Source organism: Gavia stellata, chromosome 1 (genome assembly GCF_030936135.1).
Source record: "Gavia stellata isolate bGavSte3 chromosome 1, bGavSte3.hap2, whole genome shotgun sequence".
Taxonomy (NCBI): Eukaryota; Metazoa; Chordata; class Aves; order Gaviiformes; family Gaviidae; genus Gavia; species Gavia stellata.
Window position 1 is genome coordinate 77179501 of NC_082594.1, and position 144179 is coordinate 77323679.

At 38.7% G+C, this 144179-nt stretch overlaps 1 protein-coding gene across 1 annotated transcript; it reads right to left on the reverse strand.

Moving 5' to 3' along the window:
* Positions 1–38985: 38985 nt before the first annotated feature.
* PRKX (protein kinase cAMP-dependent X-linked catalytic subunit) lies at positions 38986–100535 on the reverse strand. Its single transcript, XM_059824402.1, has 9 exons — positions 100331–100535; positions 69618–69786; positions 65061–65324; positions 58470–58589; positions 49653–49748; positions 45269–45326; positions 42770–42847; positions 39550–39698; positions 38986–39018 (listed from the first exon to the last, which is right to left on the reverse strand). Exons 1-8 carry the CDS (start codon positions 100533–100535, stop codon positions 39573–39575), a joined length of 1116 nt encoding a protein of 371 aa, XP_059680385.1. The 3' UTR covers positions 38986–39018; positions 39550–39572.
* Positions 100536–144179: the final 43644 nt, after the last annotated feature.

Genomic DNA, 144179 nt, shown 5'->3' on the forward strand with positions numbered 1-144179 from the left:
GAACCCGTGCTGGCTGGGCCTGATCCCTTGGTTGTCCTGCACGTGCCCTGTGAGCACCCTCAAGATGAACCTCTCAATAATCTTCCCCAGCACTGAGGTCAGGCTGACAGGCCTGTAGTTCCCCGGATCCTCCTTCTGGCCCTTCTTGTAGATGGGCATCACGTCGGCAAGCCTCCAGTCCTCCCTCAGCACCCTTGGGTGAATGCCATCAGGCCTCATAGACTTGTGAGTGTCCAGCAGGCATAGCAGGTCATTAACTGCTTCCTCCTGGATCATGGGGATTTTGTTTTACTCTCCATCTTTGTCTTGCAGCTCAGGGGACTGAATACCCTGAGGATACCTGGTGTGGCTGTTAAAGACTGAGGCAAAGAAGGCATTAAGTACCTCAGCCTTTTCCTCATCCTTGGTGACAATGTTCCCTCCCTCATCCAGTAAAGGATGGAGATTCTCCTTGGCTCTCTTTTTGTTGTTCGTGTATTTATAGAAGCATTTTTTGTTATCCCTTATGACCATGCCCAGATTGAGCTCTAGCTGGGCTTTTGCCTTCCTCATTCCCTCTCTGCATGTTCTAACGAGATCCTTGTATTCTTCTTCAGTTGCCTGCCCCTTCTTCCAAAGGTGATAAACTCTCCTTTTTTTCCTGAGTCTCAGCAAAAGGTCCTTTTTCAGCCAGGCGGTCGTCTTCCCAGCTGGCTCTTCTTACAGCACCTGGGGACTGCCTGCTTCTGTGCCTTTAAAATTTCCTTCTTGAAGAAGGTCCAGCCTTCCTGGACTCCTTTCCCCTTCATGACCGTCTCCCAAGGGACCCTCTCAATCAGTGTCCTGAACAGGCCAAAGTCTGCCCTCCGGAAATTCGTCGTAGTGGTATTGCTGACCCCCTTCCTTACTTCAGCAAGAATTGAGAACTCTATCATTTCATGGTCGCTAAGCCCAAGACAGCCTCCGACCATCACTTCTCCCACCAGACCCTGTCTGTTTGTAAACAGCAGGTCAAGCAGGGCACCTCTCCTGGTAGGCTCACTTACCAGCTGTGTCAGGAAGTTATCTTCCACACACTCCAGTAACCTCCGGGACTCTTTCCTCTTGGCTGTGTTATATTTCCAGCAGACATCTGGTAAGTCGAAGTCCCCCACAAGAACAAGGGCTTGCGACTGTGAGACTTCTGCCAGTCGCTTGTAGAACGCTTTGTCGGCTTCTTTGTCCTGGTTGGGTGGTCTGTAAGAGACATCCAGCAGGATATCTGCCTTGTTAGCCTTCCCCCTCATCCTTACCCATAAACATTCGACCTTGTCATCACAGTCGTTGAGCTCTATACAATCAAAACACTCCCTAACATACAGAGCCACCCCACCACCTCTCCTTCCTTGCCTATCCCTCCTGAAGAGCTTATAGCCATCCATCGCAGCACTCCAGTCATGTGAGTCGTCCCACCATGTTTCTGTGATGGCGACCACGTCATAGCTGTTGTGCTGCACAACGGCTTCCAGCTCCTCCTGTTTGCTGCCCATGCTGCGTGCACTGGAGTAGATGCACTTGAGCTGGGCTATTGATTTGGCCCCCAGCATCAGCATGCCACCCCTAGGCTCATCTCTAGGTAGCCTGGTTTCATTCCCTTCCCCCTTTGAATCTATTTTAAAGCCCTCTCGATGAGGCTCGCCAACTCATGAGCAAGAATCCTTTTCCCCCTTGATGATAGTTGAACTCCATCTGCAGCCAGCAGGCCCAGTGCTGTGTAGACCGCCCCATGGTCAAAAAACCCAAAATTCCTCTGACGACACCAGCCTCTGAGCCATGTGTTAACCAGGTTCGCTTTCCTGTTCTTTTCAGTGTTCCTCCCTGCCACTGAAGGGATTGAGGAAAACACTACCTGTGCTTCTGATCCCTCAACCTGTCTCCCCAGCACTCTGAAGTCCCTTTGATCACTTTTAGGCTACTTTGCTCAACCTCATTGCTGCCATCCTGCAAAATCAACAGTGGGTAGCAATCAGTGGGCCGTACCAGACCAGGAGTTTCCTAGTGACCTGGGCCCCAGGGAGGCAGCAGACTTCCCTGTGGGTTGGGTCTGGTCGGCATATTTGCCCCTCTGTTCCCCTCAGAAGGGAGTCGCCGACATCAATTACCCTCTTTTTTGTCTTAGCAGAGGTGGTTGTGATGCATGGGGCAGACTGTCTCTCCCTAGGCAGCCCCCTGGAAGGACTATCATCCATATCCTTGCTATCCTATATATATATTAGAGTCTGAAAGCTGTAAGTGATTTTATGATCCTTGTGCATTGATATGCCACAATTGGTGCTACACAGCACCTCCACAAAGTAGTAATAACCTCTTTCTATCACTCTGTGGGAGGATGAAGAAGAACAATGAAAATCACTTTCTTCTCCTCAAAAACCACCACAATATATTGCTGAAATATTTTCTATTAAAAATATGTATATTTGACATCTACTGTTTTTGAAGGTCATCTCATTATTCCTGATTAGTCAATTTTTTATTGCACAGTCTGTAAGGTGTAATGTCCAAATACATCAGATGGTCCTGTAACAACAAAGAAGGCGTTTGAAAACAGAAGCCAGTTCTGAAGAAGTGACACCATCTTTCTGAGCTTTCTTCCAGGCTAAATCTCACCCAAGTGCTGCCTAGGCCTCATATAGCCTAACTCATGAGTTTGTACAACATGCAAGACGTAGGAAAAAAAAAGGTTAATCAAGTAAACTATTGGTACCTTTGAAACTATTAACTCTACACTTACAGCTGCAACAGGGAGCAGAAGGGACAACGAATGATCACAAATAAAAAGGAAGAACAAGAAAGAAAACATAAATGAACAACTTCTGCTGCTGCAATTTTCCTCAGTCCAGGCACTGAATCCAAACCTGAATCCAGATTGGAAAAGAAATCAGTAAGCCAACAGATCATTAAAAGAGAAGGAAGGCACTTTAAATTTATGCTGCTTGTTAGAGGTTTACTTTAACTGCTTCACACTCACACTGGATACAGTCTGAGCTGTGAAAGCAACCCTGCTGTTTACTGATGAAGATCTGTGCCAATCAACTCTGCAAACGGTGTGTACTGAACAATTTCTTTAACAGATTTGGACGTGGTCCTGAGACTGAAGGAGAAGAGTATTGGAAAAAGCAGTGTGTCTGCTGGCTTCTGGTGTTTTCTTTTTCTTTGCTTCTATTTCTTTCTTTTGCAAGTTATTGAAGAGTTTCTGAGTTTCCATATTTCTCTTGTTTATGTCTATGAAGTTTCTGTTCAGAAAGTTAGTAAGAGGACAGCATTTGCCTGAAAAATCCATTCTCTGGTCTGAGGGTTTTTTCTTTTTTTTTCTTTTTTTTTTTTTTTTTTTTTTTTAATAAAGAAATAAAAAGGTTGGGTCTATAGTTTATCCCAGGGAAAAAAAAATAATCACTCATAATTCTGCAATCTTACATCTTTTTTCTTTTCCCAAAGTAAAACCTGGAACATGTTTACTGTCCTAAAAACAAATTGCCCTGTTTTTCACAAGTCAAGTTCATGACATCACCTTGGCATAGAAATGGGCCTAAGTTGCAAATGTGAGTACAGACCCCAAATTTCTGGAAGTGTATTTTTTGCCGGATTTTTTTGGTTTATAATTTTTTTCATATAGATGCCAAATCCATATGGAAATCTTTCCAGAGGTTCCCCCTTAAAAGCAAAGCTGTCTAAGTCATTCAGTTCCTTGCTGTGTTTTAGGTGTTAATGATGTCTTCATTTACTACAGGGGAACCTAAGAATCCTAAGCTCAAATCTTAACCAAGTAAAAAGACAACAATATCACTTTAATATATTGTCTTCCACTCATAGATCATCCTTTTACATCTGTAGGTAGTGTCATATGAATGTGGGCCTTAATAACCTGTCCCATTTCTATCTTTTGCTTTTCAGTAAAAATAAAAAAAAATCCCACTAGCATTATTTATTAGAAGGAGAAGAAGTAGGATTTAGTAGAAAAAAAAGAAAAAGAGTGGAAAAATGGATTATAAAATTATAAAAGAAACATGAAAGCAAGTGACAGAATTATTATCTTGGTCATTTAGAATTTGTGGAGGAAAATTGCTAGAAAGATGTAGTGCATCTACTAATACTTTGGTCTCAGCACTGGTGGTGCAGTAAGGCAGTCAGTTTCTCTCTTAGTAGCTTTCTCTTACTTCCCAGACAAATTCCAGGTCTGTGAAAATGTAGACTTACACAAAGAACTGTTGAAACGGGGCACCCTCACTAAGAAAAATTATCTCTACGAGTTCTCCATGTTTTTGTAAGAGGGTTTAGTGTGGCCACATAATTTTCATCTATGAGCTATGTATATGGACAGGGGTTGCCATAGTGTTAAAGCTCAACTCACCAGGCAAAACTTGTAGTCATTGGCTAAGTGGGTGTTGCCATTTCTCCATATTTAACAAACCACTTCAAAACTGTAAGAAGAAAGACTGCTTAATTTTTACAAGAATCAACAGTGATATCCAGACAGATAATTCATCAGTGTGCATAAGTCTTCCAGGAAAATTTATACTGTCCAGTTTAAGTTCAAACCAGCTGCCTTCAGTTTTTCCAGAAGCTTCAGGGTGTTTTTAAACACCTTTTCAAGAGATAACACATCATCTACCTTCACTGCACTCACTGTATTTGTCAAGAAACAATTTACAGTAGTCATGCATTTACAGGATACAGGAAAAGAGACAAAAGACAGTCCACATGTCAGTCAGGAGAAGCAAATGCCTTAGTAAAAGAGGTTAAAACTATCATTTGGCATTGAAAGATTTATTTGTTCAAATACGTAAACAAACAGACCAACCAAGTCTCATGGAAACCAACAAGGTTCAGACATGTATGCCTGTAAGAAGTTTGCTTCTGCACCCTTAATGAAATTATTGTTTCTGAAGATCTTTTTAACAAAACACCTCATGTAAGTTTTAATTGTGTCTTAAAGATTTTAGCTGATGTGTATGTAATACTTCACACAGCTCTACCCAGAACAGATAAAACCAGATAATTTTTAGATTGCTAAAATGCTCAAAAAAGGTTCTAGGATGGGAAAAAGTTTTTTGTTTTTATATCCTCAATTTTCAGGAAAGGAAGACTACTGAAATCCAATTATATGTAGCTATGTCCCTGGGATGAATGCCAACCAGTGGCTCTGTCTCTTATCTTCTCCTTTGACTTTTAGGGCTTTGGAATTGTGTCTGTGAAGAATTAGTAAGAAACCTAGCAATATTAGTTGTATGCTTTAGTCTAGCCTTCTACTTATTTTCCTTCCAAAGTGCTGCCTCTGAATCATACCTGTTTTCTCACACTGCCATGGTGGTCCTGGGCTGGTAGAAAAAAATGCTAAGCTCTGTTCTCATTTTATTTTGGCCTACTTTCCTACTCTTAGCAATAAGTTAAGCAAAAACTCCAACATCCATATCTTTTATCTTTTCCCCCATACATTTTCTGAGATATTGATCCTTTTAAAAACAAAAAGAGAGAAAAGAAAAACCTCAGTTTAAAATTTTCACAATCAAAAAAAACCATCTCTGTCTCCTGTGATAAACCATTTGAATACAAAAAACTCCTTCAGGGTATCAAAGCATTCGATGCTGAAGGAAGTCAGTATTTGAACATCCTAAGAAACAGTCTATAAAACAAGGCATTATGTTCATTGAGCATTACTCTCAGTAAAAATAATTTTAAACTAAGTCAGTATCAAATGGCAAAACTGGCATAAAGTCTGTCTTAGCCACACACTTTTTTAACGTGGAATACAAAACTTCAGTTTTCCCCAAAGAATAAAAACATCAGTACAATTTCATTTAATCTGATAGCAGTAAGGGTGCTGTTGGTCCCTAACCACACACACAGTAAGAACAGCTGAAACTGCAATACAGTTTTGCAAAGAAAAGCACTAGTGTTTCTGTGTTTCTACGAACATCTACCCTGAGTCCTAACAAATGTAGGCCTATAGATCTGGCAGTGGCATATATTTTTGGGAAAACAGTTATTCTGCCTGTGTCATAGGAACATGGTGTGCTTGCAGGAGAAGCTAAGGTAGACATGGGATTGCTAGAGACTATCTGCTCTAATGTCTTAATATCCCATTTCCACAGGTAACCTGGATAATACAAAACCACAGGTAATACAAAGCAAATGTAATCTGGTCTAGAAGAACAGAGAAAGAGACAGGACGTAGGTGGTTGCATCAGCTGTGGCATGAAGAAGCTCTGAGCTGGAGCTGGCCTGAGCTGGGGAATCCATATGTCACAGCAGTGCTTTGGAAGCCACGTTGTTTTATGTAGGCATATGAAGTGAAGGGTCTCTGCATGGATAATCCAAAAACCCATGTGATCCCACCCTAAGTAATTCAGACTTGACTATAATCTTCCCAGTAATCATGGGATTAATGATGGATTTCCTTCAGAGTATCTCAGGAAGGCCTAAGAAAGTGCACAAGTTTAATCAGCCTTGACCAGTGTTCTTGATTTTATTTCCATCCTTAAAAATGTGGGTTTCAGGAAAGGTTAATTTTGAGTGAATTTAACTGGGAGCACTTCAGTGTCTTCAGTGAAGTTCAGCACATTTACAAGACCAGAGAACTTGATCATCGAACACAGATCAACAACTCTTGTGCAAATGCAAAACAGTCTTCACTAACATTTTTTTTTTTAATATAGCAGCCTTCCCATCCCTTATTTATGTAGCTGTAACTGAATTCACAAGGAAGAATTTTTCTTTAAAACTAAGAAAGCTAAGACAATTAGAAAATGAAGACACCTTTTCAGACAGATGGTCATAAACAAAAGAAGAGAATTACTGCAGTGTGACAGTTCAGACATCCTGGGTGGAAGCCCTTAAAGCAACTTCCCAGGGAACCCTCTCAGAAAATCAACAAAATCCCTAATCCTCAGAGGTAACTGTATGAAAATTGCTGGATTTTGAAGATTGTAAAGGTTCTCACACCATTTGTTATTCTTTTGAAGGCCTTGTTTCCTCTCTTTCCCGTTTCCCAAGTTTCAAGGAAAGGACATCAGAAGGTGCATTCTACTAAAAACATTGTATTCTGCTGAAATACTGTTTTCTGGAAGGCTTCATATAAAACAGGCAAGAACATATTGTTAGCAACAATATCCTAACAACAGACACCGTTAGACATTCATTCCCCTGGCTTTCCTCTTTATGTAGCCATGTTCATCTGCCAACCGGCTATTCAAAAGAGAAAATTCATTAGAATATGCTTTATAATGCATCCACTGAGATCACATTCATTACTATTCTTGGTAGCTATTTCAGCAATATAGAGCAGACATCATGCTGACTTACCCTTCTCCATTATGCTTGGGGGTCTATTGCATTATTAAAGCAGTGGAAAGTAGTAAAACCACACCTATTTTAACGTTCCTATAAAATATTGATCTCTGTTGGAGAAAGTTTTTCATTTTTAATGCATTACATAACATTCCTGACTTTAGTGGTGGAGGTTACAATTTAGGTTATTTGAATTTATTTATATTTTTCATATGAAATGCGATTTTCTCTTTGGTTTCTGTAAAAACAAGCAAAACTGTTGAGATGTCTACATTTTCTGGGCTCAATAAAGAGGCAAGGTGTAAGTTTAATAACAAATACAGTTTTGATTTCTTAAGTTGTATATTGGTAAGTACAGTTCTCCTCAGTTCCCGGGTATAGGGAGGTACCTTAGCTCCATTCTGGAAAAAGATACAGGTATGCACCATTTCCCAGGAGTCTAATTTCTGTCGGAAGGTACATCAACATCTCCAAGAGTTCCCCAGGATCAGGACCAAGCCTGTGAAGCATGCCAATGAGGTCATAGCCTCACTCAAGTATAATTCTCATAAAAAGTATATCCTGAGGTTGGGAGACTTCAGCCCTTCTTTCTGACTCTTTCCTCCTCTGATTTTTCTGACTTTTTTTCCCTTTCACGTTTGATTGTTTGATGATAGAGCTGGTATTTAATACATGTTAAGGACAGACCTCTAAAAAAAAAGGCAAAGGCAGGAAAAGGGAAGGGAAGGAAAGGGAAGGCAAGGCAAATACAGGCAAGGCAAGGAAAGGAAAGGAAAAAGCGTTTGGGGAAGTGCTGTACCCTGCTGCAGTTCTCACATGCAATTTGTACACACACGGTTTCAAAGGCTGACAGTGCATTTTTTAAAGATTTGCACAGCAATTCAGAAAGGAATTGAAAAAAAGCTAATGGTACTAGTGATTGTTGTTAATATTGTCAGCAGTCCTTGAGTCAAGGCACAATAAATCAGGTTATTTTCTTATCACTAATTTTACTAAAAGATTCTTTACTCCTCTTTTTTTTTGTTTTTGTCTTTTCCTCAACCCTTTCTTTCTCACAATCCTAAACAACTGTTTTTTTCTAAGTATTCCCCTTCTTTTTCATTCCTGTATTCCCAAAACTTTGGTTTTTTTCTTTTATGTTGCCTAGAGCAGGCACTAACGGGACAACTATTCAATAAATTAAGTTAAATATCTGTAGATGTGGGCTACCTGAAACAGTGTAAAACAAATTAGTCAGCAAAACTACTACGATGGACTTCCGGAGGGCAGACTTTGGCCTGTTCAGGACACTGATTGAGAGGGTCCCTTGGGAGACAGTCCTGAAGGGCAAAGGGGTCCAGGAAGGCTGGACCTTCTTCAAGAAGGAAATCTTAGAGGCACAGAAGCAGGCAGTCCCCATGTGCCATAAGAAGAGCCAGCGGGGAAGACGACCGGCCTGGCTAAATGGGGAGCTTTTGCTGAGACTCAGGAAAAAAAGGAGAGTTTATCACCTTTGGAAGAAGGGGCAGGCAACTGAAGAAGAGTACAAGGACCTCATTAGGTCATGAAGAGAGGGAATTAGAAAGGCAAAAGCCCAGCTAGAGCTCAATCTGGCCACAGTCGTAAGGGATAACAAAAAATGCTTCTATAAATACATGAACAACAAAAAGAGAGCCAAGGAGAATCTCCATCCTTTACTGGATGAGGGAGGGAACATTGTCACCAAGGATGAGGAAAAGGCTGAGGTACTTAATGCCTTCTTTGCCTCAGTCTTTAACAGCCACACCAGGTATCCTCAGGGTATTCAGTCCCCTGAGCTGCAAGACAAAGATGGAGAGTAAAACAAAATCCCCATGATCCAGGAGGAAGCAGTTAACGACCTACTATGCCTCCTGGACACTCACAAGTCTATGAGGCCTGATGGCATTCACCCAAGGGTACTGAGGGAGCTGGCAGAGCAGCTTGCGAAGCCACTCTCCATCATTTATCAATAGTCCTGGTTAACATGGGAGGTCCCGGACGACTGGAGGCTTGCCAACGTGATGCCCATCTACAAGAAGGGCCGGAAGGAGGATCCGGGGAACTACAGGCCTGTCAGCCTGACCTCAGTGCTGGGGAAGATTATTGAGAGGTTCATCTTGAGGGTGCTCACAGGGCACGTGCAGGACAACCAAGGGATCAGGCCCAGCCAGCACGGGTTCATGAAAGGCAGGTCCTGCTTGACCAACCTGATCTCCTTCTATGACCAGGTGACCCGCCTGGTGGATGAGGGGAAGGCTGTGGATGTTGTCTACCTGGACTTCAGTAAAGCCTTCGACACTGTCTCCCATAGTATTCTCATGGAGAAGCTGGTGAATCGTGGCTTAGACAGGTGCACTCTTCGCTGGGTTAAAAACTGGCTGGACGGCCGAGCCCAGAGAGTCGTGGTGAATGGGGCAAAATCCAGTTGGCGGCCGGTCACAAGCGGAGTCCCCCAGGGCTCAGTTTTGGGACGAGTCTTGTTTAATATCTTTATCGATGATCTGGATGAGGGGACTGAGTGCTCCCTCAGCAAGTTTGCAGACGACACCAATTTGGGCGGGAATGTTGATCTGCCTGAGGGTCAGAAGGCTCTGCAGAGGGATCTGGACAGGCTGGATCGATGGGCCCAGGCCAATTGTATGCGGTTCAACAAGGCCAAGTGCCGGGTCCTGCACTTGGCTCACAACAACCCCAGACAACGCTACAGGCTTGGGGACGAGTGGCTGGAAAGCTGCCCTGCAGAAAAGGACCTGGGGGTGTTGATTGACAGCCGGCTGATGATGAGCCAGCAGTGTGCCCAGGTGGCCAAGAAGGCCAATGGCATCCTGGCCTGTATCAGAAATAGTGTGGCCAGCAGGAGTAGGGAGGTGATCGTGCCCCTGTACTCGGCGCTGGTGCGGCCGCACCTCGAATCCTGTGTTCAGTTTTGGGCCCCTCACTACAAGAAGGACATTGAGGTGCTGGAGCGTGTCCAGAGAAGGGCGACGAAGCTGGTGAGGGGTCTGGAGCACAAGTCTTATGAGGAGCGGCTGAGGGAACTGGGGTTGTTCAGTCTGCAGAAGAGGAGGCTGAGCGGAGACCTTATTGTTCTCTACAACTACCTGAAAGGAGGTTGCAGAGAGGTGGGTGTTGGCTTCTTCTCCCAAGTGATGAGAGACAGGACAAGAGGAAATGGCCTCAAGTTGCACCAGGGGAGTTTCAGGCTGGATATTAGGAGAAACTTCTTTACTGAGAGAGTGATGAAACACTGGACCAGGCTGCCCAGGGAAGTGGTGGAGTCACCATCACTGGAGGTGAGATGCAGATGGCTTTCTGTGTCCTAAATTTCCAATTGTCAGAAAGCCTATGCAAAGTTTTCTCCAATTCAGAAATGTTTTTAAAAGAGAGGAATGTCTGTAAGACAGTATTGCTCCTTTGCACAAATGCTTGGTGGCTGTGTCTAGAGGAACATGGTGAAGTACTATGAGTGACAGGTAATTTGTGCAGTAATATCATATGTTTGACTAAGCTATAAATTCAGACCTTGGTCAGGGCCAGAGCCCAGCTTTTCTGAAAACCGTGCAAGTACCTAGGCAAGAAGCCCTTGCCTCTCTCTGCTTGCAGCCGACAGCACCTGTATTGCTTGGTTCTCTCACACAGCTTAAGGATGGAATGAATGAGTTAAATAATCCCACTTGGCAACCGGACCACAGATGCAGAGAATCTAGTGAAGGCAATGATAAAACCCCTCAAACTGTAAAGTATGTGCCCCTTGTAATTCATTCCCGATATCCTGATCAAGCTTTTGAAGCCTTCATGCATTACAGGCTCCATGCAGCCAACATCAGACAAATGTCAGGAATCAAATTATAAAAATGTCAAAACAAATTACTGGTCTGTAACCTGTGATTGAGTCTATCAATAATAGATAATGACAAGCAAGGACTTAAAGTTATTGTTTATGGAGAATTGGCCTCTTCTCTGTATTGTTTGTTTTCTCCATTAGTTTTTCCATATTTACAGGCTCCCTTTATGTGGCTTACTCATCTGTGCATTACGAGTGTAGGCTGTGGGCTTTCTAGGGTGAGGCTCCCTTTATATAAAACATAGCAGAATAGAGTCTAACCAGGATTTTTAGCTGTACTGCAAGGAAAATAAACATGATTAATAAAAGGATTTAATTTTATTGAACTTTTCCATCTTAAGAACCAAGAAAATTATTTAATAGACTATTCTGTTTACCAATTGTAGTATAACCACAGATGTATTTTTTTTCTCCTCTGACAAGTATATTCCTGCATATGCCAGGATTCTAGAAATACTACGATAAAGACAGGTATTTTGGATTCTTCATGTTATTTAATGAGTTCAACCCAATGGGATAAAAGGAATTTTTAAATCCTGCAATATATGTCTGGTTCTTTACATAAAACTAAACACCATATAACTGCATCTAAGGAATTTACAAGGTAAGTGGGGGTTTCAGAAACTTGTTCTGAGATAAAGCTGTCATGTTAGGAGAGAAAGATAGTGCAGTGCACACATATGTGGTGGAAATGGGATAGTACATCTGGAATACATCCTCATGCTTATTACAATCTGCAATACCACTTCTGCATTGACAGTGTGAAAAAAACTGTAACATCAAAGTATGCTCTGGGAGAAGATCATTGCTCTGAAAGAATAGCTTCCTGAATATGGAGTTTAAGTCCCAGAAAAAAATGGCAAGATGAGAAAGGAAATTCACAATAACTTGTAACATATTAGATCACCGAAACATCCCTTCTGTTCAGTAATAACCCCTTTTGAATAGGCTTGGTTTGCCTATGCTGACTACCTTTAAACCCCTTTCACTGTATGTTCCTCATAGTGGTCATTTCTATTTTTTTAAAAAAATTACATGGAGGAGTCTGGTAATGATATGTTTAATTTGCATTTCATATTTTTTACAGTGCCCTTCTTGCAGAACATGATTTTGGAAAAGAGGTTGGTGGAGAGCAGATCACAAGCACTCTGGGACAGGCCTGAACAACTCCAGCACAATGGGGTCTTCCTGAGGGTGATGGTAATACAAATAATAATAAAATGCTAACAATTCTGCTAACAGGCTTCCTTCTTCAGGATATTACTGCAGTACATCTGAATGTGCTTTGACCTGGCCAATGCTTTTTGCTTCCCTGTTCTGGGAACTATTTGTTCCTTCCTACACATTTGTGACTTTCAATCAAGAGAGACATTAAATGATTGAGCAGATTTAACATTATTTTGGTCAGCAAAAGTCAATGAATTGCTGAAGATTTCTTTTTAATTCTTTGTTTCACAGAAGCTTCAAATCTTCCAAGAGAAAATACTATACAAAACTTTCCTTCTGAAATCTTGGGAAAGCCATACCTTTAGTCATTTACCAAAGTGTTAAGAAACCATCCAGATGCGGTTGCTGTAAAATTTATAACCAGAACCTACCTTTAATTAAAACCTTACTGCAACAACAGAGAAACAGTGGGCTTTTCCATCCAGCCAAGTGGAATCTGCACATTCTGGTTTATAATTCAATATTTATAGTGCCCTTTTCAGAGGAGACTCTCTTCTTTTTCCTGTCTGTCTTCGATTATTGCTGGGCGGGTGCCACTATCACGGTCTGTGCGCTGCAAGACCAAATCTGCGTTTATGCAACACAAAAGAGCTGGTCCAGCTCCTCAGTCACTCCAGACTTGCATCTGACAGCACTCTGGAAGCACAGACCTTGCACAAACTGCCAATAAAAGCCAACCTTCCCAACTGCATTCCTTGAAAAGCCACTATTGTTCTCATTCATGACTGAACAGCTCAGCCTTCATTTCAAATGAAAAAAAGTCCAGGCTGCATTGAACAACTTCCAGACGTTTCCTCTACCCTCAGAGCATTTCAATCCTGTCATAAGGCTTTTGTGTGCAGTACCCCTGAAAGGAGTATGTTTGTTATTATTCTCTCCAATAGGACAAAATCTCTCCAATTAACGCCAGCTCAATATGTCTTTAATCTTTTAAAAGAAAGTTTCTGTATGTATTAACATGCAGAATTGGAAGGGCAGAGTAGTAAATACATGCAAGGCATAATTTTACTGGCAGACAAGTAGGTGATGGATTAAGTCTGGTGATACTTCAGCTTCTTCGATAATAAGCCATTTTCATTGTGATTCCACATTGTTTTTCTAAGTCACGTTCTGGGCTTCAAAACAATGCAAATGGTTATAATTTATTTTCATTTTACTCAGTGTTACACCAGAAAAACAATCAGGTCCAGGAAGATGTCATGAATAGAAGTGGTTTTAACACAAAGACATCTAGATAGCCCTTTTCACCTCTTTCTTGATTATGTTTCCTAATTTATCCCTTTACTATAATTAATACATAAAAATATGCTACCAACTTCCAGTGTGCTAGAAACCAAAAAGAAGACATGGTCCTTACCCAGGAGACATAGTGATCTAAAATACAGGGCAACTGGACAGTCAAATTGGTGAGCTATAAAACAAACATCTGCCAAAATATATATTAAAAAAAAAAGTTGTATTTTACCTCAGATGCTTCCATTTTTTAACACATTTATATTAGGAAAAGAAAAATAGGGATATAGATTATCTATATTCCCTGATATAAATTTAGATTTGATACATATAAAATAAAATAAAATTGTTTTCTGTGCAGTGTACCAGCAGAGATGGAAATGCCCAATATCCATGGGCAGGTCAGATGATAGACTTTGGAGCTTTGCTTCCCATTGGAACAGGGAACAAAGCACTGAGGCCTCCCTCCATAGCGTAAGGGAAAAATTAGGTAGATTCAAATACAATTATTTTAAGAAGTTCAACCCTGTGAGTAGGAAAGCATTTCCGGAAAAATGCTATGTAGAAGGGCGTCTTCAGTCCTGCTTTCTGATGCTTAAGTGCCTTTTACCATAAGGAAAACCCCTTAAAAACCAGAAGCCTCTGCTAAAGGTAGAGACCAGGCACAGTTTTTCATTAAGCATGGCCTGTGGAGGATATAAAGAAAGAAAGCTTCTGTTGAGCACACTCCTGGACAGAATTAATCCCTCTGTGTGGGAGCACTGAATGTCTCTTTCTACCTGGAGGGATTCAGACCCAAAGTTCCCATGAAGCCAGGGTCAGAGCATGCCTCAGGCACCGCAGTGATGCTGTGCACAAAAATCACTTAAAGCTTACTCCGAGAGGAAGCGTGGAGAGATACAGTGAAAGTGTGAATCTATAGCACACTGATTAGGATGTTCAACTGGGAGGCAGGAGAGCAGTTATTCATTTATTTTTTGGATCACGTGGCAAAGTCAAATCCACATCCCCAGCAAAGATTACTCCTATGAAATGCACAGACACCTAAGCAGGAGATCCATACAGCCCTGGATGGTGAGCTGCTTGAGCTACCTAGTAGTAAACACCAACACTAAGGAGTTGGCTTACTGGGACATCATGTTCTCCCAAATCATTAATATTTGTCCCAATGAATAGGGCACCTGTTCCAGCTATCTTTAGGGTCTCTTTTTTTTTTTAATTAGCTGCCTGAAATAAACCCTTTTTAAACAACATGAAGGAACTAGCATCCCTGATATCTAATGGTCTAGTGGTTCAGCATTTACATGGGAAGTCATAAAGAAGGATAATCTGGTGGACCAGCTTTCTTCCATAAAAGCAGATAAGCTGGGTTCCATTCCCCATTTGCTTGAGTATTAAAGCATTTTATATAGAGAGTGAGTAGCATTAATTAGTGAGCAGGAGAGGACTTTCATCAGTGGTACATCCACTGGAGAAGAGGTGATGTTAGTTCAAATCTTGACAAGCAAATCTTGACTGAACTGGATCCTGCACAAATTGGATTAATCTTCACTCCACTGAAATATTGTGAAAGTGAGGAGCTACTACTTTGGGCACAGCCTTATTTAGTCTAGACACTCAGAACACAGCTGTAAAACCAGGCCATCAGACAACATTACCTGGGGGTGTTGGTTGACAGCCGGCTGAAGATGAGCCAGCAGTGTGCCCAGGTGGCCAAGAAGGCCAACGGCATCCTGGCCTGTATCAGAAATAGTGTGGCCAGCAGGAGTAGGGAGGTGATCGTGCCCCTGTACTCGGCGCTGGTGAGGCCGCACCTCGAATCCTGTGTTCAGTTTTGGGCCCCTCACTACAAGAAGGACATTGAGGTGCTGGAGCGTGTCCAGAGAAGGGCGATGAAGCTGGTGAGGGGTCTGGAGCACAAGTCTTATGAGGAGCGGCTGAGGGAACTGGGGTTGTTCAGTCTGGAGAAGAGGAGGCTGAGGGGAGACCTCATCACTCTCTACAACTACCTGAAAGAAGGTGGTAGCGAGGTGGGTGTCTGTATCTTCTCCCAAGTAAGAAGTGATAGGATGAGAGAAAAGAGCCTCAAGTTGCACCAGGGGAGGTTTAGCTTGGATGTTAGGAAAAATTTCTTCACTGAAAGGGTCATCAAGCATTGGAACAGGCTGCGCAGGGAAATGGTTGAGTCCCCATCCCTGGAGGTATTTAACAGACGTGTAGATGTGGTGCTTAGGGACATGGTTTAGTGGTGGACTTGGCAGTGTTAGGTTTATGGTTGAACTCGATGATCTTGGGGGTCTCTTCCAACCTAAATGATTCTATGATTCAATGATTCTGAAAATATACTGATTACTGTGTCCTGCTGGGACACTCATGGATTAGATGTACCTACACTGGTTTGGCAGTGGAAGTTACATGCCTATGAGATAAGGTGGCAGCTGAAGGAGAGTTTTGTGCATGTCATGAGCACATGATGCTGATGTAAATTCCTTCATGGTAAGGGGTGCAAGCTGGCTGGGAAAATCTGTACCTAATGGGACGAATAAGACCTGCTATCCTAATCTCTCCAAAAGAACAATATAGTACAGCATTGTCTATCTCCATTTATTGTCTATCTCCATTGTCTATCTCCATTAATAGTTACCTTATACAAACATCCTCTTCCCTCTCACTGTTTCCTTCCCTATTATCCGTTTCTCCTCCACAGCTGGGAGGAAGCACCCCTTGGTCCCACAGGACTGTCTGCTGGGTCACACTGCGCTCAGCCAGTGCCGCTCACCCCAATTTGAGCTGAATGCACATGTCTTTAAGGTGTCAGAAGCCTAAAATATATGAGCAATGGTAAATAAAGATTAGGCACCAGGAAGGGGGGAGAGAGGGAGGAAGTCTGTCATGATATAGTGGGCTGAGAAGTTATTCCCTCCATTCCTCTCCCTGCTGTCAGGAAGAAGGAGAGATGCTCAGAGCAGTTTCTCATTCAGTACAAGGCTTTCATCACTTGTATTGCTAGAAACAGGTATCTGATAGACGCAGAGCTCTGTTTCCCTTCCCTGCTGCCTGTGGCCAGGCTCTCCTCTAGGTGCTAGAAGGGAACAAAGTCCCTCTTTCTCTTTCTCCCTGCTCCTCTTCCTCCCCGGACAGACATCCCCTGGCCACTCTCCCGTTGGAGCACCCTTCAGCAGCTCTGACTAAGGCTCCCAGGTTACCGGCAAGTGCACGGGACTGGCCTCTTTCAGAAAAACCTGGTGACACAGGGCCAGTCGTTCTGCACACAAAACTCAGGAAGGTCCTAATGTGTTCAGCATGTGCAAGCTGATTAAGCTCTGACTATAGGGAAACATATAATCCTCTGCATATAGTTGGAGGTAGTAAGAAGAGAAGTTATTAAACATGGTATGAGGGAGTTTATTAGGAGTAATAGGATGGAATTGAGAAAGCAAACACTTGAACATATGGAAAAACTGCTTAACAATGAGATCAACTCTAAGTACGAACGGCTAGCATAAGGAAGTGGTAGAAAGCACATTTAAAATTAGACTTAACACTAGAAAATGTGCTGTGGGGAACACGTCTGCCCTGGCAGAGAGATGTGCAGCCTGATCGAGTAAATCTTTTCTCTGTGCACTTAGCACTCCCGGATCTAAAAACAGGTCCAACCACAATGGACACAGACTCCACATTTTGAGGCTTCATGCCACCTCTGCTATCATCAGCAGAAAAATGTTATCTTTTAAATATATGTTACCTGCTACTGGAAATTGTTGCTGAGCTGAAAGTCACAGACAAGATGGGGAAAACAAACAAGGGAGATGAGGCTGTCTTTGCAGTGATAAAGGCCAAAGAGCACTTTACCAGGACTGTAATAGTTATTTATTTCCAGACTTGCCATCACCCGTGGCTTTGTCTAAAGATTTTATTATGCATATAGCATTTTCTATACGGAGAGGGGAATGAAAGGAAACTAAGATGTGTGAGATATTGAAAAAGAAAGTCTTTAAAATTATGCCCAGGGTGTAGGAAGTGCAGGCAATGTGTTTTGCCTTTCTTGCTTTCAGCTTAAGGGGGAAGAGAGCTGTCAGGAAAATCTGGCTTGGTTATTTTTACAGCTACATGACTATTGCTAAACACTGCGTGTAGACACTGCCGACTGGAAATACCCACCCACCACCTACGCATTTATTGTGAAACCAAGGCAATAGCAGAAGGCGCCAGTGCTGCCGTTATCAAGTCAGCTGGGAATACCAGAAATCCTCACGTACTCTCAGCAGCCGGGCAATTCACAGCTCCAGCTAGGCAGCGAAATCTTGGTTCTCAGCTGATACAACAGTGCATATGTGGGTCTGAGAAGGCTTGAATTAACTGTCAGACATTGCCTCAGGACACAAAGATGCATAGATTTTTCCATTCTCCTTTTTTGCAATCTCTCTGCTTAATCCCACACAGCAGTTTCAGTGAAACCCAATAGGTCACTGGTGGGTTGCTTCCTACAACTCCTGTTTTCTTCCTGTGCAGACAGTCTCAAATGCAGCAGCTAAATCAGGTTTAAGTGTCTGGCACGCAAATACCAGAAAAGAGCAGATGTTTGTGTGGATATATTAATCGGCATATTGATTTTAATGACTGAATAGTGCTTTCTAGGACGTAAACACGGAAATGTCTAAAGCTATTGTTGCAATTTGGTATTTTTGGATGATAATCTGGTTTTAAGACTAGAGATCTATATTTTTGAAAAAAATAACTCTCTTGCTCTATTTTACGCCATGCTGCAGTTTTACACCCTCATATATGGACTCTGGGGGTGTCTTTGGCCTCTTGTACAATTTTTATGTAAAAATCAAGAGTATTTCACTGTGTAAACACACACCCAAATAAGGCAAATTGAACCATTTCTCTTCCCAGCCACCTGCTCCATCTCAGAGTCCCTACAAAGCAATTATGTAGCTGATTATATTGTCTGTGGAATTTGATGCTTTTTCATTACAAAATCTTGGCTAAGAAATTCTAAGTTTATATTTATCATCATTACTTTTACGGATTTTGGCAGCATTACACAAGGAAATCAAGTAAGGTCAGTTTCATTATTTCATTAAAATTATATACTTTTTCATCATGTGGTTTGTAGAAAATATTGTAAGTAAAATGCCATGGGGAGTTGATGGAGCACTCACTGATCAATATCTCCAAAAAACAATGGCAGGTAGATGCTAAAAAACATTCAGAAAATGGTCTTAAGAATTCTGAAGCTGTGTAACTTCACTGCTGTTAAAAAACCCAACAATATTTGCATCAAACTCAAACATTGTTGCTCTTGGTAATATAGAAGTATTATAGAAGTATAGAGTAGAAGCTCAAATGCATACACAGTCAAAAGAAAATCAGGAAATACTGCAAGTTTGCGTTTGCTCTTCTGTAAATGAGAGAAAGACCAGTGCGTGTTTACCTCATTCTTTTGAGTTATGTTTTCTGTCGGCCTGTAAGTTCAATGAATTTGTCTTCACTACCACACAATCTGAAATACTTTTCTTCATCTACGTTCCAGATCTGGCCTTTGACGTAGGTGGCAGGATATGAAATGGGTTCCTCTTACCACTGCAGAATGCGTTCTTAGAAGGTTGTCAAGAGTTACCATCTCAGCTGTCCTGAAGTCTTTGGTGACTCAACTCCATCATATTTCTTGCTTTTCATTTTAACATAGATGTATGTGAACAGAAGCTACACGGTGCCTTTTTTTCTGCTGTGTTCCTGTGTCATGTGGTATTACCAAGGGATCGGTTAGAGAAGAAAAAGGCTTTGGAGGTCAGGAGTCTTAGATGGCAGGCTTTAATTAAATGTTTAATTGAGTGACCCTCAGCAAGTCATTTCATTCTGCACATCAGTTTTCTCTCATGACTGTCATTTGTAATATCCAGGACACTGAGATTTCTGGGTGGGTGGCACTGTTATTAATTATTTGCATGACTCACATCTAAGAGCCCCGGTCACAGAGTCAACCCATCTCTGTTGAACACAGTACAAAACTGACAAACACACATATACAGATTGTAAAATCGTATGTTAGGGACAAAGTAACAATAATCCATAATGCAAACAACATGAACATTAGCTGTCTTTCATGACTAGAAAATCCTGAAGGAAGCAGAGCTTTGAAAATGAGACAAATAGATGAAACATCCACTAAAAATGACTTAGTCACAACAAGTTCCCTGCTCACCAGCAGACTGTTTTGAGAAGCTGCTATCTGGAATGTTTGAGGCAAAGCAGCTGTTTCCAGCTACCCCCCTCCACAGTGAGCTCTGCATAGAAGGCGTACGGCGAGGATATGTGGAGGCAGCTAGCGCCTATATGATGTCACCCTAAAGCGATCAAACATCTGAGTTTTGTTTTACTTCATAAGGCTTTTTTCATTAACAAAGCCAAATGTCACATTGCGTTATCCTAGTCCTTTCCACAAAAGGATTATAGCTGTCTAGTTTATCAGGGTTCATATTTTTGCTAACAATGCCCACATTTCCTTCTCTTTACAGTGTGATAAGACATTAATCTTGATTTTCTACTAATCAGTCCAAGGGTTTTAACACTTAATACTTTATGCGTGGAAAGCAAAAGAACTGTCATCATGATATAATTAAATTCTCTCTCATTGACCCTTAAAATATTTAACAGCACCTATTGCAGTCACATAATTACAGTAAATTGCAAGGAAAGCATCCAAATTCAGTCAGACCTCCTGAATAATAAATGCATTATGCATTCCTGAACACACAGCTGTTACATTGCTGTCAAGAAGTATTTAAAGAACAACTATATAACCATAGCAATACTAGGTAGAAAATCCTACTTACATCATTGGTGATTTGTTAGATACTGGAGACCTCACTGCAAAGTGTTTCGATTTTCTGTTCAGAACACAGTATCTAGGATTTAATCAAAATCATTTACTAGATATTGTCTCTCTGATATCAATTACAAACATTTCTGATTAGAGATATTCAGGGAAGTATCAATGTCCTGGACCACGAGTTTCAGAAAAATGAATACTATCTCAGGCCATTTAGAGGTAAGATTCAGGAACAGAGCTATGAAAAATTAAATATCAAAGCCAGCTTTAAGACTGTATGTCATTCTCACATGCACGGAAAGGATGTCAGTGTACTGACTGTCTGAGTCCTGAGACAGTCCACTGATTATATCTGAGAAAGTGCCACCTGATACTACAGTCACAGACATCCCAAATTAAGATTTTTCTTTTTTTGGTATTTGTTTAAGATAACTGACTCCCAGTTTGAATACTTTTTATATATATATATATATATATAGGATTGCACAGACAATTTTTTACTGAAGCAGCAAGGTTTTTGTTTAATCAAATGTTCCCTTTCACAACGCAGAACTCCCATGCAGTGACAACTGGGACCACCATACACACATACCTCCCCCCACCCCCCCAAATATCATTATTTAAAATAACTCTGAGAAGGTATTAGTTTGCCACCTGCATCCTCTGCTGGTCCATTTCCTGGCTATTGATTTACCAGGAAGTCCTTCCCTCTCCAAGTCCTTCTTGCAGGACAGACTATGCGCAACTAATTCACTGAGCGAATGAAGGGGAGGACCTGCATTTCAAGGGACCTCTCTGTTGAACGTGAGCAGCCACCCTTCTGATTCACACCAGCAAAGCTCTGTTCTCCATAAATCTGATTTCCCTAGATTTTTCCTGGTGATCAAAGTATCACCCAGTGATAATGCAGAGCAGAAATGGAGGTTTCTTGGCTGCTGGATGCAGACATGACAGCGCTCAAGGTTAACAGATGTTTTTGCTTTATCAGAAAATTATCTCAGCTGCCACCCCCCTAAATTTATCATGCTAGAGGAAAATCAGACCAAATCAATGGAACAGATATTTGAGGAGTGGGAGGAGAGCTGTGTTTCCTTTAACCTAGGCACAATCAGGAGCCCCAGCCAGCTCAGGCATGTCCATCTCCCCTTAGTGCTGTGAGTGTTTAGGACGAGCAAAAGCCATTTTCCTCTCTGTGTTACTCCACAGCAAGTTCGGGGCAGTTTTGAATGCTTCTCCAGCCAGACATAGCAGCTGGGCCTGGGGCCAGGAGTCTGGCTCATTGTCCAGAAATGTGATTCTGATTTGGACTTTGTGATGGGTGAGGGAGCTGCGCTGAGCTTCCTTGGAGAAGAAAGGAGTTTGGCCAAAGCCTTTGTAACACAATGCAAGTGTAAACCCCAGAGCTGGAGAGCGTATAGCGATAGAAGGAGCTTTGGCCAGCCTTGTTTATATCACTTGCAGCACTGCCATGACTTGCAGCTGTACCACAACTGTATTGCATGTAAATGCTAATAGATCATCGCTGTGTTCACAGCCATGAAAGGGCACAGGAACACTTTGACATATGACCTAGAGTAAATGATTCGCACTGCCCTCACAGCTGTTTGCCCCTGCTTTGGAAGAGGATTAAAAATACACAGAGAGCAAGGAAAGGGGCTCCGTGCTGGTATCCTGCTCATACAGGGCTCTCCCCCTTGGAAACCGTAATTGTGGAAAAGCAGAGAGACGGGCAAGCTCCCCTTCCATGAGCACTGGCTCTTTGCAGACTCAGTGGGACCTTAGGTGGAGGCGGACAGTGAAACTCAGTAAGCCAGGCTGCCAAGGCTTGGCAACACAGCTGTAATTATTTGAGCTGTTTGCATTTTGTTTTTTTTCTTGATTGTTATATGATTATATAAGTAATCTGTTTTTTCATGATGTATTCCTTATCCTTTTAATTTCCTCAGGAAAGAAAGGAACAAAAGAAATTTAATAAGCAAAGAAAGGAACCTGAAGTATTTCCAAAGTCTTCTGTCCTACAGGCTCAGGACTAGAAAGACAGTAAGTTCCCGAGTGTGTAATTACAAACTACAACTACTACAGAAGTAGTTAGGACGCTGAGAAAGCAGGGATATGTGCTTCAGTTAGGCAGGTTTACACCACATCATAGAAAAAATCTCTGGTGCAGGGATGGAGCCTGAGACTCCCTACCAGGCTGCAAACCCTGAGCTTTTGCTCTCTTTCTCATCCATTCATACTAGATCCTTGCCCCTATAATATCCCATTGCTTCAAGAAAAAGCATGGTCAGGTGCTCTGTGTGAAGTTAGAGCTGAGAAAGTAAACGGTGGTCTCTGAACTTCTGTTTTCATTTTTTAGGTAAGTAATCACTCTATTTTACAAAAGATGACAGTAGCACCATTTTCTTGGGAGACTGTGCTTTCATGGTTACCTGTGCCGACCTGTGAGACAGGATTTGAGGCTTTCACTCAGTCAGACTGAGACATCTTGTAAGCATGTCTGTGTGTCTACCTAAACTCAAGAAAGGAGAGGAAATTCAGCCCCATGACAGCAGCATGCCTATTATTTCTAGCAGGGGCACTTACATGTTTTTTCAGATACACACCTGATTTTTGCCAGTTTGCCAATCCTCCAGTAATTCTTACTATGTGAGTAACCACGTGCCCCATTTTGGCACTTCTCCTAAGGCCAAGAAGCAAAGGTTTAACTGTGCTGGCCCTGCGAATGGGCAGAGCAGCATTTCAGAGAATCAGGACTCTTTCGTCAGTCACAGAAACCTCTAGGAAATTCACAGCTCCAAGTCTGCAGGTTGAGTCTTTTACCAGAGTTATCCTCTCAGGAATCACACATCTCTTCTCACACTAGTGGGATATTTCTTGACCTGGTAGGGTCCTAAAAAAAGGGATGTTTCTTTTTAATTTGTCAAGATCAGACAGGATCTGGTTATGGCTCTAGGTAGGATATGACATTTTATGCTTGAAAAAAAAGACCTTTATGTAGAGCAAGTACAAGTCTGGATTCGTTTACACAGTAAAAATCTAGATCACTCTCTTTCTAAGCTTATCCCATTGCATTTTTGAATCTCATTTTAAAATCTTTCAAATAATTGCCCTATAATTTACGCTGATCTTTGCTTCACTCCTCCTGACCCATACTGCTGCCACCAGACTGTCATTCCGCAAACAAGCGGACACAGCAGTTCTTCTGTAGGAAGGCCAGAAAAGGGATGCAGAGATGGAGCAGGTAAGAAACAGAGCAGAAACCAAGGACTCCCAGAAGGGTTTTGTTCAGCTAACAGCAAAAGCTAGTTATTAGTAATTAGCCTGCAAAACCAGTTGCCTGCTTACCCCCTACTATAATTTTTCTAGTGTTTTCTCCATCTCTGGCTACAGAAAAAGATTCGATACCCCTGGCTCTAAATAATTTTCTCTTCCCTCCCACTATAGTATTTCTACATAATTTTATCCCAAGGTACTGAAAAACATAAATTCTCACAAGGCAATTAAAGCTCTAAGGTACAGGAATGTACTGCTAGGCAAAGGTACGAGGCAGACACATTTACCCATAGGGGACACAGCACAGGTAGCAATAATATAAGGGTGTCAGTATGAAAAATGACTACAGCTAATGAGATTAAGCCATCTATTTATACTAGGAAAAAAACCTCAAACTTACAGTTCTGGTGCTGCACAACGGCTAACTGATACCTAATAAGCAAGCTTGGTTTTCACAGGAAAATCTGTGAGAGTGAAGGAGAGGCGGCTATGTTATTATGCATGTTAACTACAGCAACATACATGTTTATTTAAGTTATCCACAATATAATAAAATAGTATCCATTAAAAGCAGCCAAAAGAGAGAGGACTGTAAGGAGAGGACAAAGCAAGCACATTTGCAGCCTCTAAAGTTAAAGAAGCCTGGGGTTCCCAGCAGGGCAATTAGCTTTTCTCAGCTGATAGCAGCAGGCACCAGAAGCAGGAGCCCTGCCTGCTGAAGTGAACGGGATTACACCACTGCAAAGCTGGGTGGGGTGAGACAAGCCTGTCCTTGCTCCCCTGCTCCCCTAGCAGAAGGGGATTTCTCTGCAGACTGACCTACACCATAAGAACAGGCCTACTCCTAGGGAGCAACATGCTAAAAACACTTTAAATTTTTTTTTACTTTCTAAGGAGGTTGCTTCTTCATCCAAGAAGAGGCAAATGAAATCTCTCCATTCGAGTCCTTTCAGCCTCATTCTGTTTTAATTTGTTTTGGCTTTGTGACAGCTTCCCTTTCCTACCCCGTTACTCTTTCAGATCTCTCCTCTTCCCCCAGCTAGTTGTCAGAGCTCTGCTTTCTCTCTCTGGCTGCTATTTAACATCTTTGTGCAAACCCCAGACCACAGCCTCTACCCCGCAAGACTTTTTTTTTTTTTTTTCTTTCTTTCCCTTGGACTGTGCTTACGGACTTTCACAACAGAAAAAGACCAGTCCTTATTCTGGCTCCCATATTTATGCTACCGTTATAGAAATGGTCTGCTGACAGACAGAAGAGACATGCGGGTGTTTGGGTTTGCGCGTTGCACAGCGGGATGCTTCGACACCTCCGCCACAAATGCACCTACTAAAAATGCCCTTTTGGGCCACACACCTGTGTTAGCAGGTACTCACAGGTGGAGGCAACCACTCTGCGTCAGCCAGCAGGTCCCTGTCCCTCTGGTCACCTCTCCCCAAGCAGGACCACCACCAGCAGGGTTTTACCCTCCCCAGCATTAGCTCATCCGCCTCCTTCCACTTCATGAATGCTGGCAGATGCTTGCAGAGACAAAAGCATTGAAGACTTTTAAGTACTAATTTGACTCCAGAAGGACATTTACAGCGACTGCTCATGGCAGATGCTGGATAATCGCCTGGAAGTTACTAAGTCTTGACTCTGAAATACGTGACTCAGGGTGCCAGGCTCCCTTCAGTACAGTGTGCAACAGCGTACAAAAATCCAGCGTACCGCAGGGCTTCAAGAGAATTTTTATCCACTACTTGGACATATCTAGGATATTGTGGAAAGCTCAGACTGAAGAAGGTCGGCAGAAGGTCTTTATTGGATCATGGCACTGTCATCATACATGAGAATGACACATTTCCATCCTGTTGAATCACACTTTTTTAACAATCGTGTATGGGACCTGGACATGAAAATATTTCGGTGTATTAGTAAAGGTTTTCCTTGTCTGTGAAATCATGTGTTGAAGCATTCTTATGAATCGAATCACTTTGTCCTTAATTTACCTCCCAGCTAATTCTCTGGGAGACTATTTAAAACAAAAACCAGAAATTTTGATCCAGGTTTGGATTTATTTTTTTTTCTTCACAGTACTCTGGTGCTAGCCCAAGTACCATACATTTTTCCCTTCAAAATGCTTGATTTATACATTCAAAGTTAATAATCATCGTTTCATTCAGTTAAAAGAGAAACATTATGCTGTTAACCCACTATGACTAGCTTAAGGGAGATGGACTCGCAGACACGGGAAGAAGTTTATCTTGGTTTTGGGAAGTGCTTTGAAACACCTAACTGTTACAGAAGAAATAATCTTTCCAATCTCATTACCATGTTCAAGTATAAGCCAAATTTACAGGTGCCGTTAATGTGATGACAAATCTATTTTTCAGTGAGTAAAGACAACCTAAAAGGATAGCAGAGCATATCAACATCACAGCCTTCTTAAATCACATCAGAGCTACTTGTATGACCTTGACTTACCTAAAGAGGGAGTCTTTGATGATTGCTCAGTTAAATAGCTGCATAGTTTTCATCTGAATAAACATACGATTGCCACTCTAGGTTAGAACTTCTTAGAAAATACCAGAAAAACAAATGAAAAACAAAATTACCTTTGTTTTTGAAAATGCACCCATTGGATGCCTCCCAGTTAAATGGTGGACTATGTTTTGTGAGTGATGTCTACCACACTCACTGACCCCAGTGATGCAGTCACTTTCAGAATCACTAGTATTTGCAGACATAAATATCACAAAATACATATTTAAATTATAAAATATCAAGTTTGGCAGACTCATAAGGGTACAATAAAAAAATCTTGTGACTGAAGTCTCAAAACCCTTGAGCCTCCTTATACTTTAACTCCACACTTAATGCCTCAAAGAAATCCTTCATGCTCCACGTGAGCAGAGACACAGCCCCTCCAGAGGTCCGTGCAATCTCCTTTCATCTAGAGACATTTTGAGGCTCCTTGGCCATTTACTTAAATTCTTGGGGCAGAGTGTCCATCTCCTGATTCATTTATATCACTCCTTTTTGAATCAAGACCATCGGGAGGAATCAGAGCACTTGGTGCATGACAGCTGATATTCTTGTTATCTCACTGTGCCTTTGCTGTGCTTTTACTGTGATGTATTATACTTCTAAGATTGTGATCAGCAGTATTAGAAGGCAACATATAATGCATTCAAAACACAGCAAGCTGAAAGTCGAACCACTTCGGTACACAGTAGTATAAAACCATTAAAATGCTTTTAATAGTGCTGTGGCTCATTTTTAAAAAATAGAAAACTTTTTTACAACACATACTGGATTATAAACTCATGCTTTTCATATGAGAAGAGGACGTTCTGTGACCCTTGACTAAAAGGACAGTTCATGGGGGAGTAATGCTTGCCAAGTTAACTAAAGAGGAGCCTGAATTCTCATCAATTCAAACAGGAAACGAGAGAGGAAGAGCATTTTCTTTTCCTGCACATCTTTTCAAGATCAATTCTTTAACTCCAAATTTAGAACTGTTTGGAACTAAGCCTGGTTGAAACAATTGAATGATTTACTATTGTTTAAAAATAAATACGACGACTCTGGAGTATACTATAAAAGTACTCCTGTTGTTATTTTACTCCTTAACTTTTTTTTTTTTTAAAGAGGAAGAACAATTCTTCCTCTATCCTCCTCTCACCAAAAGGACAAGAACAATTCAGGTTCTGTTAATTAACAGTGGTCAAACGTTTCTTGACTTTATCTGGAACATTTTTCTTCTTTATTCTATGATATTTCAAAAGAGGAGGATTAAAAAAATAGATGGTGTTATTACTGTAGGTACATAAACTGATTGCTAAGTAAATGAGGAGTATATCACAAGAAAGGCATTACTTGGAAATGGCAACAGTCTTCCTCTGTTTTCAATTAAACATGTTCCAGGCCAATTCCCATGGCACGGTTTTCAGTGGAGGAGGAAGGAGATGAACACTCTGTATTAGCAAAAGCCAAAATATTAAAGGGAATTATTTTGTTGACATGAGGCACCCTGCATGAGCAATATCGCAGTTATACATTTGGGGTGCTTGAACAAAGCTGGGTGGATGCAGACAGGTCTATGTCTTTAGACCTATTGCATAACTCTCTGTCACCCAGCCCGAGGAACAGATGTGAAGCTGCTCCAGCCTTTGCCTTGAATGCCTTTGCTGCCCGAAGTAACGTCTTCTTTTCCAAGAGGTCTTGCTGTGCTCCATTCCTGTCTGTCTGTGATAAAAAAGTTGGCTGGCAAGCTGAAGGCAATCATGCTTGGGCTCATGGTTCCTGCAAGGGCTTTTTTGTGGTGACGCATTCTCTTTCCACACTCCAGCTAGCCATATGGGAGCTCCTCAGCGTTTATGAATCATCCAGACAACCGTGTCTGGTGGAAATGAAAGCACAACGTTACAAGACTTCATTATTTGCCAGCTTGTCGTATCACCGTAGAAAGAACTGGGTGGAAATAAGTTTCTGGTGAAACTTCTTTATCTGACAGAGGTCTGTTTTGAGCAGCAGCCAGTAGTCTCTGGATTCAGTGCACATCCAGCAACGCATGAGCACACCAGTCTTCTGTCCCTCAGTTTGCAAGGAGCTGGGTCCTGCACTGATTCCAACCCCCCTCCACAAGCCAGAGAAAGGCCACACTGGCTTTCTAGACTTGAGAGAAAGGAGGTTGAAGAGCATGGCCATTTAAAACACCTCTGAGGTAAAAAAGTTTATGAACTGCTGGAAACATGGTTCTGCACAGGGAAGTCAGTGAGGTAACATTCTTTCTGCCATGAGCTGGTTGACATACAAAATCAGTTTTCTTCCAAATGAAAATCCAAAGCTATCTATAGAGACAGCAAATCAGCACCACCTTCAAACAGAACAACTTGCTTGTCATGAGCAAACACCGTGCAGCAGTTGACATCAACACATAGTCCATTTCATGACTTCAGACCTCCATTAAGTCCAGAGAGGTTAAACAGTCCTTCTACAGCATTTAAGAAGACAAACTCCTTAGCTCGTTAATTCAACTCTGCTGAGGTTACAGTTGTGAGAATAATGAATTTATTCATTTGGTGGCTGTTTGGAAAACTTTAAAATGGAAAAAAACTTAATCTAAAAATAAATGCTTTATTTTTTAGTGAAATAAAAAAAATGAGCATTGTATATCTTATTTTCTGAACTTTTGAGGACAGTTCCAAAAATGTCATTTGGGATGAATGCAAAATACTGTTTTATTGTTTTGGCTCTAGCTGGCCCTGCATGAGCAGGGGAGTTGGACCAGATGACCTCCAAAGGTCCCTTCCAACCTCAACCATCCTGTGATTCTGTGAAACGATCAAGTGAAAGTTAAAACTTTTCGTAAGTATTTCCTTCCCCGCCTCCGAATTAATTTACCTAATTTCATCTTTGAAGTCCTGAGTCCCTCTGGTGTAACATAAGGCACTGAGTATGAGATTCAGATAGAAAACTTTCAAAACCAAGGAAATAACACTTCCTCTCCCATTCCTGAGATATTGCTATTCTTTAAAGTACTCTCTCCACCCCTAGAAGCTGCATCTGCCTTAAATCAACTACTTCATGGGTGGTGGAGTTTTTTTAATTGGTTTTAGTTTTATTCTTATAGAAGTAAGAGCATACAGTATCAAAGGAAATATGCGTTGAAGATTTTTATTTCTCATAATCCCTTTTCCAATTTGAAAAAGTTAAAACCCCAACCAAAGAAAGGAACACTGCCTAAATGTGCTATGGTGATACCAGGAAACAAACGTAATGCAGCTTTTTTTTTTTTCCCTTCTTGCCATAGAGCAGTTTGTAGAAAATAATTTTTTTCACTTATTCCCTTACTCAGAGACCCTCTTTTTCCAGCCAATTACATACACCCCTACTTACTGACTTCCCCCTATTCAAAACGTGCAAAATGAGATAGATTGGCTAGATGGAAAAAGTGACATTAATAGGAGAAATTGTCTTTGATCCTTAAGCTTTGTATCTTAAGACCTTGTTTTAAAGACTTTTAACTTATTCGTGTTACTGGAAATCCTTTTAAAGACTCTAGCATGACAGGGCTTTTTCTCTCTCTTTTATTTGTCTACTTTTCATTCATAGTCTTTCATGTGACTCACAATAATGCATTGTTTCAATCTGTAATTTATTGCTGCTATCTCCCGTAACACCTTGATAAGAAACAGGATCAGAGATTTCTTCGATAGAATAAACAGAAGTGAACTCCACTGAACATCACCCTCAGGGCCACAGGGAAACAAACCTGAACATGAAGCAAGCACATCCAAAACAATACAGGAAAATAGAGCTATGGATGTCTTTAGAGGGAACTAGCTAAAAGAAGCCAGTAAATGCAACAACTTTTTTGGCAATATATGAAACTATACTGTAACTCAAACCTGATTTTCAAGGTGGCTTGTATTTTTCCTTCCACTACATCATACGCTATGGCCCTATGCAAAGAAAAAAAAAAAAAAAAACACACTTCTGAACAACATATGTTCTAAAAGTCATTGACTGTTTCTATAATCTTCTTGCAGCTTTTCTCTTTTTAGCTGCTTGAAGCTATGCCAATCTAAGATCAGCTAAAGAGGTTTAGAGAGAAAACGGTTATGAACCGAATTATTTCAAGTAGGATGAAATCTCCACTTAGTGTACAGAATACACTAGAAGCTTAAAGACATTACAAGGTAAATGTCTCCTCATTTGCATTTTTATTGTATTAATTACTGTTATTGTTGACTGTTTGAAATCAGAAAAAAACCCAGAACACACTGACAAAGTTAAATAAGGAGGGTATGTTTCAGTACTGTTCATGATTTTGGCACTGGCATGATAAGAGTGTCTATTCGTTTTTATTTTTTTAATTACAATGACAAAAATCATCACCTCAATGTTTGATTATTGAATCGTATTTTATACTTGGAAATTTGAAAAATCTTTTGCAACTCCACAAGCCCAATGGAAGTTTGTTTCCTAGGCTGACAGGCTATCCTTAATTCACTTTTCACTCCATGAATCCCATCCTCTGGTAAACTTACTACCTACAAAGAGGTATCTACTCTGCAGAAAACCCAGAAGCTGAAAACTTGGTTGTATTGGCAACTTCACTCTTCCTTTGACATCCATGCGTGTTGCTTAATACACATGCAGGAACAAAAAATTTTAAAGATGCAATGCTTACTTTGCTTAAAAAAATGTGACATGTCACATGTCGAACTTCAAGCCACTTAATGTTTCATGTAGATACTTAGTAATTTTGAATGTTAAAAAAAAAAAGATACGGTTAACACTATTAACTCAGCTGCTCCTTTTCTATCCAGGTAAACACTGCTTTTGGGCGTAATAAGCCAGATTTTACACATCTGTCAAAGACTCACACTTTAAAGCCACAAAAAAGGCATTTACAATATCAATGAATGACAACAATCAACAATTTGTTTTCAGGAAGTAAGCAACTCCCAACATGTCTCATCAATTTTTTAATGAAAGCACCCTAGTAAAATCTGTCTAATACAAAACAGAGGACAAGCTGTGGAGCATTCACCATGACCTGGATTGCAGTATTGAGAAATGCCCTGTATATCTCAGCTTCATTCTTAGACATTAGCTAGTGCTGTAGCTACGTTTTTTTCTACTACGTAATTTTTTGACACATGGGTAGAAAAGAGGAATGGGTGCCAGCTTCCCCTTTTCATTCCTCAATTCAATACCTTCCAGTTTTAATCCCCTGCTGAAGAACTGAAATCAGCCCACCTTCCTGATACAGTAATATTGTCTGAATAAACAGGTATTTCCAATCCTAAAATATTTTGCATCAAAAGCTTTGATATTTTTAAATAACTTGTTCTTAAATTGAATGCACAGCTTTTCTTTATTTGACTGCCAAGTAAGTGTATTAAAGTATTAAAATTTTAAACAAATTAACGTATTATTTTCAAACCTGTCATATTTTGCATGTAAATAATCACCAGCTGTATAAATAAAAATTAAAATAGTTCATTACTGGCAGAATCTACAGTCTCCAAACAGACTTCAGAGACATTTTCACAATCCAAAAATTCATTATCTCCAAACCAAGGGTCAAAGAATACCTGACTCAAGAGTAATGGTCACTCATGTACTGATGGCCTGTCTAGGAAAAAAAAATTAAAAAAATCTCCCTTTCCTTAATGGCCAGACAGTGAAACTAAATAACAGACTCAGTCCCTAACAACGCTTACTTAACTGATCCACTACCACGCTTTCCTTCTTGCATCACCAAGATTTTGCCGGGGATTACATGAGTCACAGGAGCTCTAAGTAAATATTTTAAAATGGGTTCAAAACGTACTGTTTGAATCTTGTGTTACTTTAGAGCATATTGCAATAGTCTTGCTCCCCAGTGGCAAATACCTGCAGAGACGAGGACTTCAGCAACACTCTCTTATTGGAAATTCCTTTTCAGATCAACTAAGTAGAAGTTGTGCTTCTGATCCAAAGTTCAGTTCACAGCAGGGAAACATTTCTCATAGATCAGTTGAGTTAACGGGCTCACTTATTGCTGCTACATGGATGATGGCAGCCTGGCAGGAGGAAGCAAGTGTCATAGCTCAGGACTGCAGTGCTGCTTTAAGAGACAGGCAAGTAAGAAAAATCCTAAATCTGAATACGCTCAAACCACGAATGTATTAATCTCAAACAAACTTTGCTGTTCCTTGATAATGCATTTACATATGTACTCCCAGCTTAGTTTTATTAATACAAAGACAAAATAATTTACCTACTTCTATTTACTTACCTGTGCTTATTTTTTGCAAAATGTGTTATGAGAATGGGTAAAAGCTTGACCAAAAACTAAGAACAGGTTGTTAGGTAGTTTAGTCAGCATGCCTCAAAGGAATCTGTGAAACACTAGAAATGAGATATGCCACTTGTGAAGGTTTTACTGTATTAACACAGTCTAGCAGCCCTGCTTCAGTTAAATACTTTTACAAGCACCTTGATTAGAAGAGGGTCCTAAATTAACTTAAAATTTCTTTTTAATTGAGAAATTAAAATCAGGTCAGAGAAAGTACCAGATATTACACACAGAATTTGAAACACTCCACGTTTATGACATTTGTTCACTGAACTTCAGAAGCACCGAACAGCTGAGAATGTTTTATTTTTGTATCCTAAATCAAAAATTTAGCTAACGCTTAACTTTTGAAGAAATGTGGACTTAACGAAAGCTGCCATTGAAAAGCTCAGAATTTTTCTAAGGCTCAGTCTTAGTATTTGCTATGCTGCTCTGTTACACTCTCACAAAGCTGCTTAAAGAAAAAAGGCTTGGTCCTTCAAGGTGAGAAGACTGAAGTTTAGGCTCTGAAAGAAGCCTGACACACTGCATGCTTGAGGGAGCTGCTGTTTTTTTCATGTGATTTACAACAGTAGGAGCATTCAAAGCGCAACCACCTCCTCTGCACAGCTTACACTTGCGCAGAACAGAAAATTAAGAGGATGATGACTGTAAAGCACTTTTCTTCTTCTCCAACCAAGGGGGTTTAGTCTCAAGGATTCTCTAAACTAGGCTAATTACTGACTAAAGCTGAAATAAACTCTGGCTCCTACAACTCTCTCTTTTAATACTATATCGGGAAGAAGAGCAGCAGTTTATAGATTAGAGGCCAGCATAAAGCTAGAACAAGTAAAGAACTAAGTAAAAATCAGCGCAGTAGAGACAGCACGTGCACAGCACCTTAGAGTTTCACATACTAGAAAAAAGATAGGCCTGCATTTTTGGTGCTTCAGGTTACATATCAGTTTTGGGATTTCCCTCAGAGACTCCAGTGGCCTGTGTCCTAAATTACAGATGCAGTAAGAGATGCTTGGCTCTTAAATGCCCCGACAACTCATTCTTATTGGCACTGAAAGAAATGAAGCAAATCAGATAAAACAGTTCCGTAAGTCAAATCTGGGATAATAACTGTACTTACTGCTGAAATTTGCTGTTGTCACAGTTTGGAATATTCCTGCACAAGACTAGAAAAAGACTTGGATAGATTGAAAGACATGCTTACAATTCAGCTTGGTAAAATTTTACAACATTCCTGGTTTCAAGGATAAATATGAAGCTTGACATACATTCATGCATGGTGTTTTTCCGAAGGGTCGATGGAAAGGGGGAGTGGAAGAGAGAAAGGAAAGCAAGACTTCTACTGTCCTCAGCAGAAGAGCCTTTTACTTGCCCCGTGAAAAACTACCTAAATTCTGAAGCTGAGATTGTAGAAGCTAGCAGGAGTTCGCACAAGGAAGAGCTCAATATGTGAATTCACAACTCACAAAGCACTGGGCAAGATCCAGAGTTGCAACAGTGCCAGTTGCTTTCAACTATTTCTTATAATATCATACTGTTACTGGTTAGCAGTAGGTCACAGAAGGGTGGATTCTTGTCAAATGCTGTTTTAACAGTGTTTTGCAGTAAAAAGGGCTAATGAACCATGGAAGTGAGACAAATTTGGGAGTAGTGAGTAATGCTATATGAGTATGATCCAGACAAATATACACCAGCAAGACTTACCTGCCTGCATGACTGAAAAAGCATATTTAAAATGGCCTTTGTTGGATAAGATCTGGAGTTACATGTGCAGTCAAAAAAGATACAGTACTCAGGTTAGAACAAATGAACAAAAAGTCTACCACATGGCAAAAGGCAGGGGTAAGAACAAGATGCCAAACCAAATTCTTTACAAACACCCTGGACACTTGCTAACATTCAGAAACTTCGTATGTTTTCACTGAGCAGTTCTTTTGATTCATGTCAAAGACATGACTACAAGCTTGCCAGGGCTCACTGCAGTGCTCCTTCACTTTCCATTAGCAGTTTCTTGAAACACGTGACATAGTGGTTTACAAGAGAAAAACATCAATGCACAAGATTTAGAATTAAGCCAGGCAGAAAGCAAGCACAAAGTTCTGTGTTAAAAAAACAACCCATAACTAGTCCAAACTGTATCCAGTTGGTTCTATGCCTATGTAATTATCTCTGCAAGATTAGGCTATCTAGTGGGTAAGAAATAAAATATAATTGATCCAGGAGAAGTAATTTAACACCAACCGCTAAACAAATTTTATTAAAAATGGACTTTTGAAGTTCTTGATGGAAGATGAAAGAAAGGTTTAGTTAGGTGTGCCTGACATAGTAAGAGTATTTTTTGATGCTTAAAGAAACAGATTGAAATGAGTGTTCTGAACAGTGTTCAGGTCATTAAGTTGTGAAAATGTCGAAGCAATTAGGATCATAGAATCAAAATTTAATGAGAAGTCTGAGTTAACACTTTTAATTATTGGTGCACTACCTGAAATGAGTTTTAAAATATACTTTTTGTTGCTTCTTCCATACCAAATGAAATATGTTTCACCATTTGTGTCTTGCTCTGGAAAGACTTAACTCCTGAAAAGAAGGAAGAGTTGTTTATCTACACCTTTCCTCTTCGTAATTTTTTTTGATTTTCCCAACATAAATGGAAGCAAACTAGGTTTAAACATTTAAAAAGATATAAAGGTTTATTAAATGAATCCAGATTTGACAGTTATCACATAAATTAAACAGCAATAAAATTTTACTAGGGTTTATGTACAGATCACAGTGATTTTCATTGTGCAATGAGGGCTGACTTTGTAACTTTGAACAGTACTTATACATGTGAGCTACAACAAGCAACCAGCAACATACGACGTTAGTCCAAGTTAATCTTGCAAGTCTAGCAGTTCAAACTGATTATGCAGTACACAAATGCCTGCTACCACTATCACTACATACTACACAATGGAGTATTTATAAAGCAGTCAAGGTTTGCCATAGAAAAGTGCAAAACATGGAAAGTCTGTACACAGTACAGTACAAAAAGGAATCATGCTACAGTCATTGAAAGCTAAAAAATAATTCTATAGCATAGGAAGCACTGCATCACAACTCTTCTGAATGGCAAGCAGATGGGCTGCGGAACAGCCATATCTTAATTGCTTTCATAACTGCAAAATCCCTGTTCATTCATTTAAACATAGTTTAGTACCTATATTTGATCCATTAACAATGACTTTTTACAGTGGAAGATCACATTAGTTAAAGCTCAGTAGCACACATATTCATTGATCAAGCTAATTTACAGGAAAATCTACAGCATGTTCTCCATTGAAATCATGAAGCATTTATGCTATTTGGTTACAAGGCAATTGAGTTTACAATGCATGTTTATCACTTAAAACGTCGAATTGGGCAATTAGAAATATATATAGATATATAAAAAACTCAAAAATAAAGGTTGTTTTTTAATGTTTAACATTCTATTCACTGAAGTGGAATACCAAAGGCCTATGGGCTCTTGCAAGAAAACAGTCTATGCAACAGTCTATATGCAAAAACAGATGTTAACAGAAGCAACCATAATAAAATGAACTTCAGAGAATACCATACTTGAATAGAAAATAAAAAAATGTTCTAGTCTGCCTAAAAAAAACCCCATAAATCCAGAGTCCTTAGTGCAGTGTGTATCCAGGGAATTCTGCATGAGCACTCAGACAGAACTACGTTAGTGGGCCATGAAGTCCCAGCAAAGACTTAAAATAAAACAGACTCACTTGTGCAAATAAATAAAATGGGCAGGTAATAACAGCTCATTAAGTTCAAGACTGTAGATAAAATAACTGATCACTTAAAATAATGCTTAAAAAAATGTTGGGGTTTTTTTTAGTTAAGGATTTTAATTAAAAAAAATTGAAAGCAGTTTTGTACTAGAAAGCGTGTTGACGAGGTCAGTAGTTATGCATATGTACACATGGCTCTGGAAACAATGTAAAATCAATGGATTAGCATTATTAATAAGATTGTATTAATTTCTTTAGTCTCTATCATAATGAATGTCAGTGCATCCACTGCCAGCAATGGATAAGATTCATAAAAAGAAAATCCACTATCTCCTGTTGTTCAAACATTCAAAACTTCTAACCACCAATGTGGCACATTAGTCAAATGCAACTTCATTCCCTCAGCTTTGAAGACTTAAACACAGTGCAGTTTTTAAATTTGAAAAAAAAAAAAGTTATATTTAGCACACTTGTACAATTTTTAATAAGACACTGGTTTTGTAGTACTCAGATTCCATAAAATACTGTAAGCTTACATATTAAAAAACGCCTGACCTATGCATGCTTCCCTTAGGCAAAGTAAACTGTGTTTTACGTGCTTCAGTTTTTCTGATTGATTTAGAATAACTAATTCCACAGATGCAAATATGGTGGACGAGATTAGTTTTTTCAAGGAGTAAGGTATTTTTACCAGGTTAAAATGATAATTTTCTAAGGATTTTCCTGTATTTCATTACATGTGCCTAAACAGTATTTACTGATTGGCAGCTGGGGCCATCAACATGTAGCACTTGCGTAACATCAAGAAGACTTTGTGATATTCCAGAATTACCACTTTGAACTATCCTGATTTTGTTACACATTGTGCATTTTTGCAAAGACTTATGCAATCTCTTAAAGTTAGACTTGCTGTATGAAGAAATAAATCTAATACTCTAATACCCTAGAAGTTGCAAGTTCTCAACAGCACTTCTGTACTGTTTAGAGCTAAACAAAAGAAAACGGAGGTCACTTTTCCACGACGAGACTCCAGCTGCAGATCTGTCATAAAATTATAAGCATGGTAATTTCATTAGCAATTACTACAGTATTTACTTCATAAGCATTCAGGATTTAGTTCAGAAAAATGAATCTTTGGCCTACATTTCTTACGGCATTTCAGATCAAAAATGCGGAGAGCAGTTTGTAGGAGAAACTGTCTGTATGGTCTACTTAAACAGTTTTATGTAGAGCCATCAGTCATAATAGTGGAACTCCAGTGAGCTTATGTGCTTTTGAAAAAAAAATATTTTTGGTCTAAATATCACAGTTTCACCAGAAGTTATCTAAAACCACAAGATCTGAAAGAATGTATTTACTTTTTGAAATCGAAGCACTTCAAAATCAATTCCCCTATGTTAACACAAGTATCACAATATGTAACATGAAAAAAACCTAAAAAAAGATCCTGACTGTATACCATCTACCTTCATGTTTATGTGTATTCATACGTATAGATACACACATATGCACATACTGATATCTGCTGCTACTTAAAATGAAGCAGTATTGCAAATACTGCCTAAACACAGTGTACTCAAGCTGCTAGAAAGACGTTAGTACAGGATGAAAAAAAGAGACTCCTTACATCTAAGGTTTGAACTCTGTACATATGTAATTCCTGGCAGCAGAGACTTTAGGACATTTCCAAAAGCAGAAGCAGAAAAATTAGGTTATAATATATATTCAGTCTTCCCTCTGATATTCTGAAGTGCCAAGCATTCAACAACAACTATTTCAATTATGAAAGAAGTCTGCTATGGCTCATGCTTTACATTTGGAGAAGACAGCAATCTTGAGAGAGAACAATTCCGCAAGAGCCAGTTAGAGCCCTTTTATCAGTATGCACTGAATTGCATGTTTACAGAGAGTCTTCATGTGAGGAGTCTTGTTTCAGACAGTGTATAATCACTCAATATCCTGGTTTGTAAAGAGACATCACTGTAACAGTACTTCATAAAATTAGCCATTAAGATGCATCTTAATCAACAATAAAACATGGCCTTGTCTTTCTGCTTTCAAGTACTATGGTTGCAAGTGTGAGGCATTGGAAATTTTAGGTACAAATCTTTTCTAAAACTTAATTATTTTTTTTTTTTTACAAAGAATTATAAAATGTATATAAGATGATGAAAAACTCATTTATCCTTTGAAGATTTTTATTCCTAGAGAACTTCTTGAAAAACATTATCTGAAAAATAAAAATCATAGACTCTGCAAAGTACAAAAATTTACATCTTTGCACAGTTCCTGTGCTTTAGTTGTATTGTATTCATTATATACATATATACTAATTTGTGCTTTTAATTACACAAGTTTAGTATAAACTTATAAAATTAAGTCTATGCGTTAACTATGCAAAAAGGATCTGGGAATATCAGGTAACTTAACTAAACCATAAGTTAAAAAAAACCCCTAACATATTCCATTTTAGTGAGTCTACTTCAGAGTAGACTATCAGGATCACAATTTACTAAACTAATGTCAAATGTTTACAGCAAAAAATTATTCTTGCCTGCATCCAACTCTCTTGATATTTACTATATACTAATCCGCATATCTGAATGTGGTATCATTCTTATCCACAAAGAAAGTCTTCATTTACATATGAACTCCATTTTTTTCAGACTTGCTCTTAGCACTTCCATTTCCTTCCAGTTTCTAAGACAAAAAAAAAAAAAAAAAAGAAAAAGGAACACAAAATACAACATGGAGCATGTGAATTGAATGACAAGTATCAACCTATCACAGTTATAAAACAGAATCCAGGGTACAGAATTAATCTGATGATCTTATTCCTCCAACTAAAGTCTTCACTCTTAATATAAAAATCTTGCAGTCAAGAACAATCACATTTCCTTATCTGTCAAATCAATCTAGATATTTGCTTTTAACACATTATTTTAAAAGTTTTAAGGACAGAAGGACTTAAATATCTGAATGTGAATAACTTCATCACTATAGAACACCAAAGCCTGTGAGATAAATTACCTTTGTCATTCTGTAAGCCTGCTATACAATATTTTATTTCAACAGCTTACTTTATACTATCTATTACTGTGCTTCATGTTGGTTTTATGAGCTGTAAGGAAGTATTAATCACTGTTATGAATCAGAAGATGTAATTTCTGCATACGACTCTCACTCACAGACCTGCAATGTTTCAAAGAGGACTTCTGACATTGGACATACCTCATCCAGTGTAGCTGTCGCATTCAGAAGTTCTTGAAAATTTCTAGATCTTTGGGGGGTACTGGAGGCGTCTTGTTCCAGTCATCTTCAGGATAAGCTTCAAAATTGGAAGTATCCCCATCATTGGATACTTTTGGTACTATGGGAGGCTAGTCAGAACAAGCACAACAAAAATGTTAGTGCAGCTTCCTCAGAGAGCTCATCTCCACCATATTAAAGCAGAAATTCTATAAAAGACTGATTAAACAGAAGGGGTACATACTTGTAAAAGTTAACCTTTTTCACCAACAATGAATGGCATGAGAGAGAAGCTTGCAGCGACATAGACATGTTCCAATGCTTTGTCTATATTGCAGTTAAACATTGTGGTTAAATGACACTTATAATACAGACACCTATTTTATTTAGAACTCAAGTTCTAGCTGCTTTGCAAACTGAAGCTAACTACTGCAAAACATTACTGCAATTAAGCTTCCAGGCATGTGCCATTACAGCATAATCTGCCACTCTCCTTCCTGGCTCCTCTCCTCTTCTGTGGCCTATGAGCAAAAAGGAGTGTAATCACATTAGGTTACTTTCAACTAAGAGTGAGTCTTGATAGCAGCGTGGGCAATTGCTTTCTAACTGAAGGAAAAAAGCCTCCTCTTCATTGCTTTCAAATAGATTGATTGCTTTTAAAGGAGGTTGAAATGACTAACTAATGTATTCCTTGCACTACCTACTGTGCTTTTTCCTTGCCTAGCAATAAATTCAAACAGGTAAAGAAATTGCTGCACTGTAAAAACCCATTTCAAAAGGATGTCTGTAAAAGCACCTTAATTCAAATGGATCTTTTTAAGGAGACTCAGAGGTGCCAAGAGTAGTATCTGTTTTCTGTTTCTTTCCTCAGATGATCCTTTGGATTTCTAGTATTGCCCACCAGCTTCACAGTACCTGTAGTTTTTCCTTCTCTTATATCTGGCATTGAGATTATGCTGACCTTCTGGCCACAGGCTATGAGATAAAGCTCCTTTCTGGAACATTTCATTAATGGCAGGAGCTAATGTATGGCAAAACCCTTTTCTTCTCTCAAGGGACATTCACCTCTCTACCTCCTTCTCAGTAACAGAGTGTAACTATCATCATGAGTCCAACAAGACACTTTAGGATGAGAAAACCTTATGGATGATCACCAAACTGGCTAATAAAGTCATACCACAGACAGTACTATAAAGTACAGCAAAATGTTATTCTGCATCTCCTCAAAAAGATAGAAGTCTGGCTTCCGCTACCTCTGAGATCTTATCTGATCTTTTGGGCTTCTCAGTTTGAAACAATGCCATCAGCAGGTTTTCAATAGGAAAGAAAGGGTCCTGAGGGATGGTACTTCCAAGTTTCAGCCAAAAGCAAGGTCCTACTTTTGCAATGTGGCAGTCACAGCATACTGCCCAGATGCTTAAGAAAACATGGAGAATCTGCTCTGCTCCAGAAGACTATCTGCTCCCCTGTGCGCAACGTCTGGTACCCTCACCTCCCTCTAAGCATTTTGGCAGGAAAACCAGTTTTGTGAAGTGACACACAAAAAGAGAAAAATTAAAAAAAAAGAAAGAGAGAAATGAAAATCCTCTATTTTAGATTAACAAAATTATTTTCTCTCTTACAGCCATTACTATTATTTGTATAATACTGATATTTAAGATCTTATCAGGACCATGAATCAATGCTTCATTTATACGATAGGCCAATTCACACTTTTTACAGGGAAAATGGAGCACTGTATCCATTATTTCATATTTTCAATCTTTTAATCAGTATGAAATAGAGTGAGATTGTGAAAACTAATTCTGAAGAATATGTCTGCCTCTATAAATAACGAAGTGAATTTCTGACCCAATTCACATCCTTGCAGTATAATTAAGCAGCATCTCGCCTTCTAAGAGCTTAACATAACCATCACAAAGATTAAGAAACAAGTTTTGGATTCATAATAATTTGAATACGACGGTGACTCTTTTTTTTATTTTTTTAAATAAAAATGCAACACAAAGGATGTTTGGACCAGAGACTTTTGATTTGTAGCTCTAACATTCAGGTTTTAATACTATTTGTTTGTTATTTATTTGGTAATACAGTAGTTTGTCATAAACTTCAGAGTTGAAATACTTATAAAACATGTTATCATCCAGTTTGTGTTCTTTGCAGATTTGTGTGACCAGAATTCACAGTAAATAATTAGAAAAGTATGACTTCATTACAATAGATCTACATAAAATATCAACTGGATGTAGTAATCATTAAAAAAAGAAAACCAAACCCCACACATTAAAAAAAAGTTTACGTTGTTTCAAAAGAAAAAAGCCAGCTACAGCTTTGTGTTAGGATGTTGTCTACAAGAACACATCAGGAACATTTTCATCTCTTATCTATTTTGCAAGAAGTCAATTTAAGATATCTAGACAGAAATTCATTATAAGAAACTAATGCAAAGAAAAGGAAATCCAAACATTTAATTGGTACTTGACTGACTGCATATGGCAATCTATGTTACTGAAAATCATTGCTGTATGAAATTGTATTAGTTAGAACTTTGAAAAAGGAAAGAAGGAAGACAGTTTTACTTCCAAAGGACTTTAAAAAGCATTTTGCAGTGTTGATAGGTTTTGCAAACATCTGCCCTCATATAATACTAGAATTCAGTGCTGTTAAAAAGTATATTAGAATTGCATTCATAAATCCTTCTCTCTCACCTTCCCTATTCCTCCTACTCCCATATGCTTTACATTTTATTAAAGCATTTACCTGAATTGAACTTGGCAAAAAAATTTAAAGCCCAGAGTAAAATACTTCCACATACATAAGGGCAAGAAAAAAACTCAACCAACCAAACCACCAAACCTCCTCCACCCCCCCAACCAAAAAACCACCTACAGCAAGTAGTTACTTACAAAATCCTAAAACTGAAAATTGTATTAATTAATCAACTTCAGCAAAACAAAGCAGGGTTGGTTTGTTTTTTCAGACATTTCACATACAGACAAAAGTGCAAATAGACATTAATATAATTAACTCTGCAGTGTAAAAGGGCAAAAATGCATGTGATTACTGATGTGTGCATATACACACGTGCTCATACACACATATGAACACACAGATGCAACAGGCAACAAAACCTCAACAGATCAGCTTAAATGAACAGTAATTTCTTGTTGTGATGTCCTGTACAGTACTTAGCAGAATATACCTTTAGTCTCCTTTGAGGTACAGCATCCCAATCTATAGACCTGAACCATCGATGTCTCTTCACATCATCTGCTCCATTCTTTAAAGAAAAAAAAAACCATATTTAATAAGTTACATGTATGCCAAACTACGTATTTCATCATAAGAACTCTGGTATCAAAGCAGACTAACAGCTTGTATAACCTTTTTTCTTTTCTCAGGTGATAATCATTAAAAGATTCTACAGGATAAATTCATAGTGTTATTTCCCTAGCAGATCCCGAGTTCCAGCAATAAGATCTAAATGTCTTTTTTTAGCAGCATTCTTCTGACACAAGGGAGATCAAGAACAGGCTTTAAAATACCCACAAAACCATTCACTGCAGTTCGATTCACTTCTGTTTTCTCCAACATTTTAGAGAATGCCTCTTATTTAGATATACTTTCTAATTTTTACACTAATAAAAAAAAATAACTGAGGGTTGATGGCGTCTTAAACAAAAATCACATCTGGGAAACATGTAGTTCTATCAAATATTACAGACGTTTAGTGCCGACAACAAGAGGTTGTCACTATTGTTACAAAAGTATATATACAAAAATCCATTTGTTTTCATTTTACATATATGGTTAAAGGTCTATTTGTCTTCTAATGATTATTCTCTCTGGGCTGACTGTTTTGATTATGTACATAAAGAATTAAAATGTCTTCCTTTTTCTTTTTTTTTCCCCCAGGATGAAGTTTGGTTCAAACACAGACTCATTCTCAAAGCATTAAGCACTGGGGAAAACCAGCTAGTTCTCTGTCTCAGGCCTGATCACAGCACAGTTTGAATGCACAGTACTCAAGCTCATACTGCATGCAGCTCCACGGAACAACGCATACCACACATTTGCTTTTTTCAGATACATATGGAGTGGGACTATCCCTGCTCATATCCGAAAAAGCAACAAGGAGAGTAATTTATCACCTAGTTCCCTTAAAATCAGATCTGATTGAATGCTTCACCAGAAAATGCCCAACGCGATTTAAATCTTTTTAAAACAACTACGATTACAGAAAAGGATCAGGCTTAAGACTGATCTACCGCTCCCACGCCAAGTCCCGCTTCTAATTAGAACTATTTTTGATTTTGACATTTTAGCCAATTCTAGGGAAAATCCTCAAACCAAACCAAAACAGCCACAGACTAAAAAAAAACCCCAAAAGCCAGTCAAAAATATTTCCCAAACCCCATGTTCGAAAAAAACAAGGTTTGCTTTTGTTTTTCTTCAAAACTGTCAAAAGATGTAAAAGTTTTCACTGGTCAGTAACTTTCTAAATTTTCAGCTTATGAAAGTTTGGTTTTAACCCTCCTGCTGCCCCCTACCCCCCAAAAACACTGCAAAGAATTCTGAAGGATAAGAAAAACATTTATTTCCTAGCTTTTCTTACCAGTCTAAGTTTGTGCCATAAAAGGCTCTGAAAAGGAACTTTGGGCAGTGGGTTCTCACATGTGTACTTGTATCAGTATGTTCAAGGAACCTTGATGACTGTGCATCTTTTACCTCCTTCACCTATGTGCAACATAAATTGTACTTTGTCCAAAAAAGCAAACCTCTAACCTCCCCTGCCCAGGGAAATGGAAATTTTAGCTGTCTCTAAAGAACTAAAAGATTACACAAGCTAATTTAGCCATTTGCAACACTGTAACAACAATAACAAGTCAATGAATATAGAATTAACATACTCTGCCAGAAGGGTAAATTAACCTACACTGAGTTTTGTGTGGTGCTTTGGCTAGCCTGTTAAAGTACCAAAGTTAGTTTATATGCAGCTAAATTCTCACTGCACTACCACCCATAGCTACTGCACAGCTGCAGAATCAAATAAGCTTGTAATACAGCTGTCATCTTCTTGGCATTACAAATAGTACCACATCAGGTCATCTCACAGAATTCATAGGATTGCTTTGGGTCCCTCCTTGACATATCACAGACACAGATGTATTTCTGAGGCAGGCTGGAATGTTACCTGAGACACGTGAGCATATTTTTGACTGGTAAAGCTGTCACTTTCAGAAGTCTGTTCAGAATAGTCTGTTCAGAATAATTCTTCTTGGTGGAATACTATTTGACTGTGATTAATCAGCGCCCCGCCCCCCCCAAACTATCAGGACAATGACCAAACATCATGTTACTACAACAATCCTTATATTCTTTAAAATAATTTTTAAGCTTCAAATTTGACGAGTGCTCCTTCTGGGATTGAACAACTCCAAAGAACCAACCAAATCAGCTGGCGCCCTGTCCTACAGGATTTAGCACCATGTTTCTGGTCTAATATAAGTCTTCAAATGTCCAGAAATACATAGTTAAACCTTGCATTTAGGATTGCACAACCAAAGTAATGTATGGGAAAATATATGTCAATTTCATGCTTATAAAAAAAAAGCCATAGAAGAGCTGTTCTACATCTTTCCTACAGAACTCTTTCAACCTTGTGCTATGTTCTGCATTACACCTAACATTTTATACTGACCTTCATATTTCCTAATCGTCTTGTTCTGTCAACCACAAGCAGCTTCTTAATAAGGTCTCTGCAGTAAACAAAACATGTTTGTATTAAACAAAAGTAATTTATATTTGACTGTCATACAAATGTTACAGAATATAAGCATACTTCCCTTTGAGTAGCTAATACTGTGTATAATTTACCCATTCATTTCCTTCATATTTTAGGACACTTAGGAGTGAATGATAAAAAGCAATAACCTGTTCTAAAAGGAACTTGCAGAAGTCTTGCAAGTTCCTTTCAGACTCTTCCAAGAAACAAAGGAGAAAAACTTTCTCTCTCTCCTCCCCTGCCCCACCAAGTAATACCATATCTTTCTTTGCATTTTTGTATTTTGCTAGGCATTCCAAATCTCAAAATGGATCTCAAACCTATTTGGTAGAGCACAACTCTAATATATATAAAAAAACACAGATAAAGCCACACCCTCAACTTTATACATTGACATTTAAATTCTGGGGCAGCTAAATATTCAGAGAAACCATGGAAGAGCTAGTTATCTGCCTAAAACTAGTAATATCTATAAGCTTTAATTTCATTAAGAATGAAAAGCTTCCTCTGAGATTCTAGTTCATTGAATAGTTCTACATAAAACTAAATCAACATTTTAAAAGATGAACATAAGTGTAAAGATGTAAAGGACTTCCGTTTATTAGCAAAGTACTTAGAATATTAAGCACCAAAAACCTCCAACATAAATCAAAGTGAGTATTAAGTTAGCTTGATTAGTTATGAGTAGAGAGAAAAAGCTGGTTTCACATTTCTATAAGCAATTACCTTCTATCTTAAAGATTATTTTGCTATTTATTTTTAAATAATAGCATTTTGGTCTCATTGGATAAAGTACCAATGACAGGAAAGAAAAAAAGTTTAGCCATCCTTCTTGTTTCTACAGCCTCAAATACACCTGAGAGATGCAATACTGCATGACAAGGTGGGGATCTACAGAGTATGGCTAATTCAAACTTTTAACTTTGCAAAACGTTTAAAAAAACCCATGAGCTTTATTTACAGAAAATAATGCAAACTTATTAATGACACACCTGCCTCTCTCCACCCCTAACTGTAACACCTACTACCCCAAAACAAAAACAGTATTCTGTCACCTATCCTTGAAATCACAAAAGCATATGCACAAAGAATATATGAACTGAGAGTGAATGTGCTAGACTGTTTGAAAAGCTGTTGTATTTGGCAGGAATATAGTTCTAGAATTCAACTGGAAAAATATTCAATTGCTAGATAAAAGGAGACTAAAAAAGTCAAGGTAGAAAGCAATTTTTAAAACTCTCATGGTCATTCCAGCCAATCAATGTTTGGATTAGATTATGTCATGTGAGTGACTGCTTTTACAGTCACCTTCGCAGAAATACCTCCTCCTAGTTCTTCACGGAGAAGACTATCCCTTATGGAGAAGGCCACAAGAATGGCTATAACCAGACTTTAAAACAGAAGTAGGACTGAAAAGAGATCCAGAAACCCAGAACTAGTTTCACAGCCTATATGGCCAAAGATAAATCACGGAGTTTCCTATTCCTATTTAACCAGAAAATATTCAATGGATCATTCTTGGCTTGCTTCAAAAATTCATCTTAGAAAAGCACAGTTAAGGGATGAGCTTGCTCAGTGATACTGTGCTGTCACTAAAGATGAAGACATTTTCTGCATTCAATAGAAGAAATATCCATTAAATTGAAACAAATAATAGATAGTTTAATGCTTCTTTATTATAGTTTCTAAAGAATAATTTAGAAATGATCATGTCAAAATCAATCTAATAGATATCTTGCTGTATGTATTTGGGGAATGAAATTCTACATCAAGGTCTTTCCAGACTAATAGTCATTAAACTGCTATAGCACTGATGTTTCGTTTGGTATTTTCCAAAACTGCCTTTGCAAAGAAAAGTTTACAAAAGCAAAAAAATATAAAGAACTAACTTATAAACTCATTTGTGGCCTAAGAAATAGGTGGAGCATAATTACTACTTATGTTTTATCAGAAATGAAGTAACACAAAACTCTGCCAACAGTTTTATTTTGGATTTTCTAGTTGGTTAATTTATTATCATCATCATGGCAGAAGCTGCTCTTCAGAAGAGATCTGAACTAATGGTCAAATGTGTCAAGGACTTCTTGTATACAGGACAAAGGACTTGGAGAAAACATTTGATCAAACTTCAAGGTGGCTAACAAAATGCACAGAGTACAGAGTGATATGAAGAGATGCTAGCTCAGGCCAGAAGGAATAGCACTTATACAAGACACACAGCAGTTATACAGCACAGTAAGAGACAGCGAACACCATGCAGCAGGAGGGAAAGCAAAAGTGGTACAAATTCAAAAGGTAAAAAGCGTGTGAGGGTGATACAGGGTAGGCGGGTAGAAAAATGTCAACCAGTACATTTATGTAGTACATCTAGGTAGAAAAGCTTTCTCAGAGTTCAAAAAGGAAAACAGTTTTGCTGCCTAAGAGCAGAGAGTTAAAGTTCAATTGTTACAAACACTGTATAGCACTAATACTTCAGACATAGCCAGGATGTGACAGGACTCCAGATGGTATCTCAGCAAGGATGAAGCCTAACTGACAGGAAGAAGAGAGAGAAAGCAAATGGGATACAAGTAAGGTAAGATGCAGACTGTCTTCTTATGACAAAACAATCTTGGCACTTGTGCTTTAAGCTAATGGTGCAGAGATATCAAAGACTATCCCATTCTGCACATTGTGGTTTAAAAAAAAGGACAAGGGGTTGACGGAACAAGAGATATAAATACATTATGCTAACAGCTCACTGCAGAAAGCAGGTGAAGCCACGCAAAGGAATGAGATCACCCAAAACCACGGTGTGAAAGGAGAAAGGCCCAAGCTAGAATCCCATGAGACCCCTTAAAGGCAGGAGTGTAATGGGAATGAGCTGCCAAGCACACACTGAAAGAACATCTGGATAAGAAAAGCCGGGAAACAGGTGTATAAACAACTATGTTGATTAATGTATCCTACAGTTCATTGACAGTCACGTCTAGACTGAAGAGCAAAACCTGCATATGCATGCTTACTACCGTAACTAGGAAACTTCACAGCATCATGCGTCTTCTGGACAGTAGAAATCAGTGGTGGTCTATGAATATCAAGCACAATCAGAAGCTAACAGCATCTCTACTTCTAAACGCTTTCACCATGTTAGACAGGTTGCTAGTGATGACAACCTAATTTGAGCCGTTCATCTTCTGGTCACACTCTTACACTTTAGCGCACACAATACTATGTGAGATACTTGGTTTTCTTCCTAAGAAAGACTGGGTTAGGAAGACTAGACAATGAGACTACACTAAATTGGGAACAGCATTGAGATAGTAAGTAAAAACTCTGTTAAGAACACGCACAAATCAGAGACTAATCAGCCTAAGGCGACATAGACATGCTTGATTCAGTGCACCTGATGATTCAATGGAGGCCTAAAAATTCCTCCCCAAATGATTATTTTTTCAAGAGAATTCATAAAAGTTCAGAGAAAGTTAGACAGATTTAATTAGATTTGCTGAACAACATTTTATCTATTTACCTAGTGGTAACAGTAAGCAAGTGCCATCTCTAAGGTCACTTCTTCAAAACATCTTGGATGATTAATCTGGGAATGTAAGTATAACTTCCTGTCCTCCCTCACTCATTTCTGCTTCTGAGGAGAAACTTCATGTTTAAAATCGCACTTACTCTGTTCTCATGTTTACTAACAATTATTTCAATTACAGAATTTTTAAATAGGGAAAAAAGCATTTATTCTGCAGTATTCCTGTAACGACTGCAAAACCCTATGAGTAAAACCCACACATGTATGTATGAGACTGCATATCGAACTGGGACCCTGCTATCAGAAGTGGAAGTTGATTTTACACTGGAACTTCTGAAGTATCAGAGAGTTCATTCAAGTGGTTATGCTGAGACTGATTTAATTGGTACGTAGGCATACAAAGGAACAGTTTAGTGTTTGCTTCCTGATCTCCTAATTTTTACTCATATTAAATTATTTCCCTATATTTCTCCACTTTTCTTCCTTCCACACACCAACCTGGTATCAATGAGCTTTGTACAAGGTGGAAAAGCATTTCATATTCCAAAATATGCAGAAAAGTAAGAAAGGCAGATACTCTCTTACAACTGTATCTCCAGCTTGAAGTCTACCAAACATGTAATTTTACTGGGACTGCAAGAGTAAACATAATCTAAAATATTTTCCAATGTGGTGCTTTAGAAAATCAGAATCTGGTGTCTGGCCTTCTGTGAAGATCCTTTAGGAACAGTGCTCAGGAGGTGATTAGAATATAAAAGACAGTGTTGGGAGTCATGGACTTACTTTACATATAAATCCAAATGCCTCGGGAAATCTATTTTGCCAGCAAGAATCTTCTGATATATACCAAATGGATTGTCATCAAAAAATGGAGGAAACCTATTTTAATACAGCAAATTTTTAGAGGTTAGAAAAAGAATTCCTAAAAATCTTATAATCAATATTATGTTACAGTAATTCCCCTCAGAAATCATTGGTTATTAGTTCTTTTTGGTAGGGTATCATCAATCAAATACTAACTTGAAGAATAACTTAAGTTAAGGCTGCTATTACAAAACAGAGAACATTTTTTTATGCAACACATTGAATATAGAATTAAAACTGAAGTATTACAAGAGAGATTTTTGTTATCTTAATACAGTAAAAATATCAATTATGAAACAATTTTCAGTGTTAAAGTAAAAAATTATTTGCCTTTATCTATAAAACCCAAGTATATCCTTTCCAAAAGAGCATTACCATTTTCTGATCTTGTCCTTTAACTGCAGGCATACCCTTACTCACAGATAGTTTCTATCTAAAGTGTCAAAGGACCCTCATATGAATAGATTGTCCAGTTCAGTTATTTATTGTACTTCTTGAATTACAGAATCACAGAATGATAGGGGTTGGAAAGGACCTCTGGAGATCATCTAGTCCAACCCCCCCACCAGAGCAGGTTCACCTACAGCAGATCGCACAGGAATGTGTCCAGGTAAGTTTCGAGCATCTCCAGAGAAGGAGACTCCATAACCTCTCTGGGCAGCTTGTTCCAGTGCTCTACCACCCTCAAAGTAAAGAAGTTCCTCCTCATGGTTAGATGGAACTTCCTATGATCAAGTTTGTGCTCGTTACCTCTTGTCCTGTCACTGGGCACCACTGAAAAAAGACTGGCCCCATCCTCCTGGCACCCACTCCTTCAGTATTTATAAGCATTGGTAAGATCCCCCCTCAGTCTTCTCTTCTCCAGAATAAAAAGACCCAAGTCCCTCAGCCTTTCCTCATAAGAAAGATGTTCCAGTCCCCTAATCATCTTTGCAGCCCTTTGCTGTACCCTCTCCAGCAGCTCCCTGTCCTTCTTGAACTGAGGAGCCCAGAACTGGACACAGTACTCCAGACGCGGCCTCAGCAGGGCAGAGTAGAGGGGGAAGACAACCTCCCTCGACCTGCTTGCCACACTCTTCTTGACGCACCCCAGGATGCCATTGGCCTTCTTGGCCACAAGGGCCCATTGCTGGCTCATGGTCATCCTGTTGCCCACCAGGACTCCCAGGTCCCTTTCCACAGAGCTGCTTTCCAGCAGGTCAGCCCCTAACCTGTACTGATGGATGGGGTTATTCCTCCCCAGGTGCACTACCCTACACTTGCCTTTGTTGAATTTCATAAGGTTCCTCTCTGCCCAACTCTCCAGCCTGTCCAGGTCACGCTGAATGGCAGCGCAGCCTTCCGGTGTGTCCACCACTCCTCCCAGTTTTGTGTCCTCAGCAAACTTCCTGAGGGCACAGTCTATCCCTTCATCCAGGTCACTGATGAATATATTGAACAGGACCAGACCCAGTACTGACCCCTGGGGAACACCACTTGTTACAGACTTCCAACTCCAAATTCAAGTATATGATTTGTTAAAGAACATTTGAAAGACTGTTCAGAACCTGAAATTCTCTCAAAGTGCAGCTGTCTTTCTGTGTTGGACAGATAAAGTATTTATTTCATAATCTTCCCAAGATGATCAGTAAATCAAGATGCAATTAAAATTCTACACTTACTATTTTCTAAAAAGTTTATGAAGTTCTTGAAGAAGATATGAGGTAACAGAGAGACTACTTCTTGTCGTATAGCTAAAGTAAGAATTAAGAGAGTTTTCTGTTGTGCTTCCTCTACTAGTATAACACATACCCTGATTACTGCAAGAGGCTCAGAGTATGGGTGCAAGAGTACTGTCAGTACAAGCAGCTTAGCCCAAGTGCCAACAGGTTTTCAGAGTGGCAGTCACCTTTTTAGCAGTGACCAGAGGAAACCTTTTAGGGGAATGGAATAACTAACTATTCATCCACTAATCTCAGTTCCACCTTGAGTTCTGTAACATGACCAAAGCATCCCTCTTACTACGCTTCTGGCTCAAAACCCCTACAGAATAGAAAAAATAGGGATTTTTAATATTAACCATATTCACCATTACAGTCCAATGTTTAAAATGTTTTCCCATCTCCCTAATGTTTTATAATTACTTTCTAAGAGAACTTAACTGCATGCATACACACACAAAATACAGTGCTGGTGGCTTTGGAAATCATTGGTAGCACAAACAAGGATGAAAACAACATTTCTTCATTTCACGTTCTTTCCTTCATTTTAGGTTACTCAAACTAGCTTATTCCTCAACAAGTGTTATGCATTATTTCCATTACATAAGTGTTTTCAGAAGTACTAATTTCTTCATTATTCAGCTGATGGTCAAGTGGATTAGCATTTCCTTTGAAATACTCTACAATTCAGCCACAGACAAAACCAAATTCCATCAGAATAGTTAAATAAACCTGTCTGCATAAGGTAAAAAATTAATACTTCAAAGCACAGGAAAGCATGACAAAACTATCTGGTTAAGGAAAGACTGAAGAACATTTGTTGGTGGAGTTCAGAAATGCAGAGTAGTTTCATTATGAAAAACTGAATAGTCTCAGCAAGAAAAAAACCTGGAAAATAAACAAACTAAGGAAAAAAATATTTGTGTTTTTATAAAATCCTGCTTCGACACTGAAGAACAAGGAAAACATGATAGATACTTAACATGTGTAAAATTTTCCCACACCAGAGACACTATCATATAAAGTTTCTTTTTTAGTCAGGCAAAATTATGTCCTTCACATTCTCCAAAGCAAGTTGACAAACAGTACGCTCAATTTCCAATTTTGTATTTGTTATTACATATTGCAGAGAGGGGCAAAAGCCCAGCTAGAGCCCATTCTGGCCACGGTCATAAGGGATAGCAAGAAATGTTTTTACAAATACATTAACAACAGAGAGCCAATGAGAATCTCCATCCTTTACTGGATGCGGGATGGAACATCATCACCAAGGATGAGGAAAAGGCTGAGGTACTTAATGCCTTCTTTGCCTCAGTCTTTAACAGCCACACCAGGTATCCCCTGGGTATTCAGTCAGCTGGAAGACAAGGATGGAGAGCAAAATAAACTCCCCATGATCCAGGAGGAAGCAGTTAATGACCTGCTATGCCTCCTGGACACTCACAAGTCTATGGGGCCTGATGGCATCCACCCAAGGGTGCTGAGGGAGCTGGCGAAGCAGTTTGCCATGCCGCTCTCCATCATTTATCAACAGTCCTGGTTAATGGGGGACATCCTGGATGACTGGAGGCTTGCCACCATGATGCCCATCTACAAGAAGGGCCAGAAGGAGGATCCGGGGAACTACAGGCCTGTCAGCCGTACCTCGGTGCTGGGGAAGATTAAGGAGAGGTTCATCTTGAGGATGCTCACAGGGCACGTGCAGGACAACCAAGGGATCAGGCCCAGCCAGCACGGGTTCATGGAAGGCAGGTCCTGCTTGACCAACCTGATCTCCTTCTATGACCAGGTGACCCGCCTGGTGGATGAGGGAAAGGCTGTCGATGTTGTTTACCTGGACTTCAGTAAAGCCGTCGACACTGTCTCCCATAGTATTCTCATGGAGAAGCTGGAGAATCGTGGCTTAGACAGGTGCACTCTTCACTGGGTAAAAATCTGGCTGGATGGCCGAGCCCAGAGAGTCGTGGTGAATGAGTGAAATCCAGTTGGCGGCGGGTCACAAGCGGAGTCCCCCAGGGCTCAGTTTTGGGACCGGTCTTGTTTAATATCTTTATCAATGGTCTGGATGAGGGGATAGAGTGCACCCTCAGCAAGTTTGCAGATGACACCAAGCTGGGTGGGAGTGTTGATCTGCTTGAGGGTAGGAAGGCTCTGCAGAGGGATCTGGACAGGCTGGATCGATGGGCCGAGGCCAATTGTATGAGGTTCAACAAGGCCAAGTGCCGGGTCCTGCACTTGGATCACAACAACCCCATGCAACGCTACAGCCTTGGGGACGAGTGGCTGGAAAGCTGCCCTGCAGAAAAGGACCTGGGGGTGTTGATTGACAGCCGGCTGAAGATGAGCCAGCAGTGTGCCCAGGTGGCCAAGAAGGCCAATGGCATCCTGGCCTGTATCAGAAATAGTGTGGCCAGCAGGAGTAGGGAAGTGATCATGCCTCTGTACTCGGTGCTGGTGAGGCCGCACCTCGAATCCTGTGTTCAGTTTTGGGCCCCTCACTACAAGAAGAACATTGAGGTGCTGGAGCGTGTCCAGAGAAGGGCGACGAAGCTGGTGAGGGGTCTGGAGCACAAGTCTTATGAGGAGCGGCTGAGGGAACTGGGGTTGTTCAGTCTGCAGAAGAGGAGGCTGAGGGGAGACCTCATCTCTCCCTAACAATTACCTGAAAGGGGGTTGCAGAGAGGTGGGTGTTGGTCTCTTCTCTCAAGTGATGAGTGACAGGAGAAGAGGAAATGGCCTCAAGTTGTGCCAGGGGAGGTTAAGGCTGGATATTAGAAAAAATTTCTTTACTGAGAGAGCGCTGAAGCACTGGAACAGGCTGTCCACAGAGGTGGTGGAGTCACCCTCCCTGGAGGTGTTCAAGGAACGCGTGGACGTGGCATTGTGGGACATGGTTTAGTGGGCATGGTGGTGTTAGTTGATGGTTGGACTTGATGATCTTACAGGTCTTTGCCAACCTTAATGTTTCTTTGTGATATTAGCATCTATAAATGCATAAAGCTATTAGAATGAGACTTTATAACTATGTATTACAAAGGTGCCAGCTGCAGTAAGCAGACTGATATGAAATGCAGGGGTTTTTTTCTCCACCTCCAAACATTCTGTACACTACCGAGGTGTGAAATCAAGACGAATAAGAAGTATGTACATGCTTTTACATATTTACATATGTTTAAATTGCTTTGCTTTCCCACTTTCCAGAATTACTATGTCTAGAATTCTTGAGAGAAATTTAAATCACACTTGGTTATATAAGAATATAATGGCAATACTGCTTAAAGTGCATTTGAACTATATGCAAAATGAGAACAGCTTTGAAAGTTTACATAGTTTTCTTGAAGACGAACCAAATAACTTGACTTTGATAGTGCTTGCAAATGTCAATCTGCAACACAGCAGAGATTTTAGACAAAACAACGCAAGTATTGTGCTCAAGCTACCTAATAAATCAACAACCCCCTGCCCTTGAGTTTCAGACTGTCTTCACACCATAACACAAATACAAACAGCTGCCTTTTTTCCACCAACTGAAAAGAAGCTAAAAAAAAAAAATCTCTGTGTATGGGACAACAGCTGCAAACCATTCCCTTTGCTAACTGATGCATAACAATGGCACTGACGTTGGTCTCAAAGATAACAGATAGTTTTAGCACTGAAGAACAGAAGCTGTAAAACCTCAAGGGAAAACACACAGATCTGAGAATATGAAACCGTAGAAAGGAACCATTAGCTACCTAAAACGATAGACCAGCACATCACATATGACCACCAAAGCAAAAACGAAAACCACAAAGCCCTCATTAAATGAGAAAATTCCGTTGGCTACGTGTCTGATGACAGTACAACTATGACCTAACATATCTAACGTTAAATAACAAGTATATTTTCCTCTGTGGTAGATTGTAACAGAATACATTTACTCAAAATAAGTAGATCTTTCAACTCTTTCTATTGACAGTTTGTTTAGCTTGTTTAGCTTAACTCGATGAACTCGGTATTACTAATCTGTTCTGTAAAGATTCATTGTCACCCCCGGTTATCCTTGTTCTTTCGCCTTCCTATATTTTATTATCTTAAACTTAAATGGGATCTTGTCTTAAATCTAGTATGTGCAGAACTAGAATTCCATGGGCCTCCAGAGATTTAAGTTAGAGAAATAAGACACTGCAGAACAGGAAAGTGTGGTTTTGTTTGTTTGTTTTAAAAGAGACCATTTCCTTACGCACACACCTACCAATTCTTTTCAATTGCTTTTGGGGTTCACATAGAGTAACTTCAGGAAATAACTACCAAATGTCTTACGTAATTTACTTGCAGACAATAACTTAGTCTTGAAGTCAGGTTTTGTTCCCCTTCAAATAATTTTCAAATTTCCTAAATCTTCTTTGAATTTCAAGGGATAAAGTTACCTAAGACTGTTTTTGCATTAATAGCTCTGATAGTAAATATCAAGCCACATCCTGAGCTGGTGAGGAAAAGCATTTTAAAACACTACTGCCAACAACAGCAAAAAGCTGATAAAATACTAAAAGTATATGCCCTATATGACAACCTGCCCTCTTAAATAAAACAGACACAAGCCACAATCCCTGCCCCATTCAACCCCCCCAAACCCCAGAATCTTAAAAATCCTAAGCAAGTAGTATCAATCAACCCACCCTCCCAAAAAAACCCCATGCCCCAAAACCTACAAACAAACAAAAAAACCCAACCAACAAACAAACTTGGGTGGAGTCTTTATCCCAGCTTTGGATAGGGACTCCAACCAAACACTAAAAAATAGAAAGCATTCAATCATTGTGAAGAGCGTATCTACACAAACACTGCAGTAAAAACAGTTACAAAATCACTTGGCAGCAAACAGCTGCTCTGTCAGTCACCCTGTATAAGATCTCAGTTTCCTTTTAGAAATGTGTAATTTATCTCCATTGGTTAAGAGTGTCTACAGCCAAAGTGTTACTATTAAGCTTGGGGGAATCCAGATCTCATCACTTGAGCCAGATAGTTTTGGGACACAGAAGATCCTACATAAAAATTATTGCAGCTGCTGTCTTTTTTAATGAAGAATATATACCAGTCATACTTCAGTGCCCTGCGGTCTTGAGGTCTCACTGACTCCAGAGATGACATCTTGCTTACCTATCATCTGTAGTCAGTATGTTAACTTTGGAAACCATGTTTCTATTACTGCTCTACTAGAGAGAAGCCTGTCAACCTCTCTAAGGCACAGAAAGGAAAAACGCCAAAAATCCACTTACACAGAGACCACACAGACCAAACAGAGAGTGGTCCCACCGAGACGCATGGCAGGAAGGTAAATCACTCTGACTACAGCTGGGAGACTGCAGCACCTGTGCTAATGTTACAGCACCAGACACCTTTATCTACGGTCTTCATGCTGTCTAAGACTAAGATTAGTGGCAACAAGGCTGCTGGGAGTCTCTTGCTCCTTTCAACCCTCAGAGAAGGATTCCCTTGACCAGATTGGGCCGCTCACCCTTACAGGGAGCAGTGGAAGAAAGGTGAAGCCTGGCTTCTGCACAGATCAGCCTACATAAATAATAATGACTTTTTATTAGACCAGTCAGCCAAGCCTGCCTGGGTCAGTAGGGAACTATTAGTAGATTTTTATGCTTTTTCTGTCCAGAAATTGCTTTGGGATTCAAAGTAAATGCATATGCAAGTCTTCAGGACATTAAGAAAGCGAGCAGTGGGCAGCAATGCTGTCCTGAGTTAAAGTTTTGATGCTATTGGGTGAACTTCTTCACAGCAAACACACGCCATGGATTGGAGCTCTGAAGTGATCATCCCTCAGGGGAACTATCTGCTCAGGCAATCTGACAAGCTTGTCCAAACACCAGAAGAGTCTCAAAGTTACTCTGAGCTGACAGTACTGTATACAGAAAAGGAAGAATAAATCCATGCAAGGATGTTTTTGTTCTGACTTCACTCTATGGGGCTGCAGATCCAGAACGAAAGGCCATAGAGGCAACCTGACGCACACTCAGGGAGAGAGAAGGCACAGAGCACACTGGGCCTGGTACCAAAAAGAAGTTCTAACAACTATGAAACTGAAACAGATGGAATATACCATGTATCTTCCAAAGCCATGAAAGCCTTGCTTTCACCTGCATTTGTTCTACTGCACCAAACATGGAAAACCCGATTTCTTTCAAAATTCCCACTTTTTTTTTTTTTTACAAGTACATTCAAAAGATACAGCTAAGAAAAAGAACAACGAAAAAACATGTGGATGCCTTGTCCAGTACATAAGCAGAATTTCACGTTCTCCCTAAACAAGTTATTCATTTTACTGAAAATCGTGTTTCTTTTTTGAAATCAGAGCAAATTAAGACAGTTAATTATATTAATGCCAGAAAGTCTCTCTTCAGTTTGAATTTGTATCTTTTGGAAAAATTGCCTATCAAGCAAATTCCAAAACATCAGAAGTAGTGTTTCAGCAAACTGATTTTCAAATAGAGTTTTTAAGCTTTCCCCTGATCTTTTTTCTTTGGTTTAAAGAAAACCAGTGCTCAGTAGTAATACAAGCTGTACTAGTAAGCGTCTTCCTACTTGCCACTACACATTTTTACAGACTAAAGCTCCCACTGCAAGTATTATTTCACTATGCTAGAAATTACAGAAGTTTCAAAGAAAACTGGTAGTTCTCTTCTTCAACCTTTAAATATAAAGGATTTTATGTATAAAAATCTAAACTTCAGCAAAACATGACTTTCCAAAACAGATAAGGAAAAGAGCAGCTGTTAAAACAGTCTTAAGGAAAAAAAAAAAACCCCAAACCAAAAAATCCCACCACAAAAGCAACTAAAAAACCCGATGAACTCAAAAAACTAAAAAGCCCAGTAATAACAGTGAAGTATGTTCTTTTGTACAGCTTCCCAATCCCTTTCTTCAGAGGCAGAAATGAAACTGGTATATCAATAATAAATTTAGCCCAGAACTAGTAAAGAATCTGTATATACATACATACATATATAAAAAATATTGCTGTGATACAGCAATCATTATCACTTACCCTGACAACATCTCAAATATAAGAATTCCCAGGGCCCACCAATCCACAGCTCTTCCATGGCCTTTGCTTTGTATAACTTCTGGTGCAAGGTACTCAGGAGTGCCACAGAGTGTCCATGTCCTGGGAGGAAAAGAAGGGAAAAAAAAAAAAACCAAAACACAAAACAAACAGCAAAACCAGACTGAAGTGAAACTGAAATAACAGTAATAGAAAAAAACAAACACACAGATAGGAAGTACCCAACATATGCCCCTGTATTTATTGTGTATAGGAACAAGAGAAAAAAAAACCTCTACAAGTTCTAAAAAGGCTGCTTTGATGATGCTCTCCAATTCTCCTGTAACAAGAGATATATGGAAATTAAGAAACCTCTTGGCTGCAGGCAATATCTGTGCACTGAGTTTCCTGACTGCTGGTGTGGTACTCTATCCATTAGGCTGTATGTTGCTTTGAAATTATTAACCGTGGTCTTCATCCTGTAAGCTGCAGACCCTGGGAGCTCAAGGACTACTTCTGACAGACCCAACAAAAGGCAAGCTTATTGGCATTTTCCAGCAGAAGGAAAAAATTTTGTTTAGAAAAAAACAAAAGGAAGAGGGGGAGATAAAGTAGTAGTTTAAATCAATAAATAGCGCAGATGTAAGTTAAGATTCCTTTTATGACCTAAGCAACGATTTTCAAATAGTATTGAAATGTAACCTGTCATCACTCCCACAATATCCATTGAAAGGAAAACATTTTGTGTTTTTAATTATTTAAAATGCTTACAAGGTGTAGTTAAGCAAGTGTGAGATATGTAAGTAATATTATTGTTGATATATTTTACTGCCATTTTTAGTCGTACCTTTCTTAATACAAGCTCAGGATATAAAAGTGTTACACTGCTACCTAACTGAAATGTGTATTTCAAGTTCTATGAATTAATGAAATAAATTGAAACTAAGCAGTTAATGTTTACAAAGACCAAATTGCAATTTGAAGCGCAGAATATTTTGAAACAATTTCTTTCAGAAATGTGAAATCTTCTCTGTAAAAATACCCATGCAGGATTTGCTTGGCTTCACTACCTTGACTTATGTTCAAATACATGCTAGAGAAAAAAATATGCTTTGATTCTGAATAAATTACACTTCCCTGATAGCAAGTCAGAAGAGGAAACTCTGAAAAAGTGTTCATCAATTCAAGAGAGGATGAAAAAACAGCAGAGAACAAGAAAAAAAATAAAGCATGTTGTATTTTAAGAAGAGTTCTAGTAACAAATTACAAGGAATATAGTCACAAAATTAATAGTCACTGCAAACAATTTCTAACTTGCAGCAAAAGAAACTCTAATTGTCTTGTGAGTGCAGAAGAATCTTCTCCAAGGCATGAATGAAACTAGTAACATGGTCCTGAACAAATGCATTAAGATGAACAGCAATCACTTTTAGACTCATACATACCTCTTTCAACTTCTAGTTTTTCCTACCATTGTTCTGCTAAACTTAACAAACCTTCTTTTTCCTAACCATAAATGGATATTCCAGATGCACCTATGGTATGGTTTTTTTTTTTAAGATTAAATAATACACTTTTCTGAGATTGCAGAATTATTTTAAACAGAGCTTTTGGGTGTGTTTTTCTTCTGTTTTTTTCCTTTTGTTTGGTTGGTTTTTTAAACCTTAGCCTTAATTCATAAAAATAATTAAGATCAAAGAAGAGGAGCTGTACAGTCAGTCAAGACTTTAAATGAAGATTTTTTGATACACAGAATTTAATTTCTTTAGGCCTGATTTTAATACGACAAAAGCTAAATTACTCCAGCTAAACTGTCAGAACGTGTTAGACACACTATGCACCCAAGTGCTCTGTGATTCTTGAAAGTATGTTCGTTAGTGTAAAGAATACATCTTTACTTTTTATCATAAAAGGGTGGCATAATTTTTGTTGCTAGAAAACGTAAACTCTCATTTTCCAAATCAAGTATACTCAAGAAAATTCTTACGTACAGCACTGCTTTACACACTACTGCCATCTAGCAGTTGCCTAGATCAGGACTAGGTGATTAAGAAAAACAACAAAGCTTTGTTGTCTTTTAAAACAAAATAGCCCCGCCTCCCCCAAATTTAAAGATCTGTATTTACAATCCATCATACGAATTTTTATTTATACTAATTTTGCCAGCTCTGCAAATGAAGCAGCTACCAGTTTTACTGCTGTATTTGGGAAAAAGATCTGTACAAATAAAGCAGACAGGGCAGGCACATTAGTTTTAATGGACAAGAGAGACAGTTTGCAGGACAATGCCCCACAACAGTCACCTTTCCTCCCCAAAAATTGCCAACACTATGAATGCATAAATTCAGCAAAGATGCAGTCTTTGGTAGTTTTCATCCCTTATCAAGGTCATTTAGGATACAAAAAAAAAAAATCAGTTTAAAACTTGACCATGACTTCCAGGACCCACACAATTTGCTGGTGACAATGTAACTAAAATGACCCTCAATTACCTTACAGGTTAATAAGATCTTTTTTATTCAAGCAAAAGGAAAACCACAAATTAAGGAAAGGCCAACATAACTTTAAGTCCCCTAGTTGCACTAGGAAATAAAACTTATTACCACCAGCAGGTCATCTACTTCTCTTAATTTCAATCAAGAAATTTATGTTTACTAACTACACAAAAACTTGGAGGAAGCTCAAATTCTTTGTCAAGCTGTGTATTTGTGCCATACAATCATGCCTTGTATTTCCTCTTTTGTTGGTCATGAAACAATTTTATTTTCTGGAAAAAGCATCAAGTAAATTCTATAAAAAGATCAAATTTTCTTAAGTATTTTTTTTATCATTACTATTTCATGACTCTTGCATATTCATCTGAAACTCCAGATTATCCTTTTGAAGATAAATTATAAAGCAGAAAAATAAGAATAGACTGTTTCCTTCAAACTGCTACAAAAAATCCACTGCTCTGCGTTTTCAAAATAAAAGCTGAAATACAGGTAAGCAATATTTCATAAGGTTGAACATGTCATTTTAAAACATTGAAAAGAAACAAAGAATCTACTCTGGTCACAAAGATAAGCTATAAAATAGTATTTGTGGGACCTGTTAACAGTATTATTTGAAGAAGTTAAGTCTCAGTGGTTAACATATTTTAGCGTTCTACACTATTCAGCATCCACCTCTGTAGTCCTTGACAACCTTCTCGCATACAAGCCAGAGTTTAACAATGTCCTTTTTGGTGTTCTCTTCTGGAAGTTTCTCCATAATTATACGCAATGGAGATTGCATTGTTTCCAGCCCACAAAAGCTTGTTCTGTGAGACATTCTTGCTTCTACAGTGACACACAATATACTTTACAAACAAGATTTGCTACGTATTGGTTTTTTTCTTTCTCTTCAAGTCTACTCAGTAGAATAGTCATGAGGTACACCCAGTTTAAGCAACAGTGCAGAGGTATCCCCAAAATCTTTAAGGTTATTTTTTTTTAATTAGGAATTTAAACTGAGCAAACTAAAATTAACAGTGAGTAACATTCCTCTAAAAAAATAATCGTAAACTTTCATAAAATTGAGTGAAAACTGTTCATAAGAATACAAAATTCTATGAACTTTTGTTTCAGTTCCTCTGAAAGAACACAAGAGCTAAAAAAACCCAACAAAACAAAACCCCAAAACCAACAAAAAAACTAGTAGGAAACATCAGAAACATGTTTAATGTATATATTATACCTGACAAGTGGTACATGCTTTCCAGAAAAAGAAAGGTCTAAAAATGCACTGGCTATAAAATTCAGTGCAACTCCTTTCTACATCCTTCAGGTTAACGATAATTTATTCTGGTCCCCTCACCTCTCCTTTTTTCTTGACACTGCGCCTTTTTTAAAGTAGTGGCACATGTATTGAATGTGAATGTACTTACAAGAAACTGAAAAGGTTATTAAGTGTTCAGTTAAGGTATGCCAAGGAGGAAAAGAGAAGAAATAAACAGCAGCTGAGGCAAAGACACATTGTTTTGGAGAAAAATTTAGAATTTTAAAAAGTACACTATGACTGAAAAGGTAAAAACAAGGATAAACAGAAGGACATATCAGTAAGGAAGAGAAGGAGACAAGAAAACCTCCTCCCTTTCCTCTTTTTCTAGCAATTAGAGTCTAGCCTTTCAGAAAATTTACTAATAAGAAGGTAAATGTGCAGGGCTGCTTCCCACAACAGGCATGTGAGCTACGAGCCAGCCACTCTCTCTAAAGAGCGGCTTAATTGTAGATGGACATGGTGAACACTTCACCCTTTGACACATGATAGCGGGAAGAAAGGAAAATGCTTACTGAAAAACCTCAATTAAGCAACTACAGAATCATTCATACGAAATAATATGTATCAAGAAATGTGTACTTGTATTGAAGGTCTTCTGCAGACATTGTTTTATCTTACATGTCACATTTCTCTAGGAAAACATTTGCTGGTCCTAAGTGGCATGCTTCCTCACAGCTGTTTGAAAAACATATGTGCTTTGTGTTTTATTTTCACAACTCATATGGACTATATATATGCATACATATATACACATACATACATGTAAGGTTCATGTGTATAGAAGTTTGCCATGCATAAAAATGACAAAACATATCCTATACTTTAGGTCAAATAGTCTATGAAACTAAATAACCTGCTGGAGTGCATTGGTGGATAAATTGCTGACAACTGTGTATTTTTACAGTATCAAAAACAGCGTTGTGAAAATGACTACGGCTAGCAGGGTGAATACTATATAGTCAGGGAGGGGGAAGACTTAAAAAAAAAAAAAAAAAAATCACACTTGCATAGGTAACTACCATGCTCTAACTGATGAAGTCCTCACTCCTTCCAACTTTGTGTTGTGATCTGCATTTTATATTACCTGTCATGCATGCATGCATAGGTAAAGGGGGTACTAATATAAAACTACTGTAGCATCCTATGATTCACTTCAACACAAATTGATCAATTTCACACTCTCCACGCCCCCCCCAGCAAGACAGGACGCAAGAAAAACAAATAAAAAAAGTAGTGATAACTTGTTTTGATCTCCTACAATGTATTTGAACAAATTTACTCTTATAGATTCATCTTCCAGATTGAAGAACATACTTTGGTGTGAACTGTCACCTTATCTCATGAAGGATTACTTCTGCTGTGCCTGAAACCTACAGAAATCCAAATTAAGAATAACCACTAAGTGGCAGTAGCTACATGTAAAAAGGAAGTTGCAAGAATTTGTATGACAACGACTTACAAAGAGATCGTCCTACTTTTTATATGGAAGTAGCCTTACCTCCTCCTGCAAAAATTTACTTTGATTTAAAAACAGAATATTAAAAAAAAAAATTCCAACATCTCAAGACCTATCTGCTTGCCCAGTGGAAACTGAATTCAATCAAACATACTGATATTAAAACACTATGGTTTTAAAACAGACTTTTAGACCTTAAGGGTGAATAGAACCAGCATACTTATTAGTTGCCTACCATTCTTCTGTGCCAAGGCAACCCAGCACTGCGAGTATGTAACCCATAGGGAAGCAACCATTGTGACCTCCATAACACGACTTGATCTGCCCCATTGACTTTAACTTCATAAGGAATCCATTAAGAGTAGATCCCTCAGATCCACCTTCACTTCAAATTGATCTTGTAGAATTCTGCCCTTGCCCCCAACTGTTGCAAAAACAGCATAAAACAGGTAAAAGAGATGAGTGAAGGGGATGAGCACCTATGTAACGCCTAACTCGCTTACTAGGCTGCCTCAAGGAGAACAATCAGATATGGTCTCCCTCAAGAGGTGGCCCTAGGGCATAATACCAAATCTTGTAACACTGCTTTTCTAATATGACAGGCTAGTCTTTTTTCTTCCTTATTTTCAATCCCAATAACAACTCTTCCTTCTTTTTAAGAACATGTATTATAATCTTGGAAGGGTATTTCAAACAGAGAGAACTGAGAAATCACTGGGGAAAAAACCTCTGCATTATCGAAAAGTTTACATACACTAGTAAAACAGACATAAGGCTGACAGTATTGTAGAAGTTACAGTTAAATAAATACTTCTGCTGAAGCTGGCTTTATTGTTTCTGTCTAGATTTTTCAGTTTCATTTTAGCAACAGGCTAGTGAAAACACAGTATCCAGTTTTAAAAAAGTTATTCCCACCTTTCAAAAATATCTCTAAAAGAAAAGCCGAAGGAAACAGCAGTTACAAAACATTTAGCAATTCAACTTGTATGGAAGATTAATGTCCCATTTAACGTATTGATGTACGTATCTCAGTATTTGCTTATTTTACCTCATTGAACTCCCTTTTTACAAGATGACTGCTGACAAATATACAAACCTACTCATATAAAATATTTTTCTATGGTAGCTTATTTGTGATATTGCTCCTAGTTACACCTAAGGTGTAATATTGGTTTCCATACAGCCATTTTAAGACGATCATTTCCTTTATATTAAGGGATTTAACACATGTGAACCACATGGAATATCAGGTGAAATGCTGAGCTCTGAAATCAAACTTTTTTCCTTCCAACTGCAATTACATTTTGCATGTTAAACCATAACAAAAACCCACTTACCTATCCACCAGCTTTTTAGCAAATCCAAAATCAGTAAGCTTGATATGTCCTTCTTTGTCTAGTAATATATTTTCAGGTTTTAAGTCTCTGTAAACTATTTCTTTGGAGTGCAGGTATTCTATTGCACAAATAATTTCTGTTGAGTAAAACAGTCCTGTGCTGTTGTTGAAACGCCCCATGTTGCGCAGGTAACTAAAAAGTTCTCCTCCTGGCACATATTCCATTAACATGTATAAAAAACGTTCATCATGGTTGGTCCAAAATCTGTAATAAAAATATTATTGTATTGAATAAACAAATTATCTCTCCGATATGCTTTAGAAGTAAATTTCTGTGAAATGATCTCTGTTACCCCAACTATGTACATAATTAATTTATGGTTCCTATTCTGCAAAGATTAAAGCCCCATGAATCTAGCAGGATTATATAACAGACGTTCAAGTAGCTGACTTAACCTGAAAAGTAAACCAGATAGTTCAGGATGCGCACAGCACAGGCTAAGAAAGGAAATCTAACTGATAGACTCCATTGCATTCTACAAAACAGGTGTCTGCTAAGCACCTAAGTGACTTAGTATACTGCCAGTCTGCTAAGACCAGACAATTGTTACACAACTTACATTTTATTTAATCAAATATTGCCAAAGTGATGGGAGGTGAGCAGAATCTGCTTTTGTAAAGATGTTTATGACAATATGTTTAAAAACAGGGCCACCAGAAAGTTCTCCTCCTCCTCTCCTATCCCTTCCTCCCCAGAAATACACAACCCCAACTAAAGTGACTAGTTACTAGATAAGCATCAGATTGCAATGCTTGCTCTTCTATGGTATCTTTAACAAAAGCAATAGAAAAGCAAAAATGACAGCAAAACAAGATTCATTTCTGTACCTCAGAACTAACCTAATGATAAGTACCTTCCATTCCTCAGACTGCTGCCTTTAATTTAAGAACTATTATTGTCGTACATTCATTACTAGAGTGCAGTAAAGAGCAGCTAAGGAAGAAAGAAAATCGTTCCACGTGGCTTTCAAACAGTTCATTACAGAATACAGGAATCTTCTCTTCCACATTCCCGAAAACTAAGCTGGGTTTTTTTCTACCCACATTAAACAACTCCTATACCACACACCCAAATGTAACTCAACAGATAAGAAGAAAATAGATATCTGGTAACATCTTGAAGGATATTCTACCATTTTTAAAAAAACAGCTATCGCTATTACTATGATAACAGATAAAGAACACTGTATCCCTACCTATTTTAATGATACAAGAGTAGAAGTTACTTTAGCTTCTAGTAACTGCTTCTGCAGTATCACAAGAATGAAAGATCAAGTATCTTCTGCTCCCCCCCTCTTCATTAGCTGGTTCCTGATCAAGGCATAGAGTCTCAAGAAAGATTAGCAGACCAAACTGAGCTCCCAAACCCATGAGTGACTTTCGCTCAGTAAGATTTTCTTTCTTGATACCAGCACTGAGGCCAATGAAGAAAAATGAGACAGGCTATCAGACATCAGCAACAGCTCCTCCATTCCTTCAAAGTGATGAAGAAAGCACAGCCCAGGCTTGCCTTTTGGTTTTATGGCACTACTTCCCTATCACAAAGTCACGAACATCATTAATTAGCTATTGATGATGTCCACAGTATCTTTATTGACTATGTAAACACACTCTTGAGATGCATTTTAAGGAGACAGGCAAAGTTGCACCTACAATAAACAAAGGAAGAGGAACAGGAATAGGCAAACCAAACCAAACCACATATTTATAAAACTATGTACAGGGGAAGAGGATGAACAAAATCTGACAAGGAATACAAAGAAAAAAAAGGAAGACCTAGACCATTAAAACACAGTATTTTTATTGGACTTAATTTCTTCTTAAAGGATTGTCTATCCACAGAAAAATGGATACATTATTTGGTATACAAGAAAAATAGCAAAATAAAAGGACTTTAATATTTGCAATACAGATTGCTTTAAATGGTATTTTAATACCAAAACAAAAGGAAAATATCACAGAAGCTGTGATTAGAATAAAATGCATAGTGTCAGGTAATTTTAAAATTCAGCTTCACTACATGAACTTTGGATGCTATTGTGAACTCTTACGGACAAATAACCTATTTTAGCTTATAAGACATGGTTGATTTTTATTAATTCTTGTTTTCTTGAAAAAAAATCAAAGATACATGTCAAAATTACAGCACAATATGAACTGCTGCACCCACAGAGTTATGATATGTCCCTCAAACATGTCAGTACAGATTGACTAAGAGTATCCAGAGACCAGTTGTTACAAGAGCACCAAACAAGCATTTCCAAAAGGCAGTTTAAAAAAATAAGTAGATAAATAACTTCAGTATCTACAGAAAAACAGGACCTCCTTATATGCAGGAAAGCCATTTCTCAAAAGTAACAGGAAAAGGAAAAAAATGCTTTACATAAAGGAAGATATAGGAAGGATGAACACCAGAAATAAATTATGTGCAGCATTACTTTAAAATTCCCCACGATAAAAATCTAAAAAACTACAGTATTATGCTGCACTGACACATATTCCTTGTTTTGCAACCAAAGGAAGATCTTATCCATATTTAAGATGGTGACGCTAATTGAAAATATAAAAGCCAGACCATGTAGATAACACAGTTCAAAGGCATTTAAGCAGAACTATATAGAAAATGTTTTCCCCTTTTTGTTGATCAATTATAGTCAAAAGAATTCATGGGAAAAAAACATGTATTGGGCAGGGGAGGAGGCAGCTGAAAAAAGCCGTCAGCCACACAAAAAGCTGCAGAAATTTTTATTTGTCATACAGTCAGTGACAATTGTCCATGAATGCTTGCTTAACCTAAAGCACACAAATATGAACATGACTTAAAATTTAACTACCTCATTTCAGCTAGGTTACTTTGAGTCTCCTTTGCCAAGGGACAAAGGCATCACGTGGACAATTACATGAGCATAGCTGATGCAGCATCTCACTGAACATGTCAATAGAAAAGGCAAAGAGCTAGAAGACATGAAGAATGTTTGCCTTGCACACAAGTGAACTTCCATTTGAATTGTGTCCCTCCTTTGTTGATTTTAAAAATCTGACATTTTGGAAATAAGGCATGAACAAAATCCAAGAAAACTTACCAAGTTTTGATTTTTGATCACTTCTGTATGGACATGAACCCTCACATCCCTGTCTCTGACTTCTCACCCAAGTTTCTCTATTCCCACACTTGCTGCACTGTTCCAGATGCACAGACATACTGGGTTGGGTTTTTTTGGTTTGGTTTTGATAGGTTGGGCTTATTGTGTTTTTCGTTCTGTTTTAAAAAAGAATTTATCTATGTACATAGATATACATATAAAACCCTGTTCACCCTGTTCCATCCATACTTTAACCAGTCTAACCAGATGTACTCAGCCTCTCCATCTTGCCTTCCTGCATACATCTCAAACTCCACATACCCTAAAACTCATCTTACTGGTAATGTACCACACACAGGATTTCTGAACACTGGCTGGAATCTACCAGCACCATGATGCTGGAAAAAGCAACAGCACACCAGGGAGAAAGTCTCCTGCAGAGCTCTTTCCATCTTTCAGATACCTACCATGCTTTTGCCCCTTCTTTTCCCTCTGGTACTTTCTTAGCCCTAGGAGGAGGCTGCACTCCCCACAGCTAGAGATTAACTAAGGCTAATGTCATCTAATTTTATGTAAAACTGATTAAGGCTGATAAATGCAAAACAAATCTTGGTCAATGGCCCTGTACCCATGCATGAGAAAATATAAATGGAAATTAACTGTGCAATTACCCAGACGTTTAGTTATCCCATTAATAGATATGGACTCAGATACACAAAAGGCATTGCGGTGCTGTGAACAGAGACGTATGATGCCTTCTCTCCTTAATAAAGGGATCATTAGAATCATCACAATTCCACTAAAAAAAGTATTCTTCATGAACTGTGTTTAAATTGTGTTTCTCAATAGGTTCCATCACTTAACCTCAAATATGGGACTAACAGAGCCCAAGAAGTGGTGCAGTCAGTCACTTAAGCTCATTAAAAATAAAGTTTGCAAAAGTAAAATCCAAAGTTTTCAAAAGCAGATACGTAAATCTAATTCTATTCTTATCTAGATACCTACAGGAAATATATATGTAGAAATACTTCTTTTTTCGCCATTCTAACATCAAGAATCGTTCTAGAAGTCATTTTCATGAGCTAATCCTAACATTTCTTCATTAGGTTTTTCCCCTCACTTAAGAAAATTTCTCTTCTGCAGTATAAAAATAAAAGACAGAGTAAAGCTACAGCATAAAAGTAAAGCTTATAATAAATTATTGCTTTAAAGTTTAAATTATGCCTCTTGATTTTAAATTCTTAATTCTTCTATAATAAATATTTTAGTCTGAAATCTATTTTAGTCTAGATTACGTAATAGAAATTAAATGCTTGGTGTTGGTCAGGTACATAGGAACTTGTAATGAGACTCTGGAACACTTTAATTGCACTTTACATACGAGTTAAATGAATTAAAAAAATACAACAACTTACAATCTGATCAAAAAGGGGTGGTTGACCTCTTTCAGGACTGACTTTTCATTGTGCACATGTTGCTCTTGCTTCAGTCGAATGACATCAGGAATGCTCATTACTTTCAGTGCAAAGTAACGTTTGGCCATTTTTTCCTTCACCAGATGAACACGCCCAAAGGTACCTGTGCCTGAAAAGTCGAAGAAGAAACGTCAACTTATTGTAAAAAAAAGAAAAAAAGCAAAGATAATTTACTAAATTAAAACCTACAGAAACTCAGTTCCTGGTTTGGTGGTTTGGTTTTTTTTTTCCCTCATCAATGTAACAGTATTATATTTTTTACCTGTTTTCACACAATTTTTTTGTTGAGATTTCTCAACTTTTAGTGATAACGATTTAATAAAAATAACGGTATTGTGATACTGCCGCTCTTTGGATAGACAGTGGAAGCATTTCTTCCAAAGAAGAGAAGTGGTCCTGAGAAAGAGTAAGGGAGTTGTATAAAAAAAATGTATGTAATCTATAAGATTCAAATGTAACCAGTATAAATGACACAAGCAAAACTGTTCTCAAGTGCAGAAGAAAGGCTGGGAAACACTCTCTTAAATTTCAGAGATCATTTTTAATTTAGTTTGGGTGGGGAGGATTGGGATAAACTCAAAAGTTGCATTCAGCTTATTATATGCACAGTGTGTGGCATAAAAGGAAAAAAAAAAAATCATCATTGACCAAGAATGTAATGTTCAACTGTAATGGATTTAGTAATTCCTCAACACAAAAAAATACTTCACTATCCATATATTATTTATTAAAACAAGGTAGCTAAAAATCAATCAGGGTGTAAAATATAGGAACTCATAACACTAAGAGTACAGAATAAACAAAAATGATGACAACAACAACAAAAAAATTCAAAATATTCATCTACCAAGGTTCAGGGACTGAGAACAGTTGTCTGCAATTATTCAGGTAAGATTATTCCCTTAAAAGTGCACAGAGAGGTGAAGTGATCCAGCAGGATAATGGAGTGATGGGAAAAAAATACTTAAAAGTTGCTGACCCTTTTAAAAACAAATAAAAAAAATTCTGCTTATAGTGCTGCATCGTTATATTACATGGAAACAATAGAATTCAGGCATCCTTTTTTCGTAGTTAATGTATTCCTTTTTCAATTCACTCTTAAAAATATAAAAGGAAAATAAAAACATATTGTCTTTTAAATAATGTATTATGCATTTCTCTATTCAATACAGTAATCATTAAAGTTCCTTTTAAGTGCATTGTACTCAAGAAAATTATACATAACTGAACCGAGTATTTCTTGTAGTTTGAAACGAAAGTTAAAACTAGCACATTTAGCCACGCTTCTATTTGTACTGCAGCACAGCATTCTACATTTGAAGATGAACACACGTTTCTGCTCGTTGGGTGGTTGCTCATTATTTTTTCGCTCATTAAACAATGCCATGTAGGTTCCAGTAGAACAGTACACCTGATATTTTTAATCCTATTCTCTAACAGAAATATGTGGCACTATAAAGGAGGCTTGGCATTCAAACCAATTGCCTAACTTCTAAAAGGTCACTCTCTTTTTGAGAAACGCCTTCCAAAAAAATCAAAATCTTATACTTAAGCTCATGATCATCCCCTTCATTGCAGATAGCCTAGGAAGGCAGCCCATAGACCTGTTTATTAACTGTATTATTAACTGGCATGTGAATTGATTTCAGATTGTGCTAACCAATTATGATCAACCTATACTACAAAGCAATTTTCTAAGATGTGTAGTGGGTGCAGGGAGATAAGTATTATGTGAAAAGGAATAGATTTTTGAGAAGCATCGGGGAGAGACCGAAAAATGAACTTCCGAAACTGCATTGGGGGGGGGGGGAAACAAGGGACTTTTTGCCTCTAGTAGGTTCAAGAAACTTGAGAATTTATTAAAAAAAGTTGTTTTCTGTATCTGTATTCTCACTTAAAACATTTATATTTTATTTAACAGTTATTCTTTCCAGCCACTTGTAATATTGTTTAAGAGCACGGCATCTACTAAAAAACAAAACAAAATACTCGTATTACAAACTAAAAACTACTTCAGCAATCCAGTTTTATGGAACTTGCAGCTCCAATACCAATGCAGCTTTCAAAACCAGCTTTCGAGATAAAACTTCTCACTACACAAACCCACCAAGGATTACAGTTGTCCAAGCACAAAAGATTCTCTCAAAGCAGTTTTACATTCCCACCTGTCCTGAGTTACAGTTCTTTAACCATGAAAGCTGTAAACAGGTCTCAGATAAAGCCTGCTGTTATAGTGAAGTAAGTCATCAGGTTACCCTGGAAAATTTATCATGCAATTAAATCCTTTAACAATGCATTTACATTACATGACTATACCTGTAAACAACCGTATTTTCATGGGCTTCTGCAGTAAAAAAAAACCATACAAAAAAAAGGCCCAAAGCTTCCAAGCAGAGCCATCTGTCCAAGCTACTTAAAATACTGATTATTTACATGTTCATTGAATGCATAGACAAAAAATTAACTTAGGTTATTTTGGAGTTAGGAGCTGAAATCTAAGTTCTGAGTATCTGAAAAAACCACTGTGAAGAATGACTGTAGTCATATTGCACACCGAAACTAAAAATCATCTTACATTTTAAGACTTTCAAATGTGGAATCAGGGAAATTAACAGTACCAACCCCATAAGTAAATGCTGGTTTTATAAACATTTTAATACTTGTATGAACAAAGTGCTTCCATAGACATATTCAACAGGAAAGTCAGAAGTGAACACATACCTAATTGTTCCTAGGTCTTTAGTGATCTCACATTTCATGACTCGTTCTACTTATCCTAGAAATTTTTATTTTAGAATGCTTTAATTTTTTGCTATGATATTGGTCTAACTTTACAAATGGTCCTGCTCAGAAATAACAACAGTAATAACAATAGCAATCACAAGTTCCACCCATTTTCAAAGAAGGACCTGTCAGGGACTTATTTAGCAATAGTTCTAACTTTGGAAACACGGCCTCTTTAAAAATGTCTCTGCCAGGAGTGGCAAAGCCTGGCAGGCTTTTCCAGAATAGTGGCAAGCAGCTAATCTAGAAAGCCTCCGGGAAAACCAGAAGACCACACAGACAGGCGAGAACATACAACCTCCCTAACCAGTTTTATTGTTGAACTGATTGCAGGCAGTCTTTTTTCAAACATCTTTAGCCCAATTTCAAGCAACTATGGAAATCAAGAAGACAATACAGACAAGAAGCCATCTAACATCTGTTGTCAGACGTCTCTTCTCATAATATGAATTTTCTCCCATTGAAGTCTTCTCAGAAAATCCATTAGGCCTACATCAGTGGGCAGTGACAGTACCCAGACACACAACCACCACCCTTCCAGCACTTTTCACAAACAATATGCTCTTTTAAAGCCCTAAAGAAAAATAGTAGCGATGTTCTGGAATTTACTTACATCATTTAAGCTGCTCAGTCAAACTCTTCTCATTGCAAAGGAAGCAAAGAGAGCATGGCAAGTACCATGTATTTTTTCAACCAAGGAAAAAAAAAGACTTTAACTATGTGGGGCCATTATTAATGGGGGAAGCAAGGGAACTTGCTGAAACTTAAACACAGGTGTATAAAGTATGCAAATAGGGTTTAATCTATGCCTTTGCACAGCCATATACAGGACTAATTGTTGAGCTTTTTTTTTATTTTTAATGCTTAGCCAGTGTTCAGACAACCAGATAAAGTTTGCATACAAAGATGACTTCAATTCAAATATCTCACTTCAAACTTTTGGTCTGATCTCCTGCTAATGCTTTTAGCCATTTCTGCAAAGATTTTTAAAATTCTCTTCCTTGCAAATGGGGGGGGAGGAATGGGACGGGACATGAGGGTCAAGGTGGGAGGCTGCAAGAAGGTATTGTTATGGTTGTTTAGCACAGTCAAGAAAATCTAGCTGTTTAACAAACACAGGTCTTATTGTTGTGACTCAGTGGAAATTCTGCCCCTCACATTCATGGAAAGAAAACTAAAAAAATTGAAGCAGTGAAGTGGCAGCATGTAAGATGGAGGCCCAGCTCCATAAATTCGAGGTAAGGTTTTCAGAAGCAGGAGAAGGCAGGGTTGCTAGTCTTCTATTAAAGCACCACTGCCTTCTGCCCTCCAGGAAGGAGACACTAAGTTCAGAGAACAGCTTCTGTTAATCCCCATGAAAGAATTGCTCAATTTTTTTCCCCTAATCACCTCAGAGCTCAGCTGTATGAACTGGCTACACCTCAGAGCTCAGCTGTATGAACTGGCTAAATTTGACCTTCTGCGACAAATAAGTAAACATTCCTTAGGATTACCTTAAAATAGAAATATTCTGTACTTGCCCATCTTCCACATAATAATGAAAGGAAATACAGTGTTTACAGATTTGCACAATAGTCTACTGACATTTATTTAATGTTTAGTTCAAACCAAGAGAACTTCAGGGTGTACCATTCTGGATGAGTCCTAGGATCTACCAAGTACTATTCTGCTGAAGTAAGAGCAATGGCTACACACACACATGCACATATGCGTATCCCTACCTGTCTCTCTATATTATAGCACGTAATGCCAGAGTTTTAGAGCCAAAATGTGCTTACATCAGAAAATTATACCTCATGAAAACAGTTGTTATTAGAAGGTCTGAAGGAGTATTTGTAGCCTATTTGCACAGTCCCCTTCTCCCTGCTAAGGCATACAGCAAATGAAGGTTTCTGGCCACCAGTAACAAAAGCAAGTGAAGAGTGCCTGTGCTATTTGCAACATGCAACACAATTCAAGATTTTCAGGACTAAACAGACAAACAGAATAAAACATGCAAAATGCTAACCACTAATCCAGTATAATCTGTTTACAACAGAAACAATAAAATTTTTGGATCCCTTTGCAAATTTAATGTGGTTGCAGAACTTGAAGGAATGCCAGCAATCTTCTCAATTAGGTAACCTTCTCATGTTAAACACACACAAAGGGAGGAGGCCAAAAACTGCAGAGGACCAGCTTGGCCTAGGTATCAAATGCAAAAAGAGCATTTTCAATCTTACAAAGCAAGCTGGATTCCCTAACGCCATGCCAAAACACCATAGCCAGCTTCCAGGATTTTACTGTCTTTGAAGCCTGGTAGAAAAGAATAAAGAATGTGGGAATATTTCTGATGCAATTGTAGATACTTTTGATGCTAGGAAAACCAATCCTGCAACTTTTGATCAGCTAAAACAATTGAGTAGTCATGTAGTGACTATTTTGCTATTGATGTAGGTGACTAATTTAATGCTCAGTTTGCCTATTTGCTCCCATTAATTAGGCCCAGCTGTTCCAGCTTCCCATCCTTTTAATCCCCAGCTCTTTCTTAAAACCAAGTTTGCCTTGCTCAGACAGATACCATCTGTTTTAATGAAGAATAAACTAGGTCATGTGAGATCCATGACCCTGAGGGCTGCCTTCTGAGTCCCAGAGGGGTTGGTCCTGACTTCCACAGATGCCTACAAAAAGCATCAGATGTATTTGCTTTCATTTACAGTTAGAAGGAATGTTTCCTACTGTGCCACGTATTAGTCTTCATTGGTCGCTACAAGCAGAACAGACTTAATTCTACTGAATATCAGAGATAAACTAAGTGATTTGTATCAGATTACAAACTCACTATTGAATGTCAAATGTGTCTGCCATTTAATCTCTGTCTCATTTTGGGATGGAACTTGAACAGCCTACCAATACATGTCTTAAAAGGGGGAATGGGGGTTGTCAATAATTCTTGACAAAGAAGGGGAAGAAGTGGCACAGCAAAGGAAACCAGCCTGCCCAAACAGACTGGTAATCAGAAGATTAACACTTGAGAGAAAGACATGGGGAAAACATGTGACATGAGCAACTGTGGGCTTCTACAAAAGAAGATGCGGTTGGCACATGCACAGGGCAACACAAAACAAGGACATCACAGTAGCCAAGTTCACATTTTTTTTTAATTTTTCAACCGATAGACCAGTGTCAATTGAAAATGCCTTGCAGACTACCACTCAACCTTCTCAAATTCAGTGTCTTCACACTATTCCACAAACCAGCTGTGGATTGCTCACTCTTAGACTACTGCTTCTACACTTCTGTACCACTCTAGAGGGTTCTGATGTAAACCTGAAAAACACACCAGAGAAATAAAGAAATTTAGAGGAGGTTTTACAGGCTGCCTATTGCTTTGTTTAGAAATGTGTAGCTCATATTATTGAATATAAGAAGTAAATGTCAGATGATACTTTTTGCAAAGCTTTTGTATGTCCTTCAATGATCATGTATCTGAGGAGAGAGTCTGACTGAAAGAGCTTAAAAACATAGAAAATAGAGATGCCTCATGTAGTGTTCACCATGTGCAGCTCTGCCAGAGCCGCTTGCTTCTGTGACTTCAGTCATCCGTTGTGCTATGATTCAGTTTACACTAGGAACTCCTTGGATAAAGAAAATGTCTTTCTACTTAGCAATAATGTGAGATACTACACAGCAAGAAATATGCCCACTACATTCCAGGCAAGTTTATCACTTTTCAGACTACCTGTCCCAGAAATTTTATTGCCAGTGGTATACCAGTGGTTCTCTCTTACTTCTGTTTTGGATTCTAGACTCATCCCTTGTTAACCCATTTTTCAACTGAAAGCTCCGTATCCGTAATTCTTTATCCCAGCTCAGTTGAAGCCAAAAAGAAAGTAGCAGCGCATGTTCAAAGTACAGCCTAGCTTTTGACTCAAAGATGCTGATGTAAAAAATTTCCACCTCTTTGCTGCTTCCAGATTCCAAAGATCTGACATATTTACAGGTTCTTTCCTACTTGGTATACAGGGAGCCTATAACAACACACCACTAAAACTACATTTAACAATCTGGAATTTGGTATAGTCTCTTTTCAGCTTCGCATAAGATTTGATACGCCAAAGAATACCAAGCAATTGTGTCAACAAGTCTTGTTTTTGATCCACCCATTTAAATCTTTCTAAATTACAATCCTTAGGAATTAAGAACACAGGAATCACCAGGCTAATTATTACATAGTTTCACATAGTTCAGAGACCGGTGCCGGTTTTCCAAAAAGTGACATTCAACAGAACACCCATGACAGGACTTCCTTTCTAATTCCAGGTAAATTTTTTTTTGGCTTACAATTTATTTGGTCTTTATAAAAATACTGTCTATATCAGGGTGACTTTAAACAAAACAAGCAAAATCCTTGAAAGTTTCTCTTTCTTTATTATTTATTTATTTATTTTGAAATACCAGGAACTAATAAATAAGTAAGACCAGAAAGTCACCAGCCTGCTAGTGATAAGATAACCCTTAATCCTTTCCATTTCTAAACAGCTCTTAGAACACTGAATTTAAATGCATGTCCACGTCCCTTCACGAAACTTTAACATCCATAATCTTCAGAACAATCCTCATAAAACTGGTATTTCCACACTTGATTGTTCAACGGTACTTCTGTAACTCCTCCCATACCTTCCGCTACCTGTGATTCATGACACGTTTATACAAAGAATATGAACACGCAAGTGGATGAAAAGGTTTTCCTCTGTATTGAAAGTAGGACATTGCAAAGTCTACTTTTACCTGTTTAAATATTGCACATGAAGTGTTGATAGGCCTCAACTGCAAAACTGTAAAGATGTAAACATTTTATAAAAACAGCTCTAATAGTTTGCAGGTGAAAAAGGAGCACATCTTTAAAGGTTTCTAAGCTCTATACTACTTTTGCTGAACTAAATTTAGGAGGCCTGCTGAAACAGCGTATTTTAAATTATACCAACCCCCTGCTAAAAGTAAAGCGTATCAATCTGTATTGACCTGATTTTAAAAAAAACTTGGTCTATCACATTTTAAAAGAAGTAAAGTTAAGCTAAGAATCGGGTACCTGTCTGACTAGCAACACATTCCAAGTTAAAACACTAGAAAGCATTAAATTATATATTTAATCTGGTAAGAATTTCAGGTAATTAAAGCATTATCAAAAAGTGTCACTTTTTAATACTTGGGGAAGAACCTGTAAATTAGAAAGTATACTAGCAAGATAGGCCATCTTTGGACTTTTTAAAGTTACAAAAAGTCATTCAAATCCTATTCACAGAATTGGTTCTTTCAGGTAGGGAGAGATTAAAATAAGCACATTAACTGAGAGCTTCTTGGAATGCAAATACAAAGAGAAGGATTTTTTTGTGGTTTTTTTTCCCAAAAAATCTCTCAAACAACAAAAGCCAGACATATAAAACCCAACATCTAGCCATCACCTGTCCATTAACTGGTGCTCAAAATTCCCATCAAGTTTAGAGTAATTTAGGATTCTTTCTAAATAAATTTGTGCTCAAAGTTAATATTTTATAATTGCTTTAATTATTTTTTTTTCTTTAAGTCTTTAAATTCACTATGAAACAGCTTCCTTAAAATGAAACCTAAAACAAATTGATGGACATTTAGGCTAAAAGTTACTATTTCAATTAAAAGTGTGTTACACTTTCACTTACCACAAACAAAATAATACATGAATACATCACAAAGTAATCAGACTCAGGCAAAAAGAAAGAAAATAAAAAAGGTGAGTCTAGTATTATTCTATGTATCATCAAATCCCAGATTTTAGGCTACAAGATTCCTTTTGATTCTTTAAAAAAAAAAAACAACGCTGTGACAGAAACATTTTATATTACAAACCAAAATGATGAATCCTTATCTCTCGTCAGATACTGTTTAATTTTGAGTCAGCTGCTGTGAATACATGGCTCCTACTTCTTGAGTTGGGATTAGTACTACATTCAAAATTTTGAACTGGATGTCCCAGAAGCAGTCTAAACCAAAAGGGATTGACCTCTAATTTTCTATGAGGACAAATAACTTACAGTTTATTTCTGATAGTGCATAAAGAATCAATTCCGGTAAATCATTAATACACCATTTTTCACTTATTCTATTCTGATGATGAGCTAGAAGTGCTTCCCAGTCACTTTTTCCCCTCCCAATGAAGGTAAGAAGAAAAACAGTGAGTAAAGCCTATGCAGGTATATACTAAATTGGAAAAAATGGCTAAGTTGCTAAGTTTAATTCCCACAATCAAATCTTTACCCAAGACAACAGTAAAGCTTTCTCTCTCATCATTTGTCAGCACTTCTATCTTCACCTTCACTCTCCCTGTTTACAGAAAGCGTCTACAAAACTGATTTGGCTAGTTGCTTTACTCAAATTCAGCATGGAGATATTTAGTTTGATTTTCCACAAAGAAAACCCCAAACCAAAACAAAAACAATTTGCTGTGTCACAAAGCCAAGGACAGACTTAAAACCTTTTCAAGTAACTTCAACTAAAGGAAACAGTCATTAAGGTCTTAGAAGTTTAAAACAGCAGCTCTGTAGAAGATACACCATAGGTCAGGTACTTAATAATTTATTTCAGTAGCTTTTGCTCTGTCAATTGCTACAGTTGAATATGTTAGGTCCTGTATGTTGCTGCAAAGCTTCTGTATGGACAAAGTTTATAATTATACCCAAAGAAAACTGAAAACTTTGAAATAAAGTTGACCAGCCAAATAACTACAAAATATGGTTGTGCCCAAAACTCATGTTCTCATCTAAGAAAAATAAATAACATTTTGATGGCTAAGAAACACACACTTAAAAACGCAATAATCCATGAAGGATTTAAAGAGTCACTTTGTTCCACAGACGTTAAAGTTACATGGAGTCTGATAAACATCAGAGATACATGAGGCAGCATAGGTTGAAACTTTAACAGCAGCCCCTTCTGAACTATGTGAGGCCAAATACGGGTACTTGGTAGGTTTCTAACACCTGATTAGCCACTTTCCTTTTCAACCCAGAAATAGGTGCCTCTATACACTCCTAGGATTTTTACATAATCAGCATATTTTTGTCTGTCCTGAAACTCAGGTCTTGCAGATGTCTTCCTTTGTTTTCTCGGAAAGAACTCCTTGATGCAAGTCAGTCCCATATTAATGCAAAGAAAGTATCAGGCTTAATATACTCGACTGTGTCCTTTTAAAAAGCAAACAAAAAAAAATCTTGTTAAAGTACAAAGATTTATTATTGCTGAACGAATATAATAAAAGCCACATTGTTTGTGCTTGACCGTTTTCCTCCTTTACCAGTGCTGGACAGAAACCTTTCAGGGACTGGTACCTGTTAAAATACGTTCCTTTCAACTACATTTTGCCTCCACCTTCATCTAAAGTAGTGCTAAAGGAGAAACAAATTGAGGGGGACATTTCACATAGTGCACAAAACCTGTATTTTTAAATACTTTTAAAACAGATTATCTATTCACTATTTACTACAGTATTTCTACAATGCTTTTAAGATTGAAGAGTAAATTAAGTTGAAGCACTCCTGGATAAAGACAGATCGAAGACTTTGATTTAATTTAAATGCACTCAGCATGTTTCAGTTCTCTCGTATGTTTCAGGAAATAGCTAAATAGGCGACTAACCGAAAAGTGTTCAAGATTACCTATTCCCTGCTATTTTGTGTGTTACCACAGAATTAGGCACAGGAGGCTCTAGTCCAGAAACACATTTGCGTATGTATTTACAGACATGTATACCAGCAAAATTAAGATTTAGCTAGAAAGGCCAGGTTGAAATCCAGATACACTAATATTCAGAAAGCAACTTCTATCAAATTAGCAGTGAAACTGAAGTTCAGTGGTGGCCAATACCTACTTTTCCAGGTTTTTTTTAAGTTTAACTTTTTTTCATTGTGACTTTTAACTTTCGTTTTTAAAATTTCACTGACCTAAAGCTAACTCAGGATAACGAAAAAAAAACAACCTCTGGACATTCACATTGAAGACAAAGCCTGTCCACTGAGTAGTAGTTAAAGGCCTCAAAGCATGACAAAGTTTGTTCTTCACGTTATGCCTTCAAACCTTAAGACTGATATTTTTGAAAAATGACAAACTGAAGTTTGTTCTTCTTTCAAAGATAGAAAATTACCACAGAGGACCACAGAGCCCTATATAATCTCTTTATGGTTGGACATTAGAAGATATGATGGATATATGTCCTGAAAGGCTGCCATGGTTCTCAGCCTGTTGCAATTTATGATGGGAACTTATAAAAAGTCTTTTCATAATAAAAAAAAATGGAAGTAGTAAAGTTGCAGGCTAACCATGTACAAGCAGTAAGAGACCAGCTCGTTTGTACCCCAAACACAAGCTGAGACAGAATTTCTCCATCTTTCAGGCAAACAACCAACAGCCTCCCCAGACACTTTGAGGTGGAACTTCCTCACTTAATCCAGAGCTTACCTTTGGATCAGCCAGGTGGAATCCTTTCCAAGTCAACAGAGGGAAAAAAAGGCACTTCTATATTCAGTTCAGCAGTTTTACACATCCAATTCATGAACCCAGAAGTACCTATTTCCATCTGCTGATTATAAAGTGATTCTACACATGTGAGTTTGATAGTCATTTACACTGCATAGGTCTACCTTCAAACAGATGAAACCAATCTCAAAGTTATATGGTCTGATAAGTGCATGTGGAATTTCGTGACATGGAAATTATTGAAACAGAATATGTTAATTTGTATAAGGAAGTATACATTTGTGAGGTTTAAAAAATGAATTGTTAGCAACTCACTAAATTCTTCATACACGTCACCAAAACTATGCCAGATGATACCTACACTGTCTCCCACAGTATTGTGGGAGATACTGTCTCCCACAGTATTCTCCTGGAGAAGCTGGCGAATCGTGGCTTAGACAGGTGCACTCTTCGCTGGGTAAAAAATTGGCTGGATGGCCGAGCCCAGAGAGTTGTAGTGAATGGAGTCAAATCCAGTTGGCGGCCGGTCACAAGCGGAGTCCCCCAGGGCTCAGTTTTGGGGCCGGTCTTGTTTAATGTCTTTATTGATGATCTGGATGAGGGGACTGAGTGCACCCTCAGCAAGTTTTCAGGAGACACCAGGTTGGGCGGGAGTGTTGATCTGCTCGAGGGAAGGAAGGCTCTGCAGAGGGATCTGGACAGGCTGGATCAATGGGCCGAGGCCAATTGGATGAGGTTCAACAAGGCCAAGTGCTGGGTCCTGCACTTGGGTCACAACAACCCCATGCAACGCTACAGGCTTGGGGACGAGTGGCTGGAAAGCTGCCCTGCAGAAAAGGACCTGGGGGTGTTGGTCGACAGCCGGCTGAAGGTGAGCCAGCAGTGTGCCCAGGTGGCCAAGAAGGCCAACGGCATCCTGGCCTGTATCAGAAATAGTGTGGCCAGCAGGAGTAGGGAGGTGATCGTGCCCCTGTACTCGGCGCTGGTGAGGCCGCACCTCGAATACTGTGTTCGGTTTTGGGCCCCTCACTACAAGAAGGACATGGAGGTGCTGGAGCGTGTCCAGAGAAGGGCAATGAAGCTGGTGAGGGGTCTGGAGCACAAGTCTTATGAGGAGCGGCTGAGGGAACTGGGGTTGTTTAGCCTGGAGAAGAGGAGGCTGAGGGGAGACCTCATCGCTCTCTACAACTACCTGAAAGGGGGTTGCAGAGAGGTGGGTGTTGGTCTCTTCTCCCAAGTGACTAGCGACAGGACAAGAGGAAATGGCGTCAAGTTGTACCAGGGGAGGTTTAGATTGGATATTAGGAAAAATTTCTTTACTGAGAGAGTGGTGGAACACTGGAACAGGCTGCCCAGGGAGGTGGTGGAGTCACCCTCCCTGGAGGTGTTCAAGGAACGCGTGGACATGGCATTGTGGGACGTGGCTTGATGGGCATGGTGGTGTGTGGTGTGGTTTTTTTGTTTGTGGTGGGGTTTTTTGGGGTTGTTTTTTTTTTTTGGTTGATGGTTGAACTTGATGATCTTACAGGTCTTTTCCAACCTTAGTGATTCTGTGATTCTATACAACTTTAGAATCTTCAGCACCGTGACACAAATGAGACTTACCGGCACAATATCACGAATGTGATATTACAAAAGTTAGCCTATTCATCTAGCAATTTTTAAAAAAATACTGATATAGTTATTCAACAGACATTACACGCAAGAAAGAAGAGACGCAGTTTTTACAAATAATCACAGCTCAAACCACATCCAATTTGCAAGCTTGCATTTACCCATACAGTCTGTAATTTTACATATGCTATTCAAGTTTATACAGCATGGAAGAGTTTTAGAAGGTAGTTAAGACTATTGTTATGTATACCTTACACTCGAGCTGTTATGCAGACAAAAACAGAAAAAAAGATTTCTGATGCAACTAAGCCCTTTTCTGAAAACTTTATTTAGTTTGATCTTTGTTTTGAATGGGTTCTACTGAGTACTAAAGATTTTACTATAATATGCACAAAGGACTTAGTGTTGTAACTATAGCAAAATTAATACCCTCCTGAAAGACTCAAATAATTTCTTTGCATCTATAAGCTATGAACAGTGTGCTGGGCCACTGAGACCCTGTATTCTATCTTCCGTAAATTAAGTTTTACAAAACAAAATGAAGCTACAAGCCAATAAGAATCTTCTCCTAAAACATTATTTCAATCTGGAATAAGCACTGCAAATGGATTTATTTTTGGTTAACGGTTAATACACAGAGAATTCACGAGTAGAACAAAGTATTCCTCATAGGGAAGGCTTTGTTTATATTCATAAGGCAGTATCAACTGATATTCCTGAGAGACTACAAAGTAAAGATGCATTATGTATCTAGAATTTACTTGACGTGTTCATTACCTTTCCAAATTCTCTCATACTACACCATACAAAAAAAATTGTGTTTACACGGAAAGGTGATAAAATCACTGTTGTTTGGCACTAGAATGGACATAATAATATTCTCCACATAAAGAGCTATTATGTAAGAAAGAGGAAGTATGTCTAGAATATCCAAGTAAAGTATATCCGATATGGAATTGGAACAAATGCACTAACACAAAAGTTAAGTTTCAAAAGCCCAGTCTCCAAATTCCATTCTCAAATATCAATTAAACATTTCAGAAGAAAATCTCTAGTGCCCAGGAATTACATTACTTATAGGAGTAAAGACTGAAAATATTAGATGTATTAATACCTGATGTTACTGAAGACATGCCAATGTTAATTAACAATTACATTTAGCGTAAACCCTTAAATACTCTAGCAGAAAAGGACTGTGGTCTTGAAATTTTTCACGCTATTCAGGATTGTATGGACCACTACACTGTTTTTTCTCTATAATACAGAAACGTAAGTCTAAACTCAATTAAAATTCTGCTCTGTTTTCTAACTTCAGTTCAGCCTACTATGTGACTGAAACACAGAATGGATAGATCAGTTTTTTCTATTTTTACTATGCAGCTTAATAGGAAAGAAAAGCCACTCTACAAAGTTTCCACAGTTAGAAGTCAACTGCCCTTCTTAGTTTTATATACACTCTTTCCTCTCCCTCCCATCTCCAAACTGGGATCCAGTCTCTCTCCGATATTATACCTCTGAACATCATACTGAAGAAACACATCCAAGCCAACAAATAAGACTTTAAATAGAAGGTTGTACATAACTGACAATTATTTAAAGGGACAAAGATGAACCAGGATGAGAACACTTGAGAATTTATGAAAGATTACACCTAAACAACCTACAAATAAATTCCTTTCATGAAACAACCTTTATTTTCCAAGTGACTCTCAAGGAACAAACTGTACAAGAAAATAGAAATCAAGAGGTCAATGGGTTGTTACAGTCAATACTAAAGTAAGTTTCAGAGGCTATGGCATATATCATAACAATATGATTAATTTTGCAACAGTAAGGATAGACTTTTTGGCTCATACCAGATGGCATTTTTGTGCTGGACATTGTTTCTGTACAGTTTTTCCTTTTTTTTTTTCTTTTCTTTTTTTTTAAAGCATAAAACCATCTAAGGTGCAATATTTATTTTAACACCATTTGCATTAAATATAGCTTGCTAATTTCATACATCTGAAAACACAGGTGGGAAAATGCAGTATGTCACGAACAGGCAATGACATAGGTGAACACCCTAAACAAATTTTTCCCCATCCAAAAGCAAGATTGACATACAAGGTTATGGAAATAAATCTTATTTGCAATGACTATTAGTTGCTCCTGAACACAAATACTTAAAGAGTAAATATATATATGTATAATAAAGAATCTATCAGATTTGAAATTATTCATGAGTCACAATATGAAACTGAGAATTCTTCATACAGTCAAATGAAGAACAAAGAGAAGGATAAGGTTCAAAATTAAACACCAATGACATAGGGAAATAAAATATCCTACAGTACATATGCGTCAATCACACATAGGCCAAGACTTAAGATTTCTGAAAGGATGCTTTGTTTGGACAGGGAAGCACAATTTAGCTTACCTCGATTTACACTTACCAAGCTGCAATATTCACTCCTAAATTTCCAAGCTAATGTAACACTGGAGAAGAGCTAAGCTCGGTACTTCTTGGAATATTTATATCAAAATGCAGGTAAGTTATTTCAGACCTAGTTTATATTATTTCATAGCTAGTTTTATAGAATGACCAACTTACCCAATATAAAACAGTATGGATTGTGTAAGAAGGCTTAAATCTAAGAAAATCAAAACCTGAATTGCAGAACACTACTAAGTCCCACTAATGGCACAGTATATGCTTCTTTAAATTGTATATAATCTTTCAAAATACAGATCTCAAGTGTCATTTCTTATGGCAATTTTGTTCAAATTTATGATTTCTAAATTGTTTATGATTAGGCCTTTCTTAAATATTATCTGTCAATTCAAGGACTGGCTCCATTAAAATAAAAAAAAGTCACCTCATCCTCATGTTGTAGGGTTTGAACAATACCATAGACAAAAATTTGTATAAATCCAGAAGGAAAACGGTAGGCACATACACGAGCACATACCCTATACGAATCTTTCCCGAAGACCTCAGAACTTGCCATAATATCTGAAAGCACTTCAAACACTGTCAAACAAATTTAGTCCAGTTTTTAAACGCATTGAGATGAAAAGACCACATAACTCTTCACAGGTATTGAGTTGGGGCTGATAAAATCTCGCCCTTACTAATGACCCAGTGTTCAAGACTCACCTCAAATTGCAGAATCTCAGCCTAACAATTCACTGGATTCACCCACTAACCTGATGGTGACTAAGCTCAAAGTAGTACAGTGGCAAATCACTTAAGATTTGTATACAAGAAAAGTCAATTCAGATGTTAAAAACTGCATTTCAGGACAACTGTTTGGACAATACACTGACTCAATACACATGGACAGCTCTCCATCCTAAGTGGACTGGCTAATGGAAAGAATGCCTCAAATGGAAAACAAAACTTTAAAAAGAAAAGAAAAGAAAACAAAAACAAAAAAAACCCCTCTCCATTATCTGTGACAGTCAATAGCATCAGGAGGTCAGAACCTTGAGATCTAAAAATGATCAGTCCATGATTAGTGTTACCTGCTTACACCCTTTCTCACAAACCTCTACTCTAGACACAAGAGTTTAATATATAGTGTATTTAGAATACTGCACAGAAACCAATTTTCAGCATTAATCAATTGCTATGTTCCACAGGCCCTGAGGAGTTGGTTCCCGGAGCTTAACTCATAATGGTCTGTATGGTCATAAAGAGAATCAAATATATTATATAGTAGTAATAATAATGAAGACTACTAGATAGACCTTACTAATAGATACACAATTTCCAACCCATTATACCACAGTTACAGTTACGAGCTAGTCAGCCATACAGAGCCCTTTTTATGTCCCCAGTGTTCTTTCACTTTCCAGTCACTGAAAGCAGTTAGTCACTGAAAGTCAAATCTTGAAAATAAAACCAAGTTCTCTTTTTTCAGAAGAATCAGTATTTTCTTTCAGATTTTCAGTTATTTCACTTTGCTATCTTATGTATGTCTTCATCATACATCAAATTTCTTAGCAATACATGCCCATATACATAGATATATAATATATATACACACATACACCCATTTACCCAAACACAAGTTAATTTATTTTGTTGTTTACTGCCACAGTTGCTTCTCACTTCTACTCTCTCGCATTCTCTTGCCCCATAAAATCTCAGAATTAAGTATCTGAACCTAATCTGATATATTTAAAAACAGGGTCACAGTCTGCAGTAAAGAGAGCAATGAATAGTAAATTCAACACCACCTTGATAGGATAAATTAAGTTACAGCTAATTGAATTAATGAGCTGTGGTTCACATGCCAAGAGTACTTGACATGCCCTTGTTGACTGTTTCTCTAAAATTGTAGCATCATTGCTTACTAAGAGGTTCATTCGCACACCTTTCAACAGATACGTATTTTAAATAATTCATTTTAAAGAATAAGCATTTCAATATAATTTACAATTCAGGACTTAATCTTAAAGAAATAGTGCACAAGCACAAATGTGCTAAAATTAGAAGGCAGAGCCAGATATAAGGATCAGAAATGAACACAAACCAAATCTATCTGGGCTGGGTCATCGGTTCATATATAACCCAAATCAGTTGTAACTGAAAGTTAGTGGTATCTGATGGTTATTAGTTTATCAACCATTAACACTCTTTACAGAAGCTGAAGCATGTTAAGTTTTCAGCAGCAAAGATAAAAGGCGTATTTCTGCCCTGAAGAGACATGAAGTATGCCAAACAAGAAAAATTGTTAGGCATCAGTTATTTACTGTTCTATGAAGTGAACTGCAGTTTGTTTCAGATGCTTGCACGTTTCCTAGGAACAAGTAACGGTCTCAGAAGACAGGACAGACTGATGAAATCATTATTTCATATATAAGAGGTCCTCCCACATCACTGATGGAAGAGGAAACCAGCATTGCAATATCCAAAACACACCTCCTCAGGAAGTACCAGAAGAAAGCTGTGTCAATGACTAATACAAATATCTTACTTCTTGACAACATAAAAATTAAATGTTACCCTTAACAGGATTTGCCAGTACACAAGTTAAGTACCTTCAATATTTAAAGAGTCCCTAAGCACTTGTTTTCACTGTACCGCCCTTTTTAGTCAAGTTTAGTGAGTTCCTCAGTTTTTAAAATGAGGTCTGTGTATGACATGCAAAACTTTTTAGAGATGACTGTACTTTATAGTAAATTATTCAATAGTTTGCACAAAAAAAAAAAAAAGATTTGTCTTGCTTGTAAAACTAAACCAACTATGCTATGGAAGGATCTCCAAAGCAAAGTGATTTTTTCCTTCTCTCTGCTCTCCCCCCCCCCGAAGTGTCCTAGCATTTCTAGGTTGTTTGTTTTTTCTTTTCCCCTATTACTACGATCATTGTTTAATTTTATTTCAAGAGTCATATTTCAGGGAACCAGTGGAGGCCAATCAACAACACTGTGTTTGTTCTCAAACAATGCAGCTCCTAACATCCCTATAAAAAATGAAAACCAATTAGTAGACTAGAAATCACAACTAGTCTGGGAGTATCTGGAGTTCTGAATCTCTCCCTAGCTGTTATATCCAATTGCCAGCAGGAGAATTTTTTCCTCCTACAAATATTTTAAATGCCCAAACACGTGAAGATTAGAGAGAGGTTTATAAATGTATTTTATTATAGAAGATAAACTGGCAATATTTCATGCAAGAGTGCACAACTTTAGGGTATCAGTGAATCCATCTGACATCGCACTCTCAGTATTAACCAGCAACAACTACAACTTCAGATTTACCTACTAAATCAAACACTAGTAACCTCTGTTTCTTCACATACAATCATTTAGAATATGCAACCATGCTCCTAGCCAGACTTTCACTCTGTTCTGCTTGTTTTGCTCTGAAAAAAAACAATACCAAGGAAACACAAACCTACTTAAACAAAATGTAAGGGTGTCTCAAAACAGCATTAAGTCCCCTTATCCTATTCTCTTTTTCCAACATCATTTTTAAGTAGGAATTCCAACATTCTGAACCGATGCATTCATCTCAGTTACTGCCTGCCAGACTTCTCTGACTATTCATCCACTTTGGTAGTCCCCATTTCACTAAGAACCCTCTTTATTAAATTCAAATAGCAACCATGCAAAAAAGTCAGTAAAATTCAAAAATAATATTTAAAATTAACACAGAGGTGTGAACGCTTGTCTCCAAATACATAGTGTCAAAGCATTTCACTTGTAATTAGGATCAAGATTCAAAGACAAAATTATTTATATTGCAGGCTTTTATCACCAAGGTACATTCCTAGGATACTCTTATAAGCAATGTGAAACAGGCTTATTCTAAGCTTTGAAATCAATAACTATGCAACCAACTCCTGCTTTAGTTTAAGTTAGCTGGGTTTACCTGCAGACCTGTCAGAAAAAAATACAAGATTGCTGAGGAACTGGCTAATTGGCCACAAAGCCAGTTGTCTTCTGCATTTCCCATTTCACAATGTTGCTTCTCTATTTACTATTAGCATGTATTGCAAGTTCTTCTCAACAGGTAAAGAATTCACTGGTAAGTAACGTCACCTGCAGTATACAGAATCACAGAATCACTAAGGTTGGAAAAGACCTGTAAGAGCATCAAGTCCAACCATCAACCAACACCACCATGCCCATTAAACCATGTCCCACAATGCCTCATCTACATGTTCCTTGAACACCTCCAGGGAGGGTGACTCCACCACTTCCCTGGGCAGCTTATTCCAGCATCTCACCACTCTCTCAGTAAAGAAATTTTTCCTAATATCCAGTCTAAACCTCCTCTGGTGCAACTTGAGGCCATTTCCTCTTGTCCTGTCACTCGTCACTTGGGAGAAGAGGCCAACACCCACCTCTCTGCAACCTCCTTTCAGGTAATTGTAGACAGCAATGAGGTCTCCCCTCAGCCTCCTCTTCTCCAGACTGAACAACTCCAGCTCCCTCAGCCACTCCTCATAAGGCTTGTGCTCCAGACCCCTCACCAGCTTAACTTAAAAAACACCTTTATTTTTTCCCATCAGAAGAAATGTATTTCCATGTCTTTTAAAATATTTTGCATTAACTTTGGTGTTAGTTTTTTTCTTCAGGTTCTTTTCAAATCTCTTCTCAGTTACTTTGTTTTCCTTCTAGTGATTCTGGTCTTGTAGGACACACTGTCTTTCTCACAGCTTTTTCCCAGCTGCCTTTTCTAGCAGAAAAAAAAAGTAACAAAGCCAACTTTAATCAAGGAAAATTCTCCATGAACAGATCCAAGGAATCACTGCTACTCACTGTGAAATTACTAGAAAAGATGCAGAAAGCTTTTAAACAAAATAATTTGAATTAAGTTGCAATACTGGGAAAGTTTTACAATTATTTTTAATATATTATACCCCAGATGATATTATTTCTAAAGATATTAATGAATGAGCAATTTCTACGTATATGGTTGCTAACGTGAATTTGTTTTACGTGGATTGAACTATGCTGTTCACTAAAAAAGGAGGCAGAATAATGTTGCTGATTCAGTGTAACTTCTATATCCACCACTCTAAGTGTAACAACTGGGTGGGTTAAATAAAGACATGCTGCAGAAGTCTTCGTAAGCCTTTGAAAGTCACAGAAGTCAGGGAGAGTTTAGTGGCCTCAGAACACAAATTCAGCATACCAACATGCAACATGAAACATTTTGATGAAAGAGGGGACAAGAATCCCAGTTTAGAAACAGACTGACCAGCAGCTGTCCTCATTGTTCTCCAGGGACAGACAAGGAGTTACCCCCTAATCTTTCTGAAAACAAACTAAAATTTTACAATGCATACTCTGAAGTTATTTTTGGCAGGCCATGCAAATCAAAACTACACAGGCTATCATCTCCTGCACCCAAGGAGCTGTAAGAAGCCAATACCAAGCTGGGGGGGAAGAGGTCTGAGGCGAGAAGCCTGTCATCAGTGTTGGAGCAGGTGGCTAGAGGAGTCTGCTATTAGAGCACCCAGAAGTTTCACATAAACACAATCAGTTCCCAGCCTCTTGTTTTTTATATTCACCATCCATATAGCTATTACAGTGCAACCTAATTAGTAGATGAGCAAAGTAAAAATCTTACACCCAGTTTAGCCTGTTTTTGAAGAGTATAGGGAGGGATAGCTCTCTTAACATCTACCTAAACAATTTTGGAGCATTTAATTTACTGACTGGAGCAATACCTGGAGGCATAAAAAGCAATACTAACTAGACATTTTGCTTTAGCCCAGAGGGCTCCCCCCACCTTCAACAATAATGGCAGTGTCATTACTGTAAATATTTCAGATTGCTCAGAGTCCCCATATTCCCCAACACAAACAGAACAACACTTAAGCAAATTTCAAGAACTCTGTGTAAGAAGCTACATTTTAGTGAAGAACCATACCAAAACTCATAAAAAACACTGCATAGTGGGCACCTTAAATGGTCACGTTATATGATTTTGGTAACAAACAATCACCTCCTTTGTAAGAATCATGTAAAAAAAAAAAACCCAAACCTTGGCAGCTCCACATGCTTTCCCCTTGTATTACACAATGTCAGAGATTATATAGTTGCATTTTCTAGGCAAAATAATGTATTGCATTGATAGCTTTAGTGCTTTTTAACAGTATGCATAAGACAATGCCAAGTGTACATAAGAAAAACAAATGCACATCTAAGTCACAGGTTACAACTGCTAATAATAGTTTATACTATATAGCTCTTCTGCCTTGAGTTGCCTTTCCCAAGTACTCCTATAAATACAAAATATAAATCACTACAGCTGAATTCTTGCAAATTGCGTGGTAGAATCAAATACCAGATACATGACCTTTCAAGAAAAATTAGCTCAGAATCAATCCTTTAAGGAAGTAAAAAATATCCTAGTTAAAAAAAAAAAATTGCTACATGCTGTAGATACTGAATCAATAGTTTGTAGAAACGAAGATCTTCTAAGTGCAATAGATAGTCAATTAAGAAGACCTATATATGCTAACAGAAAATAAGCAAAAGACTTTTCCATATTCTCACTCTTCCTACATCAAGCTGTAGAATTGTAGAACTTATTTTTAATGAGTTTATGTAAATTTACATACATATGAATACATACATAAAAAAATTATAATCCAATAGAGAAAGCTGTAGGTGATATTCAAACTGAATATCCAGAAAAGAAACAAGAGCAAAGAAGATTTTACATAAAAATAAGTCTGTTTTAGACATCATAACCTGTTAGCATATGGGCTATGAAATACATTGCAAACCAAGTAGAACCGTACAACCATTCTATTTTTACTTTGGTATTAAATAAACACTCCCCAACAAATAAAGAGTCACAAGACTAGAAATCCAGCTACTTCACAAAGTATTTAAATTGCCTGAGGGGTGCAGTTCAGAGTTACTTAACTATAATGTAGATCAAATTGAGCTGGACTTCTCTGCTCCCTCAATAGACTAAGAAAGTTGAGGGTCAAAGCAAGACTTCGGGAATGGTTCCACTGACCAGATCAACCCAACCAGACAAGTCTAACATGCCATCACCATTGGTATTATACAGAAATACATTATATCATGCAGTTTAGTCACATGGAAACAATGCTTCCTTCATTAATTTTAATGTGTTTCAGTTAGAAATAAATAAATAAACGACACACACTAACAATTTGTCTGAGGTGAAGTGTATCAAAGCAGACCAATTGATTCCCTGGACAAAAATGACAACACATTTACACAAAAGTTACTGTCAATCAATTAATAGACCAGCTATCAACTGCTCCTAGTTGGGATGGGAGAGAAGAAAGAAGGCAGCCGAGTGGAAAGTTTTCATGAACAAATGCCACAGATCACCACAATTTAAGACTGGACAGGTCAGCTGTCAGAATTCACCAAATGAAAATTTGAGCATTCACACATTTGAAGAGCAACTCTGCAATGCAAACATCCTCAAACTACCTTAAAATAGTATAGATACTAATACAAATCCCTCAGTATGAGCATTACACAGCAGCTCAGGCAAGCTTATTTTACTAACACAAAAGCACAAGCACTTTACCAATACACTAGCAGTTGTACTGAAATGAAAACAATTTAAGTCTAGTTTACGCATGTCTAGAATGGAGAACTGTAATTGTACATTCTACAATGTTGATATGTCCAGAAAAGCACATTCTGAATACTTCTAGTATGCTAGGACTTACAGTTTCAACACTGTTTTCCCTGCTTCAGTCATCTTTTGGCCTTTCAGTGAAAAAGCTTAGGTATTTACATAGAACAGTTAAGTTGCTTAAATTGAATTGTAAAAAAAAAAAAAAATTAAGAGTTCATTAAGACTGTGGCCCCTGAACTGTGTAAAAACAAAAGCTTAAGTTAATCCTCATAATGAGATTGCTATTTTAATATTTTCAGAATGCTCTTCAGAGTAGAACAAGAGGTTTTCTTCAAGTTCAAAGAAGCTTTCCAAAATGATAAATCTGTATTATTCTCAGAATATTTTTTTTTTTAGATTAGCAATGGGTACAGGGCAAAACTGCTCACAGAAACACTGTATCTATTTTACAACCTGCCCCTCTAAACCTTTAGAAGAAAACAAACATCACTCACTATTTCAGAGGTAACATCTTTTCAAACACCGTCCCCTGAAACCCCTCAAGAAAGAAGTCTTTAATTTGCCAACTTACAGTCTTACCATCACAACTGAAATTATCTCAATACCCTTGAAATACATTATATACCCAAAATAAGGTGGTAAACATAATACAAAGGGCGAAAATTTGAACACTTCTTTTACCAAAATTAACAAAGCAAGACTACAATTATCCACCGAAATGCAATAATGAGACTGACAAAAGTCTTTTTTGAATATTTTCTTATGCTGTAACATTCTGCTTACTTTCCAGATATAATGTGTTTTGTTAACTACTTTAACAATTTAATTTACTCACCTGTCTCCCAGGTGAATTTCCTTAGCACTCTAAATTTACAGTCTCTATAGTAATGAAAAGGCTGTACTAAGGGAAAATCTCTGATCCACCTTCACTATTAAAAAAGAATAATAATAATAAAGCAATATGTATTTCAAATAAAAACTGAATCACTGCTCTGATATGAAGTACAAACAGTGGTTCAAAGAATGTTGTATCATACACCTTCCCCCCCCTTTAAAAAAAAAAAACAACAAAGGACACATTTGTTCATTCATTTGAAAGATAGTCTTCCTGTGGGAAAAAAGAAACACAGTCTAATTTTGAGAATTTTTCTTCCCTATCACCTGAATATCCCAGGTGCACACTAACACACAGTATTCAGCAATATTTTACTTACCAACATCTTTGAAGCTGCTAAAAAACCTCTAAAACTGTGCAGAAATGGGAGGATGCTTTCCCAAGTAAAGACATCGTGTTAAACCACTCCCGAGTAGTACAAGCTTATGCTAAAGATATTTTACACTGGTAAGTATCAACAGTAAGGGAACTATATTGTTTAACCTAAACTAATTTGGTTAGGAAGAGCTTATGCCAAGACAAGCACTTGCAAGGTAAACACAAAGTTCCCATCTTTTACTTCACAAAAATTCACTCTTCATTGCTGTATACAGGTCTATGCCTCTTGTAACAAACAAAAGTTGTACATAAACTCCACCACCCTTTCTTTCTTCTAATATTTATATATTTTGTATCACCCCTAAAGTGGAACAAACCAGAATTAAATGCACTTTAGCTTGGAATTTGTTTCCCTAAGTTTTCATGATGTGAAAGCCAAAATATCAAGACATCAATCTCCAAAAGGCTGCTCTCCCTGTCCACTGCAAAGAGTCCAGACATGCAAACTCAGGAACCTAAACACAGAAAAGGTGAGTCAAGCCCCAAGAGCCTACATGCTGTCAACCACCAGCACTTTAAGTTCATACTTCCTCCCTTTGAAGAAAGGGAAAGAAAAAAAAAAATAATTCAAATCTCTATTCTCTTCAGGTTTTCTAACGTTTTCAGTTTGGGCTGACACACAACACTTGATGGAAGAATTTTTCAACAATATCTTCACCTGGAATATTAGTTTTATTTAAGCATAAACTTGGCAGGAGGAGGTGTTAGGTGCTTTTGAGTTTGTGGGAGAGGAGTTTTGCATGCTTCTTATTTCTGAAATATTAGCACTAGTCGGGTGGTGATTATTTGCATTGCAACAGGCACTTTTGGGCATCTCTGGGCTATTTATAGGACTTAACAAATTATTTATCTTCAAGTATATATGAGTGTCAAAGCCCATTCTATAACATACCATAAAGCTCACGAATTGAGAGAAAGAATAGTGAATTTCTTTCTGCAATCAGTTAGATATCTTTAAGGCAAAAGAAACAGGTGACAGGCAAACAATAGCCATTTACATCAACACTGATTTTAAACACCAAAGATAGAAAAGCAGAAATGTGAACTTTAGCTTTCACATGTTCAAACTTCTTCCATATACTCTCACTTTTCTGACCTTTCTGAAAGATAAAAGAGAGTATTTGTTTAAATCCATTTTTTACAGCCTAATGAGAACAAGAACCTTATGGGAAAGGTCCTGTTCCTGCCTACTCCCCAATAAACATTATGCTACTGAAATTCACCTCGGCAGTGGGTAACAGGAAAAGCAGGAGAAGAAAGCTGAGTCACACCTGGTCATTTTCTCTCTAGAACATCAGCTATAACAATACTAAGGATTTATTTCAGGACAAGTATGATCTTGTGGGAAGGAAAAATGAAGCAAGAAAGACATTCCACAGACAGAGAGTGAAAACAAAATCCAAGTCATTTAGCTTGATGACTAAAGTCTCAAAGATGTACAAATGTAATGGTGAATTCAGGTCACCATTACAATCACAACATTCAGACCCTGTTTTCTTTCAAAACTTGTGGTATTTAAAGACATTGCCAAGTAAAATCATGGATTATTATTTACCATTTCAGCATCAAGAAAAGGTGACAAAACAGGAAAAAAAATGTTCACACATCCCTTAGAATATAGTGGTTTTAAATAGGTGAGGACGTCAGTAGCAAAACCAAAAATAACACTTGATAAGAAACAGAACGAATTTGTGCTTCTTAAAAAAAAAAAAGGCACCGGTGTTATTCACTAGTAAAGAAGTAGTTGGTTATTCTGGTGCAGAACTTTTTACTTAGACTATACACAGGGAAAATAGCACTATAACGTCCTACACAGGAGCAGATTCCTTCTTACAGCATTAGACTACAGTTCTGTACCTACTGTCCTGCTGATATAATGCCATTTGAAATATATTTGGCTAGCACATTTTGCATGTGAACATTGTGAAATTAAGTATTTAAAAATATGTTGTGCCTCACTTTTCCCATGTACTTTTTAAAATTTTCCCATGCTCATAAAAATTAAAATACTGGTTTGCCCAATTTTTTATTCTGCATTTGTTTAGTGTAAAGCATTTCATGGGAACAGTTGTTTAAAAGAATCTTTTCACACGAATATACTATTATTAAAATATTTCAATCAATTGAATAGATTTACAAAACCCAATTTACATTTATAAAGCCTGCTATGGAGTTCACTGCACTTTGAAAAATGGGCAGGAAACAGATCTCACAGGAGAGAAGGCAAGAATAAGTTTGTCATCTTTCTCCTCCTAGAGCTGTATTCCTTCCCCCTTCCCTATTACCATACATTTCATTTAGGAGCATAACGTCTGTTCTCCCAACTTCACCTACCCAAAAGTGAAGAAATATCTTCTGGTTTTCTTTTATTTATTATTCTAGTTTACCTGAATTACTTCTTCATTATGGCATAATTAAAAATTTAATATCTCCATTTCAGGATATACGTCAGGTGTCTGACTGCAGCCGCTCTGGCTACTGGAACAGGAAGGCTGCTCTTGCTAAATGCTCATCAAAACCAAGGATGATTCAGACACTATGCCACTAGTGTTCATAGTCTCTCTCTTCCACTGACCAGACCTACAAAAAGTTTGAAATGGGTTCAGATAAGCATGGGTGGGCCATGGACTTTCAGCAGTTAATTTTCAATGAACATGGTGGTCATGGCATATACATTTTTGCTTCTGTGCAGCACAGAACCACCTCAGTCTTGGCACAGCTGAGTACGTAAATTCAACTGAGATTCACAGAATATTTGAGTCTGGTCTGAGTAGCAGTTTCTGAGCATGCTGAACAAACATTTGTATTTTGACCTCCTTTGAAAGGAAAATTAATACAAAAACAGAAGTTGACAACCAGGCACCTTCAATAGCTCCAGAGCAAGAGCGCTCACCTTTCATATGAGAGGACTAGTTTAAAAAAAACCAAAAACATACACCTGAAAGGTTCAAAGCCACATCTTCAACCTCTGAGGAAGCACCCTCAAAGAAATATACCTCTTACTCAACCTCTCTCAGTGCCAGAAACCAGTATGCACCCCACTCCTGTGCCCTCCCCAAACCCATAACTTCACTTCTTCAACTAAATATTAGTGCACTTCCCCCAAAAGCATACCTGTACTGTAGACTCTGTCCCAATGCCTTTTAGCAAAGGACCCACAAACACCAAAACAAAGGTTGAGTCCTGGGATGTCTGGGGGAGGTAAATGTCCTTCCAAACATTATGCTAAACTGTTCTCCCCTTTTGCTTTTTCTTCCCTCACAGCGAGTTCTTTGCTAAACCAGGCATAGTGTCCAACAGAAATCACAGAGAACACGTCCAATCCAGTCTGCATTATGGTGGTCAGGTTAACAGAGAGATTTTAATCCTCTTAGACTATGAAGGATATTTAAAACAGTAGCTATTATATTCAAAGCAGGTACTGCTTCCAATTTTGTTTATTATTTTTACAGAAACTTTAATCCCTCCTCCAAGAGGAGGTGCCTAAAGTCAGGGATGACCACAATCTCATAGACACCAACATCATTTTTGTTATCTTAAATATTACTCACAAACAGTTGTAAGAGCATGGAGCTCACCTTCCTATTTTGCCGCTTTCTCAAGTTGGTAACTTCCAAGGCCATACTGTTTCTAAGCCTGGGTATGTCTGTAAGCAACAATGATTCTAGCAGAGAAGATATCAGAACTTCCTGTCCTGTAGTTTCTGGGTATCCCCCTCCCCTCCACAAACATCTCCAAATATCTGAGAGCACACAGCTTTCAAGAACATCACCAGAAAGAAAATGGCTATTCTTATCACAGCAATCAAACTGCAGACAACTCTAAATTGCTATAGTGAAATTGATGACAATACATTAATCTCATCTATTTGTGCAGGGAGATCAAAGCAGAGGATAGGGTAATACTGACTTAAACCACTGCTAAAAAAAAATATTGTATATATACTCTTTCAGTACATGTGATATAAACCTAAACTGTACTTAACTAACTTAATTAAAAAAGGTTTAAGGCAAGCAAAAATGAGCTTTTCAAGCTAAAATACACATCTACATAGTATTCTGCAGTATTCTGCACTGATTTAACTTGCAGCCCATTTATCTCAAGAATGCAACGTAGCATGTTAGTAGGTGCATACAGAGCAGCCCAACCTCACACAGAGTTACTGGCTCACATCTCAGACACACTGCAGAGACGTTAGAAGGGCACTGCATCTTTTATAAACTCTGCCACTCAGAGGCAGGTATAAATGTGTTCAGTTTCAGTATCACTTTGAGGCTGCTGTACTGCTTCCTGGTCAGGAGCTAGATCCCTTCCCTAGTCACAGCCTTCTATTGAGGTGTGTACGCATGTCATAAATTCATTTTAAAACCAACTTACAATAAGCCAGCTCAGCTTCTCTGATAAGGTAAGGCCTTACGTATTTATCTGTGCACATTTTTACACCCTTCAAGTTTTGTGTTTTGCCTCCCTTCTCCCTACTAAACAACCAATGCCATGGTTCGTAAGAGATGCAAACAACAGTCATCTCAGACAGAGCTATTAGAGAAAAGAGAAATCAAGCTGCGGAAGACAGAGAAGGAAGGGAGACTGTTCTGTAAGTATTCTGTCAGTGCCCTGATAGGCAGCTATCTGCTCCTTTTACGTTTTATTCCCTTCTCTCTGCCTTCGTATCAAGCAGTCTCTCTTTTTTTAAGTCTCTATTCCTGGTGGAATCATGACTTTCCTCTTCCTTAACCTCTAAGGAGCACGTTAAAGAACACTTAAAAAGATATGCTGTTTAGAATTGACACCAGGATTACTTGTACACTTCTTCATTGGCCTCAGGAACATTTCCATGACTATTATGCCTTCTTTAAAAATTACTATTTTTCTGCAGCCTATGTTTCACTTGAAGTCATAATCCTCTGTGATGACAACTATATCCACAGCAACTAGTCATGATGTAACAAGCAAGATCAACCACTTCTGGTGGAAAAAAAGCATCATCACAAACCTTTCAAGCAGTCGCTTAATAATCTCAATTTCTCAATAAAATGCCTGTTTATATTTCAAATTGGCAAAATTATCTCAAAAAACAATGCACTTCAAGAGATTATAATGTTTTTCACTGATCACAACATTTAGATCCCTCCAACTCCATTTTTAAAGACCTATTAAAAACATCAACTTCACTAAGAAAGGGTTTAAATCACACCTTTTTTGCTGAAGAGAGCTTAAGGGAAATTGAGATTTACAGCACTTACTGGAATAAATATATCCAAAATCATTTCACAGTCCTATAAAGAAAAAAGAATAAAACTTCCATACAGTTGAACATACAGTCCTTCAAACCAGGTACAAAAATGTATGTAACTACAGGTACGTATGTTCAAGCACAATGCACAGACAGATACAGTGGATATGAACACAATGAATATCATCACTGCTGTCTGAAATGCCAATTTATTAAACACTTGCATTTACTCTGCAATGCCGCTGATTACAGGCACTTTTTAGTAAGTGTGGTAGATGTGAGATGCAACGTTGCCTTCTACCAAAATTCTACACACACAAAGCATTTTTGCATCAATATTCAGGGCAACAGCATGTTGGGGTTTTGAAATATACTTAGCTGTATTCAGTTAACCTGTTTGAGCTCTTCACTGGCCCGACAACTACATTGAAATGATGAAATTTTTATCATGATGCAGGTAAATGAAGTTAAACCAGGTAAATCAGGTTTTACAGCTAAAGGTCTTTAGGCTGCAGCAGCGACTGTCCCGGTCTCACAGACAGGCCAAACCCGATTACAGGCTCGTTCAGCTGCAGATCAAAACAACGATCTCGTAGCCAGAGACGGTGACGCTGGCAGCACGGAGGCTCGTCAGCGCTCCCGCACAACCACGCCAGGGACAGACAATGCCAACAGACCCCGCAGACTCAAAGCGCAGCTCCCAAACTACACGAAGGCTGCAGCGCGTCTTCCTGAGCCGCGTACAGCCACCACAGGCAGCCCTGCGGCGCCCAGCAGCCTTAACAGCAGCCAGCGGCCCCCTCCCCAGCGCCGCGGCTGTGTGTGTGTGTGTGAGCGTATGTGTGTGGCGCAGGGGGGGTATCGCCCCCAACGGCACCTGCCGGCCGTTAAACGGCCACCGGTCCAGCGCCGCTGCCTCAGAACGGGCCCACAACGCCCAGCGGCCACGGCTCCAGGGCGCGGCGAGGTAAAGAAAGGAACGGAAAGGGGGGGGGACACACGACGACACCAAAAAATAGAGGGCGCCCGGGAAGGGGGCAGACGGCCGTTGGGTATCCCCGGGAGCCGCGCCCGGCGGAAGGAGGGCTGGCAGCGCCTAGCTCCCGCCGGACACCGCCGCAGGCAGGCACCTGGGCAGCTCCTTTGTTCCTCCCCGGTCCCGCCGCCTCACCCCTTCCCGCACTCACCCACGGTGGCCAGGGTCTCCAGGTCCTCCAGCTTGTAGGCGGCGTGTTCGGCCGCGGCGGGCGAGCCAGGACCGGCGGGGCTGGGGGCCGGCGCGGCGGGCTGAGGCGCGGCGGGCTGAGGCGCGGCCAGCCCCGCAGCCGCCGCCGCTGCCTCGCCGCCGCTCTTCGCCCCCATTTTGGCCTTGGCGGCGCTGAAGGCGTCCATGGGGCCGAGCGGGCGCCCCGCGGCCGCTCAGCGCATGGAGAAGGGCGAGCCGGGCCGGCGAGGGGAAGGAGGAGGAGAGGGAGCGGCGGGGACGCAAAGTTTCAGTCTTCAGCAGGCGGGGTGGCTGCTCCCCGGTGCTGGAGGCCGTTCCCGCTGCCGCCTCTGAGGTGGCGCGGAGCCCTTCAGCATCGCGGCCAGCCGCCGCGTCGCCCGCCACTCACAGCAGGGACCGCCGCGGAGACAGACAATGGCGAGGGTGAGCCCGGCCGAGCCGCGCCGTGTCGAGCCGCGCCGCGCCGCGCCACACGCGGGGCGGAGGGGCGGGGTTTGCCTTCCTGCCGCTGCGGCACGGTCCCGCAGAGGGCTGGCGGGGCGGGGATGGGGGGGAAGCGCGGCTCCGCCGCACGGCGGGAGCGCGGAGCTCGCCCCCCGCCGCGGGCACAGCCCGGGGGGCTCTGGTAACGCCGGTGCCCTTTGCTCGTCCTTCTCCACCCCTGCCTTCCGCCTGAGAGGCAGCGCGGCGCTGCTGCGGGGCGGGGGGGGACACTGGCGGCTGCCGCGCCTGCCCCCACGCTCCCTCAGTGGTGCGGCTGCTGGGGGACGGGGGACGGGGGAAGGTCCCGTTCGCTCCCCACGGAAAGTTAAAAATTATTGATGAGGCCCTTGCCAAGCGGCTTCCTGGCCCACCTGGTCTCACACTGACAGCTCTGGGAAGAGTGAGTCGTTCCCCACCTATGGCAGCGCGTGTTGGAGTAACTCGCGAATGTCCCTCACCCGCACATTTCCAAGGGTTTCTCACGCGTTATTTTACTCTCTGTTTTCAAATAGGTGTGGGTATTGCAACGGTCGCAGCCCCACCGTGTTCCCTGCTCCGGCCTCCAAAATACTTCGGTGGCTGGGGATGGCTGGTGGGCGCACTGAGCTGCGCGAACTGAACTGAGAAGGCACCTAATGTAGCAGCAGTCGAGTGCCGAATATAGCTCCTTCCACGGCGGCCAAGAAACTGTTGACGATTATGCTTAAAGACAGGGAAAACTGGTGTGTGAGCCAAGTCACTGAGAAGCGTTCGTGTCAAAATTGGGAAGGAAATCCTAATTTTTTCCATTCCTTGTTCTGGCCCCGTTTTACGCTCTTCACAGCTCCTACCCTATGCTCCAGTAAGCAGGATATCTGTGAAGCTAATGTGTAAATCAAGTCACACAGGTGGCATTTTGCATCTCCATTTTATTAAATGTGAATACATGGGAATATAAGGCCTACTAGTTTCTGTGTGAAGGAGGCTCAATAATAATGAGAAATAATTGTGTGTGTATACAAAAATTAGTATAAATATATAAATTATGTATAAGCATTACAAATTTATGTACATCTTTCCTGAATTTTAAGAGATCCTTACAGTCTCGTTTATAGTCACGATACTCAGAGGATATAACATGTATTTTTATCTTTTAGCTTGTTGACATAAAGGGTTATGACTAATTCAGAAAAATGCTAGGTCATCTCTGCTTCCTGTCAGCCTGTGAAAAGAATCACTGGTCAAGAAGAATGACGTCACTTTTGCTACAAAACTTCGAATTTCAAATGCAAGTTTTGCACTTGTATTTTACTTTACTACTTTACTTCATTTCCTTTTGTATTATGTTTTGTACATTGTATACAAAAATTATCGTGATCCATGCCTTGAATGGAATATTTTAAAGATTCCTTAAATTGCAAATTGTAAATGTTCTGACAGGCTGTAAATTTACTTTCTGTTAGGTCAAAAGATGAGCAAGCCAACAAACATCTCTTAACAATAACAGAAAATTTTGTTTAAGATAACAGTTTGAAAAATAAACATTCATACATTGAAGAAATCTCTGTATATAAAAATGTAACTTTGTTTTTTAGCCAAATAATTGCAATTTGAGGTGATTTAGTGAAAGGTACAAGCTAATTGTGATCATAATTTTCAAGAGAGAGTACCTTAACTTCAGTCTGTCCAAGAAGATCAATAAGTGACCTTCCTGAAACCTTTTTTTTTCATAAAAACTAAGAAATCATTCACTGCTTAGATGTTAAAAAGGATGTAAAATACATTACAGAAAGTATTGATTACTTTCAACTGATATTTCTATTTTTGCTACAAACTTTACTTAGTGATTAAATTACTTGCATTCAGGAACATAAAACTCTCTTTAAAGAGCCTCCTACTGCCATACTTCAACACTCAGTGGCCTGTATGACAGCACACATTGAAAAAGGCTATGATTCAGCAAGGTTTGTAAACACAGCTTTAGCTCTTGTTCAATGCAGTGTCTCTTTTCTTATGATTAAAGTTAGCTTCCTACCTTGCTAGACTGGCATCCAAAGCATTCGCTAGTTGTAGTTGTAGCAATATAATTGCAATGTTTATATTTAGAATGTCAACATATTATTAAGTGTGCTTTGCCACTTCTATATAACCTACTTAGAATTTATCTTGCAGTTATTGATGATTACTCACAATATTTCAGGGAAAGAAAATGCCATTCTTTCTAAATGCAATGAGATTGAGAATCAAAACTCCTAACTTTATAAATTGCATGTGGAAGTAGAGCTGGCTGCTGGGTTGCAATAGTGGATATGAAACTTAGTTTCTTGCCCAGTTTGGCCACACTTTGTAGGAAAGTCTGCAGCCCTGTTCTCCTTTTGTCTTTCATTTTTGCCACTATTTTAACTTAATATGTGAACATTTGGTCACAGGTCTTTTTGAATCATCTTAGCCTTTCCCTTGCCCTTTCTCACTTTCCCCACACATGCAGTAGATGCCTAAAGCCAGGTTCCTTTAGCTTAAAGCAGAGTTTAATGCCTTATGTTTCCATTCCTTTACCTTGCAGGTGCTTACACCAAGGGTTAGATCTATTTTCATTTTCCCTTAAAAGTACCAGATGTTACAGATGATTCTTTCCAAAGACAGTGAATGCCTTACTAAAAGAGATTTTTTTTAAGTACAGAGAACAGTAGTTTAAATAGTTTTCTCAATACTCATGATATTAGGCGAGGGTTTTTTTCTTCCATTATTTCAGCTGCAAAAAGTGTTCAGTGTACTTATATTCCTTTATAAGCTCAGAATTTTGAGGGGCCAAAAGGGTCCCAGGTGTCAATTTGGTTCCTTCACGTTGCCTTTCATGTATGTACGTTTGCCAAACTTCAATTTGGCGCATGTACAGCCACACCGGTAGCTCAATGATTCTTTGGGTGCTAAATTACTAACCTACCTCCTATTCCTTCCTTTTTGTTTGTTTGTAGGTGGTTTATTTCCCCCCAGGAAACCTTTGGTTAATAATTTTAAACTAATGAAAAGGATTAAAAACTTTCTACCTCACCATCTATGAATTGATATAAGAGATCATTTCTCTGTCATTTCATTGTGATACACATATCATGCAAATGGAATATGATTTAAGCACCTAACTCTTGGTCTTTTGTTTCTCTGAGAAAGGAATCAGTCATTTAAATGTCTCCATGACTGCAGATGAAAGAGTCTCTCCTGTGGTCTGAGCAGGTTTGCGTTTGTCTACCTGAAAGCGTGCTTATTTCTTCCCTGCAAATATATAATTTTCCTTACAAATCTTGTTAAAGCATATCTTTACCATCACCACCGTAGTAAAACTACTACAACAAGTTTGCTAGAGAACCTGTTCAAACCTGTAGGAAGGAAATTAAGAAGTCCTTCAGTGGTGGTTATTACTGATAAATAGCTCTGTATCTTCTCCTTTTGTCACATTAGGTACAGTGCCTAAAAATGTGGGACTGCTCTGAGGAGGTAGGATAATTAGTAAAGATCATTAGTACTGGTATGTATTTTTAATTTGTTTTGTTTCGCTAAAGAAGCTCATGATCAGGCAAGTTTTATGAGGTAAACAAGCACCCTTTCGTTCAAGAAATCCTCGCCTGTGACAAAGAAAGGGGGAAATTGTTCCACCCATCTGAAGTAGTTCCTTCATAGTATGGAAATAAGACCATTCATATAATGAACAATCACACGTCATGCGAATGTGTCTACACATTCATAAAGCACCTGTCACACTTATTTTAATATGATTTATGTTTAATGTTTTTTTAAAGCATTTAAATGATTATGAGTATAGTGGCTGAATCCAAGTGAGAATTTAAGCACCAAGAATATAACATAGATGCCTATGTCCAAAACCATGTTTCTGTCGAGTCTTGCTGAGTTGATGCCTCCTTTCGGAAGTGCATTGACTTACCCAATTCAAATATGGAAATGTTGTTACTTGGGTGTCTAGACTTCTTCCCAGTCTGAGCAAGTTTGTGCCTAGCTTCTGCCAAAACTAGATTGAGATCTGGAAACAAGATGTTGCTTTGCCTACATGTGCTGAGGAACTTGTTCTGTTAAGCATTCTGAAAATGTATCTATCTCACATATATGCAAAACTGCTCCCCTCACAAAATTAAGTCGTGGCCACCTTTTTATTAAAAAATGTTGGAGGAACGCTTCTGTTATCTAATAGGAGACACTGAAATACCAGTGTGCTGGACAAGCTTTTCACAGACGGTGATGTTTTCTTCAGATGGAAGACAACAGAATAGCAACGCACTAGGACAACGTTTTGTCCATTCTTTTCCCCAGAGAACTAGTTATATATATTCATACTAGCACATCTCATTTTGAATACTCAGGATAGCATGCTGGTTATAGCAGTCACTCAGCAAATGGAATATCCAGCATTTTTGATCTTAATTGTATGAAAGGAGTTCTCATTCCAACCTCCTTCTTTTAAATTACTGAAGGCAACTGCAGGACATACTCTCCCATATTGTGCATTCCTACTTCACAAACAGTCCTTTTTTACTGTGCCCATGAGATGAGGTGTTTGGTTCACTGCTCTCTGGAATGCTGCAAAAGTCATAGAAATGAAATATAGTACAAGTCACATTTATTTATACAATTTATGGTAGGTAACTGTGGTGTGTTTTTACAAATTTTATCAAGGTTCTGCAAAGAGTACTGTAAAATAATAAATTCCACAAATTATTAATTGGTATGCGCTTTATCAATTTTTTTGTAGCAAGATGTGCATTACGTGAACTTTATAACATTCAGGGTAGTCAAACAGAATAATAAAACACAGCAGTTGCTACCAATCTCAGGGAACTAAGTCATCTCAGCAAGGAATCCTAAGTTAGATAAATGTAAAATTTCTGTGCCAAACCATTGTTTTCCCCTATATTTAGAATAGTTAGACTTTTAAAGTGAAATTGCATATAATGTCTTTTCTAAGGCACACACATCTAATGCATGAACATAATAAATCTTTTAATTCAGCATTTTTTGAAATTCTATTCCGTTTCATGTTGGTATCTTCCTATCAAGACTAAGGTTTTGCACGAGGAAAAAGACACAACTACAATCTTCCTTTAGTCACAGGCATCAAAGTGAGAAAGATACCAGGCTTAGGAGTCCGTCGTATCTTTATTGATTTAGTGCCAGGTTTTCCCCGCGTCACAATGTATGCAGGCTTCAGGCTTAGAAAGGTGCGGTTCATTTTAAGCTGATCCAAATCCAAGCTGCCACGATTCTGTCGTCCTCCTCCCTCTCTCACATCAGCAGTCCCACCCATGCCCTTGCTTTTGCATTTGACATTTAGGCAGCTCCCTGGTGAGCCAGTTCAGGAATTAGTTCAGGGATTTATTTATAAAATAAAGTTAGGAGGGTTTTTAGCCAGATCAGTTCCCCAAACCATTGCCACTCACAAGGTTTTGGGGCACTGAGTGCCCTGATCGCTCAGCTGCGGGGAATTCTGACGCAGGCTGTGTTTCCATGAAGCTGGTTCAGCTTCACCCTCCACTTTCTTCTGCTTATGCCTTTGCTGTCCATCCCATTGCCCCTCAAAAGAAAAAAATCAGCACTTTGAATACTTTCCATGGATGTATATGGCTGCAGCTGAGGTTAGTGTTTCCCGTGAATGGTTTTTAAAGAGATCTTCATTCAGTGTTCTGGATGAATAATCACTTCACAGCGGCAGTGAGGCTGGCCATAAAAACAGAGGAAAGAGACGGGCACCTCATTTAGTTTATCAGGATTTCTTGTGTTCTGAAGGTATCTGCCTATCTCTATCAGGAAATATGTAGTTAGATTTAACCCAAATTAGCTCCAGGCAAGAGGCTGGCATTCTCTCTTTTACTTCTGTGGCACTTAAAATCAGCTAAGCAAAGTCTGACCCTTACTTACTCCAAGTTTAGGCAAATCTCTACAAATCTTTGCAGTTTATTTCTAAAATGAAGATGACACCACAGCCCCTAAAGTTTTACAGATACTATGCAAAGTTGTTATAAATATTCATATTCACGGGTAAATGTAAGCAAGTCTTGTTACTTATTTTCTTGAAGCAAAATGCTTGCATGCACGATAGCTACATCATTAAAAATGGAATGGAATTGTGAAAAGAAAGGACATTATCAGTTGAATCCAGCAACATTAATTGTGCCTTTATTAACCATAACTGATCTCTTCTGCTGTGAAGTAGTATATTCTTCTCTTAATCTGTTCTCTGGTGTTATGTAATTCATTAATTTAATTTAATTAAAATACTATAAATTCTGTAAATTCATTCTGTAATGGCACACTTACCACTTCAACATTACAAGCTGGCCTGATTTATACTTTTTATCTTTCACTATCAGTTAATATCCTTATAGAAACATTAGCTAGAGTGGGTAGAAAAGCCTTCAAAATATTTCTGCTGATGCTCTTACAATGTGATCACTACTAAAGGTGAAGAAATAGATTTTAGATTTCTGTTCATTTTTGTACTTTTATGTATGAAATAAAATTTATATATGATTTTTGAACTCTTTTTCTGCTGATCAAATTTTTATTTTGCCAAAAAAGTATGAAGTAATGTAACTGTGATTCATTCTTCCGTTTGCAGTTCAGTTCATGAACTGTTCAGTACATGAGAGTCATTGCAGACTCATTAAGCAAAGTATTTAAGCAACTACTTAATTTCTATTAGTTTGAAGCAAGTTCCTAGCTTCTGTTAAAGCCAATGGGTTTAGTCCCAAGGTGCAATGTTTCAATGACTACGGTTGAGTTTACATGCATACTTAAAGTCATGCATGCACTTATGTACTTTTATCAATGGGAGCATAAACCTAAAAGCATAAAACTGTTCAAGCAACGAAACTGAGAATGAATCCATTTTCAAATATAAAATGGAAATACATTCTACTCGGGCATCTTGCCGATTTAACTATGAGCTTCAGCAAAAAAAGCATCGTGGCTTTTTGGAAAAGTCAAGTTCATATATGTTCATTATAGATCTTTGCAAACCCTAGGTTATGTCCAAGCATATATACTACATAGCTGATCACATTCACTCCTGAAGAAGGACAATTTACCATCAAGGGCTTTACATGTCAGTTTTAGTGCTCTCACATTTTTTTGCTAATTTATGGTGCATTGCATTTTTCCCTGTATATTGCTTTTGTGTAGTATAAAAGACTGCAAAAGACTCAACATAAGTATATAGCACAGTGAATGCTGGGTAATAAAAATATGAATGTAGATGAGTTCAGCATCATATAGGCATATAGTTCATTGATCTTATGCAATTTCCTGCAAGTCTGAGGAGAATGAGGAAGACAGTGACTTGAATCAGAAGAAAAAATAATTTGCATAGAAGAGATGCTTTAAGTCAGCTAAAAATAAATGGAAGCATTCTTTTCCAGCTTTGAGTTTAGTATATCTACAAATTAGATCATGTCCATCATGAGGCAGAGAAGTTATTTTCATAATTAAAAAATTCACTTTATCAAGGCTCATACCCAGTGTTTTGGAAAGTTTCTCCACATGTTTATCTCTTTTTGCCATGGTTATTTTTCTTCATCCACCATCTACTCCTGATAGGCACAGGGATATTTTTGTGATGACAGAGGCTTTGTATCAGGTATAATCTACATACACTTGGGGTTAGTTGGTTAGTTGGTTGGTTTGTTTGCTGTGATTAGTTAATGATGACACACTTCAAGTATTAAAAAACGGTCATTTAGACACTGATTGAAACCTCATGGAAATTAATGTGAATCTTCACATACCGGTGTCTAAGATTAGTAGATAATATGATTTTGTAAAAGAAGAAATTCTTTTTGGGAGTCTCACCTTACAGGAAAAGGGTCTTTAGGTCTGAAGTTTCCCTCCCTCCAATTTAGGAAATTTCTCAAAATGTATTATGTGCTTATTTACATTTCCTGTGATGTGTGTATATATGTCTATATATGAAAAAATATGACAACTTTAAGTTGTATTAAAATTACTTAGATTATTGTAACTTGGAATCCAATTTTAAACATTACCATTTAAACATACGAAGTGTTTTCCTTGCCATTAATATAGACGATTCTTGTAATACTTTTAAGTTTGTCTGTACATTGGGTTTGCATGGCAAGGTTTTGGTAGCAGGGGGGCTACAGGGGTGGCTTTTGTGAGAAGCTGCTAGAACATTCCCCTATGTCCACTAGAGCCAATGCCAGCCAGCTCCAAGATGGACCTGCCACTGGCCAAGGCCGAGCCCATCAGTGACGGTGGTAGCGCCTCTGTGATAACATATTTAAGAAAGGGGAAAAACAACTGCGCAACAGCAGCAGAGAAGAGAGGAGTGAGAATGTGTGAGAGAACCAACTCTGCAGACACCAAGGTCAATGAAGAAGGAGGAGGAGGCGGTGCTCCACGTGCCGGAGCAGAGATTCCCCTGCAGCCCCTGGCGAAGACCACGGTGAGGCAGGCTGTCCCCCTCCAGCCCATGGAGGTCCATGGTGGAGCAGATATCCACCTGCAGCCCGTGGAGGACCCCACGCTGGAGCAGGTGGATGCCTGAAGGAGGCTGTAAGCCTGTGGGAAGCCCACTCTAGAGCAGGTTCCTGGCAGAACCTGTGAACCCATGGAGAGAGGAGCCCACACTGGAGCAGGTTTGCTGGCAGGACTTGTGACCCTGCGGGGGACCCGTGTTGGAGCATTCTGGTCCTGAAGAATTGCACCCTGTGGAAAGGACCCGTGCTGGAGCAGTTCATGAAGAACTGTAGCCCGTGGGAAGGACCCACATTGGAGAAGCTCATGGAGGACTGTTTCCTGTAGGATGGACCCCACGCTGGAGCAGGGGAAGAGTGTGAGGAGGAAGGAGTGGCAGAAACAACGTGTGATGAACTGACCGCCACCCCCATTCCCCATCCCGTTGTGCCGCTTGGGAGTAGGACATAGAAAAAATCTGGAGTGAAGTTGAGCCCGGGAAGAAGGGTGGGGTGAGGGGAAAGGTGTTTTTAAGATTTGGTTTTATTTCTCATTATCCTACTCTGATTTTGATTGGTAATAAATTAAACTAATTTTCCCAAGTCGAGTCTGTTTTGCCCGTGACGGTAATTGGTGAGTGATACCCCTGTCCTTATCTCAACCTATGAGCCTTTCGTTATTTTTTCTGTCCCCTGTCCAGCTGAGGAAGGGGAGTGATAGAGCGGCTTTGGTGGACACCTGGCATCCAGCCAGGGTCATCCCACCACAGTCTGAAATGCTGTGGATGCCTTTTTACATGCATGTGGATGTTCCTCTTGTGCAGAAGGCTTTCACTGGCTCTGACTGTAGCTTTTTTCCTGTTTTGGTACATTTGCAGGTAAAGGAAACTGCAGGTAGAAGAGAGATTTAGGAGATTGTACTGGGACAGCAAATAACTGTAGCTGCTGCTATCCTTTACAAATGTGATGGGCAATCCTGCTCATGTGGAAAACAAGAGGAGTTTTGCCATTGATTTCACTGGCTCACCATTCAGGGCATGGAGCTTATGGCTAATGGGCACACCACAGAGCAAGAGAGACTTCTCATTAGTTTTCTATTGGAATGAATTGTGAGGTTTTGTTTTCAGTCATGGCTTGTCTCTTCACAGTCCCCAGCTGTTCCAGATGGGCTTCGCAAGGCAAACACTTGGGTCCACAGCCTCTGTTGAATATCCTGCTTCTTCATTTCTAACCATGCTTGAGAAGGGGACACAGCAATCCTCTAGAACCCGTGTTCCTTTTGGTCTGATACTGCAATGCATAAACGGATACAGAAGAATAAGGCAATGACCTTTCTTTTAGGTGTGGTATAAGGTATGACATTTCTTTTATTTGTGCACCCTTAATATTTTGTATTAATTTTTTAATATATTTTACATAAGGTATCTGTAATCTATTTTATCTAATATATCTGTGCTCACTTTTTTCCACATATAAGTTTAGTTCTTGTTGCTGTTCTGCTCTCAGATGAGCCTGTGCATGTCTGCAACCTATTAATTAGAAATAGAAGGGGAAAAAGTAGGATTTGGGGTGGGAAAGAGGACAAAAAACATAATAATGCTCTTTCTGCACTTACTACAGAAAGAATTTTTTTTGTATTTAATAAAATTATTTTTATTTTAAACAGTTTTATTTTCCTTCTTTCTCTTTCCTGTGTGTTATACATGTTATGAAAGCCACACAGATTTATATAATCCATTCTACTAGAAAAACTCTAACTCCATATATTTTAATAAAAATACATTTTTTTTGTTAACTCTGTTTTTAACTTGGGCTGCATTTAACTACTTGGTAGGTCCTGTAGCATGGGGATAAGGTTTTGATCTTTGTTTGGTTACTCCTTTTTTATGACTGTTATTCTTCAGATACTTTACTGCCTTAACCACTTTATCAGTGGTGCTGCTTTCATGTTATAAGAAGCTGTTCTCCTCATGTTTATATACTGTGGGTTTCTTATCTGCTTCTGTTTTTACACACCCTTTCATCAGACAGCCAAGCAGTCTCCTTACTTAGAACAAGGTTCGTATCTCCCAATGACACTTACACAGCTGAGACGGTTACTACTCAAAAATGAATAGAGAACTGTGCCAGATGGCTTCACCTTTTTCACATTTTCCATTAAAAAGGATACCCAAATTCACCGCAGAAAAGTGTCTTATGTGAAAAATTACAAATGTAAAAAATAAATAATGGCAGACATATAGGCCAAGGAGGAAGAGTGTTCTTGTTTGAAAACTGAGTGAAATGCAAGGGTGGGTAGGGTAGTGGGAATCAGGGCAGCACTTCCAGGTGGCACTGCTGAGGGGGAGGCTGCCGAGGATTTCTGAGCCCCGGAGACAGCCTCTCGAAGGAGAGCCTTCTCAGGATTTCCTTTTTCAGCTTCCTTCTGAACTTCTAGTGGGGAACGGCAGATTTATATTTCACTGGGGTCTGGGAAGCCCAATCTAGAGAAACTGCTGAAGACATAAATTGGGTTCCAATACACCATGGCTCACGACATGACTTTCCTGGCCAACTCTGTCCGTTTCAAATCCCATAGGTGGAATGGGCAATAAATGCACATGACTTTTTTTTTTTATGTCAGAGCATCTATGCTGCCTGTAGTTTCTGTAAGCTTTGGTTGATTTAGACTCCAGACATGAGTCTGATTCTAAAATTAATGGGAGAAGGATGAAGTTCTTTAGCGATGACTTAGCTGGGTTCATCAGTTGTTTTTAGTATCTGAATTCAAACAGCTGGAACTTGGGCAATATTGGAAAGAAGAAAATTACTGTAATTCAGAAAGAAATGTAGGTAAGGGGATACAGGGATTTCACAAAGAAACAGTGGTGAAAAGACAGGCTTCCCTAAAAATGCAGAGGTAGAAGTTTTAGGGTACAGGTGACTAGGAGAACACCTGGCGATGTGTTTCTGAATAAGCATACGCTCTTTAGACTGCAGCTGACCACCTCATTTTTGTGTCAGTGGTAATACCTGACTGTGCCAGCCTGTGCTCCCAGTAGATGTCACAAAGGATGAGCGAGGATCTTAACAAAGGGACATGCAGGCAGGTTTTCAGAAGTTAGGAAATCGAGAGCTGAACATGTGAAAATCATATTATGATGGTGTTACAGATAGTAGAGTAAGAAGACTAAGCTGGAAGATGGAGACATCAAACGTTTCTTCAGGTTTATTCAGTACTCTTCTACTCTGTTACGTGGGATGGAGTCACTTTAGCTGACCGCAGATAGATATTCTGTTCACTATAAATATTCAAGATCTTCAACAGTGTAGTCTGCTGTTCTACCAAAATTTTTTCATTTATAAAATTTGATGGGGAAAAAAAAGACAGCACAAAGATGACTTGAGCATTTGGGAAGAGATGTGAGAATAATTGGTGATATTATTTCTGAGATTCAGTGAGAAGTGGTTATCACTAGCTAATTTGAAAAGCACTAATGGCATTTATTTGGCAATATTACAAATATTGCATATCTTAATCTCATTACATCATAGATTATTTTTATTTCTTAAAAATCAGTAGTTATTTTCTGAACACAATATGACAACTTTGATACTTATTTAAAGTTTTTTGACAGAAAGGTTTTAACTTTAGATAAGGTTTCAAAGGTAGACAATTTAGTCTCCCCAGCTATACTCAGGGACTTTGAGAAGGATAAATTCTTTAATGAATTTTAATGGAATCAGATGGCAGCTTGAAGCTTTCCCTGGATAAGTCCATTTAAAATACATTTCTCAATTTGGCCTTGTTTCATGTGCGTGTTTCGGTTTAAGCTTATATATGATTTGAAGTCAGTAGAAATGAAAGAAATGTTTAAAAGTGCTTTGTTGACTAACAAAAACCTAAGCACAGACTTCACAGAAAGTGCTTTACTAGAAACTCTTACAATTCAAAGATTTTCTCCAGTTGGGCTGAGAGTAGAGTAGAAGAGAAAAAGTACCTTTGATCTCACTGAACCGTTTAAATTATAAGCATGGCTCTCTAGGAACAATTTGTACCAAATCAGGCCAATTCAGCAGAATGAAGCTTCAAGCTACATATTCTTATTACATGTAACACTAATTTCACTGAGTATGAAATTGTTTTCTGCTAATCCAAAAGCATGAAATAAGCACAGAACAAGGAATACCTCATAAAAGTAAAGTACCAGACTGATGGTTTCCGACAGTGGGTAATGATTTGACAGAGCGAAAAGGTGAACTCATGACACAGGTTTGCTGGAAACTCAAAAATTCACTTTCAAGTGAAAAATTCACTTTCAAATTCACTTTTCAAGTATTGCTTTAGAACCCCAATTTATTATTTTCGAAAGATGTTCTAAACTTCAGTTTCACAAAGCAGTAAAAGTATCGAAAGTGGAACTATTGATGCAAAGGAAATATGATATTAGAAATGTACATTTTTCTGTTTTTATACATTTGCTGAAAATATGAAATCATTTCTTGCCAAATGAACCCTACAGTGCAGTGCAGAAATAAAAGACTAGCAAACGATACATCATTGACACATGTAAATCTCTGTGCTAAGGCCTTCCAGAGAATTAAAATATTTTCTATTAGTCCACATGTGTTAATATAATCTAAAGAACTGGGTTCCCCCATATTGCAGAAATACCATAAGTTGTCATTAGAAGTGGTTATGCATTAGACACCTCAAAATAAAACTGCAATGATATAAATATCCTGAAAAGATTATTCTTTGCGTGAGAGGAAGGTCTGCCTCTGTTCTGAGATGTGTTCCTCCTGAAGCTGTGACAATCGTTCAAGGCTATGAGAATACCTCCTCTGCAGTGAAGCCTGGTAAGGTCTAAGTAGGGAACTATTTTAAGATGGGGAGAACTCTATGGCATCTGGAGCCCTTCAAGACCTCTTGTTATACCACAGAAAGATTTCTGGTGGTATCTATTTTTCCTTACTTAGCGAAGTTTCATATCATTGCAACAAGGAAGTGTTCATATCAAAACTTTTACAAGAATTTTATATGTTGCCTCCAAAAAACAACTCAAATTATCAACTCACTATTTTATTCTTTTGGTTTTGTTTTTGTAACATGTAAACATGAACATAAAGTAGTCTACCACTTATTTCAGTCTATTTCAGTATTCTTGTTTTCATATGAGTTTCTGCTAATGAAAATCAGACATTTTCTGAGTAGTTCATTTACCTGATGCAGGGAACTTTAAAACTAGGTTAGAATCAGAATTTATATCGTGATATTTTAGTTTGAAACAAAATGTTTCAAATTTAAACCAAATAGTGCTTAAGGGTCTAACATATTTCTTCCAGAGACACATTTGATTATTACTTGAGTGCCTCTATGACAGTTATGCTTTGCACTTTCTCAAAAGCACATAATTACAATGTAAAATGCCACGCTGTATCCTTGGTTCTCTTTTAGAAATCCCAGATAAAATTGAGGTTTTTCACTGTTGAAATTTTGAAAACAGGCACATTTATTCAAAACAGCACACTGCTTTCTGAACAGAATTCCATTTCTGTGAGGGCAGGGGAATTACCTGTTTTTTATGTCCACTCTGCAAAATTCTCTTTGTTTCTTCCTGAAGGACTAGATTATTTCCGTGGTATAAAAAGAAGAAAGACTGAGCACTACTAACTTCACATAATACTGAAACCAGAGTTGCAGAGCCACTGCACTGACTGAGGGACTAGCAGGCATCCATGAGTGAATGGAGGTGAGAGGAGGCAAGGGCAAGTGTGTTGTGGGCAAAACTAAGACTTTACCTTTGATATGCAGATTAGTAGTATACAAAATCAAGATGGAAATGCAGGTGCCTTATCACCTCATCTGACATCCTAATGACTATTGGTTTTGTTGTAATCTTATTACTGCAGTCTCTCATCAGAGCCAAATTCAACCCAAGATCTTGCCAGTCTTGACTTCTTTTTATCATTCATAGTTTTTTACTATCTTCCTTTGAAACACATTGCCACAAATATTGGACAGGTCCCCATATGAATATCTCAACAGTTATTATGAAGGTGCTATTACCTTTTCTGATTTTTGACATTTTTTCATTCCTTTTTCCATTATTTCACATCTCTGCTTTTCGTGTCTTTAACAATCTCTTTTCTTTCTTCTGTAATTGCATCTCACCATTTAGAATATAAAATATGTGAAATCTGTCATGGCAATTAGTTTGAAGACTAGACCCTGCGCTACTGTAAAATACATCTTAACTTACTTGTGTTAGGTTTTGTTCTTCCTCATGATGTATTTGACATTTCTGTTTCTCCCAGTTTCTCCCTATCTTTCATCTGCTTCATCATTCTGAAATACAAACTGTTTTGGAGTTCTTGCTACTTTTTGTTGTTTAGTAGCCTACAAACTTCCTTACACTCCATTCTATCTAATTTTCATTTCTGTAAAACATGTAACAATTTCTGGCATATTTCACTCATTCTCACTCACAATGGTCTTCCCTCCTGCTGTTTTAGATTTATTTCACCTTCTGTAATGGCATTTCTATCTGTTTATGTCTGGAATATGTGTCTTTAAAATGTATTGATCCCTAATGATTCGATTTTTTGCTTATTTTGCAGGTATATAAATATTTAGCAGGTTTCCTATGCCATTGTCCTTCTCATCCATTTCACAGATATTTATTTTATCAGCTCAATCCTTAATTTTCTCAAAATATGTTTGGCAAACATTCCCTTTGAGTGATTGCCAATGTTGGGGGTGAAATCGATAGCCCAGCTCAAGTGCATCTACTCCAATGCACACAGCATGGGCAGCAAACAGGAGGAGCTGGAAGCCATTGTGCAGCAGGACAGCTATGACGTAGTCACCATCACAGAAACATGGTGGGACAACTCGTATGAGTGGAGTGCTGCAGTGGATGGCTATAAGCTCTTCAGGAGGGATAGGCAAGGAAGGAGATGTGGTGGGGTGGCTCTGTACATCAAGGAGTGTTTTGATTGTATCGAGCTCAATGACTGTGATGACAAGGTCGAGTGCTTGTGGGTAAGGATGAGGGGGAAGGCTAACAAGGCAGATATCCTGCTGCGTGTCTGTTATAGACCCCCCAACCAGGACGAAGAAGCCAACGAAGCGTTCTACAAGCGACTGGCAGAAGTCTCACAATCTCAAGCCCTTGTTCTTGTGGGGGACTTCAACTTACCAGACGTCTGCTGGAAATATAACTCAGCCGAGAGTAAACAGTCCCGGAGGTTCCTGGAGTGTGTGGAAGATAACTTCCTGACACAGCCGGTGAGTGAGCCTACCAGGGGAGGTGCCCTTCTTGACCTGCTGTTTACAAACAGAGAGGGTCTGGTGGGAGAACTGATGGTCAGAGGCTGTCTTGGGCTTAGCGACCATGAAATGATAGAGTTCTCAATTCTTGGCCGAGTAAGGAGGGGGGTCAGCAATATCACTACGATGGACTTCCACAGGGCAGACTTCAGCCTGTTAAGGACACTGATTGAGAGGGTCCCTTGGGAGACAGTCCTGAAGGGCAAAGGGGTCCAGGAAGGCTGGACCTTCTTCAAGAAGGAAATCTTAAAGGCGCAGGAACAGGCAGTCCCCATGTACTGTAAGAAGAGCCGGCGGGGAAGATGACTGGCCTGGCTGAACAGGGAGCTTTTGCTGGGACTCAGGAAAAAAAGGAGAGTTTATCACCTTTGGAAGAAGGGGCAGGCAACTGAAGAAGAGTACAAGGACCTCATTAGGTCATGAAGAGAGGGAATGAGGAAGGCAAAAGCCCAACTAGAGCTCAATCTGGCCACGGATAACAAAAAATGTTTCTATAAATACATGAACAACAAAAAGAGAGCCAAGGAGAATCTCCATCCTTTATTGGATGAGGGAGGGAACATTGTCACCAAGGATGAGGAAAAGGCTGAGGTACTTAATGCCTTCTTTGCCTCAGTCTTTAACAGCCACACCAGGTATCCTCAGGGTATTCAGTCCCCTGAGCTGCAAGACAAAGATGGAGAGCAAAAGAAACTCCCCATGATCCAGGAGGAAGCAGTTAACGACCTGCTATGCCTGCTGGACACTCACAAGTCTATGGGGCCTGATGGCATCCACCCAAGGGTGCTGAGGGAGCTGGCGGAGGAGCTTGCCAAGCCACTCTCCGTCATTTATCAACAGTCCTGGTTAACAGGGGAGGTCCCAGATGACTGGAGGCTTGCCAACGTGATACCCATCAACAAGAAGTGCTGGAAGGAGGATCCGGGGAACTACAGGCCTGTCAGCCTGACCTCGGTGCTGGCGAAGATGATGGAGACGTTCATCTTGAGGGCGCTCACAGGGCACGTGCAGGACAACCAAGGGATCAGGCCCAGCCAGCACGGGTTCATGAAAGGCAGGTCCTGCTTGACCAACCTGATCTCCTCCTATGACCAGGTGACCCACCTAGTGGATGAGGGAAAGGCTGTGGATGTTGTCTCCCTGGACTTTAGTAAAGCCTTTGACACTGTCTCCCACAGTATTCTCCTGGAGAAGCTGGTGAATCGTGGCTCAGACAGGTGCACTCTTCGCTGGGTAAAAAACTGGCTGGATGGCCGAGCCCAGAGAGTTGTGGTGAATGGGGTGAAATCCAGTTGGCGGCCGGTCACAAGCGGAGTCCCCCAGGGCTCACTTCTTCAAGAAGGAAACCTTAAAGGCGCAGGAACAGGCAGTCTTGTTTAATATATTTTTCGATGATCTGGATGAGGGGATTGAGTGCTCCCTCAGCAAGTTTGGAGATGACACCAATTTGGGCGGGAGTCTTGATCTGCTCGAGGGTAGGAAGGCTCTGCAGAGGGATCTGGACAGGCTGGATCGATGGGCCGAGGCCAATTGTATGCGGTTCAACAAGGCCAAGTGCCGGGTCCTGCACTTGGATCACAACAACCCCATGCAACGCTACAGGCTTGGGGAAGAGTGGCTGGAAAGCTGCCCCGCAGAAAAGGACCTGGGGGTGTTGATTGACAGCCGGCTGAGTATGAGCCAGCGGTGTGCCCAGGTGGCCAAGAAGGCCAACAGCATCCTGGCCTGTATCAGAAATAGTGTGGCCAGCAGGAGCAGGGAAGTGATCGTGCCCCTGTACTCGGCTCTGGTGAGGCCACACCTCGAATCCTGCATTCGGTTTTGGGCCCCTCACTACAAGAAGGAGATTGAGGTGCTGGAGCGTGTCCAGAGAAGGGCATCGAAGCTGGTGAGGGGTCTGGAGCACAAGTCTTATGAGGAGCGGCTGAGGGAACTGGGGTTGTTCTGTCTGGAGAAGAGGAGGCTGAGGGGAGACCTCATCGCTCTCTACAATTACCTGAAAGGAGGTTGCAGAGAGGTGGGTGTTGGTCTCTTCTCCCAAGTGACAAGTGACAGGACAAGAGGAAATGGCCTCAAGTTGTGCCAGGGGAGGTTCAGGCTGGATATTAAGAAAAATTTCTTTACTGAGAGAGTGGTGAAACACTAGAACAGGCTGCCTAAGGGAGGTGGTGGAGTCACCCTCACTGGAGGTGTTCAAGGAACGTGTGGACGTGGCATTGTGGGACATGGTTTAATGGGCATGGTGGTGTTGGTTGATGGTTGGACTTGATGATCTTACAGGTCTTTTCCAACCTTAATGATTCTGTGTGATATTAGCATCTATAAATTATTTTGTGACTCTGTGATTCTGTGATTAATTGGTTGATTAATTTTTGCTATGGTTGGTGATTAATTGTTGCTATGGTTGGTGATAAATGAAGATAAGGTAAATACAGCAGCTGAATTTCCCTAAAAAGGGTAGCAAATCAGGAAAAAGTTAGAATTTTTTTTCCCTGTGGAGTGAAAGGTGGAACAGAGTCCGTAGGTATCCTCACTCAGGATTTTGGAAGCAGTGAAGTCCTGCAAGTAGCCAGCTGACAGGGCTTTTTCAGTCAGATGCAATGATGGCTAATGCAGGAATGCTGCTTCTTTGTTGAACCAGCTGAATATATTAACAATATTGGACCCTGTAGTTGTGACCTTAGCATGGGAATGTTTTAAAAAAACATCACTGAGGATGATATGGAAATAAAAATTCAGCTGAAGAGGAGAAACATGCTGACAGAGTAAGATATAAGCTACATTATAAGCTATATTAAGTCATTATAAAGTCTGCTGCTTTAACTGCATCTCGCAGCTCAAGGTATCCATTTCCACTTCTGGCCTCGCTGTGCTCTTCACAGCAATACCAGACTGACTTCACTGGTAAGCCTTGTCTGGCAAAAGGCCCTTGAGAAAAGCCCTGCAGAGAAGGTGTAAAATATTAGCAGAAAATGAAAAGAAACAGCTTCAGGCTTCCTAATCTTTTTTGAGGTTGAGAACAGCCCTGTTTTTGATCCCTGCATCACTAGCTCCAGAAAATGGGCTACTCAATAACCGTTTCTTCTTCTCTTTGTGATTCCTCGGCTCGTGACATTTCTGTACCAGCTTACGGAGGCTGGATGATGCCAGAGGGGCAACCAAACCAGTCTTCTGTGCTGCAGGGGGAGGAACTGTATGTGCCAGGTCTCCTCCCAAGCTGACTCTGAAAAGAAATCAGGCAGTTCGAGGGTTCCAGAAATAATTCTTGCCTAGTAGTTGAAGATTCACAGAGCAGATGATATCTGTCCCAATTCTGTAAGTGCTCTTCACAGTTTATGAGAACTGCTAATTGATAAGTAGAGTTCAGCCTTTGTGTAAAAAAGACTTTCTGAAGCATCTTCCATAGGGCTAAGCAGCACTGGATAGTTTGATGTTCTCTAGCACATCCCCAGGCCCTTATTATTATGAGAATGAAGCATGCTCTGTCAAATTTTTCACTTGAGAACAAGTCTTTTGATCTTGTGTAGCATTTATAACTAGAACTTAAAAGTCAAGCTGGTTTAGGCAGCTGCAAGAGTATGGTCCACACTTTTTCCATATTATTTATCATTAGATGTTCTTTCTCCCACACTTTATTCTTTTTACTAGCATTTAACTTTTCCATTCTTCTAATTACATTTTGCTGAGTGAATGCTCTGTTCCATTACCTCTCTTGCTCTCTTTTCATGCCTGTTACAGAGTCTCTATCAATTTTAAAGATCATTGTTATTGTTTTTGATTGCAGTAGAAAGCAGACATTGATAAATGAAGAAATGGATATGGCAGTGTTTGTACAAATGTTCTCCTCTATTGCCCAGAAATTACCCACTCTTCTGGTTTTCCCAGGAAATAAATTATCATTGTTTTTAAATAATCATACTAAAATAGTGCTTTATGGTAATTTCTTCTGAAGATTGTTTTTAAGGCTGTCTAAACTTAAGAATGAATGTTCACTTTTGGCTCCTAGATTAAGGTCTGAGTTTCATTAGTGCTCAGTCTCTGGTAGTTTCACCCAAGACAGTTGCTGCATACCTTACCGCATCAGAACATCATACTATTGGTGTCCCTGTGTGGACATAGGAAGCCAGTTTTATATTTGGTTGAATTAGAAAATCTCACAAATTTTGTTTTTACCTTTTCAAGAAGAATTCACATTGTTTTTAAGTTCTTAAGGATGTGCTCTCATTTGAAAGAACAGAGATTGTCCTGTACACTGCTCACTGGAATTAATTAGGAATGACAGTCACAAAAATACCGTGTGTCCATCATACTGCTTAGGCTTTCAAATTTTCTCTGACTTGTCCTTTTTCCAAATTAGTGAAACTGATACAGATATTTCTATGGTCATGGTCATTCAATAAATAATGAACAATATTTTCTACTAAATCTTGTGCTGATAATCTACCTCGTGTTTTTTCAAAATTATTACTTAGATGCCTTATTTTTCATTATTTTGGAGATAGGGATAAAGAATGAAAATTATTTTGTTATGTTTATATCGATGTTTGATCATGTATACAATTCTAGGACATGCTACACCTTTAATTTCTGTATTTTTTGCCAGATGATTCCATGGTCATTAGCGTGCCTTCAGATTGCTACTATAATTAGTCACCATGTAATCTACAGCCTAATAATCATATATAAATTCCCTACTAATTACCCTGTAATCTACTATTTGTTGATTAGAAGAGCATGGGATGAGTATTTCTACTATTATTAATCTCAATGTACATGATAATTATAGGGCTGTTACAGATTTTTCTTGTTTACTTTCTTGGCTATGTTGTGCGGCATTTTGTGTTAATAAAATACCAGCTTTTTATGTCCATAAGTTTTAATCCCTACTCATCCAGCTTCTCCTTATATGCACTTTTAGTCTGCATTGCTCTTGGGCTGCTACCCATGCAGGTCACTACAATAGGTCATCCTTTGTTTTCTCTGAAAAGTACCCAAGCAAGTTTTGAGGCTTCAGGATATAAGTCAATGTTTATGTGAAATAGTTACAATGCTCATGTCTAGTTTAAATATAGGGTGAAACCCTGCCCATGCTGAAGGAAAAACACAAGGAACTGTTGCTCTGTGGATCAAGAATGTACACATACCTGCTCTGAAGTTCAGGAGGAGGCAGTGTGGTTGGATACTTGGGTGAAGATGAAAGGGGAAAAGAATAAGGTTAATTTAATGGTAAGAATTTACTGTAAACTGCCAAACAGAAGGAGTAAGTGGATGAGGCTATTTTTGTGTAGCTATATAACACATCGAAATAGCAGGGTTGTAGTAGATGTTTTTAATTAAGTTTGCATCTTTGGAAGAGTAATTTTGCTTTTCACCCAAGCAATAACAACTTGTCAGATGGACACAGTATTTTTCTTTGAATAAATGGTTGGTACTAGCAGTGATTCTAACTAGCCAGACAATACCACTTGAAAATCCAAAGACAGAAGACATGTTGATGTAAGTGATTATGATCTATGTGGGGTTCTGGGAAGAGGATGCATGGATGGAAGAGGAGGATAAAGACTGACAGAAGTAACTTTCAACAAAGGAGACTTAGCAAATTCAAAATGCTGTTAGGTAGGGTCTCTTGGGAAGATAGAATGAAAGAAGGATAACTATCAGGGTAGAAAGCTATAACTCATTAAGGAATTAATTAAATTTTGCAACAGCAAAATATCTCAATGAAAAAGGAGAAGTGAGAATTTAACAAATATGATAAATTAGAGAAATTATCTGAAGTCAGTAAGATGAAATCCAATAAAGAAAAATGCATATTAAGGCACTTGAGGATGAAAAAAAAATACAAATACAAAATGGGGAATCATTCCTTAGGCAGAGGAATTACAGAAAAGGATTTCGGAGATATTGCATACAGCAACATAATAAATGTAAATTAACAGTGTGATGTGGTTAAAAAAAATGCAAATTCCATTCTAGGGGGTATTAGCAGCTGTGTTATACATAACACAGCTAGTAATTATTTTGCTTTTTCCAGATATAGTGAGGCCTCAGCTAAAATTATGTGTCTAATTTTAGGAATTACTCTCTATGAAAGATGTAAGCAAGTTAGAATGAGTTCAGAGCAGAACTAAAAATGCTGAATGATTTAGACTATATGATCTCTGAGGACAATTTGAAAGCACTGAGTTAACTTAGTCTAGAAATATACAGGCTGTTACATAGTGGTATTGAGTTATCTTCCATGTCCAGTGGAGGACAAGGACAGCAATGGCTGAATTTGCAACAAGAGAGGTTTAAGTTAAATGGAAAAAGATAATATTCAAAACAGATTGATAATTAATATCAGGAACAAGCTGCCTAGTGTAAAAATAGTATTTCTATTATTGGAGGCTTTGAAAGAGAGACTAGGTGAACATCTATTAAGAATGGTCTAGCCTGCCTCAATAAAGGGAGATGGATTTGGTAATTTTTTTGTTCTTGTGCCATTCTGACATTTCCAGGGTTCTTTTAAATTAATGGCAGTAACACCCCGGACTTTGGAGAAGATTTTACCCCCTGAATGAGTTGGATGTGGCTACGAGTGGAGCTACAAACTGGTATAAAACTGGTATAAAACTGGTATCCTACAGCTGGACCCTGTAGGGACTAGGAAGCCAGGGATTTGGTTCAATACATGGAAGATGTGATGGCAGAATACATGAGTGAACTTTATGCCTCCTTATCTCTTACCAGTTTTTATACTGGATCACTGCATCACTGGATTTAGTGTATGATCCCCAGAAACTAGACAATTAGATAGAAAATACGCTGAGTTTGTAGTATGAAATCGCATAGCTCAGCTACATCATGGTGTTTGAAAATTTTCGTAATTATAGGTGTTCAAATTAAAGCTAACAATTTAAAATAAAATAATTTCCATTTGAGTGCCTTCTTCAGATGCTTATTATAAAATCTCATTATAATTGACTCATTCTAATAAGCTTTTATTCTTGTGGGTGCTATGTTATCAATCTTACTTGAATAATTGGGAACAAATGCAGAAATTAACATAAATAAATGAATAAATCCAAATGAGACTATACCTTTGATAATCAGATAATGATGTAAATAAAAAAACCTCACCCACCTTGAATATTGAAGAGAGTCTGACTTTTGAGAAGATGTTTGGAAAATTTGAACACTAGGGCTTTCCTCATCTTAAATTTTTTCAGTGTAAAAAGAAAATTCTACTTGCATCTCCCTATCAAATCAATGTCAGTCATGAATTACGGAGAAGTCATCGCTCAAGAGCTAGCCTTGTACAATGGAAGCCATGAGCGCGTAACCAGTGTTATAATTAATACAGTGATTTAATTGTCCATTTAGATCATCATCTGCTTTTAGAGAGGGTCAGAGCTGCTCCCCAGGAATTTTCTATTAGCAATTTTTACAGTTCTGAGATTGAATGTCCAGCAATGCTGTCTGACTACAACTTTGCACCTGAAAAATAGGTGTTACCCAAACACATTTCAAATTACAACACTTCTTATAAAAATAAAAAGCCAACATAAACAACAGTAAACATTGTATTACTAATGGAAAACAAAACTGCAAAGTGTAATGCCACACAAATTTTTGATATGCTCTGAATAAATAGAAAAATGACAGTTCCACACAGTGGCAGTCTTTATGCAAGTAGTGACATATTAATGTACTCAATGTATAAGATGTTGTGAACGATCACACTAAGATATCTATCTGGAATAGGTTTCTCATTAACTTCTGTTGTGTAGAATAAAACATTAGGGATGTTTATTTTTATGATAACATAACTGAGTCTCTTTAAAAGCAACACACTCATTAGTACCAGAGTGTGAAAGGAGTAAGAAGAGATGTATCCTTAAATTGCTGTAAAATCTATTTCTTATAGGCAACTCATTCCATATGTATGGTTGATTGTTCAGATACAATAACAATATTCAGAATGTTCCTTCTTTCTGAACATTTGCTCATGAAATTAGACGTAGTCCACTGTGCTAAGTTTCCATAATTTTTTGCTGTCCCTTTCGAAATCCAGCCATTCTAGGTTTTGAAGAACTGTTGTATACAGCCACTGCGTAGACTTCTTAGATTTCATCAGTAAAAAACTTAAAATTATATCCTGGGATAAACAAGGGAACTTCCGTCACTGCTGTCACTGTCCAGGCACTATAGATGATGTATGTACCACCTAAAATGAGGCTTGCAAGTTACAAAGCCATTTTGCTTTAAAATCCTGTAGAGTTGGTTTGAAGAGAGAGAGGCTTCTAAATTAGGCCTCTTCTCTGAACCGGAGGATCGTTTTGTGGAAATCTCTCCCAGTGCCTGCCTCAAATCTAGGAGTGGAAAATCCTGGACTGTCAGCTGGAAGCGAAGGAGGAAGCTATGATACACAGCTTAGCAGAACTGGGACAGGGCAGGGAGGAACCCAAGCTTGGCGGCTGTGATCATCAGGGACAAATCCAGTTATTAGTGAAGTATTGAGGCAAGATGGACAAACTGTGGGAGTGAGGTGCTGAAAGGGGGAAATCATCATTGTGCAGTCAAGAAGAATGGAAAAGGGAAAAAACAGGTAAGCCATGGGGAAAAGCCTGGTGTGGAACAAATGGGAGAAGATGGAAAAAAGTGGGTAACGACTGCAAAAGGCTCTGCGACCACAGTCACATGCTCCTATTCAGAAATTAGGGTTGAAGTAGATACTCCTTGAGTGTCATCAACCCTCTGTTGTAGTTCCCGATTCTACTGATGACCTATGCAGACCATCACCATGATACAACACTTTCTGTTTTGTTTTATTTTGGTTTACTTCAGTTTACATTTTAGAAAATACGTACAGAGAAGGACACATTAAGGAAATACAAAGTTTCCAAGTACTCAAAATTAAGAAATGCCAGACAGAGGCTTGCCTTTTATGCTATAGTGTTACCTTTATTTGCATGATCACAGGACCTGGTCCCATTGGCCTGCTCTTAAAATGGAGGTGATTGTCATCACAGCACCTTAAGTTTCATTTTCACTGCAGCTGGAGTCTTTGAAAAATTAGTGCCTTGCTTTCTATTAAATAAACACCATCTATTCTCTGTACTGCAATTATTCACTGAATGTAGCAAAATAATAATGAACATGTAATAACTTCCATGCTAATGCAGACGATAATAGTGGGATCCTGAATCAAGGTGGCATAAGTGACCTTAATTTAGTTGCTTGGTTTTTTCTGAGAGCTTGACTTTGTCCATTGAGTTCTTCTAGTCTGGGCTGTTCTTTGCCTTGACCTTAGATTCAGCACTCTAAAATTGCCTGCGAAAAGTATGAATTATCATGGGTAAATATATCTCTGCCATCTAACTGGTTTTTGTTTATCCTGAAGAGCAAAATTTGCTTTTAGAAGCTGCTTTCTCATCCAAGTTTCACTGGAGCTTGTTATACTCAGCCTCATTTCTAGGCAGTTTTATACCAACATTTTTCATCTATTTGTGATTATTTCTCTTTCTGTTTAAGTTCATCCTTGCTTGACAGTAAATCGTTCTAGACAGTTCCATTTTTATGATTTATGTATTTTTTTCAGTCAGGATTTCAGATTTCTTTTGCAGTGCATTGTCTTCTTGGTATTGTGACATGAGAATTTTTGCCAAATACAAAAATTTTTGTTCTTTGTCTTTTGATATTTTTAGCTATTACCCTTCTCTCTATTCCAAACCAACCTACAGTAAAGCTTTTCAAGAAAGCCATAAACACTTTGTCTGGCAGAGTCATTTTCCCTTGCTGCCTGATTTGTATTGTATAACATCATTGTATTTGTATAACATCATGGGAGTGAGAAGCAATCTGTTTGTACATTTAAGAAAAAAAGTCCCTCACGATTCCCCTCCAAATTTGAAAAAAATATAGTTGATTGAAGGAAGAAGTAGCAGCAATTGAATGAAAATTTCCTTAAAACGTAAGAACAAATAGAAAGTAAGAGATGAAGAAAAGAAGATTAAAAAAAACGGGTGAAAAGGTGAAGGTGTCTCATGAAGAAGGGACAAAAAGGGGAAAAGAAGAGTTTGAAGGACTCTGCCTCAATATCTGGAGGCCTCAACATTTGCAGCATGCAACTTTACCTTTTCCTGAACATTTCTTCTGCACACAAGTGAGGAAAAATCTGTCATGACATGTGTCCTTGGAGCTGTTGTGATAGTACAGGTAAATCAGAAACACAGTCTAGCAAAAATGAACTGGTCTCTGGAAGAAGTATAAAGCCATCCTCTCCAAGGCTCATTGCCCTCCTCTTTCATCTGAACGTCTCTGCTCTCTGGGAATGCTGCTGCCCCAGGACTGTAACTGTAGTTCCAGAAGTTTGCTCCCATCGTGAGCTAGTCCTTCATTTAGTGGTGCCTATGTCTAGCTCATAAACTACTTTGTTCAACTCATCCTCCACAAGTATAAGAGTTGCAAAGGATGTGACAGGGGAAAAGTTCAAAAATGCTCTGTGTAATGCAATTTCACTCATGTTACAAAAATAGCTACATGTAAACCCTGTGGACAATAAAAAATGAATTATTAAATAGTGCCAAAATAATTCATCTACTGGTAAATTTGCTGTGTGGGAGGAAAGAAGATGACTGGAACTACTGTGATAGCAAAATACAACTGAACAAGAGACAGACAAACAGACAGAAGCTGACTTGCTAATTATAACTACTAAGAAACTGTTAGTGAGTTGTCTGTGTGCCAAATGCTGCTTTCAGAGGGTAGGGTACAGTTTATTCTACATTGCTTGCTCCCTCCTTTTCCTCCTCTTTCCCTTATGTTAACCACATGAAACCAAATGATCTTCAAGAAAAAGGCAGCATATGTTTTTGGTAAATAAAACTGTTTCTAGCTTTTTTCTCCCACAGGCATGGTAGCACATTATGGAGTACTCTATTCTACTGTTCTTGAGGAAAGTGTGGTCGTAAATTTGTCAGAAAACAGAAAGGTGACTGTGGCACATTCATTGCATGCTGCAGTATTTGCTGCACATTAGAAAGCTGGAAAGTTTTCTGGGGAGGTGAAGAAGGTTTAGATGGAGTCTCTGTGGACCCTGCAATAACATCTCCTTGGAGCAGTATCTAGACATGGATGTCACTGACAATTTAGATGCAATAGATAAACAGTGACTTCTGACACACATTGGATTTGAAATGTATGGTAGGCACCATGCAATTAAGTAGCTGGGTCACTCAGTGTGCTTTCTTTCTTGTTTTCCCCTTTCTTGCACAGCCCTGTTGTATAGGTATCTGTTCCTCTAGTATTACATTTATATTAAATATAATTTAATTAAATTCAGCAAAATAAGACATTTGAGAAGCTAAAAGAAAACTGAAGGTTAGCCGTTAGAGAAAGAATAATTGGGTCCTCAGGCACCTAAAACAGCATAAGACAATGTTTGGTTTTCATTATCAAGGGACGAGTTTGATTTGGAAGAGACATATTTCTTCATTCCCTGACTTTGCTGGCCAGGTAGGGAATTACTTTAAACATGCAGAGAAAAGATGTGAATGTCTTTAACCTTGCACAGCAAACATTTGCCAAAAGCTGTAGCTACATCCAGTGTGGGTGATTGCCTAGTAGTGTTCTAGTAGAATCAGTTATGAAATAATTGATGTTAAGAGAATTGTCACCAGACTTCAGCAATAACATCCTGTCAGGAAATACAAGGCAATTTATGCCTTTTCAAGCCATTGTTCCAGACTGTAAACTCAGAGAGACATCGCTGCATTGATTACACACTCATTTTGTGGTTTAAAGCACTGGGACTAGAGATGTTTTAAATATAAAACATTAAACTGGAAGATGGCAGTTTAGAAAAGCATCTGACATACTATAGCAAAGTCCGTAATCATATACACATTCCCTGGCATTAAGACCTAGGCACAGTGGATGGGATATATCTGGCAGTCATTACCCTTGGCTTTATGTGGGCAATAGAAAAATGAATGTCATTATGACAGGTGTCTCGGGTCCTGATGACATGATGGATCTTGTGGCTAATTATCGTCAGGCCACTGATGGCTTTTTTAATAAACTATATAATGTTTTGAAAAACTTCTTTACATTTGGGCAGTGTTCTGGCAACCAGAAACCAAATCTGCAAAATCAGATGCTTGGCTCAGTGGAGGTCCTGTGACCTCAGTAACTGATGATCAGGTTTGTTACCTGTCCGAAGACAGATTTAAAAGACTAGTGTTGGATGTACAAGATTGACATTTTAGAGCTGCCTTTTTTAATCCTGACTTCGTGTTTCACTATGCTATAATTTTGCTCTGGTGGATCAGAACTGTAGCAGTGGCCAAATACCAAGTGACTTTCTCATTCCATTTATTTTCTGCAACCAGGAGAGAGCAGGCCAGTATACCAAAGCTTATTATCACTTCCGACTACTCCTAAAATTATCTGGTTTGGAGAAAGATTTAATGGGTAGACTTACACTATTAAAACAACATTTAACAGTTAGATATAAATCATGCTAAATCTTGTATTGAGATCGGTTGCTTGCAAGTAGAGTAGGGACAGCATGTACCAAGCTGTAGGGTATTTTGGACTAGGAGTTCCTGAAGTGTTTTGTGTACCTGCAGGCCTGGAGCAAAGTAAAATCAAGTCTGATAGCTAATACCAAAGAACAGGGAGCCGTGTGTTTTGATGCATACCACATGTCAGTGTTACCCTTGCTGGCCCTTTGAAGGAGAACAATGTGAGCTGCTTCCACGTCTTTGCTGGGCTGGTTCTTCTGGCCAAGGCAGAGGCAAGCAGAGCCAGGATCCTGACCTTTACTTTTACATCCGTTTCTTTGTGAAAAGTCTCTGGCTGTTTTCAATATTAGCTTTAAACAAGCTTCATAAGGGGGAAAACCACCTTGTATTCTGACGTCTGCATCTTTTATAGGATTGCTGTTACTTAAGGTATGGTGTTAGGTTTATGACCTAAACCAGGAAAGACTGGCAATCTCAGAAACATGTGTCAGAATTTAGAATGAAGATATGTTATTATTAGACATTTTTGTATTAACTACAAGTATGTTGTCTTTCAAGGCTGACGTTTACATTAAAACTCTTATCAGTGCCAACAAAAGCAAGGCTTTCCTCTCTAACAATAGGAACCCTCTTATTACATCTTGATGAGTGCTAGGAGAAAAATGTCTCCCTGCTGCCATTGCTCAATTGGGCAGGAACAAGCAGTGCAAAAGGAAAACATGTGACCCATCACAGCTAATCTCTGAATGTGACCGTATCAAGAAAGTAGGGATGTTTTTTGCAGCCTGTCACACAGCATCTCTGCCTATTGTTAAGAAGCTGTCAGCGCTGTGGTAGCCTGGCTCCACTAGACTGCTGCCCGGAGAATGTTAGCAGTAAGGGGTTAATGCAAAATAAAAGAGATGGAAAATGGAAAACAAGATGAAAGAAATGGAAGTAATTAGTCAGCCCAGATGATGCTGAGCCCCTATCCAAAAATAGCAGATTTAACATTTCTTATGAGCAAGAGCAGAAGTATCTCAGTGACATTGGCTTTGAGGTAGGAGATACATAAATAGAAGCAGGCAGTTACGAAAGCCGTTGAAAAGAGAACTAGAAAACACACGAAAGACCTTGGAAGCACTTAATCTGATTACAAAGAAGTAGGAACCTCAACTTTAAAGCTAATGTTAATATTCTCAAAATTAATTAACAAAATAAAAATAATTAAGATGAAATAGGAAACAGGTAGCCTCCCTAGACAGTTAACCTAATTTGGTTAGAAGAGGTTTGGCTTTTTTTTCTTTTTTAAATGAGTGAGTTATAAAAGCCAGAAGGATAGGTGGACTTGACTTATTTTCTTTCTTCCTTTGTCTGATGGGGACTGTAAACCAGTTGTCTGCTGACCCTTTCTCATTTGGATCATCACTTTGTTCAGCGGGAAATGGTTTAAAAAGCTCCTTCATTTTCTTTCTGTTTCCTGATGGATTGTATCACTGCAATTTTCCTTCATTTAGGAAAAAAAATAGAACAAGGAGGAAGATGGTAGACACAATGCAGTCTTATTTTTAGATCACTGGTTTGTTTTGGCACAGTTCAAAAATAACAGTCAAGTCTTTGGATGTGAACCAGCCCTTTGAAACTTTTGCTGAGGTTTAAATCTGATGAATCCCACCCTTAAACCCTACCCACCCTGTTCAGTTTGTGCCCACATATCTCACATTATATCTTGAGGCAAGATCCAGCGACTTTCTGGGAAGAAAAGAGGCTTACACAGAGCTGCTAGCTTCCCCATCGTATGAAGAGGTAATGCATTTTTATCAGTCTTTTTTGAATGTAGACTGAGATTTGAAAAGTCATTTAACTTCAGATGCAAAGCACTTGGAGTTGACATGCTTTTGGCTGAATCTTTGGCCATAGATTACTTTGGCAGAAAAGCAAATGGCTCAGATGATACATTAATTAGGTTGTAGGGAGAGTGTTCAACTGATCAGCATTTGTGGATGTGGGTGTGGTATGTTCACAGGAGGTATGGTTTCGGGTTTTTTTAAGGTACTCTTGGGGTTTGGACGAATAAATTATTCAAATTAAAAGATCATGAGCATGCCAGTTTTTAATGCAAGAAATCCAACCTCTTTTGCCAACAATAAACTCACTTGTAATATTTAAAAGGCTTACATTAAAAAAAAGGAAAACCTAGTAAGTAGTATGAAAAAACCTGCACAAAAATGGGGAAAAAAAATACCCACCCCCAAACCCATGGTAGAAAGAAGTATTAATACAAGTAGCAGAGCAAAGAATGCAGAGATGGCCAATGGATGGAAAGTCACCATAGAAAACGAGCTCTAGTTTTCTCCAGTGATGAAGGACTAGCAGGCAAATGCAACCTTAGACAGGAATGGAACCTGATATGTGGGGGTGTGCTTTATGTATCATGTTGCAGAGAAGCCACAATGTTTTACCATAGCCTAAATTTACTGAGAGTCAAGCAAGGGTCAGCCTAAGGTCATGTAAGGACTCCTGCATTCACTAAAGCTCCTCAGACTACAGGCAGCCAGCTAACTCCTGAAGACAGCTTCCCCTAGCTAGAAACGTGGGGAAAATGCAAGTGCTTACAATTGCACAGAGATCCAAAAAATTAAATATTGATTAATTAAAATTAGCAAGTGATTGCTAACTACTAAATTATAGTAAGATGACCCAGGAAAAGTTCCAAGATTTTTCATTAGAAGTGCCGTTTGTGATAAACAAAAGGAAGCAGGCAAATGTAGGCTCTATATGCTTCTGCTCAGGTAATCCTCATACTGCACCTTATTCTGGATTTGCAGTGCCTTCTGATTGCTCTGACTAGGGCTGAGTTTACACCTTGTGCTGCATGACTGAGGCAGTTAAAACTTGCTGCTGGGATAGGCCCATGTGTTCAGAAGGCAAAACTTCTAGGTTTTATGTTCTGCTTCCTGTCTTTCCATAGTAAACTCAGGAAAAAATATAGGTGACAGGGAAATCAGTGAAACAAGTTGATGTTTAATGTTGCTGTTCACTTGAATGAAATGGAACAAGTAGCATCACTAGTGTGATTTGCATTTTGTCTCATTCATCCTATAGTCTAAAGTGATGCATTTTGGCTATTTAGATAAAATTAGTTCTGCTAAACTAAAACAGAATTTAGTTCTGCTAAAATGACATAGAATAGTGCTGCTAGGATATAATACTTTAAATTTTCATATATAGTTAATAAGCCATTTTCAGCTGCAAACAGTACAGACTTCACTATGTCATAAATGCACTTTCAAAAGGAGGTAAATGATGCTTATGGACATCTTTGACTGTTGCTGCCTTCTAATAGAGCTGCAATGCCCTGCAAGGCAGATTACAAAGAATACAGCCCATTTACAGTAAATATTTTGCTGATCAGAATATGTCCACTGTATCAAAATGAATCTTTCTTTCTTCTCAGAGAAATGCCAACAATATGTCCTCCAAACTAAGTGATGAACACTATAACACTCTAAAGCCTTAAAAAAAAAAGAAAACCAAATTTGTTTTGGACTTTCGTCTCCTGTTTCCATTGCTAGAAATAGTTATTCAGCATCAGTACATGAAGAGCCACCTTTGCATTCAAGGGATTACCAGTTCAAATCCAATTGCTAGTTTCTAAGCCATTTTCCTGTTCAAAACTGCTGTGGCCATGTAATCGCATTAGTTGTTGACTGGCTTCTATCTGGGCAAGGCAGATTGTCATGACTGATGCAGAAACTTGACACATGCTAGCTCAGGCCAAAGAGCATTTTTAAATGGATTATCCACAGAATCTTGATATAGGATCACAGAGGAATCCACAGCTGTGTTTACCCATCTCTATGCCTAATGCTTTTTCATGGCTATTCAGTGGAGAATTACCGAAAAGCATTTTGTAGAGCTATTCTCCACCTCTCGTGTATGTGTTTTGGCTTTAGGCTTTCTTTGTAGATTTACAGTGGATCTGCTGTACCACCAGATACTCTTTTTTAAGTCTATCATTGCATGGCTTAAGGCAGGAAGAGCTAAGAAACTGTATATTTAAAATATGTAAACATTTATGCAAAATATACTTATGTATTCACAAAATAGAGGAAAAGTTGAATTCATGATGCTGTGTAGATTACTGTCTAGAAAATAGCTGTGTGATACAGGCTAAGCCACATCAAAGATACAGAATAGATCAATTCATGGTCATCCTGTTAAGATATGAGGGTGACTGTCTACATACATGTTTCCATGAATTATTGCTTCCAGATTAGTACCAGAACAAACTCTGTTAGCATACATTAGAATATTCTAATGCATCTCACAGCAACCTAACTCTAGCATTCCTTTGTAACATCAACACTTCCAGGGGGACTGAATCCTGATGGCATCAGTCACATTCGCTCACTTTTATGGTGGTGGCTTACGTTTGAAAACACCTCCAAGCTTCCTCCTCCTTTTGGAGTTCTGCATTAGTATACTAATTACTTGTGGTCTTCATGTGGGTTAACCTAAATTACATATCTTGATCCTGGCAGTGCCAGATACATTCACTTCCCAGGCCACACCTGTAGACCTGGAACTATAATGAGAGTGCTCCACCAGCTCAAAATTGTCTGCATATGACTTGTACTTCAGAAGTGCAGTATGAGGAGACTCCTTTGTATTCAAGAGTTCTAACAGGAATCAGGATGCAGCCTGTCAGAATGGATGACCCTCTTTTCTCCAAGGCACGGCATGGAGAAGAGCAAAATTACACAGGAGACACACACCAAAAAGAAAAAAGCAGGCCAGGTGAACATATGGAGCAGAGTAGCAGGCATACAGAACATAGCAGGCACACAGAAAGCCAGTATGCTGGCAGGGTCTTGGCATTACATCTATGCTTCAAGAGAAGTGTGTGAGAAGAAGGGCATTTTTAGTTCCTTTAGCAGTTTACTTACTGAAAGAGCCTTTATTATGCTAACTCTGTCATCACTGCCCTCTGAAACATTACCCAAAGAATGTGTTTGGAATTACCCAGTGAACTTTGTTCTGTGTTGCCAGCATATTTTGTTTGAACTTCATGCATGAACATGCCCATTTCTCAATACAACACTCTCAATTTTCTTTCTTTTCTCGTGTAATTCTGCAGCTGCTTGAGAGAAAAACCAAAAAAGAGCCATTTGGTCTTGACACTTATGAATGCCTTGTTCAGTCACAAGGAGAAAAAAAATCAGTGATAGGACACTCAGACTCTGTTTAAGGCATCCAAGTCTTTAACTAGATCTCTCACTAAAAATAGCATCAAAACTAGTGTGTGTTTATGTGAATAATTTACATTACTCTGTGTGTGTATAAAAGAAAACACTTAAATCACTGATTTTACAAGAATAGAAAACTTATTTTCTGTCCAACATTGCACTGACTCTAAATATTTCTAAATTCATATCTTTGGCATAATAATCAGAGAACAAAATTAGGTGAAAGGATGAGAGAAACTTGACTCATGCAGTAAAGTGTTTTTTCAAGGTTCAGCATGTGGATGCTCTGGCAGACAGAATTGGGTTAAGTTTGTGTTTTGAAATGTTTTCCAGAATATTTTGAAAACATTTATGTTACAATAGAATACAAATCCAGATAATTCAGAATTACGTGATAAACATGATTAATATGTAGTGGAAGCTATTCAGAATGTTTTAGGTGAAAACTGTTGCCATCCTGCTGAATTAAGAAAGGGATAATATCACTGTAATAGATATTTTTGTATTACTGTGTGTCATAAGGGTTTGTAATTAAACAGCCTGTGATGAAATTGCATATGCCTGTTTTCACAACATGTTGTTTTAAAAATAAATTCCCTTTCATCATTATCTTCAGACACCTACACACCGATAATCTGTAGATAATTTTCCCCTCTGCCCCTCGAAAAAGACCATGCAAAAAATATGTTTTCCTCTATCTCCTGGATCAAGACCATATTTTACTCCCCAAATTACCATTTAGACAACTGTTCTTTCTTCTGAATGATTTCTGTTTTCTTTTAATATGCACACAAAGAGACAGAGGGGCAATTTGATAAAAGATAGCCTCCATTTAAACTATGACGGTGAATCAGAGTCAGATTGTCCCAGACTTTTTTGTCTGTATATATATCTGAACTATTGTTACAGATTACAGCTAGTAAAACTGTAGTGACTTCTTTTCCCCAGAGGTACATGGATTTCAAGGTGCCCTTGTGAGATTGGAGACCAATCTTGCAATGAATGTGATATTATCTAGTGCTGATGAAAAGAGCTGATTATAAGCTTTCACTCATGTGTCAATACCACTGGGAAAATATCAGTACAGCCTCATGTGGCCAAATCCTTCCACTCTAACTGCAGAAAGATTTTCCTTTATAGTATCTATTAGTTTCTTCAGTTTGTATCACAGGGAGTTAGGTACTCTCTATATAGACGCACAAAGCAGAATACAGTGAATACCAATGACAAGTGTGATTGGGTTTCGTTGCCATGAGAATGTTATACTTCAATAACAGATGAATAATAAATAAATGACTGTGGATTCGGAGTGGCTAAGAACATGAGGCTGGACCAGCTGCCCAGAGAGGCTCTGGAGTCTCCACCTGTGGAGCTGTTCTAACCTGGGCTGGATCAAGCCAGAGCAACATCACCTGCCTTGGAAGTTCACTCTGATTTGGGACCTCCAGAGTTCCCTTTCATCCTACATACATTTATACTTCTATATATGTACATATATGTGTTTCTTAAATGTTCATCTTGGCAAAATCTGAAATCTAATAATCAGACTTTTCACCTTTCCTTTTTTCAGTTATGTATATGTCTGGATATTTGTAATGAATACAGTATTTGATAATAATTTTTATTAACTATTTGCGATCACTTTTTTCTTTTTTTTTTTTGCTACTACTGTATTTGCTCCTTACTGCTGTCCAACTAGCATTCTGTGCTAACAAATAATCCCGTGCCAGTTTTGATGACTGTTCTTTCCAAATATTCCTATAGTTCTAAGGATGGTGCTGCCTATGTTCAGTCATGGAAGAACACAGACAGGGATATTTTGGCCATGCAGTTCAAAAGAGTATTTCAAAGAAGATATAGTTGGGGACTTAACTATGTGGCTGAGGTGTTCCTCTTACAAAACTCAGTAATTAGGCAATGTTACTATCACTCCTGAGCTCTGTAAAAGGAATGCCACAGGACCATCCTTAAATGGGGTTTGACCCAAAACTTGTGCATGTAACAGGAATCATCCCAAGCTATTTGCTAGCTTTGGTATACGGCCTTACGCCAGACTGGTAATTTATCCCTTTGTTCTAGTTCTGTTTCTGTGAAAGGTGCTGGAATTATGATAGAGGCACGACTGGCTTTTTGGATGACAAAATATTAGCCTGCTGACTCGGCTATCTCAAAGAAAGATATTCAAAGGGCAGAACTGATGTTCGTGTGGTAATGTGAAGTCCTTGGGTAGAAGAGGACTGCCTCGTTATTATGTCACCTTTTATGAGATGACATTTTATTTATACTACTTCTCTAAATCGCTTTCAGAAAAGAATAAACCGGATGTGGTGTTCCATGTTGGTGCAAACCAATTTTGGAATAAAAATTCGTTGACAGAGAATAAGAGATGAAAACAAAGCACAAAAGTAGAAATCGCAGCAATGAGAATAGGCTGTTACTTCAATTTTCTGCCTGCATGCGCAATATAATACTGTCTCTAATGAAATAAAGTAGTGCTAGACTTTCTGCTGGGAGGGTGATGAACACTAGAAATGAGAGAATGTTATAATTTTTCATTAGTTATAAATAATGTTGAATTGAGAAATATTTACTTTGGTAAGGATAAAACATTTCCACAAATTAGCACTTGCAGTGACATAGATATGCATAAACTGGGTGCTAAACCAGTAATTATATAACAAAGTTTCTAGCTACTGAGTAAAAACCATCTGCTTAAATTTTTGATATTGAAGGCATTGAAAAACAGTATTGCAGCTTAAAAAACACCTCTTTAATAAAATAAAAGATGAAATTTAAGACTGGGACAATTGATTCTGTCTGACAGGTGAAAGAAAGTAGTTGTTGGGCTTACTGTCCTTCATCACCAGTCTGAACCTCCATGGACAGGTGTTGGCCGATGTGGCATAAATGATGTTGCATTATTTTGGATGTTGCCTAAAAAAGGATGGCGTCAGTCTAATATTTAGGGGTGAATGTCCATGTTGCTTGAAATTTAAGCTAAAATTATATGCATTATTGTCTTCATTAGAGGACAGTTACACCCCAATTGGATATTTCAGTTACAGTGTTAGAGTGATACTGATTATTTGGTGCCATCATTCCTGTGTTCTTGCTTTATCTTTCTCTGAATGTATTTAAGATAAATATTTCATACTGTTACTCTCTGTTATGAAATACAGCAAAATCTAGTATTAGATGATTTTCAGTTCTGTAATCCTTATGACTGAATTGAGATATTCTGACCTCTAAAGATAAAAACAAAATAAAACAAAAATTAGATTAAATTTGGAGCTGCTCAGGAGGGAATGACCTACTCACAAGTAATGAAAATGAATCTGACAGTCTGACTACCCATCCCTAACCTTGTGGTAGCCTTCTGGCAACAGCTAGCAATATCAGTTTAATGAGTTTGAATTGCACGAATACGGGGAGAATTTACAAACTTGACCTTTGCCAAGGCACCGAGAGGCAATAATCTGTAATCGCCATCTTAAACGAGGTTGTCATTGGCAAAGCAAAACTGTCTTTCCATCTTAGCTTGAAGAATTTTTTCGGAGGAGAAGTCATAGTAAAAGTGCAGCACCTTTCCTGCTGCTGTGAACCACTGTATGCATGTTTTAATAATTTTGTAGGAAAATAATATTACATCGAATATTCTTACTTGTGAATCTACCTCTACTTGTCTACTGTTTCTTCTTTTCACTACTTCAGAAATGTTCATTCAGTGAAATTTGTGTGAAGTAACAGCAAAAATCTATTTGACCAATCCAAACATACAATATGATGCATAGTGCCTGCCAGAGCCTGCTCTATTTTCCGGTCTTCTGTGATTTGAAATAGGTTTTGCTCTTCAGTTCATTGGCACAAGACAGCACAACTCCTCACAGCTGTTAAAACATTTTCATGGAAATGCATGTTAGTATGGACCCATAATCTGTGCCTTATATGCATGACAGATTTTTTTAAAAATCCTCAATCAAAAGGGTTTTATATACTTTACACAAAAGAGCACCTCTAATCCATGTGTAGTAGATATAAACATGCCAAACATTTTAATGAAAAATGGTCTCTGCACAGTGATCCTGTTGTTTCTTTTAAATGCCAAAAAATTTTGCTCTTGGATTTTTATTCATGTTCAGAAAAAAAATTGCATTCTGCTGGCTTTCTGGTCCTTCGGTTAATTTTCCACAGACTTTAATATGGAATTGCATTCAATTGCATACCGTTCTTAAACCATCCCACAAAATTTTCTGTCTGAGACAATGATCTACTAAATCTTAATTGATTTAATAATCACTACAAAATATGTTTATTATTAATAGAAACATATATGCTTTGTTTCTAGTAAGTTTTATCAGGTTTTGCTGTAAGGCACAGTACACAAGAGAATAAATAAACAAAACCAGATGTGTTTATTTATAAAGTCTGAAACAACCACCTAAATAAAACATTGATTAATTATTCCCTTCCACTTATTCTAAGAAGCTCCCATAGGAATATATGCAGCTGTGAGGCATTTCTGAACAGAGACATGCAGATGATTGTTTGGGTTTTCTGTTTGTTTATTTGTTTGCTTTGGAGTCAAAAAGCTCATTTCAGCCTCTGCACTGCTCCAGTGGAACCCTCTGTGTTCCTTCTTTGTTTTTAATGGAAGCAAAATGGTGGCCTTCATATTTCAAAATAGTTTTCAACTAACCTACTCCTAAAACCTGCTCCTTCTAAATCTGTTTAGCTGTTCTTGTGATAATATGTAAATTCATTTTGTTAGGAGATGCTTCAAAATAGTTGATATGGCCAGTTTATGACTAGAAGTGTATTTAAGGAAGTACAAAAGCCCACAAACCTCTAAGAGGAAACAACTGTTGCAATTATAGTACCTTTATTTTGGCTTACTGGATATTAATTCAAGTACTTTGCATTACATATGTTCTAATAATTGGGCATACAAAAAATGAAGATTTCAGCAACAGAAATATATATCTATACTGCTGTCTGACACAAATATGTGCAGCAGTGATTATTTTTGTTTGCTCATCCATGAAGCTTCACAGATTTGAAATATGCAAATACTTTGCACTTCTGGAGACACAATGCAGCTTACACCTCCTCAACAGGCTGGTTTGTAGGAAAAATTAATCTACAGTGTTATAGTACTAGTGAAGGTGTATTTCATTTTCCTTGAATAAAAAAGCTCCAAACTTTGTGTAGCTACATACATTATGCAATTACAAATTTAGCTGATCAAACAACTATTAATGCCTTTAATTTAAACAGGGAGAGGTAAAATGTGTTCTACTTGAATAAGCAGCTAGCTACAACAGTTCCATAGACAAGGAAATACTTTAAGGAAGATATAAAACATTTTTTGTTTTGTTTGTCCCTTTCCTCTTATGCAAATAATTTAAGCATTTGTTACGGAAGAGCTTGAAAAATTAATGGGGACTGCCTGATAAACTGTAAAATAGCAGAAACTCTTATATTTGGATAACAAATTTGTCCATCAGCAATCTTTGAGGAGAACAAGAGATGAGTTGTTTACACATTAGAGTGGCACATATAGATCTTTGTGTGACTCTGAGTTCATGAAAGTAAAATTCCTTTTTACTTTGGCCAAGTTAATTGGTTTAAAACTACATTCATACAGAGAGGATGTAAGTACACCATTTTGTATTGATAGAATATGGGAGAACCATGCCCATTTTTTGTTAATAGCAGCGGTCAGCTCTGCTACTGTCCAGCAGAAAGTTTGTAGGAATATATCCATAATCCATGGATTTTTCACATGCTCATTTTTCATTCTCTGTTCATGACTCTGCAGAACTAAAGTATGAAGCACATCCGTACAATGCTTCATGGGGATGCTGCAAAACACTGGCTTAAAAGTTAGTACAACCAAAAATATATTTCTTTTTAAAGGGAGTCTGGATATAATAGTACATTTTGAGACCAACTGGAACCATATTAACACTGAAGCAAGATGGAAAAGTGTCTGTAGAAGTGTTTGTAATTCATAGCTTCTGTAGGACATACTCTGTTATATTAAAAAGCTCATTCAAAAATCAGAATTATCAATATTTTGATACAAAACACAGGTGCTGGGCATATTTTCTTCCACAAAATTTTCAGAGGTATCAGAGAAAACTTGAGAGAAATTGTAATTAAGTTATGAGTTTGCTTAATAGATAAAAGTGTTCCTGAACTGCAGAACTTTCTGGGTATTTGACAGAAAACTTCTATTATTTGTGTATGTGAATATCTGTGTGTCAGCTGTGGTTGCTATAAATGTAAAATTGTTTACACTGATATTTGAAGAGTCTTTTTTATACCTGAAGGTATAAGCATTCAAGCAAAAAGGGGCTATGAACTCTTCCATAGCATACTGCGTGGCTAAAAGTAGTAACGCAGATTGAACGGTGACTGCTTCCACCAAAGTTTTCGTAGTCAGCTCCAAGAATTAGCAAGACCTAACCCCTATCCCTCTACTCCCCACCAACTGGAGTGATAGAGGGTAATAAAACATTTGAGAAAAAAATTTATTTTGAGAATGTGGCATGTATTTCATAAGCAGCAAAGTTCTTTGGAGAAATAGTTTATTAAGAGTTAGTCTCCCAGTTGTTTTACTAAAATGTTTTATAATGATGCCATGTGTGAATTTTCATAGTACAGGTCTTGGCTTATCACTGGGACATTATGTCTAATCAGTCAAAGTCTAGTTAAAATGCTAAATTCTCTGGATATATAAATGTATAAGTCTTATAAATATAAATGACTTGTGTTGCCACTATGTCTTATTTTGTTAGTGGTCAGAAAAGAACAGGTTATTTTACTTTATACAGATTAGTATTTATTGTATTATTTCCTCTGATTAATGATAACTGATGCTGTGATTCCCAAGGCTGTATAAAAAATGACAGGACTTAATTGCATTGGTACTGAAAAATAAACACATTCATTTCAATATTTATGTGTGTATGAGATATTTTTCATAAACTGCGTCTTCGATAGGACTCATTTATTTGACATATGATAAGCAATTTTTCTCTGACTGCATAAAGGCATTTCAGAATGCATTTGGTGAAGAAAGAAGAAAGAATAGAGGGAGATTGACTGGTAGATTTAGTCAATTATACATGATTAGTGTCCTTAAAACGTAATGTAATTTTTATTATGAATAGTAATAGAGTGATCTAGAAGAAATATTTGTGAAGAAAAGTAACTAGCCTTATCTCTTGTCTACATAGTAGTCCAGCTACAACTCAGAGGTGAAATATGTTCCCTCATCTGCTGATAATACCAAACTAGGATGTGCTGTGGACTCTCTTGAGGGACAAGAGGCCTTGCAGAAGGATCTGGATAGAATGGAGCATTTGGCTATGATTAATGGGATGAAATTTAACAAGTTGAAATGCCTGATCCTGCACCTAGGATGGAGTAATGCCAGGCACAGGTATAAATTGGGAGAGGAGTGGCTGGAGAGCAGCCCTGCAGACAGGGATCTGGGGTGCTGGTCGACAGCAGGCTCAGTGTGAGTCAGCAGTGTGCCCTGGCAGCCAAGAGAGCAAACTACATCTGGGTGTATCAGACACAGCATAACCAGGCAGTCAAAAGAGGTGATTATCCCGCTGTATCCTGCATTGGTGCGGCCTCACCTCGAGTACTGTGTGCAGTTCTGGGCCCCACAATTTAAGAAGGATGTGAAGGTCCTTGAATGCGTCCAGAGGAGGGCAACAAATCTGGTAAAAGGGCTGGAAAGAATGTCCTGTGAGGAGTGGCTAAGCACTTTGGGCTTGTCTAATTTGGAGACAAGGAGCCTGAGGGGTGACCTCATTGTTCCCTACAGCTTCCTGAGGAGGGGAAGTGGAGAGGGAGGTGCTGAGCTCTTCTCCCCGGTAGCCAGTGACAGGACACGTGGGAATGGTTCAAAGTGCACCAGGGGATGTTCAGACTTGACGTTAGGAAGCATTTCTTTACTGAGAGGATGGTCAAACACTGGAACAGGCTTCCTAGAGAGGTGGTCGATGCCCCAAGCCTGTCAGCATTTAAGATGCATTTGGATGATACCCTTAATAATATGCTTTTACTTTTGGTCAGCCCTGAAGTGGTGAGGCAGTTGGACCAGATGATCACTGTAGGTCCCTTCCAACTGAAATATAATTATTCTATTTTTTTCTGTTCTGTTCTGTTTAGTTCTCTCAGTCAATCCTATATTCAGGTAGCTGGACACTTTCCTAGAAGATGAAGTCATTGAGAAAAGACAAGAATCTTATACCTCATCTGAACACGTTAACCACTAGGGTACTAGAAAATCTGGATGGTGACGTGCATGGCAAAATGACACCTTCCTTCTCCTGTTTTACAAAGCATGACCCCTGCTAATTTGGGGGCAAAGGCCAAGAGATTACTCTGGTTTGAATTCGCCACAGGGTATGGGCTTAACGTGTCCTATCAGGCAGCTTCAGGCAGGTACCTTGTTAGTGTGCATAAATGCTGAAGTGCCCCATTACAGATATTCAGTTTTTTCTATGTATTGTGTGTCTAGTTTGAAGTCCTAACTATATGGGTGGGTACAGACATATTCAGGCTACTTTGTCGCTTCTCTGAAGTGTATGGACACACACAGGGACAGGCCTATGTCTAAACTATTAGTCAACTTTTCTGCTGACTATCTCAGAAAGCAAGTAGAAGGCACTCAGGATGATCTGTAATGTTAAAAAAAAAAACCCCAAAACTATTAAAAAGTCCTGCATGTTTAACTGTATGGGGACTCACCTTGCTAAGGACAGATGTCCATATTTTAGGTATTACAATAGTTGTCTGCTGCCTTGTGCGGCCATTTAAACTTTGGCCCAACGCTGCAACAGGTTTGAGCTAATCTTTGCGATACATGAAGTTGAACTGGGACTTTTGGGGGATCTCGTCAATGGGTATAAGTATCTGAAGGGAGGTTATAAAGAAGACAGAACCAGGCTCTTTTCAGTGATGCCCAGTGACAGGACCAGAGGCAACGGGCACACCCTAAAAGACAGGAGATTCCCTCTGAACATCAGGAAACACTTTTTTACTGTGAGCGTGACCAAGCACTGGCATAGGCTGCCTGGAGAGATTGTGGAGTCTCCATCCTTGGAGGTATTTAAAAGTTGTCTGGACACAGTCCTGGGCAACTGGCTCTAGGTGTCCCTGCTTGAGGAGGGGGGCTGGACCAGATGACCTCAAGACATCCCTTCCAACCTCAACCATTCTGTGATTCTGTGACCATATCATGTGTTTTCTCAACAGGATTTAGAGTTGTGGCTTGTTTCATTGAATCATTGTTACAGAGATAGATATCTAGCTCTTAATACCATGGGGTAGGGAGAACTACTACCCAAAAATGTCCATGTGCCACTATTTTTATCTTGTAATTTAAATAAAGATATAATCTCAACACTTGGCTGGGTTTCTTGGGCAGGAATGTATCTGCTAAGTAGTGCAATCATTGGAACTAAACATGCTGTGCAAGTTGGAACAGGGATTAGGACAGGAAATGGGATGGGATTTTCCCCTTCTGAAGGTGTGGCAGAGAAATGGTTTTCCAACCAGTAAATTCCAAATTCATTACATTTTCCAGTCTACATTTATTTTAATTCTATATTTTTAAAAAATATTTTACATCAAATTCTTAGAGATATTTGTGTTGTATGACCAACTTGAGCTTTACATTAACTGTACTTCATTGGCAGAAATCCTTTAATGCTAATTCATTGGATTGTCACTAGAAGAGGCACACTGTGAAGCTAATATTTGGTTATTGTTGAGTTGCAAGCATGCAACATCATCTCTACATTGC

What these genes read in the sequence shown, in the direction of transcription:
- PRKX (XM_059824402.1), bottom strand. Translation starts at nt 100,535, where the DNA reads ATGGACGCCTTCAGCGCCGCCAAGGCCAAAATGGGGGCGAAGAGCGGC. An exon ending in ATATTTGAGATGTTGTCAGG is followed by an intron (nt 49,749 to 58,469) that starts GTAAGTGATAAT and finishes GTATTAAAATAG; the next exon opens with GTTTCCTCCATTTTTTGATG. An exon ending in GACGATTAGGAAATATGAAG is followed by an intron (nt 42,848 to 45,268) that starts GTCAGTATAAAA and finishes TTTTCTTTAAAG; the next exon opens with AATGGAGCAGATGATGTGAA.